At 50.0% G+C, this 140,567-nt stretch overlaps 3 protein-coding genes across 10 annotated transcripts; 2 read left to right on the top strand and 1 right to left on the bottom strand.

Moving 5' to 3' along the window:
• Positions 1 to 24,730: 24,730 nt before the first annotated feature.
• ADAMTS15 (ADAM metallopeptidase with thrombospondin type 1 motif 15) lies at positions 24,731 to 38,511 on the bottom strand. Its single transcript, XM_066203430.1, has 8 exons — positions 37,597 to 38,511; positions 33,346 to 33,478; positions 32,319 to 32,486; positions 31,630 to 31,913; positions 30,677 to 30,854; positions 29,917 to 30,098; positions 29,165 to 29,340; positions 24,731 to 27,775 (listed from the first exon to the last, which is right to left on the bottom strand). The coding sequence occupies exons 1-8, from the start codon at positions 38,509 to 38,511 to the stop codon at positions 26,995 to 26,997; spliced, it is 2,817 nt and encodes a 938-aa protein (XP_066059527.1). The 3' UTR covers positions 24,731 to 26,994.
• An 8,707-nt stretch (positions 38,512 to 47,218) lies between these two features.
• Positions 47,219 to 64,045, top strand: ADAMTS8 (ADAM metallopeptidase with thrombospondin type 1 motif 8). Its single transcript, XM_066203423.1, has 9 exons — positions 47,219 to 47,854; positions 54,944 to 55,183; positions 55,433 to 55,565; positions 56,388 to 56,555; positions 57,003 to 57,301; positions 58,864 to 59,047; positions 59,377 to 59,549; positions 59,718 to 59,893; positions 61,293 to 64,045. The coding sequence occupies exons 1-9, from the start codon at positions 47,252 to 47,254 to the stop codon at positions 62,023 to 62,025; spliced, it is 2,709 nt and encodes a 902-aa protein (XP_066059520.1). The 5' UTR covers positions 47,219 to 47,251; the 3' UTR covers positions 62,026 to 64,045.
• A 6,856-nt stretch (positions 64,046 to 70,901) lies between these two features.
• ZBTB44 (zinc finger and BTB domain containing 44) lies at positions 70,902 to 140,281 on the top strand. 8 transcript variants are annotated; one of them, XR_010723729.1, is made up of 8 exons: positions 70,902 to 71,000; positions 88,399 to 89,468; positions 93,068 to 93,152; positions 97,589 to 97,752; positions 99,974 to 100,057; positions 110,282 to 110,360; positions 111,719 to 111,935; positions 113,560 to 113,635. XR_010723729.1 is itself a non-coding variant. In XM_066203325.1 (6 exons), exons 2-6 carry the CDS (start codon positions 88,451 to 88,453, stop codon positions 140,237 to 140,239), a joined length of 1,593 nt encoding a protein of 530 aa, XP_066059422.1. In that variant the 5' UTR covers positions 70,902 to 71,000; positions 88,399 to 88,450; the 3' UTR covers positions 140,240 to 140,281. The 8 variants fall into 8 exon arrangements, 6 of the variants coding, with proteins under 6 accessions (XP_066059422.1, XP_066059421.1, XP_066059423.1 ...); XR_010723728.1 differs by lacking the exon at positions 111,719 to 111,935 and having other exon boundaries at positions 99,974 to 100,274; positions 113,560 to 113,648; XM_066203325.1 differs by lacking the exons at positions 110,282 to 110,360; positions 111,719 to 111,935; positions 113,560 to 113,635 and adding an exon at positions 140,215 to 140,281 and having other exon boundaries at positions 99,974 to 100,274.
• Positions 140,282 to 140,567: the final 286 nt, after the last annotated feature.

The following is a 140,567-nucleotide window of genomic DNA, read 5'->3' as shown; positions in this document are numbered from 1 at the left end:
CACCCAGCCCCCTGCCATGGGCTGGGACATCTTCCACTATCCCAGGCGGCTCCAAGCCCTGTCCAACCTGGCCTTGGACACTTCCAGGGATCCAGGGGCAGCCACAGCTTCTCTGGACACCTTGTGCCAGGGCCTCACCACCCTCACAGCCAAAAATTCCTTCCCAAAATCCCATCTAACCCTGTCCTCTGGCACAACCCATTCCCCATCCCTCCGTGCTGACACTTTGGCAGTGCCCCTGGCTAATGGAGAGGTGTTGGTGCCCAAGCTGGGCAGAGCAGCCTCCTCCTCCTCCCTCCCCTGCCCTGTGCCCCGTCAGCATCAGGGCCTGGTGCTCTCCAGTGTGTTCAGCTCCACTCTGTGTTCTGCCAGAGATTGTTATTAAGAAATAATGCTCTGCCTTTTCATCATTCCTCGGAGCGTCTGTCTGATGTCATTCTGTCTGGCAACCGAGCCATCAAAAAAAGGCTCTCCTGGGAGAAATTTCTCAAACAAACAGCCAGCAAGAAAAAAAGAAAAAAAAAGAAAAATAATAACCCATTAAACATAACAGAATGCAAAACCCCACAGCATCTCCCTGATAGACGAGAAGGCAGAGTAGCCCTGACTCCAAGCACAGAGAGTGCCTCCTACCCTAGGCCAGGGCAGGGGTGTGCTCTGTGCTTACCTGGGTGATTATCCTTAACTGAAGCTGTTGCTGAGGCTGAGATCATGAGGTTCAAGTCCAGGAACAAATGTGGGCCAGCAACACCTGCTGTCATCACTCCCACCTGCAGAGCCTTCCTGTGTTCCACCAGCACAGGGGGACCTGCGGATCAAGCAGGTTTAGCTCTTCATGGTTTTTAGCAGTTGGATTTTTTTTTTCCATTGTATGAGGCACTTGTATGCCTGCAAAGCAAATCTTGGCTGTGCTCCTCCATATCCATTAGTTCCTGCAGGTTGCAGGGTGACAAACACCCCGTTGCCAGCTGTGAGCCCCTGGGATATGGGTAGGCTTCTAGTTTTGGCAGCTCTGATTCTGATCCAGAGACCTGCTCGCTGGGACAGGTAAGACCGAAGGAAATTCATGCAAAACTTCAGCCCCCAAACCGGGGAAAGCGTCCCCTCAGTGCCTTATTTTCAAAATAAAACCAACCAAGCAGTGACTTGACTCTGGATTTGGATAAAAGAGTTAGGAAGAATGGGGTTTAATCATAGAATCATGGAAAAACAGAAGGGTGTGGGTTGGAAGGGACATTAAAGACCATCTAGTGCAGCCCTCTGGCATGGGCAGAGACACCTTAATCTCTGGGAGCAGTGCTGGATGAGGGGCTGCCATGGAAGGGAGTGTATTGCACTGATGAAAAGCCGCCCATTTGAGCTGGATCCCAGCTGGATAATCTTGGATCCACCCCTCGCACATCTGTAGCTGTGATCCTCCTTTCCAAGCTGCTTCTCCTCAGAGCACTGCACAGAGGTCATTCCTCTCCACAAGCCTCGCTCCCCCCTGCCTTGCAAACATCTCTGCCCTTTCCTTCCCTCCTGCTGGGAGGTTTCAGGGCCTTCGGCAGAGCCCCTTTTCATTTTCCTGGTGAAACCACCTGCTCTTCACTCAGCTTTCCTGGGAAACTTCCCACCAGCAGCTCCACTGTGTAAAACAGGTCCATTTTCATCACCAGGACCCAGAGCTGAGAGCGGAATTTGCTCCTGCTGACAGCCCGAGGCTGGGAGAGCAACCCACAGCCCCAGAATGAGGTGTTGGTGGTTTCTCTGTGGTTTCACAGGGTCAGTGCTGCAAGGCTGAAATGAAATCCAGGATCTTCCCGAGGAGCAGCTCCAACAAATCTGGGAGAGGGTGTTGAGAAGTGCATCCACCTTAATGAAATGCAGCAGGGTTGTGCCCTGCTCCCTGCAGGATCTCAGCCCTGGGCTGGGGCTGTCGCGGTGGGGTCTCATGGGTCTGGGTAGTGCAGCAATCTCAGGGCTCACATGCACTGTTCCCATTTTTTCCCAGGGTGGGAAAACTTTTGGAAATTCCTAGGAAACGTCTGTCTTCTCCTGCTGCTTGAGGCCGGTTTCCTTCCTTGCAGATTGCAATAAAAACAGCAATGTGTCAGTCAGAACTCAACAGCCTCTGCAGCTCTCACAGCTATTTCTGGGAGGTCACCGCTCCCCTCCTTCCCTGGGCAGTACCCTGTGTTCCCTGACACCATCTCTTCCCTTTGCAGCAAGAGGGGAAACTGAGGCACAAATCTGACCTTTTTATGAGGAGACCTTCCCCAGACCTCAGCACGATGTGGAGAGATGGGGCAAACAGCCCTGTTTGCCAGACAGGGATTTGACTGTACTTCCAGGCTTCAGCTTCCCCGTGAATTGACATTTTCTCTGCTCTGGGATCCTACACTAATCTCCCTTTCCCTCTTAGGTACAATCCTCACTCCCAAAACCCAAAAAACCCCTCCTTTTTGGGTCTCAGAGGGGCTGGTATCCCTCCCACTGAGCTCAGGGGAGCTGTAAGGTTTTCCAATCATCTCTTAACGATGGGAAAGCAGCTTTTGTTCCGTCTCTTCTCCAGTCTTGGCAGGGAAGGTGGAATGTGGTTCATGGAGAGGTGCAGCCACCTTTCAGGTCAGCAGCTGCTTTTGGGGATGGCTTTGATAAACGTGCAGGATTTCCAGTCAGCCCCACCCATCCCAGCCAGGGGATTCACTGGAGGGAATGGCCCACCTGGATAAGGCCACGTTCATCCTGGGCAATCCTGAGCCACAGCAAGGGCTCTGCTTGGCAGCTCAGGAGGCTGCAGAGATCAAACCCAGCTTGCTTTGGGAAGAGCTGAAGCACAGAGGGATGCTCAGGCTGTCCCAGCAGGAGGAAGGAGGAACCAGCCCTGCTTTGAAGACCGAAGTGTTTTTCCCTGTGCAGGGGGAGCAGGGATAAGGCAGGGCTGTTGCCCCAGCACACGTTGGGAGGACACACCAGGCCCAGGGGTGAAACTTCCCAGGTGTTTTTCCATCAGCTTGTTACCCCCTTGGCCGGTCCCCCACTGTCCATGGTGGTGATGGGACACCTGGGCAGCAGAGGGACAACTCCAACACCTCAATGGGCAGGAGATGGCAGAAAGGGAAGGAGGAGTCACAGACACAGGCAGGATGGGGAAGATCCACATCTCTGGACAAAGGGGTAGACAATGGATGGATGGATGGATGGATGAAGGGATGGATAGATGGATGGATGGAGAGAGGGATTGGATGTGGGATGAATTGGAGGATGAATGGATGGAGGGATGGATGGATGGATGGGTGGATGGATGGGTGGATGGATAATGGATGGATGGATGGATGGATGGATAATGGATGGATGGATAATGGATGGATGGATGGATGGATGGATGGATGGATGGATGGATGGATGGGTGGATGGATGGAGGGATGGACTCTGCTTTCTCTCAGGACCTCTTCCAAGTGACTCTCCAGCCATAAGTCATGTCACTGGAGCACCTTTGCCACCATCAAGGTCTTCCTGCTTAGTGGGGAGACAACAACACACATTGAGAGAACTTGTGGGAACTTTGGATTTCTTCTTCCTCTCCCACTCTCCTCCCTCCAGCCACTCCTTTCCTGCTTCTCTACCCAGTGCAGTGGGAAAGGAAACAGCCCCAGGAAAGCATGCTCTGAATTTCCATCTGAGCACAGCAGAAGGCAGCCCCAGGAGTGGCCCAGCACTCTCTGATCTCTCACTCTCCAAAATCAAAGCAAGACAAAAGCTCTGTCTCCTTTTTCCCTCTTGCCAAAGGCTAGAAATCCCATCAAGATCCAAAGCATATCGTTCCAGTGGGAGATTTATACTGGGGGAAGGGGCAGAAGTGGTTATTTGATGATTGCGTTGGGGTTGTTTTTAAAGTCCATAATATCTCCCTTCCTTCTTTCACTGCACAGCACAAATCCCCTTTCCAACACATGCACAAGAGCAGAGCTGAGCCGTTCACACAGAAAACAGGTGATAAATCACAGGGCCATTGATTCAAACCAGTCCAGGGAATGGGAAACACATGGACGGCCTCTCTAATTAACTGTTTGATATGGCTGTGGTGAGTTTGGGTGTAGTTTCCAGTGTTTTGCATTTGGCTTGCCTCAGCCCTCTCCATGGTAACTGCAGTTTACCGAAAAGTGAGAAAATCCTGTGTTTGAGGGGGCTGAAGTGACTTGGTACAGCTCAGCTCACTCACATGAAAAAAGCAACAACAACAAAAAAATTAAATACGGTGTTTGGTCCATGGGAATGTTCCCTTCTCTTTCTCTTTCCAGATGGAAAACAAACTGAAAGGTTTCTTCTAGCTTCTTTCTTCTTGATCTGTAAATCTGCACTTTCTGGTGGGCTGTGGAGTGCTCAGCCTGTCCCCTCTCACACAGGGTGAGGAGCCTGATCCACCCTCCACCTCCCTCCGCCAGCTCTCCCACCATCGCAGGCACCCAAAGAATCCCTTTGTCACTCCTTCCCACTCAAACCACTCACCAAAACCCCCAAAAGGATTGGGCTGTGGATGTGTTGAGACCCCTTTCCACCCACAGAGCTCAGCAGATCTGTCTGTCTGCCTCGGGCAGGACACATTCATGCGTTTCTTTTTACCCCCAGGGTGGCACCAGGCTCTGGGTGCTGCCCCAGCAGGGTGGAAGGGCTGTCCTAAGAGGGGAGAAACCTGGAATGCCAGCATCTAACCCTGATTTATGCTGCCAAACTAACCAAATCTCTTAATAATGGATAATTAACAGCGAGGAACTCTGCTGAGGACTCCAAATGCTCCAAGAGGTGATTTGGAAGGGGAGCAAGGCAGGCCTTCCAAGATGTGCTTCCCCAACAAGAAGAGGAGCATGGGACAAAGCTGGGAGCTGCTCCTGTGAGCCCTCAGCACTGAAATTGGGGCGGAGCTGACCCAGAGCAGTTGGAGGGGATGCAGACCACGAGGATGGGTTTGGAAATAACAGTGGGATGGGGAAGGCTGGGCTGGGGGGAACAGAAATCAACCCAGGTCACTAAGGATTGGGTTCAGCAGGTTCCCTGGGGACACTCACCCCAAACCTGCTCAGGCCCAGCCAGTCCCACCAACACCTCCAGAGTAGCCAGTGCATTAAAACGTAATTTAAAAGGGAATTAAGATTTCGTCCATCTGCGTTTAAAAGCAGTCTTTTCCCATATCCTGTTTTTGGCATGTCCTCCCAGCTGGGCCATTGCAGCTCGCTCTGTGACACGGGCACAGCTGCTGGAGGCACCGAGCAGCAAACGAGCTGGGGATGTTAATATTTTACTTTTTATTAGCTTTTTTTTTTTTTTCTTTTCCCCCCATTTTCCCCTTTCTTCACCACAGCTCCCTTGGGGCCCCAGTGGAACACCTGGCCAAGCCACTTCTGGTTCCATTTATTGGCAGGTAATTTATTTGTGGATCAGCAGGGAAAAGTGACCCAACAACTTACTGGATGTCTATCAGCTGACCCTTTGGCGATGTTTGTACGTGGGTTCATTTGGTGTTTGAGGCCTGATCCACACTTCCAAGGAAGTCAAATCTCCCCTTTAAGGACCAGAGCTGTTAGATCTCAGTTCAAAAACATTGGGGGAAATTAGTCAAATAAATACTCCGGGAATATTATTACATATTATTCACTCTCTGGGAATATTTGAAAGCATTATTCACTCCTTGTGCATATTATTAAAGCAGCTCCCACTCAAAGAAGGATATTAAATTGTAAGAATCAGTGGGTTTCTTGATCCTTTTATCTTTTAGGCTTTCTTTTCCTGCCATTGCTTTCTTCCAGCCTTTATTTTTTGATAAGGATAAAGGAGAAGCACCCCAGATCCCAGAAAAGACTTGCCTGCCATCCTCCCCAGTGTGTTTTGGTGTTGCAGCAGGAAGCTCAGCTCATTGCATCTGAAAGGTGTCAACAGGCTAATGCTCCCTTGTCAGCAGACTCTTCCAAGCCCTCTAAAGCCCTTCCAATGGTCGTGGATCCTGTTCAAATTCTGTTCCCCGTGTTTGGCTAAAATTATCCAGCTTTCAAAGATATAAATGAAATTTTTTTTTAATTTCTTTTTAAACTCGCACGATCAAAAGCATGAGCTTATTTTCCTTTAGAATAAAAATGCAGAGGTGTTTTCCAAGGAGATATTTTGGAGGGGAAAAAAAAAAAAAAAAAAAAAAAGAAGAGAGGGAGAATGAAAATTTTGCAAATTTTGCAGCCAAAAGCAATCGACCCTTCTCCCCAGGGAAGGGTTTCGTTTACTTCTGGCATTGCCACACATACCAGCGGTCAACTCCATCGTGCACAGGGCTGATCACAGCAGGTGAATTGAAACAGGATTTTGTGCGTGGGCTTCTGGGAACATCCAGAGCCTGGGCTGAGCAGGGAACATGTCAGGGAACCCCACTGGGCACAGCAGTGCAGAAACCTCTTTTTAGGGGCTTCAGCAGCAAATCCTGCTAATTTCCTCCTGCCGCTTGACCAGCAAGACCCAGGAGCTGGCAGATGATTCCATCTTGTTGGCTGAGAAATTTCCAAAACATTTTTAAAAAGCAGTTTTCCCTGTTTCTGGGTAGCACCTGGGGACTGATCTGTGTTTTTACAGACTCAGCCTGTGTGCCAACCCCCCCTGCACACATTTAACAGCTTTGTTGAACTGTTAACACCCTTCTCTGCCCTCAGGAATGGGTCACCTGCAAGAGCCAGAGCAGCATCCTTTGCTGAATCCAATGGAAATGCTTTTTCCAAACAGACCTGTCTTGGTTTGTAAGACAAAGCGTAACCAGCAGTTTGCGTTCTATCAGCAGCTGTTAAACCAGCTGGGGCAGTGTTCTCTATCCCTTCCAGGACTCATCCTCCCTCCAGGGGATATCTGCTGTCCATGGGCCATCCAGGCTCACTGCAGGGCTGATACAATCCCATCATCCCATGGGGAGAGGCTCCACCCAGGGGGAGGAGCCCAGCATTCCCACCTGGATCAAACCTGGCATTCAGAACACCAGCACAGCCCGTGTGCGCTGGATTCCCAGAGGGAGACCGGACCCATCTCAGCACCACTGGACCTTCAGAGGAAAACTCCGCCCTCCTACAGGATCATTGCTCCACCAGAACCACATCTGTCACTGCAGGAGGACTGGACTGGGCTGACACCAACACCCTGACCAACAGGGGGTCGGGTAGTGTTCGGACTCTGTCAGGGTTTTTATTTTGTACTACTGCATTTTAATTTTAATTTTCCTAGTAAAGAATTGTTATTCCTATTCCCATATCTTTTCCGGAGAGCCCCTTAATTTCAAAATATAATGATTCAGAGGGAGGGGGTTTCCTTTCTCCATTCCGGGGAAGGCTCCTGCCTCCCTTAGCAGACACCTGTCTTTTCAAACCAGGACAAGACCCCATGCAGGTGGGGAGACACCTCTGCTCTCAGGGGGTGGCTGGGGAGACAAATCTCCTCCCAGGAGCAGGTTCATGGCCAAGAGAAACACACAGATGGATTTTAATGCACCTGGCATAGGTGGGAAGGACTTTGGCTTGTGCCAGGAGATGCTGGAGGTCAGCAGGGACTGCCCAGCATCCGGGGCTCCTGCAGGAGATTCCCTTTCCACCTGCCTGACATCAGATCTCACAGTAGGTTTTCAGCTGTAATAGGAGCAACTTTTCCTGCCCATGACCAAAAAAAAAAAAAAAAAGAGTGGAAAAAATGAAATCCAAGCCAGGGATGAAATCACCACGTGTTCTCCTATCTTGGTAGGGCTGCGGGATGGGTTTCAACCCTGCTGTCCTTTGCCTTTTATTTCCAACTGGGGAGGATCCAGTGGGACTGTGGGATGAAGAGACTGTTTACAGAAACAAACTCACCCGTCAGACATCTCCTCCTCCTGATGGATCTTTGTTTGGAAAGAGAGCGAGCTCTCAATGGTGGTGGACGTTCACTTCTGCAATTCCTTCAAACTTCCTGGCTTACTGACCCCCTTAAGGGCTTATCCATGGATGGTGAAATAGTTGGGAACTGCAAAAGGAGAATCTCCTCTAATCCCAAGGGATGAGTGGCTGCTGCTTTCCTCTCCAGCATGGACCTTCTGTGTGACCCTGGTCACGTCACCTCTGCAGGAGATCCCTGTGGTGCTCATGGATGTGCTGCCATTCCCAGCCTGTTAAAAGCCAAGGATTGATATTTTAGAGACAGTAGCTGCAGGGATGTTTTTGTCACAGGCTCTCTCTGCGTTCCTGCGTTTCTAAATCCTGAGCCCTTTCAATTTCTTGGGAAAGCATCTGGTTTCCAGCACTGGGTCTCTCCAATCTGTCATTTTACATAAATATACAAACATCCCTTTTTTGGATGATGGATTAGGGCTGCACTCTGGCTCGGATCACACAGCCCAGACTGGAAGAGGGGCTTTGAAGCAGGAAAATTTCACATTCCCATACTGCCAGCAGAACAGTGCACAGGAGAGACATCCCTGCTGGGAATCACAAACCCTGGCTCATTTACACGGCTCCAGCATCACCCCCTACAACATCACACTGTTCATTCACCTCAGGGGCATCACTGCCCTCTGTTTCCTCTGCAATAAGAGGGAGCAGGTTGGGTCTCACATGGGTTTATGCAGGAGAAGGAGCTGCTGGCTGCGATGGAGCCACTGAGCCCACCACTACCACAGATCCTCTGCTTAAATCCCCCCAGCAGAGTGGTGCAGTGCCAGCTTAATGCAGGCACAGACTGCCTTCACAGCAGCTCTATCCCTTTTCCCAGTATTTCCATCCCTTTCCCAGTATCTCCATCCCTTTCCCAGTATCTCCATCCCTTTCCCAGTATCTCCATCCCTCTCCCAGTATCTCCATCCCTTTCCCAGTATCTCCATCTCTCCACACCACAGGGATTTGGGCTGGCTGTTCCTTTGCACTGAGAGCAGGGCCTGCAGGACTCTGGTGAGAAAAGCCTGTAGTTTGTCTCCCAAAACAAGCACGAGGGATTTTGTGCTGGGTCCCAGGACCTTTCACCTTCCCTGTGAGAAGGAAAACTATCAGCCCCAACTGTGAGGACTCTTCTGCTGATTCCTCACTGAAGCCATGAATCAGCACTTGCCAGAGGCTGGAGCTACCTGCCTGTTCCAGGGACTGATGGAGCCAGCTGCCAGCAGGAATTACCAAGAAGCAAACCTGAGTCTGAAATCATTGGTTTAGGCCTCAGAGCAAGCTCAAATATTCAGGTGATTCATACAGGAGGAAGAACTTTATGTCCTTTGCACTGGAGTCCTGAACACTGCCAAACCTCCTGCTTCCGGTGCTCACTAAGGGCAGCACCACTGTAATGAATTTAAGTTCTGAATTCACCTTTTTGGAGTTTATGGATGAACTCCTGCCCTCAGTGGCAGACTTTGCCTTGGTCTTCTGCAGAGCAGCTCTTTACCTCCCGTATGCCGCCCGTCCTCTTTCGATCCCAATCTGAACATTTATTTTAGATATTGTCCTTGTGTAACACCCACAGAAATCCTCCTCAGAGCACGGATGAGGAGCAAGACCAGATGGAGAGGGGTTTGGCTGTCCAGCAAAGCAGAACTGGCTGCATTAGGAAAAGGACATTGCGTGTCACACACAAATAAACAGAGTTAATAAATCAGGTGCCAGCAGATGGTGCTCAATAAATTGCAGGATCCTGGCTGGGATGAGCTGGTCCATTCCCAGCAAAAGCAGGATTTAAAAGCATTTGTTGCACCAAGAGAACCACGGCAAGCTGAGGCACAGTTTATTGCTTCGGGCTGACTTTATTTCAAACACATTGTGGTATTAACCAGAAAAGCACCTTTTTATTGAACCCGCTTCTTGTTTGCACCCCCTCAGGTTTTGTTTGGTCAGAAAACATTTGGAGGAGGAAAAATAACATGACAAAAAGGACATTGCAGTTCAGTTGCAAAAGAACCTCTCAGTGGTTGGGAAAGATAAAACTCCCAATTGTGCCATTGGCTTTATGTCCCCTGGATGTTCCACTCCCAGCTGCTGCACGGGGAGCTTTGGTTTTTCTCACGTGCAAATGGAAAAGGATGAAGCACAATGCCTCAGATGAGCAAGTGGCCTTGGAGGCAGCAGCTGAAGGTTTTCTTTTCTTCTCTTTCCATGGTTTACAAGCTGGTGCTTTCCTTTTCAAGGCCAGCTTGGATGTGCTTGGAGCAACCTGGCCTAGTGGAAGGTGCGGGGGGTTGGAGTGAGATGAGTTATAAGATCCCTTCAAACCCAAACCATCCTGGGATTCTGGGATTCCTGGATACCCCCTTGCCTGGGACACCTGCATGCCTGTCCCTGTCCCTGCTCCCCTAACCTCCCGTTGGAATGCCCAAGGTCACACAGGAGGTGCCTGTTTTGTTCTTCTCCATTCCAGCCCCAAGTGAGCATTTTACAACCCTCAGATATTGCAGGAAGAGAAAGTCACTAACAAATCCTCCTCCTGAATACCCCAAACTTCCCCTGGGTTCTGGACACAGGGATCAGGTGGCAGCTGGGTGGGCACCCATCCCTCCAAAGGATGCTCCAGCCTGCAGAGCACCACAGGATGAAAAAGCTGCAAACAGCTTTGAGCAGAAATGCACTTTTTGGACACGGCTGGTGCCCGACCTGCCAGGAAAAACAGTGTTATCCCAGGGGAACGGTGCCGTTAGCTCATTTCCCACCAGCACAAGGAACAGCCAGGCTCAGTGCAAGTGAGATCAGGCAGCTTGGGGCACCCTGTGGGCATCCCAGCCCCTGGATGGCCCGGCATCCTGGCTGGAGGCACAGCACGGGCAGCAGGTGCAGGGATGGAGGCAGGAAATGTTTATAAGGCTTAGGAAAAGCTGAGGTTTCTGGCAGGTTCCCGAGACAGTCAGTTTGGCCCAGAGCTCTCTGCTGTATAAATTGTGGAATTAGAGTCAAATATGAAACTGGAGCAAGAGGCCAGAGGCAGAGCTGGCAATGGGAGGTCGGGTTTAACTTCATGTGAGCGTGTTCCAGCCGGGCTTTCCAAGGAGAGAAAGGTGGGGAAGGGGCAAACAGATCAGGGGGAAGTGCAGGGAACTGGGGATGGAAATAACCCCCGAAGGAAGAGGGATGGGGCAGCAAGGGAACAGAGAATTTGGTTCACAGACTGTGAAGTGGGAAGCATCTGCAAAACAAAGCAGGGAGATGGGGAAGCCAACACCTTCCAGGGAACTGTGTCCCAGGTAGGTGCCACCAGAAGCAGCACTGCTCCTTGGTGACACTGGGTGACACCGGGCTCTGCTGCCCTGCCAGGGGGTGGGTGTTTCTCCATCCCTGTGTTATTCTTGGTCTTGCTCAAGATGCAGTTCTGCTTTTCAGGATCGGGACCGTGCACTGGGTTGACCTCCAGCGCTTTCCTGCCGTGTGGTTTGGATTAGCTGACTCATTGTTTGTGGCCAGGCTTCAGGGCCACTTGGTGGGGCCAAGAAGTACAAAAAAAAAAAAATCATCTGTGTTGGGCACAGAGAGTGATTTTGTCTGCAGAGCATGGATGCAGTGTGAGATAGGCAGGAAAGCAAGCTTCTCCTGGGAGTCTTGGAGAAATTTGTGATTTTTCATAGAAAATTTCTTTACATGCTGCAGGTAAGCCCTGGGAACTGGGAGATAAACAGATTTCCAGCATCAGAAACCTTATCTCCATCCTCCCAGCTCCTGTTTTCTCTTTCCAGCCATCCAGACGTGCTGGGGATAGAAGTCAGATGTGGTCTGAGTAGACACGAGGAATTCACGTGGGGAAAATTGTGCCACGTGGACGAAGTAGGGATTTGGGAACAGAGACACGGATGGTGTCCTCTCCTTCTCAGGATTAACTACTGAGGAGTCCCTTAATCAAACACCACCTGAGCTCAGCTGGGAGGGACCTGGGGGGTCTCATCAACCTCAGCAAGGCAGGATTTCTCCTTTGGGGGCCCACACAGAGCACCAAGCCATTCCTCCTCTTGGTGCCACTGTCCCTGCGGGTGGGACGTGCCAGCAGCTGTGCCCCAGCAGCAGAGGCTCTCCTGGGGCTCCTGGAGGCCGGCTGGGATCCCAGGCAGCGGTTTGCTGAACAAACTCACTCCTGTCCGCAACATCCAGGGGTGTCTGGGGCTTGTTCCTCACGGAATGTGTGATCTCAGGGGTGCCTCAGGACCGTGGAAGGACTCAGGTCCATGTCCAGATGTCCACGGGGTCTGTGGGCGTTGAGATTTCAGGTTCCTTCCGGCCCCAGCCCCGCTCCCATCGGAACTCACAGGAGGTTTCTGTTGATTTCACCATGCTCCAAACACCAAAAATTCAACAAATGCAGCTGCTGTCACTGATTATCCCAAATCCTGCTGGCACAAGGCCCCTAAACAAGCAGGGAGGCTGTCATCCCTAAAACTGCCCTACCCCGTGCAGGGACCCTGCCCTCACTCCTCTCCTTGGTGTGCAAACATGCACCACCATGGGGTACGCATGCATAGAGCCATGCATCACCCAGGCATGGCTGTGAGCAAATACTGACGGCCTCGGGCCTAATTTGGGTTCAGCTCATGACTGAGCAAAGTCACAAAATTTGGATCAGACCGTATTTGGGCTCCAATGCAGTTATTCCCAGTAATTTGCCTTCCTGCAGACCATCCATGAGCCCCGGTGCAGAGCAAAGGGCTTGGCAGTGCTCCCAGAGCGCCGTGCTGTGTGTCTCATCGTGCTTTTCCTTCCCTGGCGGAGCAGCAGTGGGAGCTCCCTGTGGCCCTGCTGCCATTTGCCACCCCAGAGAGATCCATCCCTGTTCTGGGAGACTCCTCCTGTACCCTGAGCTCCTCATTTGGTCTTGTCAGGCTTTAACATTGAATATTGGTGCTTGAACATTGAATGTTGGTGCTTGAACATTGAATGTTGGCGCTTGAACATTGAATATTGGTGCTTGAACATTGAATATTGGTGCTTGAACATTGAATGTTGGCACTTGAACATTGAATATTGGTGCTTTAACGTTGCATGTTGGTGCTTTAATATTGAATGTTGGTGTTTTAACATTGAATATTGGTGCTTTAACATTGAATATTCATGTTTTAACATTGAATGTCGGTGTTTTAACATTGAATATTGGTGCTTTGACATTGAACGTTGGTGCTTTGATATTGAATATTGGTGCTTTAACATTGAATGGTGGTGCTTGAACATTGAATGTTGGTGCTTTACATTGAATACTGGTGTTTCAACATTTAATGTTGGCGCTTTAACATTGAATATCCATGTTTTAACTTTGAATGTCGGTGTTTTAACATTGAATGTTGATGCTTGGTGCTCAAACCTACAAGGTGTGCTGGAACGGGAGCAAGACTGTGAGCATTAAAAAGCACAAGTGAAAGATTTGGTGTCAACTTCATGTCCTTGACCCCCGTGCCACCACTCCGTGCTGCTCCATGCCACCCTGAGCTCTTGGAGACAATATCCCATTGACTGAAGGCAGCGGCGAGGGCCGTGCTGACATTCCGCAGTGTCACCAGGCCCTGACCCACCCTTGGAAACGCCTCACACAAAGCACGGACTGTGCCCATCGCAGCACCGACGCGACATGGGGCCACCAGCAGCACAAAAAGGGGTTTATGGTGGTGGGGGACAGGCCTTCCTTTCTCGGGGTGATGGACGTCATCAGCTTCTCGCTGGAAACAAAATGCCCTTTAAAAATAAAGCAAAAGAGCTGAACTGGCCGTGCCTTGGGCCTGGATCCTGCCCGTCCCCCCCTGCCCATGCTGATAACCCCGGCTCACGCTGGCCCAGCCCCCGGGGAGAAGGGAATTAGCACTTCATATTTCTGACATGCAAGGCGGGAGCAGACAGCAGCCAGGCTGCCAAAATTCCTCCTGCTCCTCACCAGCAGCCCCAGTTGGGTTTTGTCCGAGCGCTTTCTCGGCGTCACCCCCAAATCTCCCTCCTCGTGGGATTGCTGGTGGCGGAATGTGAGAGTACTGGGGACAGGTAAAGTGCTGAGGAAAGCTCAGGTCACAGCATGAACCCTCCTGGCCATGAAATTTGGGCAAAGCTTCCAGAGGACTGGGCTCCTGCTGGGGTCTCCATCCTCCAGCATCATCCCTGGGGTCATGCAGGGGCCTTGTTCTGGGTTGTTGTTTGGTTGTGCTTGTTTTTTTTGTTCTTTAATACCACATTATTTTTATAGAAGCCTCTTTCCCAAACATGCCCTGTAAAATCTTCAAGCGATGTCCCCCCTCCCTGCCCCTTCTTCCCCAAGTAAATATTTTTAGCTCTCATAAACACAAGCCATTAAGCACTCAAGAGAGAAAAGCAGAGTTCTGGGGAGGCACCACTGTAGGGGCAACCCACGGCCCTCAACCCAAAATTACCCCCTCGTGGGGGGGTCCCTGCACTTCCAGAGGTTCCACACCTCCAGAGCTTCAGCACTTCTGGCTGGATCCCCTGGGATGTGTTAAGGACCCACCAAATGCTCGACCCAAGTCCTGCTCCTCTTTTTGGGGAAGATGGGAAGAGGGAAAACTCTGCAAAGCAGGTGCTAAACTGGGACTTTTTCGAAGGAAAACCCAAAGGATGAGGCAGCCAGAGCTCAGGGGGTTGCAGAGACCCCCGAAATGTCAGAGAGCTCAGAAATTTCTCATCTCTAGCCTTAATTCCCCCAGGCTTTGCTGGACACCGTGCAAGGATGCTTTGCTGTCTCTTGATCCTGGATCGTGTGATTTGATCACAGAATACCTGTGAAATAAATTCCAATAAAATCCATAAATTTAATGGAAAATTCACCCTTCTCTTCCACCCCCTAAAGCCAAAATGTTGAAATTTGGGGAAAGCTGAGCAGCCTCGTAATTTCTGTGTGTTCTGCTGGAGGCCAGCACCCTGACTTTATACAAATTGCACAAGGGACCACAAAGGAGATAAATAAATTCCCTGCAAGGATCACTCAGAGCAATGCAGGCAGGAATTCTGTCCAGGTCCTGGCATGCAACCCGGGTTGTGCAATGAGCAGGAGGGCTGGGATTGCACTGATGAGTGCAAGATGTCCCCAGGAAAGGCTGGAGCAAGCCAACAGTGCCAGGAAAGGACAGTGGGAAAGCTCTTGATGACAGCAGAGATGACCCTGCCTGGGTGCAAGAGTCCTTAGAAGGAGGAGAGGGGTGAGGATGTGGGTTTGGGAACAAAAGCAGTTTTCACTGGATGTTTAGGATCTGGAGTGTGGGGCTCAGGGGGGTCTTGCAGAGCTGGACCCACCCAGGCAAGGTTTAGGGACAAGGGCTGGGAAGGGGCTTAGTGGCACGGCTTAAATGGAGCAGGATCAGAGCTGGGCTCCCGTCCAAGGTCCAGGGCAAGGCAGAACTCTGAAGTTTCCCAAGCTGCCCAAGCCTCCTGGGTCTGCAGCTTTGCAGCCTCCCAGATCAGATTCCCATGATGGATTCTCAGTGGCGGGAGCACAAAGCTCTGCCAAAAGGCCCAAATCCCATCTGTGCGCAGCCTCCTCAGGCTGTTGGTGATATTCGGATTTCTGAAGAAATCAGCGAACGAGGAGGAATTTCTCCCTGCTTTGATGCTGCTGTTTCCCTCCTCCCTGGGGAACGTCCCTTTCCCCTGCTCCCATCTAAGGTCAGCCCCTGTAAGTTCCCACAACCCACTGCCCAAAAAAAGCCTCCTGCTGGGAAACCATCCTGCTGCCATCAGGTGCAGCCAGACCTGCTTTCCTTCTGCATCAGGCATTTATAGGATTTGTTAAGATGGGATTTGCACAATTTAGGAAAATAGGGGTTTTTGAGCTCTCCTAATATCTGAGCAGGAGCATCCCGAATTTTGCAAGTCTAGAGGGTTTTCATAATTGTTCCTTTCCCTTCTGCTTCTTTCTCACACCTTCACTTCCAGCATTATAGGGGAATAGTGTCATCGCTGGGGTTTTGAAGGGAAAGGGGCACCTTATCCAACCCAATACCCAAGCCCCCAAGCATCACTTTCCATCTCATGCAGCCCTGAAATGGGAGAGGTCCCATCACCAACTGGTGTAAACGGGGGTGACATCGACTGCGAATGATATTCCTTTCCTTTCCTCACAATGAAATCCATCCATCCTGCTGCTCTGCTCGTTTTCCTCTCACCTCGCCCCGTTTTCTGATGGATTCAACCCCCTGCACTGTGCATTGGGTTTGCCGTGCCTGCACCAAGGCGGTGTCGGGAGAGGGAGAATGTCAGCTTGTCCTCAGTCACAAAGAAAACCACACACATCCATTTTCCTGTCAAGTGGGCTTTAAACAAGCCCAATGTGAGTAAACATGGGAGCACAGACTGCTGAGCCTGTACAAACACTGCTGCACACCGGGTTATCCTCTGCAGATGTGAGTGGTCAGCAGGCAGGGATGGGCCAAGAGGTGCTGTGGCCTCTGGAGCTGAGCCTTTCCTTGGGTGGGGTGCAGGATGCAGCAGCTCAGAGTGATGCCTCCTTGGGCTACCCAAAAACAGAGCCCAGAAAAAATTAAGGGAATAAAAAGCAGTTCTGTTTATTGAAGGGCCTTCAGGTACATTCAGGGCAGACAAAGCCCCCCAGGGGCTGCACCCAAAAAACTGGATGATGGGTTACAGGTTTTCACACTTTGATCAGTTTGGTCCATTTGCACATTGGGGGTTCATCTTCCAATTCCAGCTCCAGCTAATGAAGTCATTGACCCCAAGTTTGCTGCCCCCAACTGACTTTTGTTTCCATCTCTGGGGCCTGAGGCAGTGGGGTGTCCTTGACTGCCAGGCCTGGAGAGGAATTGTTGTGTCTGCCCAAACTGGGGAAGCAGCAGCTCACACTGTGTGTGGGGTTTGGAGTTCTGCACTGAAGAACTGCAGGATTACAGAGAGATGAAAAATAGAAAAGCTCAAATCCTAAGGCATCAAGAGCATCCCCAAACACACTCCCACGTGCCTTGTTTGGCTCTGGCTCAGCCCCAAACAGCTCCAATCCCCCACGGGGTGTGCTGAGGTGGGGATCCCCTTGGCAGGGCACGCTCCGGGCAGGTTCTGTTGGTGGTGGACGTTTATTACTCACAGGGGCTGAGCTGAGGCACGTGTAGGAAAGCAGCCCCGCTCCTGGAATAATGTTATCTTAGCAAATGGGTTTGTTATGGTTGTCGGCTTCCTCGAGGAGCCTTTCTTAATCTGGAAAAGCAGCGGGCCCAACGCGGAGGGAAGTTTTTCATTATCGGCTCCGAGGAGTTCGGAGATGAGAGATTAGGGGGAAAGGCACAAATCCGCTGTTCCAGGAAAGAAAAATACAGGGCTGCTCCCTGGCAAGATGTGAAAATGCCTTGGAAACGCTGGCTGCATCCAGAGCAAGATACTGGCTCCGTTTGTATCGTATTGTTATAAATTATTACATACTGTATATGCTATGCACTGTATATTGCTTACATTATGTATTGTATAATATTATTTATTATTATTATAATAATAGCAAACAGGAGTTGAACTCGATGATCCTTGTGGGTCATGGTTTCCAACTCAGAAAATTCTTCACTTCTATGATCATTGTGTTGCATTATTAGAGATGATGATGATGATGATGATGATGATGATGATGATGATGATGATGATGATTTATCTCTAATGTGGTATTTCCAACCTGCACACCACAGGCACAACAAAGACCCTGCACACTGGCTAGGAATCAGGAATTTCTCAACATCACAGGGTTGCACCCACAAACTTGATATTTTTTTCCCATTTGGGAAAAATGACAGTGGAGTTGTTGGTTTTTGGGGAATTTTTTTGTGCTGCGAGATCTCTTTTTTAGGAGACACCTGCAGAAATTGAAGGTGAAGGGTCAAGAGAGGAGTTTTGTTCATCCCCTGCAGCTGGATGGTCTCTGATCCAGCAAAGCAATGTGATTTCTTGTAAATACAAATTTTTCTAGTGGAAATACTCCTTCCACGTCTTTTGCTTGTTATCCAAACTTGAGCCCTAACACGACTCCAGTGGGTTTGGAATGTGTCCAGCAGGAGCAGCCTGGGCAGGGCAGGGATTGAGCCTCTACAGCCTCAGTTTGAGCCAGAGCTCGGGTTTAAATGTGGCTTCAGAGGCTGTTTGGCACAACAGCCTACAGTCAGGGGAGAAGAGGTATAAATCTATATATACAGATAGATATAGATAAATATATATATATATACACACATATAGGGATAGAGATAGAGATAGAGACATGTAGATAGACATAGGTAAAGATAAAAATATAGATATAGAGATATAGATCATATAGATATAGATAAAGATAAATATAGGTATAGATATAGGGATATAGATAGATATAGACATAGATATAAACATAGATAGAGATGATATAGATAATAAAGATAAAAATATAGATATAGGAATAGAGATAGAGATGATAGAGATAGATTAGATATAGATAGATATAGATATAGGTGTAGATTAGATATAGATGTGAACCAATCTGGGGGACAAAAAATGCCATGAGGAACACTAAAAGGAGAGTGAAAGGGATGGAGACAGCAGCACAGTGGATGCAAAACCAGAAGGTCCCATCCCCAGTGAGTTTCACCTCAATACAAGCCCATGTAGGCACCGAAACATCTCACTGCTGCTCCTTGAAGGATTTATCCCCAAACATTTGGCCTCAGTACCCGGAATGAGGAGGATTTGAGGCCTTTTCCCAGACATCTGTGCTCCTATCTCTCCCAGTGCACTGCTGGCATCCATCAGGGGAGCTCCACGTCCCCAATCCGTCTGTCCCACATTTTCAGCCTCTCCACTCCACAAGGCAAATGTTGTCGGGTTGTTGTTGGGGGTTTTTGTTGTTGTTGTTGCTGTTGTTGTTGTTTTTAAATCTCCTTCCCGCTGCAGTTTTATCAGCCGGTTATTTATTTGGGTTTATTGCCTCCCTTGTTCATTTTGTCGTTTCGTTTACTCAGTCCCCCAGGCTGCTGAAATGAGGCACCGAGAAAGAAAATATAGGACAAATAATTATTATTTGCATGTTCTCTGGAACAAGCCAAGAAAGAGTCTCTGGGGAGAGGGTGGGATTCGCCTCTGTTTGTTTCCTCAGAGGCAATATTAACTGGAAAAACGTGGAAAGGCGGCTGGAAGAGTTAACCCTTCCCAGAGCCACGTTTCTGCACCATGGAGAGGGCTGAGATCCTCCAGCCGCAGGACGGAGACAGAGGATGAATCAGAAACAGGTTCCCTGGTGCTTCTGGCTCCCCACCAAGCAGAAACAAAGGAAAAAAACAAAAGGCAAGAGGAATCCTTGGAAGAAAGCAGAACAAAGCCCTGCAGTCTGGGCAAAGCCAAGGGCAGGGTTATTTTTTTCCCCATATAAACACACCCTTCAAAAAAAAAAAAAAAAAAAATATATATATATATATATGGATCAACTGCGCCTTCCCCGGGGGCAGCTCCAAAGGAAATGTTTGGATGTCCCTCACTTTGTACCAATTGCGGGGCTTTGATTGTTCTTTACGGGGAGGAAACAAACCATTGACGCCTCCACCACACACCTATTGCGGGAAACTTGGCTGTTTCAGGCCCAAAGAGGAGCTGAAACAACAGCCAGGATTTTTAGAGACTTGTTTATGCTGGAGACAGAATTTCTCTAATAAAGAGCAGTTTAATTGCTTTCAAATTCTGTGCTTCCCATTTTCTTCAAGATGCCAGGCCCTTGCTCTTGAGGACAGTCTAAGGACTGAAGGGAGATGTGCCATCAGACGTGTCATCACTCTTCACTTTTCTTCCTCAAAAGCAGGAAAAAATTTTAAACGGGACTGAGCCACAGGCTTCCTTTTAAAGAAACTGCACACTTCAAGCAGCTTGACACACCCCAAAAAAGCACACTGTGAACGGCGGAAAAGGGATTTTCCTTCCCTCTCCCAAGTCCTTCTGCCAGCCCCTCCAGGGCTGGAGTAGCACCAGCTCACCGAGGGGCTCCTGCGGTGCTCCAGGGATGTGCAGCACCAAAACCCCCAGGATTCAGGTGGGATAACATCTGCTTTACATTAGCACCTCCCTCTTGAGGTTTCTCGTGTTTTTATTCTTTCTCCTCACTTCCTTTTCTCTCTGCTCGCTCTTTTTCTCTTTCCTTTGGGAGAAAACAGCTCAGCCCAGGTTCTCCCTGTCTGTCAGTGCCCATTTTCCCCTGTGTTTATTTTCCACCTAATATATCCTCACCTCCAAAGTGAGTGCTGAGGCCAGGGGTTAATGGGCAACTAGGGAAAACTGTAATCAAGGCCGTTCCTTGCCACGGTGATCCTGCATGACCCCAGGCAAGACCCCAAACCCCAGATCTCACCTCCTGAAGCCTCAGGGTATCTGAAGATGGATGAAGACGTGGTCTTTAGTATCCCTAACTTCACATAACATCTACCATTGGGATATTGGGTTTTTAATCCCCAAATTCCCTGAGATCTCTCTAAGATGCCCACACAGGCCAAGCTTTGATAGACTCAGTCTATTCCCCATCATCCTGCGGCTTCTTCCCCTCCATCCCTAGTCCAGGTGTCCTTCCCTACCTCTCCTGCCTGGCTTTCCACAGCTGGGGCTGCTCCTGGACAGAGCAAGAGAACCTCAATTAGCTCTGTCCTGGTGATTGTCTGCAGTGAGCAGCATTTGGAGACGTGTTTATCCTCCCCAGAGCCTGGATGCTGCCCTTAGAAAACATCCTCAGTGACAGTCGCTGAGAAAAGGCAGAAAAGGCAGAAAAGGCCCCCAGGGTATAATAGCAAAGAACCCCTCCCTGTCCTGTGAGGTGGGGAGGGATATATTCAGGATATTTTTCTCCTCTCTGAACACCCCAAAGGCTTTGATTCAGCCTCAGTGGAAGCTTCCAGCTTTGCTTACAGGCTGTGCTGAGCAGGGAGGTGCTGGGATCCCCGCTCGACATTAAGACCGTGCTTGAGGGCTGAAAAAAACGTGCCGTTTTTAAAGTGAAAATAGTAATTAAATACTGAAACGTGGCCCTGAGTGCCTCAGCAGCCAGGGGACACTGTGTTTAGCCAGTTCTGATCGTGCCCAATGCTTCAGCCACCTGAAAATGTCTCAGATGCTCTGATGAATCCCTGTGGTCTCTAATTTTTAATTTAGAGCAAAAAGCAGCTGTTACTGTGAATAATTACCCTTTAAGTCTGGATTACACACAGTGTTGTTCCCTTCACAACTCCAAAACATTGTTCCTTGAGGACTTATATTTCCAGGGCTGTCAATCCAACACCTTTCACCGGCGCTAAATTCATTTACAAGTGGGGGGAAAATAAAAAACACCCTTAAAAAATAATCAAGGCACATTAAAAAACCATTTGGGAGCCCATCCGCCTCCCAGGCTTTCTTGGCTGAACTTGATATTAATTAGGCTAAATCCAAAGGCAGCACCTTCCCCAGGAGTTGGCTGGAAAGCTCTCAGCACTCACCCCATGGCTGCAGTTTCCAAGGGTTTTTTACCTAGTTAAGGATTATAATCTTTAACAGCTGCCTGATTTACTCAGCTCATTCCCTCGGAGATGCTGACGCCGTCTCGCTCCTCCTGCCGTGGCTTCTCCCAGGATCCTGCATTTATAGGACTGAAAGTATGTGATGGAGACCTCCAAAAAGATAAAACCCTCCTCCTGCCGCTGGTCAATAAGAGGTGGGGGTTTGCTGGCCATAAATCCATGAGCTCTGTCTGCCAGGTCAGTGTCAGCCAGACGAATTTGGCACTGACCGTGTTGTATAATTAGGAAAAAAAAAATTAAAAAATTTTTTTAAAAAATAAATAAACCCAAAGCAGCAGAAATGCTTGTGGGAACGTGTCAGTTTGCTGGCTGGGAGAACAACAGGGGAAGTTTAGTCTGCTGCAAGGGCTGGCATGGCCGGGGGTCGGCATCCCCTCCCCGCTGGTCCCACGGCCGTGCTGGAGCTCCATCCCAACCAGAAAGTCTGTCCAGGCTTTCTCTGACTGCCTGACCTGGGATTCAGATCATTCTCAGAGGTGCCGGAGTGGGGAAAAGGCCTTTTCTGCTTGAAGAGCAGGGATTTTTCACCAGATTCAGGAAGAACCAGCCGTAGCTGCGCTATCGAGGTGTGGAGAGCTGATGAAGGAAAGGGGAAGAGGGGCTGGGGTCTCACATCCTGCCTCCACGTCAGCATTTTCTTTTACATCCCCGAGCTCAAGTGAGCATTCCTGTTTTCCCAGGCACAGCAGAGCCCTTCCCAGTTTCTTTCTTCTCCCAGGAGAGGTTTTCTGCAGGACATGTGTTATCAATTAGGTCCATTAGTTCAATGTACGTCTGGTTTTGCTTTTGTCTCCTGGCAAAGCCCAGTAATTTTAATCATTATTAATAGTAATGGCAGTAATATATATTTATATGTGTGTGTGTGTGTATGTAGAGATATAAAAATAGCAAGGCAGCATCCCAGCCCCAGGGAGCTGATCCATGGCACCAGAACACCAGATGAGGCAGGAGAATTTCCCTCGCCCTCCATAGTTTCTCTCCTTTACACTCCAGGTAATCCCTTTAAATATATATATTTTTTTAAAAAAATGGTTCTTGGGTTTCAGCATAGGACAAATGTAAACAAGCAGATTTGCAGGCGGTCCCAGAGGCCAGATTGAGTTTTAGCTTCCTAAAGACATTTGGTGTGCTCTGCCCAAGCCATCCCCAGCTCTCCTGCTCAGCCGGGGATGGATTTGGACCAGAATGAGGATTCCTGGACACCATTCCTTGGCCAGAGGGGATGAGTCTCATACCTATTTCTCCATCAGATCATCCTGACCTTCACTCCCCTGCAGGTGAAGGCACATCAGTGTCCCCTGAAGGGAAAAGCAGTTCAGTCTTTTATCGGGTACTGGAAAATCCAAACACGACAAATTCACGGCGAAAGGAAGAAACAATAAAACCTTTTAGTGCTGGAAAATCAAGGATTCGGAGAAGCATCGAGGGCAGCACCCCACGGCACTGGGAGAAGCCTCCCCTTCTTCTCAGACAGACAATCTGATGCTCCACATCATTCCTCCTGCACTAGGAGCCTGCTCCTGTGGCTGGAGGCTTGATACAGATGCAGGGCATCACCTGTGTCACCCACCTGTTTACCCCCTAAGCCATCACCAGCCTTCCTTGCCTGAACATCCCCCTTCCCTTCCACAGGGTGTTTCTGGCCTTGATGCCGGGTTTATTCCTTCCTCACCAGGCAAATACTTGGGGATTGTGTGGGGGTTTTGTCTCTCTTTAAGGGCATCTGGTTAAAAGTGGGGGGCTGTCACCTGGAGGAGCAAGGTGATAGTTTGAACTTAAATTTTCTGCTCCTGAACAGATGCTTGAGGCAAAAGTTACGGCTGTAAGGGGTGGAGATCTCCCTCCCTGTTCCCATTAAAGTCATTTGCAGCTGGTGCCTTTGCAGTGTGGGATATATTTGGGGTGAAAGTGAAGTTCGTTGTGAGGGGGGGCTCCCTATGGGAGCTGCTGAGGGGGAAGGTTCTCAGCTGTGTCTGTTCCTTTATGATTAAACATTAGGGAGAAATTGTTCCCTGTGAGGGTGGTGAGGCCCTGGCACAGAGAAGCTGTGGCTGCCCCATCCCTGGAGTGTCCAAGGCCAGGTTGGATGGGGCTTGGAGCACCCTGGGATACTGGAAGGTGTCCCTGTTTGTGGCAGAAGGGGATGGAATGAGATGATCTTCACGGTCCCTTCCAACACAAACCATTCTGGGATTCTGTGATGATGAAAAACAAACTGAGCTTTCCCCCTCCAGTAAAACGCGTGAAATTTGCCAAACCATTACAACATAATGGGGAAATAAAATGCATTTGCGGGGGAAAATAAAATCCCAGGCAACCTGCTGAGAGCTGGAGGGGGTGACATCAGGCATCCCTGAGCTGACACATCCTAGGAAAAGGAAGGGCTTTACCTCACCGTTGGCCCTGGTGCAACAGGGAAGAGAGAGGGCTCTGACTCAGGGAGGGTGTGCTGCGAATTTTGGGAGGAGCACACAGACAGAGTTGTTCCAGGATGTGAGAGCGCTGTTCCAGTTTACATCAATCCTTTTAACTCCATATTCCTGTCACCCTGACGAAAGAACATCCTGATTCAAGCCTAAGGCAAACCAGCTTCCTTCACTGAACGTCCCCAGTTCCCTTGGGGCTCACAGGGACTGAGTCACCACTGGGCTCCTTCAGGCTGGGTTTCTTTTTTACCAATAATCAGTCCTGTAGCAGAACCAAATCAGAATAGACCTGTTGGGCTTTTAAAGGTGATGGTTTTGATGCCTTAGAATTCAAGTTTTTATGTTTTTCATCTCTCTGTAATCCTGCAGCTCTTTAGTGCAGAACTCCAAACCCCACACACAGTGGGAGCTGCTGCTGCTTCCCCAGTTTGGGCAGACACAACAATTCCTCTCCAGGCCTGGCAGTCAAGGACACCTCACTGCCTCAGGCCCCAGAAATGGAAACAAAAGTCAGTTGGGGGCAGCAAACTTGGGGTCAATGACTTCATTAGCTGGAGCTGGGATTGGAAGATGAACCCCCAATGTGCAAATGGACCAAACTGACCAAAGTGTGCAAAGCCGTGCCCATTGTCCATTTTGGGTGCAGCCCCTGGGGGGCTTTGTCTGCCCTGAATGTACCTGGAGACCCTTCAGTAAATAGAACTGCTTTTTAGTCCCTTAATTCTGTCTGGCCTCTGTTTTTAGGTAGCCCAAAAAGGCATCAATTTTGTTCTTTAGTTAATGAGCTGATACTCTAAAGGATCACAGTAAGACAAGGAATGCCCTGCAGCCACCAACAAAACAACCCTTGCAGGGCAGTGTCCCGCCAGGAATCAGGTGTAACTTTAAATACAGATTTATTTCAGGTTTGCTACTGACGCACAAACAGCAGAGATCGATGTTCAGTATACATGGTATACACAAAGCAGCCAGTACCATCGGCAGCTCCGTCCTTCTGCTGCACCCTCAGCAAAAGAACCACACACGAGGAACCCCTCCCCTCCTCAGGAATGAGGCTGACAATTTCTCGGTGGCTTAGGAACCAGCTGTGGGATGGCAAGACACGAAAGGGCAGCTCGTCAGAGCTCTGTCCCCAGAGGAAAGCACAGCGGGCTCAGATACGCAGGAAAACCCTCGGAAAATGGGGGGTACGTTCATGGGAATGGAGACCTGGAAGGGATTTCCTAAGAACATTAACTCCCGTTCCCTGCTGTGCAGAGCAACCACAACATCTGCTCCTGGCTCTGTGGAGACCTAAAACATGGTTGTGTTGAAAGAGGCATTAGATCGATTATCTAAGGAGGATCCCTGGGGAGGATGAGCCCACAGACGTTGTCACAAGGAGTTTGAGAGCTGCTGGAAAGACCTAAGGAGGGAACTCTCGTGCCACCTGTCCCGTTTCTTGTCATTCTCCCCTTGCCCACAGCTGGAGACCTTCTGGAGCCACCCAAGGGGCAACGGAGTTTATGTTGAACCTCCAAGGGACTGAACAAGCATGGCAGGCTCCAAGCCTCTACTTGCTGAGATGGCACCTTCTGCCTACCCAAAATCTGTGTCTCATCCCTAAAACACCTTCCTGCTGATCCCGGTAACTGCACAGCTTGACCCAGAAGCTTTGGCTTGCTCACAGTCACAGCTCGTTGATTGAGGGGCACCTTCATCAGTGACACAGCAAGAAATTCAGTGGTGCCTGATGATTTGATCTAAGCAAGAGACCGAAATGGTAAATGGGGTTTGAGGGAGGTAAACCAGCCTCTGACCACAACAGGCACGATGCTACAAAACCATCAGAGGTGTAGAATAACCCCAGAGGTACAGAACAACCCCAGAATAACTGGAGGGGAAAATGGCTGTCGATGCTTTGCAGCAGCGAGAGGTTTGACAGTCCCTCTTTCCCTGCATGCCTGAACCCCGCTGAGCCCCTTTTTCCTCAGGAAAGCCGAAGACCCAAATTAATCTCCCTCAGCTCAAAAGGGACGCCAGGGAAGTGACCCCCAGCTCTGACAGAGCTCAGGATATCTCAGGGAGGCTTTACACAGGGGAAAAATGCCCCAACCTGGTTAAAGGCTGGAGGCTCTGGGATGTCTGGGCCTGACATACTGGTCCCATTGAGCACTAAGCACCATTTCCAGAGCGAAGCGAAGTCTCAGTTACTGGGGGGGCTGCGTCTGACCCTGTGGAACTACAGCACAGCTGCTTGTTGCTTTTTTTGGAATGACAGCTCAAACCTCAGGTCCATTGTGATCCCTTTTAGCCCTGAAAAGCTTCAGGTGGACCAGGGTGTAAAGGAGCATCCAGATGTTCACACAGCCCCATCCCAAAGCACCATAGGAAACCTCAGGCCAGTGAGAACCCCTGGGAATAACACCAGCCCTGCTATGCAAGGTTTGCATCCACCAGGAGGGGAGGAAGGAGGTTAAAAAAATACAGAGTTAAGCACCATAAAATTTACACTGGTCAGGTCATTAACACGAGGAGAGAATGAAAATAAAGCCACCACCTTCCAGCCTGGCCCGGGGACGCTGCAGGGACAACAAAGGCCCCAGCAGCAAGCCCTGGAGGCATCAGTCCCAGCGCTTCATCGCACCGGTGGTCGTTGCATTGGTAAATCCTTTTGGTCCCGTTTAGCACGAGTGTTGGGGGAGTCCAGGGAGAAGGGAGGTAGGGTTAGTCCCGGGAAGGTGGGGGGAGGCTTCATCTGTGCAATTTAGGGGCATCTCCCTGCCTGTACCACAGATCCATCACGGGCAGGGATGATCCTCCTCGTTTCCATCTGTCCCCCCAGCTCCCAGCCCCCACCGGTGGTTTCCGTGTCGTTCAGTGGCTTCGAGGTAGATGTTCATTCCCGCTCTGTCTCCAAGCGACCTGGTTGGTAAAAACCCTCTCTCCCAGGTGCACGGGGTTGTCCCCACACCCAGGTCCCTTTTTTTTTTTTTTTTTCCAATTTTTTGCTTATTTCTCCCCCTTTTGCTATGTGCTATGGACATCTCCCCCACTCCCAACCTCCGGCCGCTGCTGGGCTGCACTCAGCCACAGGAACACCATGCCCTTCCTCGCAGGCCCCCCTCGACCCGCTCAGCACGGCCTCAAGGTGCAGAAATCCAGCTCCTGCGGCTTCCTCCGAAAATTGCAACTCTCCCGGGGCAGCAGGCGCCCGGTGGGCACCAAGCACTTCAACGCCCGTCTCTTGAAACCCCGGCCGCAGCTTTTGGAGCAGGGGGACCAGGGTCCAGCCTCCCAGGCCGGGCAGGGCTCCCCGCACAGCCGGACGTCGGCGGGGCGCTGCGCCGCGTCGCACTCGGCGGCCGGCTGGCCGTAGGAGTCGCGGCACGCCACCGAGCGTTTCTGCAAGCCGTCCCCGCAGGTGACAGAGCACTCCTCCCAGCCGCCCACCGCCCACTTGTACGAGGGGCGTTTGTAGCTCGGCCTCCCGCCGTCCAGGCGGTTGGACACGCTGAGGACGCTGTTGTTGAGGTCCGGCGGGGTCTTGCCCTCCTTCTTGTAGGAGGACTTGTCCTCCTTGCTCTCCTTGGGGAGGTAGAAGGAGTAGCGCACCCGGGGAGGGGTCATCTTCCCCACGGAGAGCACCTCCAGAGTCAGGGGCTCCTGGATGGGCTTGAAGGCCTGCAGGCTCTCGACGGCGGTGCCGGTGCCGCTGTAGCGCAGGACACTGCCCTTCACCATCAGGTCCCTCTCGACGGCCGAGACGATGAAGTGGCCGTTCAGCAGGTACCTGCCCTGCGCGTTCTTCAGCGCCAGGTAGTTGTCGTCGCTGACGAGCCCCTTGTAGCCGCGCTGACGGATGTCGATGTTGGAGGCGCCCGCAGGGATGACCACCACGAAGTTGTAGCCGTGCCTGGAAGAGAAGAGCGGGCAGGGCAGGACATCAGGCACAGGGACATGGTGCATTACTTCAGCCCTCTGCTTGTAGCAATGTGTAGACGCGGTATTTTCTGAGCCTGAACATTGCTAGCTCCTCCCAAGGGAAACTTTTCATCAGTTTTCTTTTTCCCAAAACAGCCTTGTGTAAACAATATTCCTTTCCCATAACAACAGGTGTTGTTGGCTATTTCTGTTACTGAGCCAATGGGAGAGGTGTCAGTCCTATGGACCAATAACGTGACTTTCAGCACAGCATGTTATAAAAGGGCTGACTGAATTGTTAACAAAGCCTTCTGCTTTCTACTGCCTCCTGACTGGAGTCAAGCATCTTTATTTCATGTCCAATTGCGACAGCAATGTATCTGAATAATCTGGAATACAAAGTGCTCCAGCCACACTACCACCTGTAGGTATTGGTTATTATCATCATCAGCTCTTTTGGAATGTATCAAGGTTACGGAGACACAAACTATTCTAAAAGTAAGAAGAAGACCCTGAGAAACTGACTTCCCAGGATGCAAAACCTAGATAAAGGAGGCACAAAATGATGATGGACTTTGACCAATTAGGTGTCCTGAAGGGTGCATGCTGGATGCGTGGACAAGATGCAGGAACCAATCAAATAATGAGTGAACAAGCAGCTTAGAATCTATAAATGTAGCTTAATGTAAACAATAAAAGGCTTCTGCTCAATCATATTGGTGGTAGCACCGAGGCCCCGATCTCCTGCACTCTACAGCTGCAGCCCTGAGATCCTCCCGCCCCCACGTTTGTCTTCCTCCCGTGAAGAGCATTTTGAATCTCCTCCCTGCGCCGAGTTTTGTCGAGCCTGATGTCACCCAGTTACAGAAAGATGCTTCAGCCCCTTTAGCTCAAGGAAGAAATGGAAGAGGTTCAGGGTGGGAAAGCACCCTAAGGAGCCAGCTCTGCCTTTGCTCAGGTATCCCCCCTGCTGGCACAGGTACAGGGAGGTGCTTGGTCCCCCAAGGGGCTGCAGGCAACCTGCTCAGTGCATCAGCACTCTCCTGCCAGCCTGATCTTCCTGCATGAGACCTTCCAAGGCTTTTCCTCATCCCGTTGTGAACTTCTCAAGATGTTCCACAGGTCGGTTAGGGGGATCCTTGTGACCCATGCATTAATTCACCTGTAAGCACTCCACCAACAGAAGTCAACAGAACATTAAGCGTGTCCTGCTTCTCCTTCAGAGTCAGCCCAGGTGTCTGTGCACTGATGTACACAAGCACCAGCAGATTTTGCTCAGGATTGATCTATCCCGTCACCATCTCCACAACCTTGCCACGTCCCCCACACCAACACGCAGAGCTGGGAGTAGGGGAAGCATTGGTGGTCACCAAACACTCACATGGGTTTGGTGAACAAGCCTGAGACCTTCTTGCAGCTCTTGTTGTCTCCTCCGCAGACGCTGCATTTGTCAAACTTCTTCTTGGAGCCCAGCTTCCCATCACAGCCCGCCTTGATGCATTTGCCCTGGACACAGACCGAAGTGGAGTCCGGCGAGCAAGGGGTGCCATCCACAACCTAAACCAGGTGAGCAAAACAAGCTGCTGCATTTCCCCCTCACACCTCCCGAGCCCTCCCAGCCGTGCCCATCCCACCCCAATCCATTCCACAGGTGCTGAGGAGATGCCAGCAGGCACCATGTCGCCCTTTGCTCATGTTCAGCTTTGCAGGCAGGATTTGGGGGTCTCTGAGAAGAGATGGGTGGGACTACATCCCTTTTCTGCTCCCATCTATAGCATTTCCTGCCCTTTCCATTGCAGGGAACAAGCTGCACAGGAGACGCTGCTAACACCATCCCACTCAGTTCCACATCTGGATGTCCACCCTGTTGCCTCCCCTGTTCCCAAACCATCCTCCTCTATCCCAGGACCACAGGAATGTGCCAGAGGCACCTTTACAAGAGGTAAAAATGACGTCTTCCAGAGGAAAACCCTGCATGGACCAACTCCAGCCCCAAGCTGATTCACACCAGACTGGTGGACTCCCCTCCTCATCTAACACCATCCACCCACCAGACAAGGAAAATCCGTTCATTCCCAGGAGCACTGGAGCCATCCCACATCCAGGCACTGACCCTGGGGTTCTCTCACCAACCTTGGGTGCCAGCACGTAGAAGTAGCCAGTGCCGTTAGCCCGGCAGATGAGCTTGCACTTGTCCCGGGGTGAGACACCGGAGTATTTGGGAACCCAGGAGACGGAGGCAGTGAGGCGGTTCGTGCTGTGACTGTAGCCATTGAAAGCCTCACACTGCTCCTCACGGAAGCTCTTCCCCGGCACTGAAAACAACAGGGATGTGGTGTTAACAGGGTGAAAATAACAGGGACAGGACCTCCAGCTTTAGTTTCCTGGGGGTTTGTAGTAATGCACCCCACACCCCCAGCAGGTGCTTCCAAATAGGGAAAGAGGTTCCGTTTACATTTAGACATGTTAGGAAGTTTAGCTAGAAGATTCCGTGGGTTTCTCATTGTAATTGGCTCGGAGCCAGCCCAGAATTGTGGATTGGGCTCCGGGAATGTAACTCAAAGACTTGTTACTCTCATTGGGCCAAGGGCCAAAAAGCCCACCTAGGCTATTAAGTACTAAAGAGAGAGAACAAAGAACCTCCAGGCTTTTCGAGATGTTGTAGCAGGGTGTCTGAGGTTTCTCAGGCTCCCGAGGGCGGCTTATTATTTGTTTTCTGTAACATTTGTTATTTTGTTATCTTTTTCTTTATTAAACCTTTTGATTTACAAAACACCTTCGAGGTGCAGTCTCGTTCAAATTAATTATAGCCACGTCTCTGCCAGGCTGGCCCTCAGAGTGTGGGTCAAACCCATAGGGGTTGCCGCAGCCCGAGCCGAGGTGCAGCCCTTACCTGCAGCAGCACAGGGCTCCAGGTTGCAGGAGCGGTACTTGACGCGGACGCCCTCGCAGTAGGAGCCGCCGTTGGCGGGTGTGGGGTCGGTGCACTCCCGCCGGGCCAGCTGCACCCCGCCACCACACGTCCGTGAGCACGGCCCGTACGGCGCCCACCGGGCCCAGCCGCCGTCCACCTGCAGGGAGGGATGGCATCAGGGGCTGCAAACCCACCATCTCCACACCTGCAGCCACCCCTTCATCCCCTCCAACCGCCCACAAACCTTCCCTGTGAGGAGAATCCGAGGAGTAGGTGCTGATCTCATCTCTGTGGTGACCCAAGGGGAGGGTTAGGTTGGGTGTCAGGAAAAGGTTCTTCCCCCAGAGGGGGAAGGCTCCCAGGGAAGTGCTCACAGCCCCAAGGCTGGCAGAGCTCAAGAAGCCTTTGGACAATACTCTCAGGCATGTGGTGTGACTCTCGGGAATGGTCCTGAGCAGGGCCAGGAGGTGGGCTCAGTGATCCTTGCGGGTCCCTTCCAACACAGCAAATTCTGTGAAACCTGCCCAGGGCTGGCTGGAGCAGAGCAGCAGCCTCACTCCTTGAGAAACACAGGATACCCAAGGGACCTCCTGCTCCTCCCACATCACTGTCCCCATGCTGGGCCCTACACCATCAGGAGACTGGGGATATCTCGGCCAGCACCTGCTCAGAGTGACCCTGCGGGGTGTTTTTGGGGCTCCCAGCACAGGTACTCACCATGTACTCAGTGACCCTGCAGGGTGTTTTTAGGGCTGCCAACAGAGGTACTCACCCTGTACTCACCGAGTGACCCTGTGGGGTATTTTTGGGGGCTCCCAGCACAGGTACTCACTGAGTGACCCTGTGGGGTGATTTTGGGGCACAGGTACTCACCCTGTACTCACTGAGTGACCCTACAAGGTATTTTTGGGGGCTCCCAGCACAGCACTCACCCTGTACTTGCTGACGTTGTGCCTCTCCACGCAGGCACCCTTGAGGCAGAAGCGCCCGTCGCCGCAGGCGGTGCCGTCGGCCCAGGGGAAGTGCCGTGTCTGGCAGACGATCTGCCCGCGCGCCTTCCCCGTGCACCACAGCTTGGCGCAGTACTGCATGTAGGGGCACGGCTTGGAGCCCACCCCGAAGGCCAGCTCGCACTGCTGGTTCAGGCTGTAGCTCGTCCCCGGCAGGTCTTCGGGCAGAGGGATGGGTTTGGCGGGCTGGTCCAGCAGACAGTCCCCTGCAGGAGTGGGGAGAGGGGTCTGCCAGCTGCTGGGGGTTTTATGGACCACAGCGGGGAGGCAAAGCACTGCCGGAGGGAGGTGAAGGAGAGGTTGGGCCAAAACTCCCCCAGGGATGCCCTGGATCTTGGCTGTGTTCCAGACACAGATGATTCCATCTCCTGGGGATGCCTTGGGGCTGTGTCAGCAGCCTGAGTGCAGATGACACTGCTGGAGACACCCAGGAGGTCTGGACACTACAGAAATGCTGCCAACCACCTATTTCCTTCTAAATCTGTTTCCAGAGCCAGGAGAGGAACAGCTCTACAGCCAAGCATCTTTTCCCAGGAAACACCTGCAGGGACAGACCCTGTTCCTAGGGGACAAGGACACAGGTGGGGGCTGAGGGGCACAGGGGGGCTCACCATGGCCACTGTCCAGGAAGTCGGTGATGATGGCAGCGCTGCAGGCTGACCAGGGGTTGGCACGGTCGATCTGGATGAGGGTGGGGGACATCATGTGGTTGGTCTTCAGCCGGCCAAAGACCTCCTCACAGGCCTTCACGTTGTCGTGGGGCATGTTGAACACGTGGCCTGCGGGTGGGATAAGGCAGGCAGCATGAATAACCCAGCAGAGAATGATGAGCATGAAACTCCCCAGGCTTCTTTCAGGGGAGACTGAGACGTGGAGTGGGGTTTTGGGCTTCCTGTGCTGACAGCACTGACCCCCAAGAAAACACTGCATTTGGCCTGAGGCCGTGGAACAGGATTCCAAAATTGAGTGACAGCACTGGGATTGTGGGTGTGGAGTTTGAATAGAAGGGTGTGATATCACAGGGTGCAAAACTTCGAATTTCAGGGTTTAGTATATAATTATATATGTAAAGCAAGAAGGAGGTTTTAGGACATAGGCTATTCCTTCTTTCACCTTCTTCTTCATGGGTTTGGGTGATGTTTTGTTATTGGGTGAAGGAGTCTGCATGGCGTCTGCAGAGTATTAATCCCAGCTCTAACAGAAGAAAAGAAGATAAGAAACCCACAGCAGACCTTTGCAAGGATGACAGGTGTGGACAGCCCAGAAGAGTCAGCAAACACTCCAGCTCTCTCCCAGTGCCTCATGCACATGGAAAGCACACAGAAAAGGAAGGGCAAGGGAAATTGTGAAGAGAAGGTGACAGGCGACTTCAGCACTTGCCCCGCTGTCTCCTCCCTCCCAGAGGTAAGTGTGCCTGTTATTTCAGGACTCCTGGATCCTGGAAACCCAGAGCAAAGCCTTTTGCCTCCTCAGCGGCCCCTTCCCTCCAGGCTCAGGGGGAGCCTTGTACCCAGGGCAGAGTTTATCACCGGACACCGCCGCTTGTCTCATCTCCCAGAGGCTGGAACCAGGGCTGCTCTGAGCCTTGCCAGCTCCTGCAACTCCCCCAGAGAGGAAGAGGAGAGCTGGGAGCCTTACCCAGCTCGTGGGCGGTGGTGAAGGCCGAGGGCAGCCCGTCGTCCTCGATGACGGAGCAGCTGCGCTTGGGGTCACACATGGTGCCCACGTCTGCCATCCCCAGCGTGTCACAGGTGGTGGCACCACACAGGTCCTGCCAGTCACAGAGGGAAGGGGTTAGTCCTGGGGACAGCACAGGGGCCACGGTTCCCCTTTCCCACCTCATCCCTGGCCCCCCCACGGGGAGCTCCCGATGGGAAGGAAGCCCAAAGGGGTGGGAACCACACCAGGATACAGAGGCAGGAAATCTCAATCCTGACTCAGCCAGGCTACAACGGTGTGTTTGCACTAATCCCTGGCACCAGGGATGTGTGCAGCATCCTGCCCTGCCTTCAGCAACAGCTTTTCCTACCCAAACAGCTCCTCTGGCCAGGGTTGAGCTGGTTTTGTCACGGGGGAGCCAGCCTGGTTCCCTTTGTGTTAAGTGTGAGCTCAAGGACCAGACCCAGGTGGGTGGATGGGAGGGAACACATCTGGCCTTGGTCTCAGGTCTCTTGGTCTCAGCCACCTCAGCCCCATTGCTCAGCTCCTTCCAAGGAACAAGAACACCCTGGACCAGCTCCAAGGGTTTCCAAGGCTAAAGAAAGTGCTCCTGCCTCTCTAAGACACTGCAGCTATCCTTCAACGAGCAACCAAGCCCAGCTGATGAAAGCAGGAACCAGCCCAGGCTTCACCCCCAAACTGAGGACAGCCAGATCCCACATAGATGTTGCCAGGAGGGAGGCTGGGAAGGGTCTCATCGTAGGCAGATCTGCCTTTCCTAAGATTTTGCTAAAAAAAAGTCCATTTAAAACACACGGATGCTGCAGCCTGGCAGTAACCTTGTCCCAGGTGCTCCCTTCCCCTGCTGGGGTGTAGTTTTGCTTTGGGAGGGCTGGAGCATCCTCCCCTCCCCTGGTGCTGCCCCAGGGAGGCCATGCAGTGGGCACGGAGCTGTTTTCCACATGAAAAGAAAAGTGAGGGACTCACTGGGCGCTCCCATGCTATAAATAAGTGTGATTCATGCTCAGCACTCGCCCAGCCAAAGCGCCTGGGTTGCTGAAAATCCTGCAGGAGCTGCTCTGCCAATATTTCCAGCAAGGTTTCCAAGCTGAAGGCATTCCCGCGCAGGCAGGTTCAGCCGTGGGTAAATAACAGTCCTGATGACTTCAGAGAGCCCCAGCCAGGGCTGAGATGGCTTTAACAGGAGACCTGGGGCTGCGGAGTGCGGAGGCAAGGCCAGGATCTCCAGAGAGGTGACGTGAAGAAACGTCTGGGTCTGCACCGGTGGTGGAAAACCCCATCGTACAACTGGGTTCAGCACTTTGCTCTGCGGTTTTCCTGAGCAGCCGGGACCCTGCTGCATCCCGGATCCCATCGCACACCAGGGTCAGCAGGGAGAAGAGGTGGCATTGGCAGTGCCACCACTGATGGGCACAGGCTGATTAACGGTGCTGGCAAGCCCAGGTGCAGAGCGCCAGCCCCAAAACACCACCAAGACCCAGTGCCATCGCCACGCTGCGCCAACCCAGGGGTGCAGCTTGCCCAGGAGCCCCTGCCCGTGCTCTGATCAGCACTGGGCGTGAGCATGGGGCACGGGGAGGAATGTCACAGCCTCACACTCACAGCTCCCTCACTGCTCTTTGAAGAGCTCTTTCCTCGCCAGCACAGCGAGCTTTGGCTCCCGGCCCAACACCTGCACTGACACACTGACCCACTTCTCGTCTGAACCTCGCTGGGACACACAGCCAGCGCCTCTGCAGGGGGATTTCCCTCACTCCTCACTGCACCTCCTCAGGACAGCCTGGCAGCATCTCCAGGCTTTACTGAGAGGTCCTGATCCCCCACCTGAACACCTCCTGCAGCCGTGCCAGGTGTTGAGGCTGCTCAGGAGGGAAGTAGAGAGAAAAGGAAGAGGTTCAGGGTGGGAAAGCACCCTAAGGACCCGGCTCTGCCTTCGCTCAGGTATCCCCCCGTGCTGGCACAGACACAGGGAGGTGCTTGGTCCCCCAAGGGGCTGCAGGCAACCTGCTCAGTGCATCAGCACTCTCCTGCCAGCCTGACCATCCTACATAGGACCTTCCAAGGCTCTTCCTCATCCCTTGTGATTTTCTCAAGATGTTCCACAGGTCAGTCAAGGGGGATCCTTGTGGCTCGTGCATTAATTCACCTGCTCAGAGTCATAAGCACTGTCCCTGCCACAGAGGCTTCCTGTGGGCATCCAAAGGACTCCAAAAAGCTGAGGCTTGAGTTGCAGTTTCCAAATCCCCCCACAGCATCAGCCATGTGCTAGGCTGCAGCCAGATGTTCCTTCATCAACATCCCTTTGGTTTTTCAGCAAAGCAAACGTCTGCCGGTGTGACACCAAGGTCCAGGAGGGGTGGGAAGAATGGACGAGTCCTTTGCTGTGGTGTGCAGGGATATTTCCAGGAGGCAGGAGGGCAGCTGGAGGCTGGATGCTCTGCAGGAACACTCTGCTGGAGGCTCCTTCAGGTGGGAAGGGAAAGGGAATCTGCACCCACCAGCTGATCACGACTGAGCTTCCCAAAGGCAAATCCATCACTCAGCATCGCCGATGTTGCAAGGGAGCAAATCCAAGCAGTAAAAAAAGAGAGCCCCATTCGTCAGCAACTCATCAGCACAACTGAAAACTGCCTATCAACCAGCCTGGAGGTGAAATTTAAGTTGGGGGCTTATGTAACAGCTTTTTGGCAGGAAGATAAGCTTTGGGATGTCAGGGGACCACAGATGGATGCGCTCAAGGAAGGCAGATGTCTCCCTGACCGTGTGCCTTTGCATGGAGCTTGCTTTGGGATTTCAGGAATGGATGGTTTAGCAATGTGTAAAAAATGCAGCCCAGACGTGATCCACATCTTCTGAATGGCTGGGACCGACTCTGTCCCACGTGCAGCTCCAGTGACCTCACTGGGTTTCCACCAGAGGTGGAGCTGGCTCGTCCCTGCAGAGGTGTCAGCAGTGTCCTCCTCTTTCAGCCGCTCCAGCAGCCTGAACTTCCATCCTGTCTGTGCTCCCATAGGATTTGCAGCTGGCCCGAGGTGGGGGGGACAAGAAGACACACAGGACAAGATCTCACACGTCCTGCACAGCACCATTCCTGCTCCAGGCCATTGTCGGCCCTTTCTCAGCCCAGGCTGGGGACAGCTGAACGGAGCTGGATGCTACATCCTTCCCACCCACATGAGCTTGACCTGGGAAAATAGTTTGGGAATGGTCTCCCTGCCGCTGAGGGGAGTTCCTCACCTGTCCCTAATCCAAAAACATCTGGGCAGGGATAGTGGAAGGAGAAAATGCAAGGAGCCTTTTCTGCCAAAGGCAGCTGCAGCCAGGAAAAGACGTGACTGTCCCCTCCAAGCTGGGCTCATCCTCCTCCCATCCCATCAGTGATTTTCGGATGCAGGCACTGGACTGACATCCACACTGAGACAGGACTACAGGGAAGGAGGAACACCGGGGAGAAACTGTGGGAGCTTCAGTGTCACCCAGTTTGTGGGGGTGGGAGGATGCAGAGCTCACCCCACACCCCACATCACCACGGAGCCACGCCAAAGGCAGCTCCAAGCCTCTCCCCCCACAGGGATGTGGCCAGCCCGCGGCAGGGGTGGCAGTGGCTCTCCCCTCTCCCCCACCCGAGGGCTGCAGCGCTGGCTGAACCTCTGGTGCTTCACTTCCAGCCCTGAACCGGGTCCATGCGGCGCAGCCAGTGCTGAGGAGAGGTCCAGGTTCTCAGGGGGACCTCACGCATGAGTCAGAGCGAGCAGGGAGAGGTTTTTTCTTGGCAGGTGGCACTGCGAGCTCTTCCCAGCTGGGGAGGGGGAAGCGGGACCATGCTCCTCCTCTTCTGGGCTCAGACCTCTCATTTCAGAGCCGCAGGGCACTCGCTGCCAAGCTCCGGCACGGAGGCAGGACACAGAGCAGCAGGTTCCTGCCCGCGGGGCAAACCTGCCTTTGGACACCTCTTTCACCCCACGGCAGGGATTTTTCCAGGCTGCTAGCCAAAACCTGCCCAGGGGACAGCGAGGGCCGACCCGAGTCGGCTTGCTCCATGCCTTGCACCCCCCACCCCAGCATCTGAGAGTGGAGATTCTCCGGGAAAGAGGGATCGGCCACAGGCACGACCTCCCCCGTCACGCACACAGGTGGCAGAACGCCTTAGCCCGGCGCAGGGCTGTGACAGGCGGGGACAGCTCCTCCGGGTCACCCCCCTGCACCCACCTGCTTGGTGAAGAGGATGGCGGTGTCCCAGTACTCGGGGTGCTTGTCGCTGACCTTGTTCCACTTCTTCTGCCAGGCGCAGAAGTTGCGGAGGGTGAGGGCGGCGTTGCTGGTGACTTTGGGCCCCTTGTCATCCTGCCCGATGAGGAGGAACTTGACCACGGAGATCTGGATGGGGTTACGGATGCTGGGGTGCTTGTAGAGGCGGGCGGCCGTGGCCATCAGGGTGAGCAGGTAGTGCTGGAGGTCATCCCCGTGGAACTTCACCATCGACTCGTCGGCCACCACCAAGGTCTCCACGTAACGCGGGACCGAGGCGAAGCGCTTGGCCCGGCCGCCTTTGCCCCCCGCACGCCCCCGGTACTTGTCGAGCGCCTGCAGCACGCCGGGGGTGAGCCCGGAGCCCACGGCGCAGCGCGATGCTCCGGCCCCGACGGGGCGGCCGGGGCTGCGGCGCTGCAGGCGGTGGAGTCCCCCGGCCGCCCCGCCGGCCAGCGGGCTGATCAGGTACTCGGCTCCCCGGTAGCCGAAAGCCCCGCGGAGCCCCCCGCAAAGGCTGAGGGCGGCGAAGGACTCGCGGTCGGCGTTGACATCCCCCGAGTAGAAGCAGTGGCGGAGAGCGGGGAGCGGCCGGGCGGCCGCCCCCAGGTACTGGGCGGCGAAGGCGGGCGCGATGAAGCGGGCGTCGGGGGAGAGGTGGAGGTAGAAATCCTCCCCGAAAGCCGAGAGCTGGATCACCACCGCCTGCCCGCCCCGGGGGGGCTCGGCAGGGCCCCTCCTGAAATAAGCCGGCCCGTTGATGTCGGGGTCCAGGCGCAGGGGAGTGACCAGCGCGGAGTCGGGGTCCGGGGGTCCCCCCGAGGTCAGCCTCAGCCCCGGGGCGCCCAGCAGCAGCAGCGGCAGCAGCGGCAGCATCGTCTCGGCGGCCTCAGGCCGGCGGCATCGGGGTTCGGGGGAGGCGCGGGGGGGAGAAAGCAGGACCCGGCCCCCCCCTTCCTCCCTCCTCCTCCTCCTCCTCCTGGACCCGCCGAGGCTGGAGGAGCGGAGCGGCCCCGCCGGTACCTGCTTTGCGGGGCGCACCGCGCTTTTATAGTGCGGGAGCGGGGCGCGGCTTGGCCCCGCCGCAGCCACTCCGGGGCGGGGGCCGGAGCCGAGCGGGGCCGAGCGGGGCCGGCGGAGGAGCCGAGCGGAGCCGGGAGAGAACCGCGCTCCGCCCGGGGCTGCCGCCGCCTCCCCGGGGCGGAGCGGGGTGGGGGCGGCACCGCCGGGAGCACGGGAGGGGATGGAGGGATGGGGTGGGATGTGGGTTTGAGACGGGGTGGTGCAGAGGGTGGGATGAGATGGATGGGATTGAGGAGTGGGATAGGATGGTGCGGGATGGAATGGGATGCTGGGCTTGCAACAAGATGGAATAAGGGTTGGGGTGGGATGGGATGGGGTGGGATAAGGGGTGCGATGGGTGCTGGGATGGGATGGGATGGAATGAGGTGGGATGTGGGGGTGGGACAGGATAGGATTGGGGTGTTGAGTGGGATGGAGTGGGAGGAGACCCTCTTCACTCTTATTCCTGCGGCCCCCCAGGGATGCTCCCACCTGCCAGGCTTCCTCCTGCCACTCTCCAGTTTTTCTGAATCCTGCTCTAAGCAAAGACTCTGTGACCCCGAGGGGAAGGGGCCTCTGGTTATAACAGAGGTGTGCAGGGAAGATAAAAGGTCACAGAATCATTGAGTCATGGAATAGCTTGGGTTGGAAGGGAACTTTAAAGGTCAGCTATTCCAGCCCTCCATCCTCTGCTCCCTGCTGGCATTTGGGACAGTTCAGTGGAGTGGGGAACCCGCTGTTTGGCAGCTCAGGGCTTAGTTCCCAGCTTTATTCGGGAAGATCAATGTTTTCCCCAGCCCAGGGGTGTCTAGCACTGAGATCTGGGCTGTGCCCCTCCATGCACCTCCATTGTTGCCCCAACAGTCCCTGCATTCACTCTGGGGAGATCCCTGTTCTGGAAGCAAAGCAGCTCCCAGGGCACCACTCTCCACCCCACCCTCATTCAGGGGCTCTGGGGGGGCAAAGATGATTTCCGCTTCTGAGCTCAGCCTCCCTTCACCCCTGACCACCAAAGTGCACTCCATGAGTGTTAACATCTGCAATACCCTCTCCTCTGAGACCACAGGGCGACCTGTATGGAGCATATGGAAATTCCCTCCACCCACCAAATCCAGGGATCACCAGCACAGTGTGTGGTGGACGCTGGGGCAGTTAATGCTCTTGGGAATTGGAGGGATCTCGCTGTGGATGGGATCTTTGGAGAGCAGTGAAGAGTCCTCGGCAGCAACCTGTAGCTGAGGAACAGATTTATCAGCACCAGTGAGCACCATGGTTTGGTTTAGTGATAAAATTAAGGCCTCTCATGGACGAGCTGGCTTTGATGTGATTTCAGCAAGGCTGAAATCCTTTGAAATCCAAGCACAGCTGAAGAAAGTGTGCATGCATGAGACAGAATCCAAGGCACAGAGCCCACAGCCCACAGCCCACAGCTCAGCTCCTTTTGCTGTCAGTGCATCCCCGTGCTGTGGTTTGCTCAGTCGTGTGCCTTGCAGCTGAACTTGTGACCCAAAAAACCCATCTGACTGCTCTGGGCTGAGGGAATCAGAGATTTTGTGTACTGGCCAAAGTGCAACGTGCCCAGGGATGTTGGTAATGGGCAGCCCAGGGAGTGGAGGAGCAAGGGAGGAGGGACACAGTCTTGAGCATCTTGAGGTGCCAGGAGGGAATTTCTCCTTCCCACAGCCTTGCTCTGCTCAGCAGGATGAGTTTCTCCAAAGACCACGGCAGCACCCAGAATGCCAGAGGCTCCCAGAGCTGCCACCAGCTGCCTCAGCCTAGAGGTCATCGGGCCAGAGTTAGTCACCGCTGCCCCTGAGCTCCATCTGGGAACTCTCATCAAGAGGATGAGTCAAAGCAAGCTGGCAGGAACTTTATCTCCAGCCTGGAGAACACTTGATTGCCTCCTGATGGGGAAAGGCAGGCAGGGAATGTGGTTTGGCTGTGCCTGGGCTGAGACCCGCCGGCTGCACCAGGCACGGCATTTGCTGTGTCCCGTGGTGCTCAGGCTGTGCTAGCAGCCAGGGGAGCACGGGGATGGATCAGCTGGATGCTCCATCCCAGCCTCCCCGAGCGTCACCCTGAGCAGCTGGGAATCACCCACCCCAAGGCGGGCTGCTTTGTTTGCAAACCAAACCTGCTGCACTTCCCTGCCCAGGGTGGGTGCAAAGCTGTGGAGTACAAGGAGCTCATCCTGCTCACCCTTTCCAGGCAGCTCCAAGCGGGTGCAGGAACATTTCAGAGCCCTCCATGAAAGGAGGAGGCACATTTTTATTTTAGTTTTCCTCTTGCTCGAGGACGTGATGTGATTTTTCTCTCTGGGGACAAACCAGCAGCTGCTTGCACCCCACACCTGAAGAAGGAAGGGGCTGGCCCAGGTGACACCTTGGTCGTTGGTGACACCTTGGTGTCCCTCCACGTCGTTCCAGGTGCCTGGGGCTGAGCCTGGCTGCTCCTCACCTCCTGCTGCTCCTCATCCATCCTGGGTTGGATGGAAAGGGGATGAATACATGTGGCTTGAAGGAGAGCACACAGAAAGCAGGGAATGGAGATGGAAGACGCCTTTGAAACATTCTGAGCAGCCACAGATAATGAAATATATCAAGGTATATAAGGTGGATTCTGCTTCTGCTTTGATTTTTGTCTGGAAACCACTTTAAGGTAAAGCCTATCTCGCTCAGGCTTCATCCATTGCTCACTCTGATGCTGAAATATCAGTGTGAGCTGGTCTGCAGTGTGCATTCTCCTTCTCCCACCTTCCTCTTGCTTCATGCCAAGCATCTCCAGGAAGCACCAAGTTAATTTCTTTCTTTTATTCATCGCTGTGATGCAAATGTGTTCATTTTAAAAGACAAAAAGCAAAAAATAACCACCTCGAACCTCACATATCTCTCGGATGTTCCAATTCACCAATGAAATTGTTTTTAACAGACTATCTGAGAATTTTAGGCCAGAGACAGAGCAGAAAGGTGCTTAAGGCTGGGAAAACTGCCACTCAAGAACTGGATTTTGGCTAAAAGATTGGCATGTCAGAGGCTTGGGCTCCCACCCAAAAGTTCAGGCTGTGCTCTCCCAGCTCCCCATCACCCAGGCAGGAAGGAAGATCATCTCCGGGCGATGAGGATGAGTCAAAGTGCATTGTTAGTCAGCTTTCCAGGAAATAAAGGCTTGCAGAAAAAAAAAATAATAAAAATCTAGCTGTGTCTAGGTAGGGTCATTGAGGGTGAGAAACACAAGGAACCTGAGCCTGTGGAGGACTCAGTAACCTAAAACCTGCCCCATCCTTGGGCCAGGAAGATGCTGAATTTAATTAGCTTTATTCTGACTGGATGACAGGACAGGAGGTGGGCAGGGTGCTCCTCCTGGGGCTCCCCACACTGTCCTACACAACAGGGCTGGTGGGAGAAGAGGATCTGTGCTGAGAGCTCTTCAAGCACGCATCTCCGTGTCCCACAGCAAAAATCAAAGCAGCCTGTTCCCCCTGTGCACAGGAGACACAGGAGAACGGCCCCTGTGCCTTCTTCATCCCTCTCACAATGTCCTGACACACAGTGGCACCTCTGGGATCTGGGAGGGTTCTGAGTGGGAATATCATGGTACATCATTGGAAAAAAAGCGATGTAACTCCTGGTTTTGCACGATTTCCAGCTGGTATTGCAGGTCCTGGGAGTGCTGATTGCTCAACCCCTCTGAAAGCATCCAAAATCCCCCCCTCTCCTCACTCCCCTCGGTATTTAGGGTTTTCTCCTGTTGGACGAAGAGAGACACGGGTTTTTTCCATGGTGTTTTCAAACCGTAAGTGGAAATTTGGAAGAGCCACACACCCCAAACCCCAGTATCACGTGTTTCTTTTCACCTTCAGCCTGGACACTGACCCAGGACTCACGGCACTGTGTTGGTCCCTCCTGGGGCAGGAGGAACAATTAATCCATCCTCGATGAATTGCCTTTTTGGGATGCTGGTGTCAGAAACACGAGACACCAAAGGTGCACAAAGCCACTGAGCATTCCAAGGGGAAGGCTGCAGGTCTGGATGAGCCTGAGGGGTCATTGAAGCCACGCACATCTGGAATAAACCCAGGCTGATGGGGGATCCCACAAGCCAGCTGTGCAGGGTGCTCATCACTCAGGAAAACCATCACAAAGTTCATTCATTTTCATCAACCCATAAACCATGTGAGAGTGGAGAGAAGAGGGGAAACTTTATAATTACTATTATTATTTGTAGAAAAGAATATTCTCATTTTAATGTGCTGCATTTATTTAGAGAATGTATGGGAAATGCAGTCCTACAGCAGGCTTGGAGGGTTTCAGGGGGTTTTAATCCCAGACACAGCTTTGGAGCCTCAGGAAGGACCAGACAATCCTTGGAGGATCTTCTCACTGATGTGCTGGTCTCAGGACACCTCAGAAGCCCCAAGGCCCGGACAGGAAGCAGAGAAGCAGCTCCCCAGGGAGGAGACTGCAGTGCTGGAAATGGGATTTAGCCCTTGGTTTTGGAAAGCCGCGAACCTGCCTCCCTTCCACCTGGACAAACTGGGGCTCCAAACCCAGCCTGAGGCAAGGCTGACCTCTGCTGCCACATCCTTGCTCTGGAAATCCAGGTATGAAATGGAACGAAGGCAATGGACGAGGGGGTTACAAACCAAAATGTAAATAAAAATACAGAATAAATACGGGAAAACAATATGAAAAAAAATAATTCTAAAGATGGCTTAGAAATTAGAAATTGAGTTCTTACAAATCGTATCAAATCAAATTAAACCATCAAATCACAGCCAGGGCTCTTGATGTGCCCAGCATCAAGGGCACCAAATCTCAGAGGCAGCAGCATCAGCTGATGAACCAAGACCCATCCTGGGTGTCCCTGCCCTTCCCTGACTCCAAAAAAATCTTCTTTTCCCATGTTTAGGGGATCCAGGAGAACTAGCATTTGCTCAGCATCACTCTCACAGCAGCCAACCCTCAGGTGCTGCTGATAAATCATCCCCAGGGATGAGCTGTGCCCCGCGGGGGCGTTCAAATACCGCACTAAGGGGAAGGAAAACCCTTTTTTTTTTTTTTTTTTTTTTTTAAATGGGGTATTCAGGGTTTTGAGGCACCAGACCCTAAATCACCACCACTTCTAAGGCAGGAGGGCCCTCTCGTGGCTGTGGCCATGGGGAAGGGGAGGGCAAGGCAGCGATTACAGATCCACACTGGCACATTTCGCTGCTTAATTCACTCGCTGGCTCCAAACCAAGCCCAAATTTCCCCTTTCCTCACAGGAGCAACCATTCCCCTGCCTCCCCCTTACCAACCTTCACAGCCAGGATGGTTTCACTCACGGTGACTTGGCAGGACACGGGCCAGGACTCTGATTTAAAGCCCAGACTCTGTTTTTCTGGGAGACATTTCCGCCCACCTGATGACTTTAAATGACAAGGAGCTGGAAATGTTCCTTTTGCTGTGGGGTGGGGTTTGGGCTGGCTGCGGGACCCCTTCGCTCCCGCTTTCCCAGCGGATTCCCAGGGATGGGTTGCTGGTTTCCCACCGCAGCGCGGGGCAGCACTGACATCTAGCGGTCTCAGTTTTGAGCACTGGAGCCGCTTCATTAATAGCTCGAATAATTGTCCCAAGCGCTTTCTCTGCGCCGAGGGCAAAAAAAAAAGGAATAACTAAAACTCAGCAAACTGGAGCTGCAAATTTGGACGTGAACCCGTAGGCAAAGCAAGGAAGGGACAGCAGAACACCCCAGACTGCCCCGAAACGGGGCGACCTCGCTGCTGCAGAGCAGGAACCTGGGTCTGTCCTATCCTGGGAGCCAAAAATCCCTTGGGAGCCGGGTGCCGGGCAGGAGCATCCCCTGGGGAAGGGGGCAGGAGGGACCTGCAGAGCCGGGGACGTGCGGAGGGGAGCGGCGCAGACGTTCCCAAGCTGTTTGATCAAAAGGGTCTTTAAATCACAGTGACTGGGGAGTTAATGGCTTTCACATGCTCGGGCAGCCCCTGCAAAGGCGAGCGGAGGGCGAGGTTTGGTGACGGCGCGTCCTGCGAGGGGTTAAGAAGCAGGAACCCCCCAAAAAAGCCTTGAGGCTCTTCACCCTTTGCCGGGAGGAGCTGCAGAGGGACAGCCAGGTGAGGTTTTGCTCTTTCCCAGCGCGTCTTTGGGCTGGTTTGTAACGAGCCCGGCGAGGCTACAAGGAATTCCAGCTACTGTTTGCAGAGCGAGCCGCTAATGAGAACCAGCGGTGCCTCCAAGCTAAGATGCAAGCGCGTCCTCCCAGATCAAAGATGCAGCTCCGGGAGCGGAAAGCCGGGAATAAATGACATCCTGTTGCCTGCAGCCTTACCTGTCCTAGTTCGGAGCAGGGGCACCGCCCCCCTGTCTCCCCTCCTGCGGGAAGGCAAAGCCCGGGGACGTGTTGGCACCTTCCGTGGGCTTTGGGGTTGGAGGAGGCAGAGTCAGGGCTCGCTTTTGGCTTCTGGTCCTGGCTCTGCGCTTCCCTGCTGGTGTTAAAATACAAATTGTCCCCAGCCCGAGGAAGCTGGAGAAGGAGGAAAACCCACCCGAGTCAGTGGAAAGGAGCAGCTGCAGCCTGAGCTCCCTGCCAGGAGAGGAGGGGGCTGCCGAGGAGACCAGCCAAGGCTCTGGGTTTGGGAGGACCCCATTAGATTAGGAGACATGTCCCAGACCAAACCCCACCGCACCTGGGCTTGCTTTCCTCCCTTCCTGCGCTTTTCTGGCCACCCAACATCTGCATTGGGAGTGTTCCCTTCCACACCTGGGTCACTGTCCACCACAAGCATCCAGAATTCTTTTTAATTACTATTTCCCCCTCTGCTACAGTCGCAACCCCCACACTTTAAAAAGGAGTAACCAGAGCTGTGGCCCCAGGGAAGCTGCTTTTTGGAGCCAGGGCTCTGTGTTTACTATATAGGTAGGGATGTGGCTTTTAAGTGGAGATAATAATAGTGAGGGAGATGTAAATACATCCCGGAGTAAAGGGAGAGCAGCCTTTAACCCCACTCCTCATTACTCAGCACTGGCCAGACTCTGGTTTCCCAGGAATCCTGAGGTGACAAATGCCGCTTTGCTCTTTCAGTTCTTTTCAAGCTTAGGCTGAGGGGAACAAACCCAAGTGTGGAGGAGCTGGTCCTTGGGCTGGCACTCCCGGCAAGGTTAAAGGAGCACAGCCCAAGCCCCGAGCATGAGCTACTCCCTGTAGAAGGTTTAGAAAATCAGGGCACGGAGCAGGATAGGATCCACCACCCCCAAACTGCAGCAAGGACGTCCCAGGATGTTCCAGTGCCGCACAAAGGGCGCTCCAGAGGCCAGGAATTTCATGAACTAATGGAGAAGGAGGGCTCAAGAGGAAAGAAGGAGTAATATACACGTAGTGATTTCCCTTTCTCCGTGACAGCCGGTTGTTCCCTGTTTCTGAGTGGGTTCCCAGCCAGGGACAGAATGTTTCTGCCCATCTCCCGGTGTTTGCCACGCCGAGCGCACAGCAGCTACCTGGATTTACAGCCTGAGGCTTTTCTGTGGCTGCAGGGCTTTTCCTCACTGCAAGGGAGTTCAGCTGGGAATTCAAACTCAGTCTGAAACGGGGTGAATGAAGGGTTTGTAAATGATGTCACACAACACGCACAGAGAAACAAACAAAAGAAGAGCAACAGGAGGAGCTGACTGCACTGTAATATTCCCATAGGTATTTTCCACAAGTCTGATTTAGCCCGTTGTCTTATTCCAGCTGGAGGAAACCCCATGTGGATCCAGCTGTTGGTTCAGAGCATGGAAACTCCTTGTACGTGTGTCCTGTTGGAGTTTTCCCTGGGGCCCAAAGCCCTCTCTGTCCCTGGCTAAGGGAAGGACATGGGAACCTCCCGAGGCACCTTCTGAAACGAGATGCTCTCCAGCTGGCACGGGCCGGCTGCTTTCCAGCTGGGAAGGGATGCCGAGAATCAGCCCTCTGGAGTGAATCCTCCCGTGGTGGTGGAGGGGGAACTCTGCCAGCCCCTCTCCCGGGGCAGGACCCCCAGAGCCTGGGAAGGATCAGACCCGCCAGGGCAGCGCTGGGGCTGAAGAAGGGGTTAATAGTGGGAGAGCAACAGGCTGGAGTTGACACTTGGAGGCAGGCGGGGCTGCCGGCGCCTGATTGGCCTCAAATCGTATCCAAAAGTGGGTTGGGGTTTCTTTTTTTTTAGGTTTTTTTCCCTCTTTTTTTTTTTTTTTTTCCCTTCTCTGCTTCTTCGTCCCTTTTTATTTTTTTTTTTCCCTGGATTTAGGGGGGATATTTTTTAAATTTTTTGTAGGTTTTTTCCCTTCTTTTTTTTTTTTTTTTTTTTTTTCCTCTTTTCCCTCCTCTCTCTCTCTCTCTCTCTCTCTCTCTCTTTCACTTCTCCTCCTCCCCCAGGCTCCGGCTGGCAGGGGAGGGGAGTGGGGAGAACAGCGAGAGATCAAAAATAAACCTCTTATGTCAAAGCCGGGGGGAGAAAGTATAAATACAGCGGGCTCGGCGGCCGGCGCGGAGGCTGCGGGGGAAGAGCCCGGGGGGTGCGGGGCCGTGCCGTGCCGGGATGGGGCGGCGGGCGCTGCTGGCCGGCCGGGCCCCCCTCCACCTGCTGCTGCTGTGCCACGCCTGGGCGCTGCCGCCGCCGCGGGACGCGCAGCCCGTGCTGCCCGCCCGCCTGCCCGCGCCGTCGGGGCAGCTGGCCCTGCGCCTGGCCGCCTTCGGCCGCGCCGTGGTCCTCCGCCTCCGCCCCGACAACGCGTTCCTGGCCCCCCGCCTCCGCCTCCAGCGCCTGGGCAGCCGCCGCCCGCCCCCGCCGTCCCCGCCGCCGCGCCGGGGCTGCTTCTACTCGGGCGCCGTCGAGGGGAGCCCCGATGCCCCCGCCGTGCTCAGCAGCTGCGGCGGCCGCGGCCTCAGAGCCGCTTTCCTCCTGGACGGGGCGGCCTACGAGCTGCAGCCGCTGGGGCCGGCGGCGCCCGGGCCGCCCTGGAGGCGGCTGCACCGGCTGCGGCGCCGCTCGGCCCCGCCGGGAGCCGCGGGCAGCGCCGCGGGCAGCGCCGGCCCCGGGCGGCCGCGCAGGGCCCCGCGCTTCGTGTCGCAGGCGCGCTACGTGGAGACGCTGCTGGTGGCTGACGCGTCCATGGTGCGGTTCTACGGGGAGGACGTGGAGGTAAAGACTGGCGTCCCCCCTGCCCGCATCCCTCTGTCCCCGCCTGTGCCCGTCCTGTCTCACCGCTCTCCTCCTCGCAGCCTCTCCATCCTTCCGCCCCTGGCTGTCCCCGTCCCGGCCGCCTCTCCGCCTCCTCCCATCTCCACTCCCGCGCTCCCAGTTCCTCTCTATCGCCTTCATCCCTCCGTCCTCCCTTCATCCTGCTCCGTCCTGTCCCCGTCCCCGCTGCCTCTCCTCCTCCCAAATGCTCTCCTCCAGCCTCTCCGTCCCCTCCCGTCCTGCCCTCTGCGGGTCCCCCCGAGCCCTCCCGAGCCCCGGGACAGCGGGGACAACTTAGAGTGAGCGAGGGGCGTGGCGGGGGGACATTGGTCCCCACCTTCCCTTGCTGCAGAACCCCGGGGCAGAGCTGCGGCGTTGATCTGCGGGGTTCACTCAGTGTTTGGGGACCCTCTCGCAGACCCAGCGAGGTGTCTCTGCTCACACCGGGCACTGTGATGTCCCATCAGCGCCGTGTCCCCAAGGATGGGGGACAGGGCGGGTCAATGCCCCTCCTGCGACAAGGACAGAGCCGCGCTGCGCGGCAGTGGGCTGAGCTCCCTTCCGGGTGACGGTAAATAGAGCCGGGGCTGAGTAATGCGCAGTCCCGCTCCTGAGCCACCTGTTAGCGGCTGAGCAGATGGATGAACAGCCCTTTCCCTGAGCCACCAGCGCCAGGAATTCGCACCTCCTTAAACGCTCTCGGAGACCCTGCCCCGAGCAGGCTTTCGGGGAGACCCCCGGAGCAGAGACCGAGGTGCCCCAGCCCCGCACACCCATCTCCAGGGCTGTCCGTGTGCCTCATTCATCAGCACCAGGTCGGTTCTCATGCCTCTGGCAAAGCCAGCTCCCCACCCCGAGCCTGCAGGGATGGGCGGTTCAGCTCCAAATTCAGGTTTGCACCGTCAGAAATGCTCCGAGGTCCTTGCAAGGGATAATTAATTGTGCATTGAAGTTGCTCATTCTCGGGTTGGGAGAAGAGCCCTCGAAGCTGGAGCTCAGCAGGGAGCAGCTGGGAAGCTGAAACCAGGGGCTGCAGCCTGGCTTTGCCACTTCTGCCGACTTTATCCTTCCCCTAGGGGCTTCTCTGCTCCTAACAAAGCAGTGTTTTAATTGCAGCCCTGCTCAGGCCAGGCTGGACCTTGGGAAATGCTAAACCTTGGGGCTCCAGCTGATTTCAGCTGCTCAGCTTCACTCTGGTTTTGCCACCCAGCCAGGCTGGCAGGAGCAGGTGGCAGAGGGTCAGTGAGCGAGGGGTGATGCTCCTGGAGGCACCTCGAGTGCTCACAGTGCACAGAAAAGAGTCTGAAGTGGAGTAAGCTGAATTTTTATGCATCAGACCTATAAATGGTGGTGGGAATTGCTCTCCCCATAGTGTGAAGTTGGTCTCTGATTCCCCAAGAGGGCAGAAAAAAATAACTCAGTGAACCTTCTGCACACAGCTGGGCACCTGATGGCTTTAAACCAACACCCAAGGGTGTCTAAATTGTTAGAAATAAGGTGATACATTTGGGTTGAGGGAAATCCTGATAATGCCCAGCTTGAGCTGGGGAAAAGGCAACAGCCCTCTGGGTAAATCTGGGAATTTTAGCAGCAGGAGAGGAAATTGCACCTACACACAACCAAGGGGTGGAGCACGGGCACCCTGCCCTGGCTTGGCTGCTCCATCGCTGGGCTGGGTGATGCTGCCTGGTTGGCTCCCATTTTACCATCATTTCATCGCCCCTAGAGCAAAATCTTTGCACCAGCTCTCAGGGATGGGAAGGAAACCTTCAAAGATCTTGTTTTGGATGATTAGAGTAACAGCATACTAAAATATTTGGGAGAAAACTTCCACCAGCTCTGGTGCAGCAGCTAAAAAAACAACCACCAGAAACCCACCTGCTGTGTTCCTGTGTCTTTTGTTCTCTGGAACAAGAATGCAGGGAGCAGCACAGCAATCTTGCTTCTCCCTAAATACCTTTCTTGTGGGGTGAAAAGAGCAGGGGCAAGTGCTGGTGGGATCTTAGAGAGCTGACTAGCAGAGATGCCCAGGGAGGAGAAATGTTGAGTCAGAACAAACCATATTTATATAATGACTTTTCTTCCCGTAACCACACTTTAATTACCAAATATTTATTAAAGGTCACCAGCATTGTTTGTATTCCCAGTTATTTTCTTGCATAAGTTGTAACAGCTCGAGCAGAAGAGTCACCCTAAGATGCACTCAAGCGTTGAGAGTTATAATCAATGCCATGCTTGTGGTGGGAAAATGCTGTTAATGATTTATTTCCAATCAATTTGAGCCTCACAGCTCGGCTGTTAACCTAATTTAGACAATAAGAGCTCATTCAACCTTCATCAATACTTTTCTGTAAACCAGGAGGGAGTGGTGAAGTGAGAGCAGAACTAGACCTGAAATTTGGGGGTTTAGTCACTGTTTGGGCTCGATGATTGCAGGGGATGGGATATTTTGGGGGCCACCAGCAGCAGAACAGTGCTGGGCAATAAATCCTGGGGGCTGTGGCAGGATTGAACCTGCAGGGACTGGGAAGAGCCCTCTGATGTAGGGAAGAGAATGAGGCTCCAAGCTGGACGGGGGAGTTCTTGCGTTTTTCTTGCAGAGGATCCCAAGTGCTTGAAAACAAAGGGACTGTGAGCATCCCTCAGAGAGTGCAGCGGGGTTTTGAGCAGGGGGAACTGAGGCAGGACAGGGGCTAATCCTGCCCGTGTGCAGGAGGGCTGAGCACCTGCAGCTGGGCTGCACTTGTGAGGATGCTCTGCATGGCTCGGGAACGTCTGCCAAGACACCCAAAGCACCAGGCAGCTCCAAAGCCCAGCTGCAGCATCCCCAGCCAGTTGGCAGCCAAATGGGATTCCTGTGGTGGGATTTCTCCAGTCTCTTGGGCGCAGATGAGACGCGTTTCCAAGCTTTCCTCCGCAAGCACCATGGCTGTGATCCCCTTTCCCTCCTCCTCTTGCAAGTGAGGGATCTGCCGTTCCTGACTCCCTGTAATGACTGAGGACCACAGCAGAATCAGATCAGTCTGGGAAAGCTGGGAGTCCTTGCTGACTCCTGTGGTTTTTTCCAGGCAGATTGATGAGGTTTTAGGAGTGCTGTTGCAAACGCTTCCCTTTCAGACCCGGCAGGAGTGCAGGGCACGGGGCATTGCCAGAGTCCTGCTGCCAGCTCTCCCACACCCAGATGGACTGGAGGTAATTCCAAAGCCCCGGTTCTCCCACACCCCCATGGACTGGAGACAAACCCAAAGCCACCCTGGAGCCCCAGGTCCCCTGTGTCCGGCTCTTAGGATTGCTTTAGGGTATTTTTCAGTGTGAGTGGGTAAATTTGCTTAATCCCTTGACAAAAGAAGCCAGCCCCTCCTAAACCCATCCCAAAGGAGTGGGATTAAAGGGGATCTTTGCAAAGGAGGACCTGCATGATGCTGCCATCCACCAGCTTTTCTTCTGGGATTTGTCCTCTGAGCATGACCCTGAGCCTGCATCCGCCTTGGGGCAGGGGCTGGAGGACCAGGCAGCCTCCCTGGATATTCCTCTGGCTGGTGCACTGTCCTCACACCGGGATATTCAACAGCCGCTGCAGTTCAGGGCTTTGGAATGAAATGTGCTGGCTCCCAAACTGGAGCATTCCTGCTCTGGGATGCTCTCAGGGTGGGGCTTTACTCCATCTCTGCCTCTGGGGACAGGGGGACAGTCTGGATGTGCCTCAGTTTCCCTTGCCTTGAACGGGGGTAATTGCTGCTTTTGTGGTTCAGCCTCAAACATCCAGCAAAGAGGGAAAGCGAAGGGGGAAGAATCCTGTGGCAAACAGAAGAGGTATGGGCAGAGAGCAGGGCAGGCAGGCACACCTCCAGGCTGGCGAGGTGTCCCCCTCTCCCCTGGCTTGCCCCCCATTTCCCTTGGCTGCCTCCCACATTTTTGCAAGGGGAGTTCATGTTGGAACCAGAGGAGGAGGCTGGCAGGGCAGCCAGCAGCCCCTGGGCACCCCGGCCAGGGCACAGCTCACAGCGGTGCCTTGGGGGAAAGGGACAACCCGAGTTTTCACCAGATGATTTTTAAAAGCTGGGCAGCCCTTACATCTGGCCCTGGCTTTGCTTCCTTCCATCCATCCACCTGCTCTCCAGAATCTCAGCATTTCTTTCTTCTTTTCCCCCTCTGCAGAAGTGCTGACTTCTAGGGAGAAAGCAGGAGGGGGAAAAAAAAAAAAAAAAAAACAACCAAATCCAACCAACAAGCAATCCTAGAGCCCCAGGCTGGGCTGAACATTGCTCCCCACACTTTGGGGAGCATGTTGGAGGGAGGCAGGTTGTGCTGGGGTGTTCTGTGGGTGCTCCCCGCTGTCCCTCTCTTCTGGGTGGGTCCAGCAAATCATTCTGTGCATGCCACAATAGCAGTGTCTGTGTAAGAGCAGTTTCACCCATGAGAATAATAATAATTAAAAATAAACGCCAGCATTTGGGGATCTTTGCAGGCTTCAGCTTCTGAGTGGTTCTCATGAAAGGGAAGAGTTTTCTGTATCAGAAAACTCCATCCCTCAATGAGGGTAAAGACAACCACCTCAGTTCCCCTTGCTCTGATTTGTGTTTCTTTTTCCTGTCCCTCTGCCTGTGCTGTTTTCTGCCGCAGGGCTCCCGTGCCTGGCTCAGGGCAGGGCTCTCCCAGACACAGAGCTGCTGTGGCAGGGGGGATCTCAGAGCTGCTGTAAGGCAGGCGTGGCAGACAAAAGTCGTCCCTCCTCATTTTTAGGGGGAAGTGGGTGGAATTTGAAATTGAGAGCAGAGGGAGCCCAGGATTGCAGCTGGGGGGAAGAGGGGTAGGAGGTTTGTGGGGCATCACCCTCCGCATTGCCTCGACATAAATGCAGTGCATGGGGCAGAGAAGGGAAACTCCACAGCCCTCCCTGGTTCACACCAGTGTCCTCTCCGCCCAGAGCAGGTAAGAGGCTGATTTTCCAGCTGTGTTTACCGGACATCCTGCCAGATCTCCCAGGATGCTGCTTGGACAAGGCAGGGAAGCTCCCCGTGCCTGCAGGGCTGCAGTGCCTGGCAAGAAGGCAGAAACCAGCGTGTTTGCAGCCCTGGGCTCCTCAAACCCAACCAAAGCACTGCCCTGCACCTGATCCCAATCCCCACATCTCAGCTGGGAAGGAAACCCTGGAGAAGGCAGCGTTCCCTCCTGGGTGGATGGTAAAGGCAGAGAGAGGATGGGACCAGCAGGGTTCAGCTCATCCCCAGCCAGCTGTTGGCCAAAAGAGCTCAGCTGGCCTCTCCTGAGCCCTGAGGATCCGTAATTTGCTTTTGGCCATGGCTTCAAGCCCTTGGCTAAGCCAAGGCAGTGCAGGTGGATTGCTGCTCTCCCCAGGGCAGCCAGGATCCATCCAAAACCCAACCCACTCCTGCATGGGCCAGGGATGGGTATAAATAGACACCAGATGGTGGAACAAGTGAATTTGACCTCCTGATCTTCACTAAATAGCTGTTTGTTCGGTTTGCTTTCCATCTTCCCTTTCCAGACGCAGGGAAGGTGGACAGATGTTTTCCAAGTCCCTCTGTTCCTACTGCTGATGGATGTTTTTGGCTGGATGCACCCCTAAGGATGTGAGGGTTGGTGTCCTGGGGGGTTTGTGGTACGAACTGAGATCTCCCAGGTCAAATCTACTGCTATGGGCAGAAAGCTCTAATGGGTTAGAAAAGGATGCAGATTTATTGCCTTGGAAATGAGGGATGATCCCATGATGAGCAGCTCCAGTGCAGAGCATCCTTCTAGATCTTCAGGGGCGTAATTTTGGGAAGGCTCCGTGATATTTTTAGCAAGCTTCCCAATGGACTTTCCCCACAGGGTGAACAATTCCCCCAAGTTCATGGAGCAACCACTTGTGGGGATCTCACCTCAATTTCTTGCCTGTGCAGTGACTCCTCCGTGACGTGAGTCGCATGCTCCGGGCTGGATGTGAGTCATGGCGTGGAGATCTGGCCAGTCTAAATAAACCAGTCTATTCCCTGCTCCCATCAGCCTTGCTGGGGCCTGCCCTTGGATAATGAGCCAGGGACGACTTGGGATATGTCTTGTTGAAACAAAACATCTGTTTACGTGGAGCTGCCAGTGACGGGATAAAATGTGGCAGAATAATTTAAAATAGCCACAAGTGCCCTGGGCAAGTGGCTCTTGGTGCAGCCAATATGCTGTATCTCACTCAACATCTCCCCCCTTTGCTAAGAAAGCAGCGTTTTGTGTCTCAGAAAATGGCATTGTCCATGATGGATGAGCACACAGAGTCAGCTTTGCTCAGGAAATGTATTTTGGGTGAAACTTGGCTGTTGGAGAGGGCTCCCATCGAGTCCTTCCAGTTTAATTAGGCTCTGAATTGAGACCGCAGGGTGTAATTTGTCTGGGGAGGAGAGAAGCCACTTTCTCTTTCCCAATACTGTATTGTGTAATAGCTGCATTTTTTTCTCCTGACTCCGGGCCGTGAGCGATGCCAAGCAGAGGAGGAATTTTGATGCTCTGATAAGATGTTTACATCAGCCTAAACATCGCTGGCGCTTTTGACATATTAAGTAATCCCTGGTCATCACCAGGCAGGGGATGCTGCTGGGCAAAGTCTTGCCTGTCAAAGTGTTTCAGTCCCAGTTTGTTGCCGAGGATGCTGGGTTCAAACCCTGTGCCCAGCGCAGGCAGAAGTTTTACTGGGTGGTTTTGCTCCAGCGAGATGTGTGTGAGTTGGTTCCTGTGCTGGGGCAGCGAGGGCAGGGTTAATGCTTTGGGAGTGTGCAGAGAACTGTCCAGAATGCTGAGGTTTTCCCCAAGGAATTTCTTCCAGAGGGTTTTCTAGGTGCGAAGGGTTCGTGGGAGAGGAGACACAGAGTTGGGAGCAGGGGATGCAGCAGCACAAGATGTAAAGCATCACACACAGGAAAGCACTGAGTCCATCAGCTCATGGTCTGGACATGATGGGCTTCATAAACGAGGCTGATTGTTTCTTTTCAAACAAAAACAACTGCCCCAGAGCGGAGGTTTTACCCAGGCTCTGCCTGCCCGTCTCTCCCCGCACAGAACCACGTCCTGACCCTGATGTCCATGGCAGCTCGCATCTACAAGCACCCCAGCCTGAGGAACTCCATCAGCCTGGTGGTGGTGAAGGTGCTGGTGCTGGAGGAGGCGGCAGCGGGGCCGGAGGTGTCCGACAACGGCGGGCTCACCCTGCGCAACTTCTGCAGCTGGCAGCAAAGGTTCAACCCCGCCAGCGACCGGCACCCGGAGCACTACGACACTGCCATCCTCCTCACCAGACAGGTCAGCAGCATCCCCTGGGAATGCCCTGCAGCGGAAAGGAAAGGGGTCAGGCATCCCTGGAGGGGGAGAAGGGGGTTGATGGTGGAGGTCGATGCCCCGCTGGGCAAAGAATGGAGCTTGCGGTGAAGCACTTGGGGGAGGTGGGTTCATTTGGGGTGCAGAGCAGCCGTGGGCGGCTCAGAGAGATATTGGGGCTGAACATGGGGCCCCGTTGCCCTGCTGACTGCTCCTCCTGCCCGGCACAAACAGGACTTCTGTGGACACCAAAGCTGTGACACGCTGGGAGTGGCAGATATCGGCACCATGTGCGACCGCAACAAGAGCTGCTCCGTGATCGAGGATGAGGGCCTGCAGGCAGCCTACACCCTGGCCCATGAACTGGGTAACGCGTCCCTTCCCAAGGGGAAGTCTGCTTCTTCCAGTGCTGCTGCTGGGAGGGGTTGTGGCACAGCCCAGCACCAGCATCTCCTGCCTGGGGGCCACCCAGCGAACCCTGGGGAGCTTCCGGCACTGACAGAAGCTGGTTTGCACCAGCAGAAACACTTGGAAGTACCCAAATTGGTGTGAAGGGAGCATTTCTTCACTAGAAGGGTTGTCGAGCATTGGAAGGGGCTGCCCAGGGAGGTGGTGGAGTCTCTGTCCCTGGAGTTGTCCAAAAAATGCCTGGACGTGGCACTCAGTGCTCTGGGCTGGGTGACAAGCTGGGGATCAGTCACAGGTTGGACCTGAGGATCTTGGAGATCTTTTCCAACCTCAGTGATTCTATGATTTACCTGTTGTGATGAGCTCAGGCATGGGATTGAGCACGTCTCTGCCTTGGTTTGCCATTCCTGCACTGACTCATTTTTGCCCACAGAAGCTGTGGCTGCCACAGCCCTGGGAGCATTCAAGGTCAGGTTGGAGCAACGTGGTCTATGGGAAGGTGTCCCTGTCCATGGCAGGGGATGGAACGAGATGAGCTTTAATTCCCTTCCATCCCAAACAAACTGGGTTTCTGCAAATTTGCACTGCTTTGCCCTGCACACAGCACCCTGTGCCACTGAGACAGAGCAAGCAGGGTTTTATTCCTTCTGATTTCTGGAAACAAATTGCTTTGGCAGAAACAGGAGCTGCTTGGCACCTTACAGATGGTCCCACACAGCATCTGCTGAGAGGCAGGAGCTGGGCTGGGGAGCTCAGCTGTGCCGTGCTCTCTGCTCCCCAGGCCACGTGCTCAGCATGCCCCACGACGACTCCAAGAACTGCGAGCGGCTCTTCGGGCCCCTTGGCGAGCACCACGTGATGGCTCCTCTCTTCATCCACCTGAACAAGAGCCAGCCCTGGTCCCCTTGCAGCGCCATGTACCTCACCGAGTTCCTGGACGGAGGCCATGGTAAGGCTGGAGTCAGCTGCATCGTGAATGGGAGGACACAGCCTCAAGCTGGGCCAAGGGGAGTAGAGGTCAGGTATCAGGAAAAGGTTTTTCACGGAAAGAATAATGAAATACTGGAATGATCTGCCTGGGGAGGTGGTGGAGTCACCATCCCTGGATGTGGTTAAGGAAAGACTGGATGTGGCACTCAGTGCCATAGTCTGGTTGAGGTGTCGGGGCTGGGTTGGACTCAATGATTTTGGAGGTCTCTTCCGACCTGGTGATTCTGTGATCACTCAAAACAGCCTTTTCCATAATTGCTCAGGCTCTTTGCCATGCCTGAAGGGGGGTGGGGGGGGAAGGGGGAGTCAAACCAGACCATGGACAGAGGTGTGGGGTGCCCTGCTTGGTGCAATCAGCGGCATCAAGCCCTGAAAGCTCCATCCCTAACTCCTGAACCTTGCCCAGGTGACTGCCTGCTGGATGCCCCGGCCGAGCCCGTGTCCCTGCCTGCCCAGCTGCCCGGCCAAAGAGCCCTGTACAGCCTGGACCAGCAATGCCAGCAGATCTTTGGCAAGGACTTCCAGCACTGCCCCAACACCACGGAGGAGGACGTTTGCTCGCAGCTGTGGTGCAGGACGGGCAGTGGGGAGCCCCTGTGCCACACCAAGAACGGCAGCTTGCCGTGGGCCGATGGAACCCCCTGCAAAGCCCAGGGGCTGTGCTGGGACGGGCACTGTGTGCAGCAGGATGCCCTGACACCCCAGGTAAGGGGACACCGGGCAGTGGCGGTGTGGTGGCTGCACTCCAGGTGCCCACCAAAGCCTCCCTCTCACTCCCCTCCACAGCTGGACAGGGAAGGGAAAAATAGAAGGTTCGTGAGTTGAGATAAAGACTCTGATCCAATCACCATCATGGGCAAAATAGGCTCAAGTTAGAGATGTTATTTGAATTTATTAGTAACAAAATCAGAATAATGAGAAGACCTTAAAAGCACTTTTCCCCCACACCTCCATCCTTCCCAGTTCTCCCTTCTCTCTGCAGCAGCACAGGGAGACAAGGAATGGGGGTTATGGTCAGTTCATCACAGGCTGCTCCTGCTGTTGCTCAGGGAGAGGAGTCAGAGTCCTTCCCCTGCTCCAGGATGGGTTCCCTCCCATGGGAGACAATTCTCCATGAATTTCTCCAACACGAGTCCTTCCCATGGACACGTTCTCCACAAACTGCTGCAACGTGGGTCACTCTTCCACAGGGTCAGTCCTCCAAGGACAGGCTGCTCCAGTGTGGGTCTTCCACAGGGTCCCAAGTCCTTCCAGCACATGCTCCAGCATGGGTTGCTCTCTCCACAGGTCCTGCCAGGATCCTGCAGCAGCTCAGGTTTCCCACAGGCTCACAGCCTCTTTCAGGCATCCCCCTGCTCTGGCCTGGGTTCCTCCAGGGGCTGCAGGTGGATCTCTGCACCCCCATGCCCTCCACGGGCATGAGGCAGAGGCAAAGCTGCCTCACCATGGTTTTCCCCACAGAATTTTGGGGGAATCCCAGCTCTGGTACCTGGAGGAATCCTTGCCTTTCCTCCTGCACTGCCCCGGGTGTCTGCAGAGCTGTTCCTCTTACATCCTCACTCCTCTCTTCTGTGCACCCAGTTACCTCTGCCTAATAACTTTTTTTTTTCTTCTTCTTAAATACATTATCCCCAAGGTCAACACCATCTCTGCTGGGCTCAGCCTTGGCCAGTGGTGGGTCCACCCTGGAGCTGGCGTTGGCTCTGCTGGACACGGGGGGAGCTTCTGGCAGCTGCTCACAGAAGCCCCCCTGTATCCCCCCAGCACAAACCCAATACAGCTGGGCTGGGGCTTGACCCTTGAGGATTCCCAAATCTCTGACTCCATCCCTGTTGTCTCCCTGACTGGCTTAGGGTTGGGCAGATTGGATTGAATTGGCTCTGGATGTCTCTCCTGCGTTAATATTTATTACTGGCAAGTCCAGCTCATAGACAGAAGTCTGCTACTGAGCTGTGGGCTGGTCTGAACCAAAACAAGCAGTGCCGATCTGCAATTAAATCATGACTTTTTGCCCTGCTGGGGAAATTAGCAGAGATTTCAGAGTCAGTCAGCAAAGTACTCCAAGCCCAGCTTAACTTTTAAGCACGGGAACAGACTGCTGGAAGTCAGAATTAACTCTGTGTGAAGTATGTGCCAAAGCGCTTTTCTGGATCAGGGCTGGGGACAGATTTTAGCCTTGCCCCAGCCCTTAGCTCGCCCTGGGAGGGAGCAGCTGGGGACGGGCAGGCTCAGAGATGGATCCAGCAGCTTCTCCTGGCCTCTTGCAGCCGGCGGTGGACGGCGGCTGGGGCCCCTGGAGCGCGTGGGGCTCCTGCTCGCGGAGCTGCGGGGGAGGCATCCAGTTCTCGCACCGCCACTGTGACAGCCCCCGGCCCCGGCACGGCGGCGCCTACTGCCAGGGCCAGAGGACCCAGTACCAGTCCTGCCACACCCAGGAGTGCCCGCCCGACGGTGAGGATGACACTTCCCAAATGCCCGCTCTGCTCCCGCTGCTGCTCCTCCAGAACGTTCCAGGGAAACATTGCGGAATGCATTGCTCTGCTCTCCCTTGGATATTCATACCTGGGGGGAGCAACAGCTTCCTGCTGGGGGCTGTGAGCTTGTGTGGCTGATGGAAGGAGTGTGGGGTCCATCCTTAGTGACATTCCTCCACTGCTTGCACGCTCACTAGTGCTCTCGCTATCCTTAGCTCACTCCCATCACATCTCTGTGGTGGCCAAGGACAGCAGCACCTGCCAGGTTCCCATGGATTTTGGGCCATGTTTCACCTTTCCTTTCAGGGAAAAGCTTCCGGGAGCAGCAGTGTGAGAAGTACAACAGCTACAACTTCACTGACCTGGAAGGGAATCGCTTGGAGTGGGTTCCTAAGTACGCGGGAGTGTCCCCCCGAGACAGATGCAAACTGTTCTGCCGAGCCCGAGGGAGGAGCGAATTCAAAGTCTTTGAGGCCAAAGTAAGATTCCTGGTGACGAAAATCACCAAAGTATGATTCCTGGTGATGGAAACCACCAAAGTAAAATTCCTGGTGATGAGAATCGCCAAATTCCCATCGTCCCTGGTGATGGGAATCACTCCTGTTTACCCCATGTCAGAACTCATCCCCCAGTTACTCCTCTCGCAGGTGATCGATGGCACGCTGTGTGGCCCAGAGACCCTCTCCATCTGTGTCCACGGGCAGTGCATCAAGGCCGGCTGTGATCACGTCATCGGCTCCTCCAAGAAGCTGGACAAGTGCGGGGTGTGCGGTGGCAATGGCTCCACTTGCAGGAAAATATCCGGCTCACTCAACAGATCCAAGTGAGGCGCCAGGGGGAAGGTTCTGCAGGGATGGGCTGTGGGAGAAACACCAGCATCCTCTCTCGTTCCCCTTTTTCTATCACTGAAGTTGTGGGCTAGGAATATATTAGGATCCAAGCCAGCATCCTCAGCTGGCTGGCATTGCAAGAGCCTGGGCTCCTCCCCAGACTCCGGGGCTTAGGTTCAGTTTATTTTGGGGCAAAACTAATCAAGCCAAGGAGAGTTTATTTCCTAAAATAATAACTGATGTGACGGGCTCAGTACACCACTGCAAATAAATCTGCTGCCCCAACGAGTTTACAAAACGCATTTCACGCCAGTGCAGTGAGTTGGACACATATCCAAGGGCTGACATGTGATATAAACGTTCAATAGCTTTTCACTGGGCTTGGGGGTGAATTTGAATCCTGGGACAAGGGCACTGAGGCAGCCACTTCCCTCACCCAACCTCCCCGTGGCTTTGCCAAAGAGCAGAATTTAAGGCTTTTATTGGAAATCCGTATCAAAAGCCCAACCATCCAGTTCCATGCAGTGAGGTGACTCACACAGTCAAATTATATTTCCTAAATGGTTTCCTTCCAGGGAACAGCTGAAACGGGGCTTCCACTCTCCTATGAGTTGTTTGTGGTTGACTAAAGGGAGATTAGCAGAGGAGCTACAGCCAAGAAGAGATCCCATTAAGATCAGGGTGAGGGAGGCCAGGGTGACGGAGAGCAGTTTGACTCAAAGGCTTTTTTCCAAAATACTCTGAACCTAATTACTGACCGCAGCATTCACCGTGGGGATCCATGGAAAATGATCCTGTGCTGGCTCCACAGTGTGAGTCACAGTGCTGAGGGCTCAAGGGAAAGCTTCAGCGTGCTGCCCCAGGAGCCGTGGTGCTCCAGGGATGGGCCTTGGCTGGCTCTGCAGGAAAATGCTTCTCTGGCATGGGAATGTCCTCTGTATCCTCCAGTGGGATTACTTCTGCATTGTAGTGGTGGCTGAAAAGCCCTTCAAAAAGTGAGTTGAGGGTGCAGAGACTCCCTCCTATTCTGTTGTTCTACATCTGTATCTGTATCTGTACCTACATCTATCTTATCTCTATATTATCTCTGTCAATAGGTGATATCACTCCAGGCTTTCAATCCCAAACACTTCACAGTTTCCAAACACAGGGGAATTTCCCACCTAGGCTGGTAATCACAGGGCTGTTCATTTGATTGCATTGCTCATTTTCATATGTAATTCAGAGAAATCTTCCAGCTGAGCTCACATCTAGAACATCTGCAATATTTCCAGCTCTCGAGCGCTCGGGGTTACAGAGGGGTGCCTTCAGAGCCAGGATTCACTCGTTCCTTCCATGTGCGTGCTCTTAGTAAGTCTTGAACAATAACCAACGTCCCTTTGCCCCGTGCAGATACGGCTACAATGACATCGTCACCATCCCCGCCGGAGCCACCAACATCGACATCAAGCAGCGCAGCCACCGAGGGGTCCGGCACGACGGGAACTACCTGGCCCTGAAGACCCTTGAGGGCAAGTACCTGCTGAACGGAGACTTTGCCATCTCAGCCATGGAGCAGGACATCCTCATTAAGGGCACCATCCTGAAATACAGCGGCTCCATGACGACTCTGGAGAGGCTGCAGAGCTTCCGACAGCTCCCAGAGCCCCTGACCGTCCAGCTGCTGACCATTGCCAGCGAGGTCTTCCCACCAAAAGTCAAGTACACCTTCTTCATCCCCAAGGACGTCCCTTTCAGCAAGCAGAAGGGCAAAGAGAAGAAATCGGTCAACGTCATCCGGCCGATGCTGACCTCCCAGTGGGTGCTGGGTGACTGGTCCGAGTGCTCCAAGACGTGTGGCTCCGGCTGGCAGCGGCGGACGGTGGACTGCCGGGATGTGGAGGGTCAAACCTCCTCTGCCTGCAACAGATCCCTCAAGCCCGAGGACATCAAGCCCTGTGGAGACGTGCCCTGCCCTCTGTGGCGCCTGGGCCCCTGGTCCCCCTGCTCCCAGACGTGCGGCGAGGGCGTGCGGACGCGCAACGCCTCCTGCATCGATTACACCGGTGAAGTCACCGCCCCGGAGAAGTGCAGCTCGCCAGGGCCACCACCAGCCACCACGGCCTGCGTGCTGCAGCAGTGCTGAGCCTCGCTGCACTGCTCAGAGTCAGGGCTGCCACCACCCTGGGGCAGGACAGCAAGGGTGCCGTGGGCTCGCTCGCCAGACAAATGACCACTCTCCTGTGGTTCGTCCCCACCGCATCGATTTCTACCTCAGAGGGGAGAATAACGGCGGCAAAACAGGGAGGAATCACTTCTTTTCCTTTCTTTCTTTTCTTTCTGGCTGGCTGCTCGCAGGAAAGTTGTAGCTTAAAGGGGAAAATAAGCATTTCTGTAGGGTGTTTCCGAAGAACTGTCGCTGAGCGTGGCTGCAGATTGCTTTGGTAAGGTGTGCTGGTGTTTGGCACTGGAGAAAATGTGAGCCTGGTTTTGCCATCGCCCCATCCCAGCTGCAGGTCAAGGAGGTCCAGGGTGGGTGTCTTTGCTGATGAAATTGGGATCTCTTCACAAAAAGCATGGGCTGGATTGCCATCCCCTCCCTGCAGCAGCGTGGGTGTCCTTGAGCATGAGGAGTGTTTTATCAGCTGTGGGTTTCACTTGGGAGATAAACTGCTTGTGTGAATGGGAGAAGGAATAAGCTGAGAGCCAGATCCTAGCATGAATCGGGCAGGAGGACAGGTGAGAGGTGGTTTCTGCCGGATTTATAATCTACAAGGTGACAATCCTCTGTGTCCACGCACCCCAGCATCTGCAGTTACTCCCAGAGCTGTTGCCCCACACCTCTGTTTCCCCAGCTATGAAACCAAGGCTTAATTACACCTGATCTGTCTTACAGGGCCACTGTGAGGATTAATTAATTCCTAATTCTGCAGTGCTCTGACTGTGAAATGCCTCTTGCGATGCCCTCTGGAGCGGGCGCTCCAGTGTGCCAGCGTTTCCTTTCCCATCCTTGGCTTTCAGTCCCCTGGGGGCTCATTTTTTCAGCTCTGCTGTAATTTTGGAGGTAATTCACTACCCTGGTTTGCAGCAGGGATGAGCCCAGGATCTGTAGATCACGCCAGAGGTGACCAGTGCTGCTCTTCACCCCTGCTTTCCTGGGATATGTAAAAATGCTCAGATCTGGTGCCAGCTCCAGCCTTGCTTGAGCAATGCTCAGTCCAAAACCAAGCCTGGCAAGGCTGGAGCTGCTCTTTCCCAGTGGGAAGCAGCCACAGCCCTCTCCCCAGCCCAGCTGCTGCCTGGCTCCAGCACAGATGGCTGTTCAGACCCTGAACTTTGCCCTCTCCGAAGCAATCGCTGGCCGTGTGCTAGCAGCAGCCAGTGCCTGGGGAGCAGGGATGGAATTTGGAAAGATTTTGCTGTTGCTGGATGAGCAATTCAGTATCTCCAGGCTCCTCTCATACCCTGCCTTGGCTTCCTTTTTGGCAGCAAAACGTTGAATTTCCAGTGGGATCTGCCTTTTTCCCATAGGAAGGGGAGGAGGGCTGGAATTTTTGATGTTTCAGATTCCCCATTCACATTTATGGAGCGAATCCCTTTCCTTGTTCCTTTTGCCCAAGTGAGCCAAGCTCGTGTGAGACCCTTTCCTGGCTGTCCGGCCAGGTTTGGAATGGGATGGTGGGATGAGCTGCTCTGCTGACGACAGAAACCTCACTATTTACCTGAAGACATGAAGCATTCCTGTTTTATCTCCCATACATGATTTCTTTCAAAACCACGGGAGCTACAGCCCAGGATTGAGGGTATTGAGGGCTTGGCTCCTTTATTTTTTTTCGGAAAGAAAAAACCTGAAGGCCAGCTGCAGAGTTTGGATGCAGAGCTGTTTGGGCTGTGGTACAGACCTACCTTTGGGCAATGTTCTACATCTGCTAATTAATCTCCAGGAATTTAAGTTCTAACAAATAGCTGGATGCTAAAGTCATGTAGCCTTGCAGGGTTATTTTCTTTTTCCCCCTCTGAGTCTGCAAGGGTTTTAACTCAAAGCCAGCATGTGTTTCCTCTCCAGTGTCACCACCAGCATTTAGGATGGGTCAGGAATATCAGGCTGAGGCAGTGCCAAGGAAAACGTCTGTATTTATCACACAGGAGCCGTGCACGCCAAGGGGCTGTTCCAGGTTTTTTTATAATCACTGTGCAGCTGCTTCGCTCGAGCTTCCTCGATGTAAAAACTCCTTGTTGAGGGCAAATCCTGCAGCTTTTCCAGCGAGGAAGAGGGTGGGGGTCCCCCTGGGAGAGGGGACCAGAGGCAGTGATGCTCATTTGAGGTGTGGGTGATGCTGAAGTGGAATTCCTGCCCCAGGCTTCTGTAAAAACAAGTAGCCTTTACGCTGATTTAAGTCAAAGAGGTTTTATATATTAGGCTATATATATATATATATGTATATATATATATGTTTCCCTTCAGTGAAGGATTGTAGCAATGTACTGAGCCTCTTGTGTTAGGTATTTATTATGAATTTCTGTTTGGTTTTGTACAGTAGCTGTCTGGAAAGGAGAAAAAAAAAAAAAAAAGAAGGAAAAAAGAGATTTAAAAAGACTGTGTTTTAAACATGCTGCTCCCACATCCCCTCTCTGAAAGCTGCAGGGAGCTCGGAGAAGGGTTGTCTTTGCTCATTGTTTATCCACTCTGGTATCTGACTGGTGTTTCCCTCCTCCCTGGTGTACCAACCAAGCTGTGTAAGTATAACAAACTCAACCAAAACCAAGCTTTGGAATTCATCTTAAGGAGAGGGGGGGAAATACAATTTTCTGATTTTTAGCCTCTTGTTTGTATTTGTTTTTAATTTTGAAAACAGTCTATTTGTGGTTCTGCCTTTACCCCTTCAATAAAGGACTTCCTGCCTTTTATCTCTTTGCATTTGTCTTTATTTGCACTTTTCTCAGCATTATTATTATCTCCACCCCTGAGAGATTTTTAAATCTCTCTTTTCCGTATCTTATTGATAATAAATGGTTCATTCAGCTTTTAAGATGCTGAACCAAAATATTACATGAGAGAGTAGACACAATCCATGGAGCCAGAATTTTTCTGCAGAAATGTTGAAGCAACTTTGTTTAGCAGATGCCTTATGAGCACCTACCTCTTTTCCATACATATACAGTATATCTGTCTTTATATATTATTTACCTATTTTATTATGGAATTATATGGTTCTATGATAGTATAGAACCATATCATATGAACCATATAGCATATATATAATATATATGTGAACCATTCCATATAATGTGTACATTATGCATATATGTGTGTATATATACATCATATGTATAATATATCCATAATATACGTATTCTACCCATAGTATCACAGAACTCTGTGTTATATATCTATATATACATCATCTATTAGATATGTACATGTTATTTTATCATTGAATCCTCTGACTCCATAATATATTTCTATACATTATATGTCATATGTATTATGTGTATTTAATACATACATATATAGTGTCACAGAATTTTATAACTATTACGATATGTAATAGATAATTGTCATCATTAATTATATTCTAGATAATGTATCTATATAAATAATGGGTATTATAAAATATATAATACCCATATATAAAACGGGTATTATATATATATATATAATATATTGAATACACACAATATAGACATTAATACAGACACAGTGTGCCTATACGTACAGAATATAAATCTGTCCATATAAATAGATAATTCTGCTCTTTACTAGGACAGACAGCCCAAACAGGGCTTAACCAGAGGGGGATTCTGACTCCTTCCCTTCACTGTGTGATAACCACAGGCAGTGGAATTTGGTGCTCTCTGAAACACTGGAGGGCTAAATTTGGTTTATGCCAATGGGAATTTTGGAGCCACCTCGTTGGAATAAGCCTGGGCTCATCACAGGGGAATCTGGAAACCTGCCAGCTGTCCTGGGTGAAAGGCCACCCTGACAACAAACAGCAGCTCTGGTTTATTTTCTATATATGAATAGAATAGAATAGAATAGAATAGAATAGAATAGAATAGAATAGAATAGAACAGAATAGAACAGAATATTCACTGTTACTATTATTTATATGATAACCATTATATTATACCACATTATTGTAATACATTATACATATACAAAATTTTATTTCTATAACATTGTACATGATATGATTATTGCCTATATTTGGGGGATTTCCATGCACTGATGCAGCCAGAAAATGATGCTGCAGAGCTGCCTGTGTTCACCCTGCCACGGGTTAAGCCACCATGTGCCGTGTCCCCACGTTAATGGGCACAGCCACTGCTGCCACCCTATTTATAACCAGGTGTGACATTCATTCCAGATGACTTCCCCTGGCACACAGACAGGCCCTGGCCTGCAGCTCATTAAGGTGACAGCCTGCCCTGGCTTTTCCCCTACATTTTTATTTCCTCGTTTTGTTGCCGTCGCTGGGTATGAGTTGAATAACTTCAAACAATGCCAAAGGCTTTGGGATATTACCAGGTAGGGGAGAAGTCCTTAATTAAGTGTAACCATCATAATTTAACTTTAAAAAAGAATAGTGGGATAAGGAAATAAACCGTGGGGTAAGAAACAAACCTTATGGGACCATTTCTTGCACTGTATCCACGATGGTTCCAGAGAGACAATGAAGACCAGCAGGCAGAGAGGGATCTCCGCAGTCCCTCCAGGGGAAATCACTGGGGTCAGCCCATGGCTGAACCCCCCCAGGCTGTGCTGCACATAATGCTGCTTCCCAGTCAGGGTAATTTTATTTTATGCGCATATTTCCTCTTGAAAGGCATGTCCAAAAGATGTAGGATGCCACAGGCTTCTCCCCCAGGCATGAACATTACCAGGCATGTGTTGAAATGATAGTTTGCTCCTTGATCCCAAGAGTTTTCCCTTCAAGGACTGGGCTCTCCTGATCTCCAACCCCAGCCATTGGTGGAGAGTTGCTCCCCCTAATCCTCGTGCTAAAACTGTTCTTTATTTCAATAGTTTTCCTCTCTCCTGGGTCCATCCCTCCCTCCCCATGTGTTTGTGGACAGGAGTCAGACCTCTTGCAGCCTTACTCTGCCGAACTTTGCAAGGCTCACCTCATAAAACACTCTGCCCAGCTCTGAATTTATTATCCCTGGACAGGAGGGACCACAGTGTCCCAGCAAGGTCACAGCAGCACCCGGTGCTCCAGCCACAAATCCATCCTCATTCCTGATGGAATCATCCTTCCTGCCGTGTCCTAGAACCATAACATCCCTTTTCTGCTGTTATCCTCTGCTCAGGATTTATCAGGTATCTGTTAGATCCCCCCTTTCTCCACACAGATACCTGATAAACCCATCCTCAGGTGCCCAAGCAACTCTCTGCTCCCTTGGCAATGGCATTTCCGAGGGGCTGTTGCAATTCAGAGCATTTTAGAAAGGTTTCTCTCCCAAATTCCTGCTTCAGCCTCCTCTCCTGCCAACTAGGATGCTTTAACCGTCAGCACTACACTCCCTGAGGAAAAGGAAAAGCACTTCCAGGTCTGGGGAGGACATAAACCCCAAATCCTCCCCATGTCAGGAGAAAATCAGGAAGTTTCCAAAGAGAGAAGTCATTAGGATTGAGCTAAAGCAGATGAACTGAGCCCTGGAGACCACAACAGGCAGGAGGATGGAGAGGGAACAGCTCCTGCACTCCAGTGGTGAATTCAGGAGCAGGCAACAAGTCCCTGAGTGTGGGAGCAAAGCCATTTCCCCCGAGGAGCTGCTGGGTCAGGGAGGTGAGAGCAAGGCTGTGCAGAGAAGGTGTCACTGGCTTTGGTTGTTAATGATGAATCCTGCCAGGAGCAGGCTCCTGGGAGTGCAGTGTCTGCTCCAGGAACTCCTGAAGCACAGGAAAACACATCCCACAGGCTGCAAAAAGAGGGTGGACCAGCTTCCAGCCAGAAACGGCACCTTCTGGGAGCCTGAATGGGGTAAGCAAGGGAGAGATTCAAGGGTTATAGAAAGGGGCAGATCCCAGGGATGGGTGGGAGATAGACCTGGGTGTTTTCTCAATGTATGGGAATACAGAATTTCTCCTTAGACAAAGAAGGCTTTAAGGGCATGGCACAACCTCCAGTCACTTCCCTCATGCTGCAGACAGGAATCCCATTGAAAGCTCTCTCCTGTTTTATACCATCAAATTCCAGGAGGTTGAGCCCAGGAACCCCTGAGATCCCTCCATGTCTCTATGAACAAGCAGTAGATGCACAGAGCAGTTTTATCACTGAATCACTCAGGGCTTATCTTGGTGTTGCTCCATCTGTGTCCACAAAACAATCCCAGAATATTGTAAAATGCATGTAAGAGCAAATCCCATCACTGGGCAAATACCAGGAATCAGGATTTGGCATTTCCCAGCCTCTCACTGGGAAACTGCAACTCCGTGGAAAAAGCAGAGTAATAAAAGGAACCTGAGCAGGTGTGAACCAACACAGATCCTCCTCTGGTTTTTCTTCTCCCTGGCTCTGACAATCACTGGAGAACCTCTCCAGGTATCCAGGGCTGATAAAATGTTGTGAATAAAACAGCCCTTTCTGATGCAGGGAGAAGAAGACGAGGTCTGAGGCAGGCTGGTGTGCCCCTGCCTGGTGATGATGTGTGGAGTGCTCTGCATCCCAAACCTGCCAGCTTCCTGCACACAGGAATGACTAACTACTGGATTCATTCTTTAAAAAGAAAGTCAAGGTAGTTTTTATTTGAGAGTTTTATGGTTTATTTCCAGGTGGCACGGAGCAGGTTTATTAAAGACTGTTGGTTTATTTCTGAAGCACAGTGAGGACACAGACCACACTTAATTTTCCTGCCACGAATTTGTGCAGTTTACACCCATTTTCCCTCCTGTGCAAAGCCCATGACGTGCTCAGAGCAAGCTTCAAGCCTGATAGGAGCATGTGTGACAACCCACAGCACAGAGTGTCTCTGCTGGGCTCACCTGACGCTTTATTCATGAAATTGTGACAAATCAGCATTTTGGAGCAATTTTAAACTTGCAACAACACATCTAGGAAGTCAGCAAGAAAAGGCACATCAGATTCGGCATCTGCAGGATACATCACTGGCTCTGGGTAGACTAAAATCACTCGCCCTACAATTTCACCATCAAACAGCCCAAACACCATCAAATCAAGAATTTTCAGAGGTTTTTGAAGGTAAGGGACGGCAGCCTGAGGTTTTTTCCGTAATCCTCTGTGATTCAGGAGTTACCCTGGGTAGCCAGGAGCAGATTTCCTTGAAAATTCTGTCTCATTACAGTGGAAACAACACCTGCAGACGTGTAATGTGCTGAAATCGGCGCTATTTTACTCCTGCTTTACACAGGAGTGGATTGCAATGGGAGGCTGCACGTGTCAGGATTGCAGGAGAGATCCCCGGGAATACAAAACCAGCCTAAGAGGAAGTGAAATGAGAAGATTTAAGCAGAGTCCAACTCTCTGCTCTGGTTCTTCCCCCAGTTTTTCAAGGAAGGATCCCTGAGTTTTCACAACAACACAAGGGGAGTTTGGCCCCTTTTCTTCTTGCTGATGGATCAGCGTGGCTTTTCCAGGGACGGGTTTTAAATTTTTTACTGCTGATTAACACTTTTGGACCGTGGCCCTTCAATCTGTTTCCTGCTTCAATTCACCGGGAACTCATCACCAAAGACAACAAACCCAAACCAACAAAAAAAAGCCACACCATAAAAAAACCCACGGAGGAAAGGGTTGCGTTAATCCTGTTGGATTAAAGCTGTGTTTAGCCGAATTAGTGCAGATTTGCACCAAATTATTGGGGTGGATTAATTAGAGACTCATTGGGGGGGTTGGTGAGGTTTTGGGAGCTGGTGCACGCACCGGGGTACCGCACGTCTGGGGAGGGCAGAATACCCCGCGGCTGGAGGATGCAGGAGCAGAGAGAGCATCCCGCTGCACCGGGACACCGCGGGCTGGGGATGCAGGAGAACGCGAGCACTGCAGCGTCTCAGTGCCCGGGGGATGCACGGCTGGAGCAGCCCGGATCCCGGGGGAGGCACGGCTGGAGCAGCCCGGTGCCCGGGGGAGGCACGGCTGGAGCAGCCCGGTGCCCGGGGGACGCACGGCTGGAGCAGCCCGGTGCCCGGGGGAGGCACGGCTGGAGCAGCCCGGTGCCCTGGGGGACGCACGGCTGGAGCAGCCCGGTGCCCGGGGGAGGCACGGCTGGAGCAGCCCGGTGCCCGGGGGATGCACGGCTGGAGCACTGCAGCATCTCAGTGCCCGGGGGATGCACGGCCATCCCGGCCCCCGGGGCAGCCCGTGCTCGGGGGGTGGGATGCGCAGCCCGGGGGGACACACTCGCCAGCCCCCGCTGGCTGCCAGTCCCGGTGCCCCTCGTTCCCCGGTGTCCCCCGTTCCCCGGTGCCCCGCTCCAGACGGGGGCAGGGGGGCACTGGGACCCTGTTCCCTGCCCGCGTCCTGGGACACCCGGCCTCCGTCTCCTCTCCGGTGGGGAGCACCAGGACGCCGCTCAGCCTCCGCCGGGCGGCACTCAGACCCCGTCACCCCTTTGGGGGGCACTAGAGGCGGGTTCCCCTCCGCCGGGGTGCAGCAGGACGCCGTTAGGAGCGGCAGGCCGGCGGGCGCTGCCCGGGGCCGGGCCCGCTCTCTCCGCGGGGCGCCGGGCTCGGCTCGGCGCCGCCGCCGGGCGCTCAGTGCGCAGGCGCGGGGCCCCGCCCCCGCCGCCGCTCGCGGTGCACTGTGGGACACAAACAAAGTGCCCGGGCGGCGCGCGCGGGAGCTCGGACGGAGGCGCGCGCGCTCCCCCCCGCCCCCCCCCGCGCGCCCCCCTTCCCCCGCGTGCACGCGCAGCGCGCGCGCCCCTCACGCCCCCTCGCGCGGGGGGGTCGCGCGCCCCCCGCTTGCCCCCCCCCCCGCCCCCCCCCTCCCCCGGGTTTCCCGCGCGCCGCCCGAGGGGGAGGCGGCGGCCTCCGCCCCCCCCCCAGCCCCCCCCGACAATATCCCGCTCATCCCGGTCATCCCGCTCGTCCCGCCGCCTCCCGGCCCCGCCGTCATGGCCCCCAGATAGCGGCCCGGCCTCAGCGACCGCCCGCAGGTAACCGGGGAGCGCGGCCGGGCCTGGCGCGGGAGGGGGCCGGTCGGTGGCGCGGCGGCCGCCGGTGTCCCTCAGGGGCGGGGGGCGGGAGGGATCAGGCTCCGTCCGTCCCCCGTCCCCCCCCCCCCCTTTCACACCCGTCCCGTCCCTTTCCCCGTGTTTCCCGTCCGTGCCCCGCGGCCCCGGGGCTGCGCTCACCCCCCGGGGGATCCCATTGCGCGGTGCACAGCCGGTGTGTCCCCCGCCCGCGGGGCCGTGTCAGCCCCGCGCCTCGCCGAGGGTTCCCGGGGCGGGGGGTGTCTCCTGCGCCGCTGTTTGGGGGTGTCACCTTTCTCCGGGGGTGTTCCCTGTCCCTTTTGCCGCTGTTTGGGGGTGTCACCTCCCTCTGGGATGTCCCCTGCCCCGCGTTCCGTTGTTTAGAGGTGTCCCCGTGTTTGGGGGTGTCCCTTGTGCCGGTGTTCCCCCTCCGGCGGTGTCCCCTGCCCCGCGGGAGCCGCGCTGGCAGCCGGAGCCTGTGGGTAGACACGCAAACCTGGAGTTCCAAGGGCTGGGGGGGGTGAAGTTGTGTTGTTTCCTGCATCCCAACGGGATACCTGCTGCCTCCAGTGCCTGCTTATGGGAGGAAATAGAGGGATTCCCACTAGCTGGGAGGCAGAGCTTGCTGTCCCTTTGTTGTTGTTTGTTTTCTTCCTACATCAGCCCCTTCTGCATATTCCTTAGTGCCCATCTGCCAGGGTCTGCTGTGCTGCCTCTGTGTCCACGCACCGTGAGGGTGTCACAGCGCTCGTCTGCCAGGAACTGCTTCGTGTTTTCCTGCTCTCCTTCCATCTCTCCAGAGTCGTTTTCCTCTATAAACACGATCAGCAGATTCTGGGAGGGTATAGTCTGTTTCTTGCTTGCCAAAAGCCTGTTGTCTCCTTTAACACACGCAGGGTACCCGTGCCTCCCAAAATCTGCTGTCCCTGTTTCCATGCACACGTGGAATGAGCTCCGTGCTTGGCCAGCACAGCCTGTTCAATCCCACCCCTCAGGGGGCTGCTGCAGAAAGCTGCTGAGGTTTTCCCCATGCACAAAGACACATCCTCCTCCAGAGCCTGAGGGATGACTCCTTCGGCCCATCTCCTGTGCTGTGGAGCCTGTTCTGCCCACTGATGAGGCATGTGTGTCTCCTCCTCCACACTGGCCAGGGTTATCCCACTGATTTCCTGCCAAAAGCCAGTGCATCCCACACTGTGTGTGTTTGCCCCCCTCAGGGAAGGAGAGGCCAGTGGCCTCGCTGCAGGCAGGCGTGTGGGGGCACTTCTCTTGCATGTGGAGGTTTCCCCCGTCGGTTGTTTCGTGTCTTGGATGTTCCCACAGAGTCCCAGTCCCAGCTGTTCCCGTGTTGCTCCCATCACCTCCTGCTGCAGGTGCCAGAGAGGTCCCCCCTGTGCCCACCTTCTTGCCTGCCTGTTACGTCTTCCATGGCTGAAACTTCCACCCTTTCCCTTCCTGGGCCCTGCTGATCCTGCACTGGGAGACTCTTGGATTGAGCCTGCCTTGGTTTGTGCCTTGGGGTTTCCTTTGCTGAGCAGTCCAGCAGAGTGAAATTAAAGAGTCTGTGCACTCCTAGGTATCAGCACGTCCCATGGGTCTAAAATACCATCACTTTCTCTTTTCCTGGTCATATACATAATTTGTCCACTCCAGGATTTTTTTCTGAGACCTTCGAGCTCCTTGCAGTGCCTGAAGAGTTTCCAGGAAAGCAGGAGAGACACTTTTGACAAGGCCATGGAGTGACAGGACAAGGGGGATGGCTTCAAATGACAGAAGGAAGGATTAGATGGGATATTGAGGAGAAATTCTTCCCTGTGAGGGTGGTGAGGCCCTGCACAGGGTGCCCAGAGAAGCTGTGGCTGCCCCTGGATCCCTGGGAACATTCCAGGCCAGGCTGGACAGGGCTTGGAGCAGCCTGGGATAGTGGAATGTGTCCTTGCCTGTGGCAGGGGAGTTGGACATGGTATTTAAGGTCCCTTCCAACCCAAACCATTCTGTGATGTTTCTAGAAGCCTCCTGCTTTCATAGTTGTCCTTATCTGATACTCTGGGGTTGCCATACCCCCATGGGGAGTTTCTTAGTTTTCACAGTTACACCTTTGCTCTTGCTTTCTTGCTGTGCTTCTGCCTGATATGAGGCTTTTCCTTTCCCTTTTAAAAGTTTTATTTATTCATGGGGTGTATCCACAGGTATCCACGTGGCAGCTCCTACTTAGGTAGAGGTCACTCAGTTCATCCTGAGCTGATCCCTGGGTCGGAGCTGGATGTTTCCATAGATGAGGTGATGGTTCTTTGTCACCTGCAGGACACCCCTGTGGCACTGCTGTGGACATCACTGCAGGGTGGTGCTGAGTGGGAGTGAGTCCTGTGCAGGCAGGTCCCAGACCAGCACCCAGGACTCTCAGGGAGCTGGGAGTGCAATGTGCTTTTTTCTGCCCTTGAGGTCTCCTACTGCAGCCTGATGTCCACATGTGATGCAGATCCACGGTGTGATGAGCCTGCAGACCTTGCCTGGGTTTAAGTGCAGCTGTTTAAGGAGCTGGAGCTGAACCTGGGAGCTCAGACACAGCTCTCCCGGTGTAAATGCCTCCATTGATGTCCAACTGTTTATTCCAGGAACCAGTTACAATGCTCTAAGTGCCTCTCCCTTGGGACTACTTCTATTTAAACAGCTGGTTTTAATCCAAAGCTGTAATTGGTGCTAACACTGCAAGCAGTCTCTTCCATGGGAAGGGAATTTCCAGCCCCCCTTCAGTCTCCCCAGGTGGATGGCGCAGGGATGCTGAGGGAGGAAAGCCTGGGAGCTTTTGCCCTGGTTTTGTTTACAGGGTGAGAGAATTCCTGCCTCTGTGACTGTGAGCTTTGGAGAGGAGACACTGTCCTTACGTATTCTTCCTGCAGTATGTAAGAGGAGCAGTCAGAGAGTGAAACTGAATCCTTGCCACGTTTGTTGCAACCGGAGGTTAATCATAAACTCTGGCACTTTCCAAAGGGGTGGGTTCATTCTGCGGTGTCGGTAGAGAATTGTGCTGCTCGGAGGGTCTGCTCAGCTCTTTGCCAAGAGAATGAACAGCAGAACAGCTTCCCCCTGTCTGAGGCTGAACAAGCACCCAGACATTGGTTTGGGTCGGATTTTATGGCTTTTCTGTGAATGGATGTGTGGTGTTTGTGTGACCAGCACCAAGCCTTGTGTCCTTCACACTTGTGTGGGGTATTTCGCATCACTGTTTCACTGGCCTCGTCCATTGTATCTGCTAAACTTGTTTTTCAGTGAGCTTTGAGAACATCTGAGTGTGTTCCTAGGAGAACATCTGGTGACAAATGCAGCTTCACTCCTTTTAGGAGTTGTAATCCCCTAGCTTAAAGAAAAAGAAAATCAACCTGTGACAAAGCAGTGGTGCTTGTTCTGGCACGTGATGAGGAGGGAGATGTCCCCTGACGTAGAAGGGATTGTCTGTTGACATTCTTCTCCCTCTCCCAGTTATAAGTAGGTTATCCCTGCTCAAATTATGCAACTGTGCAGACAGCCAGACTTCAGGAATTCCAAATACTTCAATGTGTCAAGTGCTGACTTCTAAATTAAATGCCATGGTTGCAGAGCGTGTTCACAGTCTGTCACTTGAAATACGACATCAATCTTGGAATGGCGTGTGGCTGAGAAGGGGCAGCAACTTAATTGCTTGTTTCTTTGAGGAAGTGTTATGTGAGGGTGCAGGAGCCAAACTGGGTGGGAGATGTGCCTCTACCTGCGACAGGATTTCCATATGGAAGTCAGCAGTCACAAGCAGGAAAAAAAAACCTACTGAAAACATTGATTTATGGAACAAACTGAAATGCTTCATTCTCTGTGGCCGTGGCTGTTGCCTCAAAGATGCAGTTCCCACCATCCAGGTCTAATTAAATAGTTGTGTGCTTATTGCTAAGTAAACCTAGGAGTCCATCACTCTCCTTGCCTTGGAGAGCAAATTGATTCTTCTAATGGTTTCACTGGATGAAAGCTGAGGTCTCGGACTGCTTTGTGCTGAAATGAAATGGTGGTGGTAGGAAACAAGCTGCAGACCTGATGAAATGGGATGGCAGGAAATGTAAATGCTCAGCATTTCATTCAGTTCTTACATTCCATTTAATCAAGTTAAGGGAGTGACTTAACCTGTGCATTATTTGTAAATAGCGTGTTCTTAATGTGTTCCACATCGGAGCTGGGGAAATAATTACTTCACGTGAGCAGATTGATCAGAGTACCTGAAGGATGGGATAATAAGGGCTGCAGAAAGGTGCTGGGCTCAACGTGTGGCCTGTGACAGTAGCCAGAAATGAATCATTAGGGGAGAGTGGAGCAGCCACCCCAGGCAGCTCAGTCGCCATCCCCAGCTCCTGGTGCTGAAGGGTTGGAGGTGGTCTGAGCTGGCAGTGCCTGTTGGACCTGTCCTTGAGGGAATTGCCTGAACATTTCAAAAAGTTTATACCTGGAGCTTCCACAGAATACCCTGTGGTGAATCCCTCAACTTGTACAAAAATAATCCCTGGCTTCTGGGGTTTTTTTCTTCTTTTTATACTGTAATCTCGTTGAGTCCCTCCTACTTTCTGTAGTATGAGAAAGAATAAAGAATCTTCTTTGCATCAGCACCTCATTTGTGATTTTATAGGTTTCCATGTTGTCAGTTTTCTCTCTTTGGGTTCTCCTTTTCCAGGCTGCATTGTCCCAATCTGTTCAGTACTTCTGCCTGTGGAGGCAGCTCTACATCACTCTGGTTTGGTTTTTTTTTTCCTTTGAGCTCTGCTACTGCTTTGAGGTGATTTGACCACAACATTTGTTTGCTTGCTTTCCCCAAGAAGACTGACTAAAGTAAAGGGGTGGCCTTGTTGCTCCTGTGTGATAACATTATAAACATTTACTCTGTGTAATGTTTTACATTCAACTGAACACAGCAATCGTAGTGAGAGATACTGTAGTGGAAATACGGATACTAAAGAAGATCTCAGTTTGTAAATACAGCTACAGATGGTCGTTGATAAAGCATTTTGTATTTGGATGTTACCAAGAGAGCATTATGGAAAAAACTACAGTTGTGGTGGATACTTGCCAGAGTTCAGTCTGTTGGAAGGCATGGGAAGCACGAGGGTGCCGTGTCCTACGGAGACCTGAGAGTCCCAGAAATTCCTGGGGGATTTGGGAATAGCTGCTGGGTTAAGGGCCACGTTGCTCCTGTGTTAGGGACAGATACTGACAGTGTTGAAGCTCTGACAGTTCCTGCAGTTTGCTTTCAACATCTTGTTTTGGTTTGGTTTTTAAGTGGATAAATACCCCTGTTTTGAAAGACCTACTGTGAGGAGTATCTGTTAAATGTTAGTCAGGATGCTGGAGGTTTAAATAAACCCCACAAAACTCCCTGTGCCCAGCACGAACCATGGATACGGCTCTGCCAGGCCAGCCTTGGCCATACAAGGGCAGACAGCTCCAGCCCGTGGAGTTCCTGCTCACCTGATAACGTGATTTGTGGATAAATACAAGGACTTTTCGCTTTTGGAGCCAAGAAGAACTCCTTTTAGGCATTTATCTGCATAAATGAGTCATTAGGAAAATAAAGGTACGAGCAGTGCTCAAAGGGTGATGACACAACCACATTCCTGCCTTGCTTGAACTTGTCGGGGATTCTTTGGAGCCGCTTCCGTCGGGAAGGTGCCTGTTGTTGGTGTGTCTGTGACACCTCGGCCGGCTGGCAGCAGTCCACGCTGTCTGGGTTAGCAATGCCTGCTCTCCTCCTCGCACCTCGGAGGCTTTGCCTTGATCTCTTCCCTTCTGCTCTTCAGCCGAGTTTTGCTTCAGCGTTGCTTCCAACACCGGGGGTGTTAATGGGGCTGCTGTGCTTCAGGGAGAGTTCAGATTCGCGTTGCCCTTCAGAAAAAAAAAAAAAAAAATCATTTATTATCGTTAATGTGGATTTCATTAGGGTGTAATGCTTCCTGGAATAAAAGTGAGAGAGGAAAGCTGGCATTTTGTGTAAAAAAACCTGAATATTTCAAGCAGCCAGTCAGCTGACAGGTAGGCTTTGTGCTGAACTAGTGAAAAGTGGCATTTAGCCAGATTTGCTTGTGACAAAGCTGCTGGTTGTGGTTTGCCTTGCAGTCACTTATTTCTGTCAAACGAGGAGACACAGGAATCGTTTCCAGGGCCAGGAGGGAACACTGTGAGGTGGAAGATGTGCTTTGGGGGATGGTGAACAGGAGGGACTCTGCACTTTGGTTGCTTTTGGTGTAATGCACCCCTGATTTTGCCTCGGAGGAAAGGAAAAATAATGTGTGGGGATCCACAGAGAGGGGAGTTTTGGGTTTTTTTTTTTTGTCTTTTTGACGTTTTCAGGGATCCAGAGGAGTAGTGCTACCAAGGAAATCTTGAGCCATACAGCTTTGCTGTGCCTTTTTTCCTGATATTTCCTCCACCAGAAGGGGCTTGGTGCTTCTTGCTTTTGTGACTCATTTGGGAGGCTGGCTTGAGTAGTCTTCTTCATGTATATTTTTCCCGACTTTGTGTTGATTTGCTTGCAGAGTTTCTGAAAGTGAAGGCTGAAATGCTGTGGGTAGCCATGGTAAAACAAGAAAAAATAGATTGCTGGAATTAGTTTAAATTAGCAGGTTGCTGCAATTGCTGCCACGTGCAAATGAAAGTAATATATGGACATTTTTTGGCGATTTGCAGTACTTAGAAGTATTTAATATTCAGTTGGGGGTTTTCGTAGTGTTGTCAAAGACCAAGGGGTATAAAACTGCAGCCTCGCTTTTTATTGCAGAGTGGGAAGTGGTCATCTAACAACTTTTCTACACTCAGAAATTTGGGAGAAAACTTTAACCCGAATTTGCATGGAGCAAAAGTATAAAAAAGTGACTGAGATCACATCAAAATTCTGCATGAACAGTGCCATGGAAAGCGTGGTTAGATGTGAATGTGTGCCTCAGGGCTGTAACACATCGGTTCCTTCACTGTAAGCTGATTACATTCTGAGGCACTTCCCTGCATAAGGATATGAGGAGGACTCAATTCACTTGTTGCTTTTATTCTACCAAAAAAAACCACCCCCAAAAAAAAAACAAAAATAGTGGAGATCTGTTTCTTATGTTGATGGCACAGTTCGTATTTTGATCGTGTGGGTTTTTTGGGAATTGGTGAAAACCAAAAGTACAGGGTGGTGAATCTGCTGTGAAATATCCCCAAACGCTCTGTCTGGTGAAGTTCACACATTAATTTTTATTGTGAGAATGAAGGTAATTCAGTGTGGAACAAGACCTTTTCACAGTTACTGCTCATATTGTTAAGCCAGCCTCGGTTGTAAGTGCTGTCAGAAAATTTGCTTTTCTGTGTTCTACGGAATGTTGTCGTGAGGTTCCTACAATGCAAAGCTTAAAGCACCACAGGCTGGGGAAGGTGGCATTTATCTGGTTTGCTTATTCAACCATGTGAAAGCTATATTAGGCACATAAACTTTCTGCACTACACTACTGCAGCTTCAGAAAAGCAACAAGTTAAATCTGGGTCCTTTGAAGTCGTGAATGGTAACATTCTGTTCTCCAGAAGCCATGACTTCAAATGATCACACCAAGACTCAAAAAAACTGTCGTGGCTGAGGAAAACAAGACAATTCTCCCCAGCGAAATCTTATTTCAGAGTATCCCTGTTGCACGAAACATGGGTTTCGTTGGAGCCAGCAGACTGCAGTTATGTACAAAGGTCTTAAAAAAAGGACATAGATCTTCTTTCTCTCTCTGTACATGATCTCAGGAAGCATCTTGGTGTTGCAGAAAAGCAGTCTGTGGCGTCAGCTCAGTTTGCATACAGCAGGCACTACTGTCCTGCCCTGATTATTGTAATCTCTACTTTTAATTAGATGCTGAGATTAAGAGCTGCTGTGCTGCTCAGTGCCCTCGATGTGCTGTTGTTGCTCCCTGTCAGTTCTCGTGCTCTGGTGTCCCTGCTGAATCTCTGAAAAGATCTAAGCACAGTTTACTTTACAGACACTTTAAGGGGTGGCTGCGCAGAGAATAAAAATACACCAAAACCCCCTTCTCCAGACTCTTTCAGGAGGGTAAAATAGATATTGACAAATACCTGGCAAGAAATTAGGCACTGCAGCAGGTTCTGTGTGCCTTTTACTTAACTGTTCATTGAATTTAACAGTATGGAGACCTTACTCCAAAGTCACTTTTAACTCATTAGCTTCCAGTTCACAGCTCAAGTCCTTTCTAGCTCCCTGACATATCGTGTCAAATGTTAAAGTGATGCTCTTGGATTTCCCAGGAATTCTGTTCCTGGGACTGCAGTTCTCAGTCACGTGGTTTTGTGTGTTGTGCTGATAATACCCCGTAACCTTCTGATCAGCATTTTCTGAGCCAGTGTCTTGGAGATCTTTGCTGGAATAAGTTCTTATGGCACTTCATAGGTGAATTCTTTAATCTGTTATGCGAGTACATGAATGGCTCTTTGCCTTCAGTTTGTCTGTTCTCCTTGTTTTCACTAACAGCTCTATTTGTCATGTTAGTCAAACATTTAATGAAGTTCTCATCGTAGCTGGCGTTTCCTCTTTATCTGAAAAATACATTATCAATTCAGTTTGAGGCACTTTGACTTCAGTAAACACAGGTGGTATCCCAATTTCTGTTTGTTTTCTTATTCTCCATTCTTTTTTCTTCAGTTTGTTTTCTTTTGGCTGCATTTCTGCACTTGCATACAAACACCTGCAATCGTGTATCTTTGAGAGATGAAAACATCTCTATATTTTTTTAATAATCAGACCTTGTACACTAAATATTCCAGAGACGAAATTATCACAGTGCTAATGTTGCCAAGCTTCTTTGCAAGTGTGCACCGTAAAACGAGACAGTCTTTGAGCAGTCCTGCCTCTCCTGGTGCACTGACACCTTCTCCCTGAGAATTAAAGTATCCCTGTGTAATCACAGCAGTGTCTGATGGAAACGCTTTTAGACTGGCTTCTAATGAAAGGAGTGGTGACATGTTCTACACACCTACAGCATGACATTTAATCTGCGAGTTTTATCTGGGCCAGGAGTTGGAGCTATGCTTTAATCTTGCTGCATGAATCCAGCACGCTCAGGGCCTGCGTTCAGAGCTCCAGGTCGGCTCCCAGTCGTTCCCAAGCCTTTGGGTCACAAGCTGTTGCCAGCTCGCAGCTTTTGCCATCAGTCAGGAGGGTCTGTGCCATTTTCAGAGCTGTGCTGGTGAATTTCCATTGCTCTGGAGCCAACGGGGGCATTTAGCAGTTGAAACTTCACTATGGACAACTTAAATTCCAGCCCTGTGACATTTCTGCAGTTAATAACGTCCCCATTTATCTGTGGGTTGGTTTTCCACTCTAGACCTGCTCCATGGCAGCTGTGAGTCCATCAGCTGCACAGACCACAACTCTCCTTTGCCTGAGACATAACTGATGTGCAAATCCTGCCGTAAAAATTAAAAAGAGAGGACTGAAGTGGAATTAAACTCTCGTGCCAGTCTGAGATCAGACAGGAGAGTCTTGCAGGCCCCTTCCTGTAGGCCATATATGATGGTTGATAAGGGACAAGAATGAATCTAGAAGTGTCACTTTCATGAGGAAATGACAAGCCAGAGCTGCAGGAGAGTCTGCTGCAAGCATGTGGCTGCTGGTGGAGTTAATGAATGTGGCCTTGGAATGTGTAATTGTTACAGTCAGGCAGACGAGTGCTTCCTTCTGCCAGATGGGAGAGCTCCACTCTGAGTTGCAGGACATGCCTGGGGCTTTCAAACAGACACACTCTGCAAAAACACTCTGGGAGATGCATCAGCCCACACAGGTAAATTCTGTGCCTTGTTCTGTTCTGTCCCTGGGAGGTTTCTGAAGGTTTGTGGAGTCCCTGTGGTGGACAGCTTTGGCTTGGTTTGGACATTTCCATCCTGTGCCGTGTGCTGGGCTCTCCTCTGCAGGCTGTTCTTGTCCTGTCAGCCCTCACAGGCTCCTTTAATATCTCCTTTTACTCTGCCAGAGCACAGCTGCCGAGTTTTCACATCCAGCTTCTTCATTCCCATGCAAATGACTGGTCAGGAAAACAAACAAAAATCCCTAAGACATATTGTGCTTCACCTTAAATGTAGAAACAGCAACTCCTGAAAAACAGTGATGGTTTAACTAATGGCTTTCAGCTTTTTCTTTGCTGTGACCTCACAGTACAGGAGCAACAGCTCTGATATGTTTTGTGTTGGTTTGAATATTCTAAAATAAAAGTAGAAGACACATATATACCTCTTCTTCATCACAGTGGATGTTTTGGGGGTTTTTTATTTATTTTTGTGTGCTCAGGCAGTCTTGTGACATGAGGAAGACTTTGATCATCTGAGTTTGGAAACTGTAAACCTTTTCTTGGAGTTCTATAGTTTTGAATGAAGACAACTGAGATATTTGGAATTAAGCAAATATTTCTGATTTGTTCTTGGTCCGTATTGCTTTAACAGCAGCTGTTGTGCTTAATATCTGTGGTGTAAAAATACTAAAATTCTGCAAAACCACAGAGGAACAGGAAGTACATGCTGAGGTGTTGCTTGTCCATCTTTTGGCAAGGGAAGTGAAATCAAGTACCGGGAAGGTGTAGAAGTGGATTGCAAGGATGCTGCAGTGTCTGACCATATCTCACACATTGCTGCTGGTAAGAATTAAAACAGAATGCCAAAACAGGACAATTTTTTTTACTATTTCTTGTATGGGAATATGCATTGAGAAGTTAATTAAACTTTTTTAAAAATGCTACCAGTGGTTAAGGCATTGCTGCCAAAAGCAGGGGCTGGTTTTGAGTGATAAATTGCAGGGGTGATAAGTGGCTGGGAGCCTTGGCACTCCAAGAGCAGGGGTGTCAGCTCTGGGTTCAACACTCAGCTGAAGTTCCCCTCATGCAAACCAGTCTGAGATAATCTCTGCTCTTCTGCTTGGGGAAAGTCTGTTGGTCCTGTTCCCTTAAAATGTGTATGTAAATGTTTTCTAATTTTATCCTTTCAGAAGTGTTCTGTTGCAGCTGACATCCCATCTCCACTTACAATAAAACCATTCTGTCGAGCAAATTGATGGCTTTGGCACCCCACTACTTGTCTCAATGCCTTCACCAGCCCTGAGAATTAAAATGCACCTCCTAGATTTGCATCATGCAAATGCATTTTCCCCTGATCTGTGTGAGTTGTTTCCCATCCCCGTGGAAGAGGAATGTTTTGGATGGCAGTGACAGTGTGAGTCACAGCTGGGACTGTGAGCTGGGGCTTTGCCATGGCCCCACACATCTGCTTTCTTCTGGTGGCATGCTGCACTCAAAGCTTTTGTTTTCTCTTATTACAGGGTTTAATTGGGGGGAAACTGAAGAGATCTAACGTGTATTTCATGGGCACTCTGGGCCTGCCTTTTTCCTCAGTAATTATTTTGGAAGAGGAGATGTTGGATGCTTCTCACCTTGTCCTTTGCAGATAAACACTGTTCCTGGTCTGTTGGAGGACTTACAGTAAAGAAATACTGGGTGCTTTTGCCCTTATCTCTTCCCTGCCCTGAAGCGGGAGGTTTTACTTTGGTTGCTACCAAAAATGGTGGTGGGCCTTGTCACAGCTCAGGATTTCCAGATATGCAAATCTTTTCAGCAATTTTTTTGCGAGGAGTTTTAGCCTTGGTGCCTTGACTTTGTAAACCTCAGCTCTTACAGCACTCAGGAGAAACTTATCTCAGTGTTCACAAATTCATTTAAAATTGGGGGATGAGAGTAGCTTATTGTCAGGATGCAGTTTCTGGGTGTGATAAACATTCAGAGCCTCTGATAATTATGTAGGTTATTGACATTGACCTGGATCAGCTTGAACCATGGCTGCTCCCTGGTAGTGTTTTAGTTCCATGGAGCTGAAGTCTGGTTCTGGAGCACTGCCTGCCACCCTTCAGCAGCAGCTTCTGGTGGGCTATACCTAAAATTTAAGATGTAAATTCTAGAATTTGGGATGTCTCTTTGCCGGGAGTTTTTTAGAGGAAGAGGTGGCTGCTTATGAAGCAATTTGCCACAGTAGAATCTTTGGAAAGTGCTTTTGTAAAAAAAAAAAAATAATTTAAAAACTAAGCGTGGAACAAAGGAACAGGCTGGGGGTGAGTACAGAGCACCCAACAAATGCTCGCTGTGAGTGACACTAATGGTCATGAAGTCAGTGGCCTCAAAAGCTCTGGCACATGAACTTGTCAGCAGTGGTGTGCCAAACCCCAATCTTTACACAATATATGGTCTTGTCAAGTGCAGTGTGTTTGGAGGACATTGGGAAAGCACAACACTCTTTATGTGCCTTCTGCTGTGAAGGGGACTATTAACTGCTAACAATAAAGAGGTGGGTTGTTGTATTTCAGCTTTCAGTTTGTTAGGTGAAATTGCTCTTCCATTGCAGCTCCCAAGTGGAGTTCTCTGGAATTACTTACCTGTCATCAGCCACTCTTGGCTGGGCAGACAGAGATCCTCCCAGGGGACTGCTCAGTGTGCAGCTGCAGCCCTGCCCGGGAACAAAACACCTCCAGACTCTTTAAAACAGAAAGTGCTTGAAAATTGTCCTCTTCTGGGACAATTGTCCTCTTCTGAGAAGCTGGGAGGGAAGGGACACAGGGCAGTATCAGTGTCCTGGGATATTTTGGTGAAATGGTTTGCAGAGTCCGTCTGGTTCGAAGGACTGAGCACTGAGCGCTCCCAGCTGTTTGCAGGCTGTGGCATCACCTCACTCCCAGTACAGGCTGGAGCCTGGCATCCCTTTCAGGTTTAACATAACTGTGTTTACACGGTAGCTCCTTAACACTGGCTGCTTTGTGCACTCAGGGTTTGGACTCTGCTGTCCTGGAGGAAATGGAAGTTCTCCTGCCTAGCTTCCCAGAATGGGTCAATCCCTGTTCCACTCACCCACTGCAGCCAAAGGTTCCAGGTTTGCATTCCAGGGATTCCAGAGCTCCAAAGTGACTGCTCCACATGATGTCACTTGGAGCACAGAAACTCCTGTTTGTCTCTTTGACATGAACACTGTCAGGCTTGGCAGCGCTGGGCTGAGGTCAAACCAGGTTTGCTAACCTGAGCTAAAACATGATTTTAAATAAAGTTTAGAAAGTGCTGTTGATTGGTGTGAAACTAGAATGGTGTGGTAGCTCTGGCCAGCAGCTTTGTGAAGGAAACCAAGATTCAGAGTGGAGATAGGACCTTTTATTAGTCCAGCTACTGTTTGGGAAACAGATGTTGTGTTTGGATAGAAATAGCAGACTTGAAGTTTGTTCTGATTGAAGCAGTTGTTGTGATTCAGTTATCAACTTAATTATACTTAATGATACTAACCAGTTAATTTGAGGGCGTTGGGGGTGCTGGTACCTGTGTACTGCAGCGAGATTGCAGAGATAAAATGCTCCGGGTCACATGTTTATCCCTGTGGAAGATTTGTCTGTGCCTTGATTGCTGCTCTTGATGGAATGCTGCTCTAACCAGTACCCAAGGAGGGATCCGCATTGAAAATAAATGATAATATGAAAAACAACCAATGATCTGATTTACGCAGTTGGATGGATGTGTCTGAGGGCTTGGGGAGCATCAGGTGGGAATTTCCTAATCGTTTTGAGGACTTACGTGGCTACAAAGTGGTATAAAGTCTGTTGGTTTCAGCATTCAGAAAAAGTTGTTTTCATGCTGTAAATTGCCACAGGTCAGGATACAGAGGTTAAAGGTAGGGTTGTGGTTCTGTGGTGCTAAAAATGACTTTGGTTTTGAAATGATGTGACTAAGTGAGAAACTGAATGCAAACAGCTCCCTGAGTTTGATCCACTGACTGTTCTAAAATATTATTATAGGTACCATGTCTCAAACCCAATGATTTGAGCCCTAACGTTAGGCAGCAGGTGAATAAGGAGCTAAATTTTGTGTACATGGAAGTAGATAGGTCACATAAACAATATTTTTCAATTCCAATATAGTTTCTTCTCCATTCACAGTTTCAGTACATTACAACATTGCACTTCGAGTGTTCAGTTTCACCTTTGCTTTTTCTAAACTCAGAAACTTGACACCTGCTTAATCCCAAAACAGTTCATGTGCCCTGGTTGCTAAAACTTGCATTTCGGTAGCCTTGAAATGGGAATGAGCTGAGTTACTCCAAACTACATAAAGCCTTCGTTTATGCTCCTAGGAGTAAAAAAAAAACCCAACTAATTTTCAAATTAATTGTACAAAGCCTTTGGTACAGTAGCACTTCCCTTCAGGCTGCTTTTGGCTAATCGTGGACAAAACTGTCCTTGCTGTGTAAGCCCTGAAGGGCTCACATTTGAATTCTCACCTTGTTCAGGGATGCATGCTGGAAAAACCATTCTCTCCAACTGTAAATGTCTGTGGCAAAGTTAAATACAGCCCATTAAATATGGACTGAAGTGTCTCGCCGTGATTATTTTTAAAACTTGTGAAAGCGTCTTTTGAATTTTGCTGCGTTTCTCTAGAGGTCTGAAATGTGTTGTGGGCCAGGGCGTGTGTGCCTGGGGAATGAGAGGAGGAGCCCCACTCTGCGATACCATCCCTGCTCCCTGCCTAGAGAATCCCCAATGGTTTGTGGCTCCAAAATTAACAACTTTCCCAGCTCTAGCCCACTTACCACTTAGTTTAGGTGTCCCCACCCCAGCATTCCCCAGGGCGTGGGTATATTTAGTTCTTGGATGTGGCATCCTGCACCTCCTGGTCCAGGAGCTGCTGTCAGAGGCTGCCTCAGCACGGGAAATAAGACCTGACAAAGTGTTCTTTTGAAATGGTGATAATACGGGGATGATGGACTTGGGCAGAAGCTGGAATGTTGCAGCCCTTCACCCTCTCAGGTCACTGAATTGAGTGCAGCTGTACAAGTGCCTTGTGCCACTGAAAGATTAGAAAGAGGGTTGGACCATTGTGTAACCCGGCTGCGCTTTAGCACACTCATCTTTTCATGTGGAAAATACTTCCATACTGTTTAAATTACCTTCTAAAAATATCTGATGTTTTTACTACGTTATTGACTGGAAGGAACTGATATTGTTCCCCCTCCTCAGCCTGACCCTTTGGGTTTTCCTGAAAATACCATGTGTGTGCACGCTCCTTGTTCACACTGAGGCCTGGGTGGGAGCCACTTGTTTGAATGGAGGTGTCAGTGCAATGAGGGGGAAAGTCATTTTCCAGAAGTGATTTAACGGAGCAATATCCCACAGTCGTGGCAGGAACACTGCTGCTGCAATAAATTTAAATCAATTTATTGCACATCGCTGACTTCCGCTATTTTATTTTAAATTCTGTAACCAGATCAAGGTCAAGGAAGCAAAAGATGAAAGGAGAAGGGGAAAGGAAGCCAGAAGAGGGGAGAGGTGGCGGGAAGGGGGGAGCAGGACAAGGAATGGTTTGGAACAGGGCAGCAGAATGGAGCTCTCACTTCGGGCCCGGAGGGCTGAGCATTCCTTGTTCAGAAGAACAGAGAGGAAAATGGGCTTGTCTTTTGGGCCTGTAGGAGCTGGGAGGATTGCTCTGAGATTTTTCTCCTTGTTTGTAACGATGGATTGGTGCTATTTCTAAATACCAAATTATTCCGTGGCTGGGGCTTGTGAATGCATTGTTCTTGTATGAGCTGCTGAACAGAAGTACTTGTGGACTTGTGATGTGCCAGGAACAGCTGCAGCCACCGGGATTTCAGAAGGAACGGGATCCAAAGGCCAGTTTTGAATGTGCTGTTACAAGATTTTGCTGTAGTGTGTTGGTCTGAGATCAATGAAATATGCTTTTCATTTGATTCATGCTGGAGAACAAACGGTCTGGATGTTCAGATGCCTCTTGAGGTCGATCCGTTTTCTTTCGGTGAAGGGAATGTTTTGCTTGTGCTTAACTTCTTCCTCTGCACCAGTGTGAAATTTCATTTTAAACCCAAACGGCCCTTACAGTTTCCACCAGACTTTATATATATTATCAGGTGTTGGTTAATCTGTTCTCCTGAACAGTTCGTGTTCCTCTGCCTGCAAGGGTTTGAGTATCAAAAGTGAAGACCCAGGAACAAGCAGCAGCCAAGTGTAAATGTCTGTAGAACCAGGTGGGCTGTGGCAGCTGCTGTTTCAATGTGGCACATTTGGGGGAAGTTGTTCCACACTTGCCCTTGCTCTGTGAAGCTCCACGTGAGCCGTTTGCAAGCAGGGGATGTGGTTTTTTTTATGTGGAAGGGAAAGAAGGATGATGTGCAGAAGCCGGCTGACTCCAGGAATGAATCAGACACAATGATGTCGTTGATGTTTAAGCGGTGAGATAATTGTATTTCGTGTTAATTGTATGAGGCATGTACAACGCGAAAAACTTCCTTGAAGGCTTGGAAGGGGCTTAAGCAGGTGAAACACCGTGGTTTATGTTCCCTTTGCAGTAAAACGCTTCTGAAATTTTGGGAGAAATCCAGGGGTCAAACACCCCATTCTCACCAGGACCTTGCACAGAACACATGCACTTGTTCCCACATGGAGAGAAGTGGTCCCCAAGAAGGCAGGATTGTGTTTTTCAGAAGAAAGAAGTTGCCCTCCTTGTTTTATTTATCACATACATAAAATCAGTTTATGTGTATTTGATTTAAACATAAACTTTCCTTTGAGGTTTGTATTGCATTGTGTTTGTGAAGGAATTTTCAATAACTTCTCACCCTAGTTTAATGCTATTAAAAGCAGCTTTAGGTAATCAATACCTGCACTACAGCAGGAAATCAGACCTATTGGCAACTGTTGTTTTATGTTTACTAGATTGAACTCTAGCCTCTAAAAATTCATGCTGTAGTTTCTCTACAGCTTTTTTGGTATTAAATACCTTCCCTGGAAGATTTGCTTACTCCTGCGCCTTTGTTATTGACTCAACCCGACTTTTCTGTTTAAAAGAAACTTTCAATAATCTGTCAGGTTCAAGAACTGTGAACAATGGTTTTCTGGGCCTAGAAAATAAAAATACAGGTTTCTACACAGATAGCAGTTTTTAAAATGCTTTACTTTTAGTATTACAAACTTTTTTTTGAACTCTGTTGGGAATTTGGTTTTGAGTGGGCATAGCAGGAATGTGGAGAGAGAGAGGGAGAGAAACCCCTGTAGGTATAGGGAGATACAGATACATAGATGTATGGAAGATGGTAGGGATAGATTGCAAATAATTTAATCTGTGATTATGAAAATTAGAAATCATTGTGTTTGTGTAGAGTTAGTCCCTCGCACAGTCTGGATCTTAGAGGAACCTGGCCTCAGAGGATTCAGATGGATTTCTTCATACAGAATCTTACAATCACGAATCCACTTGACTTTTGCTTTCAGAGCTGAAAATGACAGTTTTCCTCTTTATTTCAGGATACCTTTGCTCTGTCATATGTGGGAAGAACGCTAAGAGAACCGTCTAAAAATGGGTGTTAAAACATTCACTCATAACTCCCCTGCTCACAGTCAGGAGATGCTGGGGAAGCTGAACATGCTCCGCAACGACGGCCACTTCTGCGACATCACCATCCGCGTCCAGGACAAGATCTTCAGGGCACACAAGGTGGTTCTGGCTGCCTGCAGCGACTTCTTCCGCTCCAAACTCGTTGGGCAAGCCGAGGACGAGAGCAAGAGCGTGTTAGACCTGCACCACGTGACGGTGACGGGCTTCATCCCCCTGCTGGAGTACGCCTACACGGCCACGCTGTCCATCAACACCGAGAACATCATCGACGTCCTGGCCGCCGCCAGCTACATGCAGATGTTCAGCGTGGCCAGCACCTGCTCGGAGTTCATGAAGTCCAGCATCCTGTGGAATACACCCAACAGCCAGCAGGAGAAGGTGCTGGATGCAGGGCAGGAGAACAGTGCAAACTGCAATTTCACCTCCCGGGACGGCAGCCTGTCCCCCGTCTCGTCCGAGTGCAGCGTGGTGGAAAGAACCATTCCCGTGTGCCGGGAGTCTCGCAGGAAGCGCAAAAGCTACATCGTCATGTCTCCTGAGAGCCCCCTCAAGTGTAACACACAAACCAGCTCCCCCCAAGTGCTCAACCCTTCAACCTCCTACCCAGAGTCCAGAAATCAGCCCGTGGACTCATCCTTAGCTTTTCCCTGGACTTTTCCTTTTGGAATTGATCGAAGACTTCAGTCAGACAAGGTGAAGCAGGCGGAGAACTCCAGGACTTTGGAAATGCCTGGGCCCTCCGAGTCCGGCAGGAGGATGGGGGATTATGTGACTTGTGAGAGCACCAAAGGCAGTTCTCCCCTGGTGATCGAGGAGGACGTGCGTGTCAAGGTGGAGAGGCTCAGTGACGAGGAGGTTCACGAGGAGGTGTCGCAGCCTGTGAGCGCGTCCCAGAGCTCCCTGAGCGACCAGCAGACGGTCCCAGGGAGCGAGCAAGTGCAGGAGGATCTCCTCATCAGCCCTCAGTCTTCATCTATAGGTATGGCCATTTCTGCAGTGACACATCCCAGCTGCAGCGGGAGCACTGGGGATTCTGTTGGAGGAAATCTGCCCCGTGGGTTTTCTTGCTTTACTTTTGTGAAACTCCCTCTCCCCCCCCCCCCCCCGCCCGATTTTTGAAATGTCACACATAAACTTGGAGTTCTTTAAAAAACTTTGCAGAAGGCAGCTGGGAACGGTGAGCCTGTGGTAGCCCTCTTTATTCAGCAAAGGTTGATAACTACTTTTTTACCTCTAGTTGCCTGACGGGGGAAACTTAATTCTGCTTTCATTAGTGCCAAAAGGCATGAGCTCAGCTGAGCTGCAGCATCGGATTTGAAAAGCTTGTGCCTGTAGCCACAAAGGGTTAGAATAGTACTTTGCATCAGACATCAAATCTCGTATAATCATGACAGAGAGCCTTTGTAAGAGGATTTGCAAAATAAGTGGTGAAACGCTGTCATCTTAATGCCCCAGACAAAAATAAAACCACACAGTCAAAATATTGAGAATCTTGCCATTTCTGTGGGATTTGATTCTCAAGTTGCTTCTTCAAATGCTGCTGGTTGCTGAGAGAAATCTTTTTTCCATGAAAGACAATTTGAAACCAGTTTTGGGTTCTTATAGCAGGCTGTTCTTTATTAAGAGCTAATACTTAAAGGTTACTGGAACAATCCCTTTTTTCCTCTGTGCAGAACGCATTGAATGGCTTTTAGTAAATCAGAAGATAGAGCTTTTGCAAGATTTCCAGTTTAATTATCAAGAATTTGCCCAAGTCAGCTATTTTACTCTCAAGTGGCTTGACCTGTGCTCAGAGTTTGTTCACTGAAAGATTTTTAATATCACCTGTTTCGTTTGAAGACTGTAAGAGTGGCAAATGGACTGCTCTGCTTCATTCAGATAATGTGAGTGTGAAAGGCTGCCCCAGTAAGGAAATGAACTCCAGCAAAGTAAAAAGTTGGAGCCTTGTGGTCTGCATTATTTGTTTGATTTGGTCAGGGCAACACTGTGACTTCTCTGGAGAAGGTGAGATCAGGCTGACCCTCCAGAACAGCAATACACATTCAATACCAAACTGTTCAGGTAATACTCACTAAAAAGAAATGAAAATATTTCCCAGTTATGCCATCCTTTACTGTAGGATTGTTCTCCAGTTTGTCTAGCTCACGTGTTGGTATTTTAGATTGTAATGCTTTTTCCAAAGGAAAATGTTTTCTTTCTTGGAAACAAGGATGTTTACCTTTGCTGAGGAACAGACTTGATGTCTTACAGTTTAACTCCAAATCTTTAAATGCAGTTTGCCAAAATAGTGCAGAAATTAAAAACTAAAAGAAAGTATTTGTTTGCTGGGGAGCCAGGAGGAAAAGTGGTCCTTGTTCAAAAACAGGGTTTGTTTGGTTCAGTTTTTAACTCATTGCAGTCCGAACTGAAAGACTTTGCCAGGGCCATGTGATGCAAATTATTTCATCAAAGTAAGTATATCATCACAGACAAAACAGAACAAGGAGCAATAATGATTAGGGAAAGTTAAAAATAGCATATCAAGTGATAGGTATCATAAATATATAAATAAATATCACACCAAGGCAGCTTAAAGAACAAACTGGGTGTAAACTCTTGGTCACAGATGAGTAGTTTTGTGTGCATGGGGCAGAGAATCTCAGGCTTTAGTGATGATAATTTTTAAACTTAAATATCTGTCATTGCTGTTAGTACAGCATGTTCTGCCTTAAAACAGCTGCAGAGAGAAGAGAAACGTGCCAGGGCAAAATCTTTAAAGTACAAATCTGCTCTTTGTCTTTGAATATGTTTGAATTAATATTGAGTGGTCTTGGCATAATAACCATCCTCAGAATGGTTTTTATTCATGTTTTGCTATAAAGGGAAACAGTGTTCTTGCTTTTTAGCACAGTTATGATACAGCACACTTTGTAGCTAGAAAGCACTTTTTACCTCCCAAAAACGCATTACTTTATGCAGTAATGTAAGAATAGTAAATGGAGGCAGCAAGATATGTTCAAGTACAGCTTTTTTCTTCCCTGAACATATTTTCCTCACATAATTGCATATATTTATCTTTTATAGTGCATTTACAAAAGCATTCTTGCCTCTCTCCCTGATACTGCAAAAAGCTCTTATTCACTCTTTGGGAAATTGAAGAATTGTTCATTTGCAATTTATTATATTTGGAAACACTTTATAATAGGGAAGGAGATGTGGAGCAGGAACCTGATAAATCAGTCATTATGGTTACAAACCCACTGTGTCTGAGAAGATACTCTCATAACTCCTTGGCACTTTTGGCAGTTGAGAGGTGAAGGCCTGAAATTAAACCTAAGAGCAGTTGGGCTTATTTTTCAGTAGACTGTCATTTAAGTATTTCAGGAGAAAGAAGGATAAATCAAAATGGGATCAACTTCTGTAACACTGTAGATTCCCTAGTTGATAAATTTCCAAAGTATAGTTTGTCACTACTTAACAAAATCAAAAATTTTGATTTTACTAATTTGGAAGCTGCCAGAGATTCAGTTTTCCTCTTCCCGCTGGCCCCACAACATGGCATGAAATTAAGACAAGAATGCCTCACTTCAGGAAAGATCTCACATTCTTTTTGACAGAATATGCACTTTTTCTGCCTCACCTTTCACATCTCTTTGGTTTTCCATTTTCTCTGACACTCGCCAGTGTACACCTAATTCTGCTTGATATTCCTGGTGAGCTTTAGGGTCCCCAAATTCAGACTGCTCATGTCCCCCTCTGTTATTAAGCAGAATTATTTTAGCCCAGCAGCAAGAGCAGCTCTTAGCACTGTCCTGCACTTTGCTTGTCCTCGAGGTAGAGGTGCAGGGAGAGAAATCTCCTCCCCATCTGTGCGCATGGATTCAGTGGGGAGATCCAGAGATCCAGTGTTGATGAGAGAGGCCCAGATGAGCAACAGCCCCATCAGGGCTTTGTTTTAGTGCTGCATTTCCATTGGATTCTGTTCCCCAAGCCCCTTGAGCTGCATTTGCCCCAGGGTTGGTGAACTGAGCAGAGCTCTGGAGTGGTTTTGTTTGTACATTTCTCTAACAAACAGGTGCTTGGTCTCTTTTGTGTTGCATTTCTGATTTCCCACAGGGTTCTTCTGTCTCAGCTGCTTATCAATAAATGAAGACATTATCAATTAATGTATTAATGGAAGATTTGGAACACAAAAGCCTTTTTAGTGTACAGGTTTGAGCTCCTTGTTGCTCAGGAAGTCTTGAAAAATTGTCAAAATAGTCCCTTCAGGTGAATGTAACATTTCTGCTTTACAGTGCTAGTCCTGGATGTGTTTTGAAAACTGGCTGCATTTAACATTTCCATTTTCTAGGTGTACCAAATATGTGCCCTTTATTGAGTTGTCAATTTACTGGGTAATCTGTGCAGAGAGAAGCTGATTTGGAGCAAGTTGCTTCTGGGTGTTCTAAATTATTTTCCCAAGGCACTTCTATTACCTTATCACCCAGGAAGCAGCGTCTATCAGAGATTTGGAAAAGCAAGCTTGATGTGTATTTACCTGCCCTCCAACCCTTTTTGAACAGTTATTTGCATTAAATTGCCCTTTTTTTCTTTGCCTAGGCTCAATAGATGAGGGGGTTACAGAGGGATTGCCCACACTCCAAAGCACCTCTGGCACTAACGCTCATGCAGACGATGACGATCGGTATGTACCAACCTGGTGTGCAAAGTGTTCTGCACCAAGTGCTGTGCTGTAATTAACCTCCCCAGCCTTAATCCCACAGTGTTTAGTTGTTCCTACATCGGGTTCCCTGCGTTGATCAAAGTACAATCAGTGCCTGGAGGGACAGATGCTTTAGAAGAATGTAGGTGATGAAAGTCAGAATCTGCTTACTCGTTGCTTTTTGTTTCCTATCTATTTCCAGGCAGCACTGGTGAAGAAAGATAGTCTTGTTCTTGTTGTTTCTTCATCATTGCTCTTTATTAATAAATTTTAATTAAACCTCTGTGTGAAACATGCATGCTAAAGCAACAGACTGAAAACAAGGACCTAGCCCTGATTTCACCAGACCTTACTACTGCAAGCCACAGGAGAGGCAGAGCAGCCTTAAATCTCTTCTCCCAAACTTTCTGCCTGTAGCTTCTTACCAAGATGCTCTGTGGCACTTGCTGTAAATATTTAGCAGGCTTTTGCTGTGCTGAGCTGAGTGATTTATTAAAAGGAATTCCCTTATAAGGAAAGGCTGGCAGAGAAAACCAAACTGAACTGAGTCTGTTTGGTCAAAGAGAATTTGAAGTTGTGTTAGTGAGGTACCCACACATGGCACACAGGCTGCACGCAACTGCTCTGGCTTCCAGTTCTCAGCTATTCCCTCTCTAAGCACATCTTTCCAAACTGGTTTTTGCAGGGGTTTGTGAGACAAGTGGGTCTGAGGAAGAAGTGTGAACCTTTGGAAGTTGTTCCAGAAACTGTGTCAAGAGAAGCTCCCCATAGAGATAATAACCAAGAGCTGAATTTTCATAGCTCATAAAATCTTTCCTGTCATTTCCATCTAAATTCTGTCCCACTTCCCTTAAAAAGAGAAAATAAGTGCTTAGATAAGACTTTTTGGATGACATGGAAGATTTTATCTGCTAACAAACCTGAGTATAAAAATAACACCCAGCACTTAAGGGTTGAATTAATAGTAAGAGCACATGTTGCACTTGAACTAATCCAGGCTTTTAAACCTGTAATTCTAAAGTCAAGTGGCACACACATTTTCTGCAGTGGATTATTTCAGAAATTTCCTACTAAACTGCAGAGCTTCAGCACAAACTGCATAGAAAATTCAAAAGATAAAAAATTCTTTAAATGCACTGAAAAGTCCCACTAAAAGATCTCTTCCATGCAGAGAAGAATATTTACCACACAATTTGGGGGGCCATAAGAATTCTGAATAAAATAATACATGTTTCTCTAGCTGAATCAGAAAAAAACAATCAATACATTGTACAGATGGAGAAGATTTCCCTCCCAAACTGTCTGAATGTTTCATGCACCTTTTACTCCATGTTGTACATTTCTTTATTGCTAGAAATTCTCAAAATGTCAAAATCAGTTGTGTGTGCCCAATGCAAATTAACATTGAAAAATGTATGTTGTAATAAGTGTATATTACATTTCTATTTCGAAAGCTAAGCAAAAGACTAGTCCCTCTAAAGGTCTGTCACTATTACGTCCATGTCACTGTGGAAAGAACCATAAAATTTCCAAAATCTAAGATATCTTATCTCTTTAGTTTCTGTCTTAAATAATTAACATCATTAATTTGGCCTCCTGCATAATCAGTGTTTCATAAACAGTAGGTCACATGTAATTGTTGTCAGCCTAATAGGCCCACAGGAATCTGTTAAGTATTAAAATTACTGTTCCACAGTAAAGTCTGATTATTCTTTCTCTGATATTTCATATTTGGATTGTTATAAACTCTTCTAATCTTGCCTGCTTTAACAGTTGGTCTCTGTATCAGTTTGTGGCTGCACTTAAAAATGAGTTATTTAATCATAAAAGTTGTAAAAGGTCTCTCTGATCCAATAGAATGAGAACCTCCATTTCTCCAAAATAATTGTTACTTGCAAATAACAAACATTTCTAGGTTCACTGGCGTTTTGGCATTCATGTTTGTCAGAGTTTAGTTCTACATAGTTAAATATGTAAATAATCTCAGGGTGAAAAGAAGGAAAAGTGCAAGTAGAATATTTCAGTGAAAACATTTGAAACCTCTCCCTCTGTGTAGCTGGTGCAGAAGTTCTTGGAGATGTCAAACAAATCTCAACTGTTAAATGCCATATTGATCACAAATTGCAAGTCGTGAAAAATGAAGTAGATGTGGGGGGGAAAGAAGCAGGGGAGTGAAAATCTAGTAGTGTTTCAAATATAATCTCTCCATGGTGCTAAATTATGTCACCAAATAGGTATTTCACCCTGCCGGCAGTGTGAGCATGGGAAAAGCCAGGCACTGATAGCAGCAGAGCCTCATGATTCCCTCTGGATCTGCTTTAATCAGCCCTCCTCATCAGACAAGATGTATGAATTAAAAACCCAAACTTTATTTTCAGTTTCTTCTGTGGAGTTGTGCCCACAGCACTTCTCCTTCAGTGGAGGAGGTGGCATCAGCACAGGGGTGGAGGGTGAGTGAGCCTGAGAGAGCTGGAAACAAAGACAGAGCTCAGGCTCCTGATGGCTGCCCTGCTTTGAGTGTCTCCTGAGAAAGCTCCAGGAGCACAACGTGCCTGTGCCTCCTCACAGTCCCCCAGTGCAGGAATGAGGGAGACAGGACCTGAGGAACACGTCAGTAGATGAAATTCTTTGTTGTCACAAAACCCAAATGTTATTCTTATTCGAGCACGCTGCATGTATAAAAAAGGAAGCGGAGTGCCTGAGTTGGTCAGGAATTTGGTTAGAAAAATCAGAACCTGTGTTTAAAATACCCTCACTTGGCCAGTTGGCTTTTTTTAGACCCCCAAATGGCATAAGAGCTCCATTCCGCCAGGCCCAGGACAGGAGCTAGTGACTTTGCTCTTGCAAATATTCCCTTTATCACAGATCTCTGTTTTCCACAGCTCTGGGACCCTACTGTGTATAAAAAGTCAAGGACAACAAAATTTCTCCTTTAGTGCAAATCTCCCTCCAGTGCCATGTGAGATCAAAACTCCTTATGGCTTTTACAGACTGAATGATACTGAACTCCTAGAGGAAACTCTTTAATCGTGTGTGTATCAAGAGGCACCTGGTGCTCCATCTCCAGATAAATTTTACAATTGGAACTCTTGCTGCTGAGAATTCTGCACTCAGAATTCGGATACCTCCTGTCCTCACAGTTGTAGCGACATGCTTTTCCAGGGTAAAGACGATTTAAGTGTTGATTTTAAAGAGATGGTCCTAGTTCCTGCCCTCCTGTGCTGAACTGCTCTGTGGATTTTTGTATGATGTCTAGGAAACTGCATTGGTGCAAAGTGCATGTTTCATTTGTTTGAGGGTTAGAAATCCCCAAATCCAGCATAACCCTGAAGCCAGCCCTCTGGCTGGCTTTTCTTGAGGGAAAAGCAGAGCAGCAGCAGGATTTCCTCAGTTAGGAAAACTCTCTGACTGTGAGGAGACATCACTGCATCTTCTCTCAGGACATTTCAGCCATTACAGTTCAGTAAAGCTGAAGCTGCAATGTGCTGCCATGGAATGAGCAGTCAGGGTCAGAGCAGTTCCCTGCTGCCAGTGGTGGCTGATCTTTCAGCAGGCTGGGAGCAGCTGAAATGGCTGTTTCACCAAAATACAGACCTGAGTGCTCAGGGAAGGGAGACCTCTGGTAAGTACAAACCCTGTTGTTCCCATGTTTGTACCAGCAGATTTGTTCTTATTTCACTGTGCCCTTTAGCAAGTTCCTTGCCAGAGGACTTGGATTAGAGCACGATAGTTCCCTTAAAACAGTTTGCAGCTGGAGGCTATGGAGGAGCAATTAGTCAGTTTTAAATAAATTACTTTGAAAGTTAAATTGTTCCTTATTGCAGTCTGTGTGCTGTTTTTTAAACACAGCACTGGAGCTCTGCTCATGGAGCTCTCAGACAAGGAGCAAGTATTGCTTCATTAGATTAATATTTTAAACTTAGAAATATGCAATTGTAGATATTAGTATTTGTTGATGGAATTTGGATTGAGATGAAAAATTAATTTGCTTTAATTTCATTTGTAAATATCACTGAAGCTGCAAAATACTCCTTTGCTTTTCATTTGCTCAGCTCTATAAACTCTTCCTTAGGGACTGTTTAGTGATTGCAAGTCATTGATGTGCTGGAGAAAATGCCCACGCCTGGAAAATAACGTTCAGTTTGCAGTTGTGCTCAAGCCTGTTGCCCAAAGAAACAGAATTCTGAGCTTATTCCCTGGGTGTGTTCAGATGTGCAGAGTCAGTGACTGTAAGGCTTCAGGTGCAGATCAGACACATTGCTACAGACCCAGAGATTTCCAAAACAAATAAAGATTTCAGCAGAAATGTGACGTGCCAGTCTCTTCCTTCTCGCACAAAAGGTTCAGATTTTCCCAGGTGAGGCTGCTTGGATCATTTCTCTGGCTTGTTTGTAAATCAGTGCCTTTTTTCTTTGTAGTCTGGAGAATGTTCAGTATCCCTACCAACTCTACATTGCTCCTTCCACCAGCAGCACAGAGAGGCCCAGCCCAAACGGTCCCGACAGACCCTTTCAGTGTCCCACGTGCGGGGTGCGCTTCACTCGCATTCAGAACCTAAAACAACACATGCTTATCCACTCAGGTAAGAACCCCCCGTGTTCCCCAGAATCCCTGACTCACAGCTCACTCTGCAGCAATTGTAATAACGCAGCTTCGTCACTCACCTGCCAAGTGCTTGAGAGTTGATTTTAGATAGGCTGGGTAGAGGTTTGTCTCGTTGAACGCTTGTTTTGATCGCTGGAGTCTGACTGATAGTTGTGCTCGTGGGTGATTAGCATTTGTGTGGACTGAAAAAAAATCCTGATTGCCTGGAACTCATCAGGATAAGTCATTTTCCTGAAAAAGATCTGAGATGAAGTAGAGTATACTTGGCCCTTTTATTGAAGTAGGTTGAAATTCTTCCTCTGCCATGTTGTAATTCTCTGCTGTGTTTTGGAGAAGACTTGCAGCCGTAAGCAAGTATCTGTCTGTGTCCTTGCACTGAAGAAGGTTGTATGCCTTTGGATCTCAGACTTTTTGAAGGGATTGCAGGACAACTGAATTGGTCTGATAATCAGTTTAGCTCCTGCAGGTAGCACGAGCAGCCAAAGGTTTATGTGAATGCCTCCTCTGGGCCTTGGTCCCCAAATTCATTTTGATTTCTAACCAAGCATGAACTCCCCAATGTCTTTGCTATTTGTGTTTTCAAGACTTGCCAGCGTTATGTGGTGATAACATTGACGTTTGAGGGAATAAAGGGAACACTGAAGGGGTATTGCACTTGGGCACTAAGGCTCATGGTGTAGCATCTCCTGGTGTGAGTCTGACTCTTCCCTGCACACAGAGGCTGAAGCATTCTAGGCCAGAGCAGCCACAACTGACGAGGTCTAATTTTTTTCCCTGTCAACAATTCGTTGAATCCTTTCAAGTAAAATAACCCGATATGTGTTTAATACTTGAAAAAGCAAATTCTGTGGGCATATCTGGTGCAAAATGATCCCAGGCCTGTTGTTAAAATCTGACAGCAAAGCGTCTCTGGCCAACCTGTCAACTGACAACCCCTGGGTAAAGTTGGGAGAGATTTGAATAGCTGGTTTGGAATAATTAACATGCAAAAGAACTCTCAAAGCTTGTAAATGTTGAAAGTGTTTTCACATGAGCAAAATGGCTAAAGAGGTTTCCCTCAAACTACCCCAGGAAATAGGTGCCCTTGGACAGTAGGAAAGCGTGAAAAGTCTGAGCTCCACCAGACCATATTGCAGTTTATTAACTTGTTTTCACATGCTTAACAGGGCGTTTCAGTGTAACCTTAACTACAGCTTTCTCTGTCTAAAAGCCCTCAATTAAAAGTTCACCTCCTGCTTTGAAAGTAAGGAAAGCAGAGTGAAAGACTGAGGGAATTAACAGCCAGGGCTGATGCACATTCAACCTTCTGAAAAAATCTTTTTTATTCCTTGACAGCCCTATTATGAATGGAGCTCCATATTCCAGATTCTTAGCCTCATGTTTTGATTTTCCCATTTTCTTGAGTTCAGACTTCTATTAAATTCCAAGGTTTTGGTGACTCAGACTTCTATGTTATAATAGTTCTGTTTGTGTGATTACACACTCAGCCGCTGCAACATGTTGCAGAGCTCGCATGTTTTAGGGTTAGAAATGAAAAACGAGCTAGGAACTGAATTTCTAAATTAATACAAGAAAAAAAATGGGAGGCATGAAGCTCAACTGTCTTGGAGAGCTGTCTGTCATGCGAAGTTGCAGAAAATCCTTGCACAGCAAGGTTCCCACGCACTATAAAGGCTCCTAGTGCCCCTTTTATCACCATTCCTGCTGCATTACAGGGGCGTCCGTGTGCACAGTCCCCTTGCCAGAACACTTCTCCGAGGCCAAAGGCAGCCAGAAAAAAAACATTGCAATTAAGGGTAGGCTGATAATTGCATTGTTGGGAACCAGTCTGGCACAAGAATCTGCCGAGATCAAAGGAGTTCAAAGGCTCTGGAGACGAGTGCAGCATCAGGTCCTTGTTGGCTGTGCCTGGGGACCTTTAATCCACGGGGGCTTGTGTTCCCTTCAAACCGTGGGGAAGGAGCCTCGGGACAGGTCACAGCACTGAGATTTCCCGGAGCTTGTTACTGAGGGAGTGCAGCTCTGCTCTAATTGTGTTTCTGCCTTTTTAAAGTTAACGGAGACTCTCTTCCTCAAACAGGGCTTTGCTGTGAGTGCCTCCAGCTGCCGTCCCTGCGCTGTAGCACCCGGGGAGGGTTTTGCCCCTGGCCCGTGGTCGCACAGGGTGAATGAAGGTGTTTGCGCTCTCTCTTCCGCAGGCATTAAACCCTTTCAGTGTGACCGCTGTGGGAAAAAGTTCACCCGAGCTTACTCGCTCAAGATGCATCGCCTGAAGCACGAAGGTAAACGCTGTTTCCGGTGCCAGATATGTAGTGCCACTTTCACTTCCTTCGGGGAATATAAACACCACATGCGGGTTTCCCGGCACATTATCCGCAAGCCTCGGATTTACGAGTGCAAAACATGCGGCGCCATGTTCACCAACTCTGGAAATTTAATCGTTCACCTGAGGAGCTTGAACCATGAAGCGTCAGAGCTAGCAAACTACTTCCAGAGCAGGTGAGGTGCACAGCAAAAACCTAACAGGGAAACTTGCTTTTTTTTCTTTTTTTGCCTTTTTTTTTTTTCTCCTTTTTTTCTTCTTTTTTTTTTTTTTTCCTTGGATCATCATTTCCTGCTTTCAGGGCAGCCTGCTGTGCCTCTCATCAGGTTGCCAGCTAATTTCAGTCAGATTGATTCCTGCTCCACTCTCTATTGTATCTGATCTGTCTTACAGCATGGGAGCTATGTAGGAGGCTACTGAAGAATCCAGTGATATGCAGGGGCTGGTTCTGGGTTACTTAATTTCTCTTTTCAGTAGTATCTATGGCCAGGCCAATGGTGTGAAGCCATAGTGTTCTGTCCTACAGTATCTGTGATTTGACATTGCTTTGCTTTTCAAAATCTTGTGCGTAGCCTGTTCCCTTTCATAGGGCACAGACTTCCTACTTTATTTTAAGTGCTTGCTTTACACTGTGGAAAGACTGCATGACTCCAGACCTTCTCCTTTCTCATTTTCTAGATAACATTACTAAATGATTAGGCTAATAGGTTTGGAAATAGTAAGGGCCACTTGGACATTTTTTATCAGGGCACAAAAGACTTGGCATATCTCACAGATGCACTGCTAAAGACTATTAAAAGAGTTCTGAGGTATCAGATGAGCACTGTATTCTCTCATTGATATAAATGTAATTGTTGGAATTTGAGATAGAAAATACAAAAGTTGGATGAGAGAAACTGAAGACAGGAAGGTCTTCCAGGTCTTAAATCTACAGAGAGAGTGCAGCTTGGTGTGTGTCAGTCATCTGCCTTCAGCAATGCAAGACGTGTTGTGAATGTTACAGGATCACAATCCCACCCCTCCTGATTTCCAGGCATTATTTCTTTCCCATAAAAAACACTGGAGTATTTTGTTCTATTTGATTAACTCAGAAGTGACGTAGGACAAAAAAAAAAAAATGCAAAACAAAGCAGGAAAGCCAGTCGCTGTTCTTTCAGCAGAATATTGTTTAAAAGTACAAGTGCTTCATATCTGTGGGCTTACGCCTTTCTTGTTCTTGGCTCTTGTGCCAAAACCAGAGTGAAAACTCTGCAGGGTGATGCCCTGGCTGTGGTAAGCACTGCATTGTTGTCAGCAAATTAAAGTCATGTTAAAGGGTGTGATTTCGTTGCCTATAGCCCTTCCTTCAGTCTGATTTGACAAACATGAGGTTTAGCAGAGCTGGCTGTGAGTTTGGGTTGGAGCAGTGAGTGCTGCTGTCATTTAAGGATTTCTTTTAACTGAGGTATTGCCAGGTGAACCAAAGCATACAAGTGTGCTTATATGTGATACATGTATATACTTGTCTCAAATACAAACTTCATGTCTGGTGCTGAAAACTTGCAAAGAAACTTATTTTTCATTATGTCCTTATGCACTGAAAATACAACTGGAGTGTTTGATAGGTTTTCTTTGGATCCACTCAGCCCTCAGTCGTTAAGAGTGCATAGCAGAAGCAGAAGGGATTAAAAGGGGAAGGAAATGCAATTCCATTCTTTTCTCAGGAGTGTGATAAGTGTCAGGATCACAATCCCTGCTGCAGCTGGCAGCTTCCTCTGCCTTCAGCTGCCTCACCTTGTGCCTCTGGTTCAGCCTGCCCACTCCGAGGGAAGTCGTGCTGCTGCTCTGGGGGATGTTGTACCTCAGACATGGAAAGGGCCGCATTTTGCCAGGGCTGAACTCATTTTTGTTTCTATTTTTACAGCCTGAGTGCTCCCTTTTTTTCAATGAGGTTTTCAGTGCCAAATGTGTTCCAGACATTAACTTGCCTTCTCATCAAGGTGATACTATCTAATAATAAGAAGTTGCTGTGTAGGAAACAGGGATGTGAAATAGATGCCGTTGAATAAATTCTGTGTGTGTGGAAATGAGAACCAGGTTATGGTGCTTAGTGGAGTATGTCAGTGCCATGATCTTGGCCAATGTGAAATGAGTACCTTTGTTCTCTGTCGATGCAGTGTGTAGCTTGTGTGATGGAGCTGATACCACGGTGTGAGAAATGACATTTCTCTTCTGTCCTTTACCCCTCTTCCAGTGACTTCCTAGTACCGGACTACTTAAACCAGGAACAAGAGGAGACCCTCGGGCAGTATGAGCTAGGGGAGCATGGCTTTGAAAGCAACTCTTCTGTCCAAATGCCTGTCATTTCACAGGTGTCGTCAACTCAGAATTGTGAAAGCACTTTCCCCTTGGGGTCTCTGGGTGGGTTGGCAGAGAAGGAAGAAGATGTGCCAGAGCAGCCAAAGACTAACGCCACTGCTGAGGCAGCCGCGGGTGACCCTCCCAAACCGGAGCTGTCATCCATTACTATCGAATAATTCATGGTTTGGTTTCATTTTTGTTCTTTGGAAAGTGCCTGTGTTTGGTCCTGTACATTTTAATTTAATTTTTTTAAACGAAAAGTGGGGAGATTTTCCCCTTTTTACTTTGTAAGCTTCGCTTTAAACTGAAAACTGCGACAGATGTTACATTATTTTTCATGACTGAATGATCACTTCTGTGAAAATATTTAAGACTGATTGCACAAAAAAAAGATCTTGTCAGAACATCATGGAAGCTGTGATACACTTCTAAAGAAGAACAACTGATTCAGATCACTTTAACTATTCCTTCTTCCACAGTTAGAGCAGCTCATTAAGTTTCTCTTGCTTCTGCAGGCCCTCTGGTTAAGGGAAAGAAATCAGAGGAAACCTTTTTCAAATGATAAACAAAAGGATGCATTGGAAACCATGATTGAACAGTTTTGACTAGTTTTGAGTGGATGCTTTAATCTTCTGCATAAAGAAGTGACACTTCCTATATGTGCCTGCTGCTTTTCAAAGCCCTCACTGTGCCCTGTGCTTGGAAATGGTGAGTGGTTTTGAAAGGAACAGTCACACACTTCTTCAAAACACACACGATCCCTTGCCCAGCCCAGATGAATGCCAGGTATTCCTACTTCTTCTATTCCAGTCCTTTTAGAAACTGCTTGATCAAATAGCCTAAACACATCTGCCCAGCTGAGGCTAGGCGTGGAAAGTCCAAAGGTGCACCAGGAATTGGGAATGATGGAAAAGTGTTTAGCCATGCAAGCCTGACAAATATCTCCTGACTGTGTGTGTCTGTACATGGGGAACCACAGGAAAATGAAGGCTTTCCCAAACTGAAATTCTTAAACCGCAGCCAGATTATTTGCAGTTCTGATCGTTGCCCCCTCGCATACACACTGTATTTTTACTAATCTGAGAGCTAGCTAGAGGTAGTTTACAGACCAGAAAAAATAAGCTCTTTTGTGCATTATTGCACTTTTTTTTTGTTTATACATATGTATGTATAGTTTCAGAGATTTTTATTAGCCTGTTTTGGACAAAACAAGCAATTTATTCTCTCTAAGGACAACTTTCTAACCAACAGGGGGTTGTTTACAAAAAGCCTATAGAGCAATGATGAATTGTTCCTGTTTCAAAACACTTTCAGTCCTTGCCAGCTTGGTTTATTAAAGGCCATTACTCCAGCTACACACACAGCTCAAGCAAGCAATAAACCGAAAATATTTGCAGTTTCATTTTTCCATTTTTAGAAAAGGCTACAAGTGGAGGGTGTGGGATTTTCAGAGCAGCGAGTCTTGTTTGGTCGAGGCTGTTTGGGCTCAAGTACTGCTTTGAAACCTAAATTAGGAAGTACATTAGGAGATTTGTGATTTTCCTTACAGCTTCTGAAGTTAACTCAGTGTTTGATGCCAAATGCCCACGGCCTACAGATGATGTGCTGAGTGAGTAGGTATTGCTTGATGTCAGTATTCCAAAGGCATGATACACTCCCTTAGTTCTGAGTCTTGTTTTTTGTAACTTGTTGTTTTCTGGCCGGATTTGTTTTATGCAAACATGAGGAGGAAATGAAACCAATAGAGAAGGGTTGCTCCTGAAGAAACAGAAGACACAAAAGTCGTATTATATTGCACATCAATTTGTATTCAGTCAGCCTAGGCAGCTCTGATACTCTCTGGGTCTGAGTTCTTTATACTAATAGCCAGCTTTTGTAAGGAAAAAAGTTTATTGACCTTTGGAAAGAGTTTAAAGGGTTTCAGTGACTTAAGCAATTTTTCTCTTTTTATGTAAAACCCACATATTTTAGTTAAATAGAGTGAAAACAGTTGGGATTTAAGCACTTCCCAGGTTGCTGCAATGAGGTTTCTCCACCAGATCCAAAGGGTGTTTTAGAAACGTGCTGCAAAGAAGTTCTGTGCTGCAATTCAGTCTTGATTATATCCACCTTTGTGAGGCTTCTTAAAAGGGCTTGAGGGAGAAATGCTTTTTCTGGGCTGCTGTACTGTGGAATAGCCCAGTGCCTGTTGATGAGCTGAATTTAGAGACCATTTCTCCTGCACTTCTGATTTCTCAGAGAAGCCAGTAAGACAAGACAATGCCTTTTGCTGAGCTTTCTTCTGAACTAGAGAGCTACAACACTGAACTCAAATACAGCATTTTCTCTTTTTTCCTGACGTGTTATGCAGGTAAATGAGAGTCCTTTGTGATTCATGTTCTGAAAAGTGCTTCGCCCAAACCACATTTCCTGACTGCAGAGATGTAATAATCAAAGGTGGTCAGGTATGAGCTGGAGGACGTAATCTGATCATTAGAATCTGATCATTTTCATCCCTGAAGTATTTTGCTAAAGAGTTCATTGGTGAGAAGGTACAAATACACCACAGACATATCTGGATATTGGATTTTTAAGACTTAAAATTTTGAGTCAGAAGGCAAATTGCTTTCAGAATACCAAAGAGAAAGGGGGAAAGTTACAAAGACTTCGCAGCTCTGATCTGTTCTCCCTTGAAAAGAAATAAGGATCATTAACACCGAGGTACAAGGCAAGGCCTGGGGTTCATTGTTCATTGCACTGTGTGTTACACATTATCTTTTCAACCTCCTTATCTCTGGGTAACATCTTAATTTAGTTCTCACTTTTCAGTCCGGTTCAGCTGGAGGAACAATAGAGTTCTTGGAGGATTTTGGTTGGTTGGTTTAGGGTTGAGTTTCCTTGTTAAATTTTCCTGTCTGTAATTGTTTCTTGTTAATATCTCTTTTCTCCATAGAAATGAATACAGTTGAAATGCAAACACCATGAGGTGTTAGGGCTGGGTTGGATTCAGTGATCTTGAAGGTCTAGTCCAACCTACACATTCTGTGATTCTGTGATTTTATTTCTGCTCTTTAACTTGTTGGAAGTGTTCAGTTCTTTGAAATGCTCGTGTTCTTCACAAGAGAGATGTAAAAGCACAGGACATCTTAAAACAATTTATGTTGCTAATGTACTTGGATTCCAAACAGAGCAAGAGAGATAAGTAAAATAGAAAAAACTTGCCTTAAACTACCCTTGGGATTAAACCTAAAACATAAATTTTTTCAGCACATTATGAGAGGGTTCTGAATTCTGGGATGCATTTTCTTTTTTTTTTTCTCTGTGGTTTTTTTTTTTTTTGTTTGTTTTCTTCCCCTCCAAAAAATCCATTATTTAGTATGCATTTCTATGTCTGCTTGACAAGGATCAGGGTTGAGGTGGTTCAACCCTCGTGCTCCGAGCAGAGTCAGCCACAAGTGGTGTTTCCCACAGCTGGAGTTCAGTTGTCAGGCTCACAGAGACCACGGTCAAGTCTCTCATACTGAGAGATCAGTAGACTCGCTTCTTGAAAATGGTTCTGGGTTCACATGGATTCTGAGTCTAAACGGTGTGAATTTAAACTTTTTAAAAAAGTAATAGCTGCCAATGCAGTCAGATATATTTTGTAAGACTATGATCCCTATATGTCCCCTGCGGGATGAAATTTTCTTGTTTTTATGGTTTAAGGTTTTTTATATGAGGGCTTCAGGCGCTTCTTGGTCGCTGGTTCCACCCTGCAGCCCGGGCTGTGGGAGCACTGAGATGAGTGCTGGTCTCTCCCAGAGACACACCAGGAAGCATTTTATATGCAAATCCAGCGGGAGCTTTGTGCACCCTGCAGGGATGAGAGAATTCAGATGGAGGAGCACCTGCTGCTCCTCCATCCATTGCAACTTCCACACCATCAGGATATGGAAAACAGCTGATTTTCATTCCGGCCGGTTACGTTCGAGTTTTGCTCACAAGGTGAAATCCTGTTTTGGAGGGTTCTCATCTCCAACTGTAGACATAATAAATCCCATAGCATCGTGATGGCAGGTAAGAGGGTTCAAGGCCAGACAGTGCCTCAGCCACATCAGAGGTGCCTGGTAATTAGAGTGGGTTCCGAGTCTTGGAGGAAATGTACCATAAAAGAAACAAATGTGAATTTTTTTAGTGCAACAGTACTTACTGCTCTGGGTTTTCGTTCACTCCGTGTGTGCTAGCGCAGTAACTCCGTGTCCCACAGGTCTCAGCTACAAATCTGGTTGCACTAAAAAAAAAAACAAAAAAAGTGGAATCTGGTGCTGCCAGCCTGTGTGGCAACTGTACCTACAGTCTTCCTGAGGGTTGCAGACGTCCCCAGAAGAGTGATTTTGTTTCACCATTCATTTAGCTGATGCATGCTTTTGATATTCTGACCTGTAACCCTGGCTACACCGAGTCCTTGGACAGCTTCCTTGCTCTGTTCCTGCAGTGCCTTCACTCGAGGTGCTGCCCCATGGTGAAACCCTGAAGAGGGAAAAGGGGAAGCTGGAGGGGGAAAAAAAAATGTGAATTAAATTATTGTTGGGCTTCTTTGTGCATTTTAGTAACAGTGAAACCCCCTTAACTGTGCCAGTCTCCAGTCACCAGCCGTATATCCAGTCATCATCTCATCCACAGTACAGCTTCTCTTGTTGATGCTGGCCACAGCTAGATTACTTGGCATGTTTATTGACCTAACAGAATTGGTTTTGGGTTTTGGTTTTGTTTTTTAATGTATACGATGTTTAAATACACTTCACATTTTATATAATACTATCTGGCTATTAGTATTTTTCAGGAACCATAGTTCTTGGTGGCTATATATATTTTTGTGACTTTTTTTGTAAACTAAGTGCCGTTTCAACGTTACAATCATTTTTAGAGTTATTGTAATCAATGTGAATATCATGTTTTTTCAAATCTGTTCTGAGCCTGTAGTGTTTGCTTTGTGATCATACGTGTAATGTATATATTCTGTATAGTTACATTGTATTGAAATACTAGCTTGTTTGATATAAGAAAAGTATGTATTGGGTACCTTTTTGCTAGCCTGGTTGTTTAATCTTTAAAAAAAAAAGTTCCAAAATACAAAAAAAAATTCCAAACTGGTCCCATTATAGGTCAAAATTAAGGGGGGAGAAAAACTAGTTTTGAGTGTCTTTGGATAGAAACATGAAGCTAAGATTTTTCATTAAAATATTAATGTTTTATGGAGTATATCTTTGCTTTGTGTCGTTATTTAACTCTGCCAGAGTTTGCCTTGCAGTACAACAGAGTCACTTGGACCTTCAGTGAGAAGGTGCAGCTCTGTCCCTTGAGCTACCTTCTCTCACAGCTTTGCTCATAACGAGGCCCAAGATAGGTGATATGAGGAGAAATCACTGGTGCTGAAGCTGTCACTGGAAGAAAGGTAGTTTGAAACAAAATTAACATTAATAAATGGTTGGAGAAGTTACATGAGTAAAGAGTATTAGGAATAAAGTACACATTTCTGTTTCATCTTCCGTTGTATATTAGATTGCCTTCTCTTCCTGTTCTCTAGACCTCGTTCTGCAGAAGTGGTGGGGCCAGCTTTCCATGGGGTGATGCTGATGGAAAGCCAAGGGAGGCCTAATCGAATTAGCCAAAGCAGAAGGTGTTTAAAAAGGACAGTAAGCAGTCACTGTAGTGGCAGCTGTGAGCTTCAAAGTAGTCGTGAAACAGCCCAGAGTGATGGGACTTAAAATCCATCTCTGCTGTTTCTACAGCCCTTGCAGTTAAAATCACTTTCCTCCTACAGACCCACCTGTCTGAGTGAGCTGGAATCCCAGCTGGATCAACACATAACCTGGGAAAATGGGAGCTTGGGAAGTGCTTGGCTGAAGAGGAAACTGCCCTACACCAGCTCAGTAACAAGCAGGCTGGAGTGATTTATACACCAGCTGCCAAACTGTTCAGAGTCTGACACAGGAGTGAGACACAGAATGGAAAAGCACTCCCTGGCGCAGAGGAGTTGGAGCCACCATGAACCTTGGGCAGGGATTGAGAGTTTCTAAATCCTGAGTTCTGCTGAGGACCATGGGTAGGGACAGTGTCTGAACCAAGAGCAGAACTGGAGGAGGGAGTTCATCTGGTTAGGGCCCTGGAGAGCTTCCAGTGGGAGAGGCAGAGGCTTGGGCCTCCCATGAACGCAAAAATTTTGGTCGGTTGAAGCCAGGCCCCATTTGGAGTCTGCAGTGATGCTTCGCTGAGTGTCGCCAGTTAAATTCTGGCTGAGTGTAAAGGCACACACAGCACCCCAGGGCTGGGCAGGGCACACCTGGGTGGATGGATGGGGAAGGTGTGAATGCACACACAGCACCCTAGAGCTGGGCAGGGCACACCTGGGGGGATGGCAAGGCCTGGGCTGGTGACTGGAGCAGGTTTTTCCAAAGCAAGACCAAATGTTTTGTGTGAAACATCTTTTAGCCACCCTTAACAAAGCAAGTGCACACTATTGAGGCTTTTTGTGTGGCTTCCTTAGAGCATCAAGCATGTCATTCCTGACAGTAATGAAGGATTATTTCTTTTGCTTAGAGGAGAGCATCTGAGCTAAGAGCAAACTCAGCTACCGAGAATGTGGCAGAGCAGGGACGAGAGTTCTCCCAGGGCTGATTGCACCATTCCAGGTGATATCCCCAGGAAAATGAAGCTGCTGAGAGAAACCTGGCTTAGGTTATGCATAAAGCTGCATCTCCAGAGTAGTAAGATAACATCACCACTGTGAGAGCTGAGGTTGCTGTGAGACCCTGAACATGCAGAGCAGGGCAGGTGTGTCCATGGCAGAGCCCTTCTTACAGCCCAGAGATTGGGGTGCAGTCCTTGTGGAGTTGGGGCTCTGTTAACAGTTTTTCAGAGCACTCAAGCATGCTTGAATAGCAGATTTACTGATAGCAGCTCTGATTTCCTTAGCTGCCTTTCACAAATCCTTGAGAAATAGGCCACAAACACCCAGGGTGAGATCTGTGTGTTTGCAAACCACTCTAAGGGCTTGAGTTAATTGCCTTTGAGCATGGGTTGCCTTCATCTCAGTCACAAGGTCTCTGGTGAAGATAAGAGAGCAGCTCACAGGGCATCTATTTATGTATCTCTCTTGAACCTTCACCTCGCTGTTGAAGCTTGAACTCTTCTATCCAAATTATAAAGTTAATAAATTCAACGCACCTCTGTGTTAATTTGAGTGGCTGTGCCCTGACTCTTAGACACATCCCTCTCACTCCAAACACTACAGAATTCCTGTGGGAGTGTCTTCAGGAATCCAAGCGCTGTATCTGGGTAAACTGCATTCCCAGTCTCCCCTATGCCTCCCTAGGTGCTTGAAATCTGTGTTTTGGGAAGCTCCCATCACTCGGAAGGGAACAGCTTTTTCTCACAGAGCACTGCCTGTTCCCCTGAACGCGCACACACAACCCATGTGTGCTCCTTCAGAAGGAATTCTGAACAATGACCATGTGAAAACATCAGTGGACCAAGTCTCTCCTTGCTGCTCCCCCACAGGAAGGGCTGGTACTGCTGTCTCTTGGTTGATGCTCAGATGAAACGTGTCACGAGCTTAGACCTCCAGCAAGAACCTTGCTTTGCTCTGTTTTAGCCCTGACAGGCTTCTCTTGATTTTGGAGTGGAAATGAGAGCTGTGGTTTCCTGCCAACCCATGCCCATCTCTAAACAAGCTTCTCCTCCCCAGGGAGGCAGGACTTAGAGACAAGATCCTGTAAGAAGCAGATATCTTTTCTGGTCTTGAAGGGTTTTCTTTTTTTTAAGGAGGGAGTGACCATTGATGGTACTTCAGTATATTTTTCTCTTTTGTTTTTTCTCTTTGTAGAGTCTGACATTGTCTAGACTTCTTTAAAGAAAAAGGAATGTCAGCTACAAACAGATTGCTCTTAAGTAGGAAGGAATGAGTAAGTATTGGGTACAATTCACTTATGTCAAAATAAAGTCCTTAATTATTTGTTGGCTTGGAGCATTTCTGTCTGCAGTGCAGAATGGCTTTCAGACTACCTCGGGCCCAAGAGATCTGTGAGCATGGCCCTGGCGTTTGTGCCTCTAGAAAGACAGAAACCAAATGGTAAAATGGATCATTTAAACTCTCAGGGGGCAGGGAAAAGCCTCTCTCCCAGGTGAGCACACCCTGGTCAAAGGGGATGGTCAGGAGTGCTCAAGAGGAGCAAGGACACCCGGAGGAGTTTGCAGGAGCTGACTCCCAACTCCAGGAGCGTTTCTGTGTGTTTGGGTGAAGAGACACACACACAAGGAGAAACGATCCCACAGGGTTTGATACTCCATCATTGCAGGGAAACAGTCCACTGCTTTTGGAGGAACAAGGTAAATTACAATCCCAGCCACTGAAGCATTTAAATAGTCTGCCTTGCCAGAAATTGAAATTGCTCCTTAAGAGCTTACCCATTTTGTGAACTTTACTTTTGCCAGTAGCTCCTCTGACTCAGCAGAGTTTATTTTATAGCCTGTGTATTAATGGGGTGCACAGAACTGTTTCTGGAGAGTTTCTGTGCATAAACAGACCCTTGCACTGTGTAAAACAAAACTGGAGAGAAAAGACACCAAAGCACAAGACTAATAGACAACAGAGCTCAGAAAACCAAAACATCTCTCCAGGGTAAGACTTCATCTTCCCACAATTTAAACGAGCAAAATAACAAAAATCCTAACAAAACCTTTTATATAACTTCAATGTTGCAGTGATCAGTTTCAGGGTTGACGTGACAGCAATTACAAACAACAGTTATGCAACTGCCTCGTTGATTGAATTGAAATTAATACCGAGAAAGGAAGGAGCCAGACAAAAAGAAATGGCTTTGGGTTGGATTGTTATGCTTGAAAGAAATAAAAAAATGCTCAGGTCAGCCTCTTTTGAAAAAGTGAGCATAAGCCCAGGCTGAAATATCTCCTTGAAGAACAGACAGAGTGAATTGCTCTTAAAAATTCTCTTTGTGTTAGGGGCAAAATTGTGCTTCTCTTCTGAGGCTTACAGCTCATTTTTTTTTTTAACCTGACTAGCTAGTTCAATATTTTAATTTTGCTCAAGTTCCTTTAAGTCTCCTTTTTAAAAGCCACTTGACAGAGTATCACTGGGTGTTGTGATTGCAGCGGGGCTGATTCACACCACTGCAGGAGCAGCTCACGTGTGCACCCACATCATCCCCTCCACTCTCCCATCTGGATGTTTGTGAGTGGAGCTGAAGGCAGCATCTGGCATCCAGGGCAGGAATATCTCCTTAGGGTGAATCCTGTTTGATAGGGCTTGGATTCATGGAAAGAAAACCTGGGAAAATCCTGAGTCCAACTTGAAAATCCTGAGTCTGATCCTGAGTCAGAGCCCTGCCTGCATCGACAGGAGCTGTTCCTGGCTCATTCCCTGAGATGTCTCTGATGAGGCAGGATGCAATTGCTGTTCATCCAGCAGTGGGGTTGTGCAGACATGAGCCAAACTCCTGGAATTCATTTGCCATGCAGAGGTAGGTGTATCAAACCATGCGGATTTTCTGTTTCTCCTGAACTGGTCCAGTGCAAGGTTCCCCACCCAGGGCAGGGGGTTGGAACCAGATATCTCAGAGGTCTCTTCCAACCCAAACCACTCTGTGATTCAAGGAATTTCTCGTGTTGATTCAGGGAATAAAACACCAAGGGAGAGACGGGGGATAGGAATTAAACTTGTTGTTTCTTTGCTCCTCATCGCTTTTTCACCCTGAGGAGCAGGAAGCAGAAGAGCCCTGAGCTTTTTTCTTCCAGAGGGAGAGGAGGAGCAGATTTTGGAGGACCCTACACAAGATGAGTTTGCAGCACATCCCACTGCCACGTGCTGGTTACTGTGAGTCACCCTGGGTATTCACTGCCCTGCACAGAACAGGTTCAGTCAGAACAGTGCTGAAGGAAACCCGCGGGATGGAAAACACTGTCTATCCATACATGCCATGAGCTTCTGTGCTGGATTCCCTTCCAGCTTTGGACATGTGGCTTCATCCCCAGCAGCCTCGTTGCCCAGGAGAAAAGCTGATCTCCACGACAGCCTTGGCTGTTGAGTTCCCAAAGGCCGCTTGTTCACACCTGTGTTTCTTGGGCCAGGAACTGAGCACTGCATGTGGCCCTTGGCTGTCCAGTGGCTTGAAAAGTCCAGTTTCTGATCTCCCTTGCCTTTCCTGCTTTGGGTTCTAAGGGAGCAAGGAAAAAGTGAAAGCTTGTGGCCTCTGACATCCTCCAGGGCAGAAATAAAGCCCTGGGAGGTTAAATCTGATGATTTGCCCAGCCACCCCCTCTGGAGACATGGACAGATTAGAGGAGCTTGATCTATAGTGTGGCTGGGCAGCTGTGATGGGTGCTTTGTTACAGTCCACAGCAATCAAGCTAACACAAACCAGAGCCTTCCCTGTGGCTTTGTGGAACCCTTTAAAAAGTGATGGATGTTCTGCAGCAGGAGAGGAAGGGGAATCACTAGGTTAGGTCGAACTGCAGAACACGATAACCAGGGCAATTAATACCACTTAATGGGGAACTGCAAGCTCCTGGCTCCTCAGATATTACAGAGTTTATAAGGCAGGCCAGATTGCCTTTGAAGTACGGCTCTCATCAAGGGAGGCTGGAGAGCCTCGCTGCAATAAAACCATTCCATGGAGATGATCCTTGTCGCTGACTGCCATGTCTTAAGTAGTTTTTGGCTACTGGCTTTGGCCCTCTTTGTCTGAGCGCTGTAGGAGCCGAGCAGCTTTGGGGGAGGGAATGAGATCCTTTTCTCTGGAGAGCTGGGGGCTGAGCTCGGGTGGCACTGGGGCCTTTTCCCCATCAGTTGCCGTTTATGCGAATTCCCTGAAGCAGCTGCAGAGCTGTAGCTGGGCACGAAGTGGTTTTGTCTTTGTTGCTGGTGATGGTGCCAGAGCCTGCAGCCTGAATTCCCACCTCAGAGTGGATCTGCCGGACCTGTGTTCTGAGAAATCCTCTCTTTTGGGTGCTGGCCAGCCCAGAGCTCTGAGATGGATGTTGGGAGGGACAAAGGCTGTGACAGCACCGACCAGGGCACATTTTCCTCTCCTGCAGCACCTTGGATGTTTCAATCCCTTAATTAACCTGAGACATTCCCTTTTCCAGGTACCTGCTGGTAGCTCAGGCAGCTGCTTTCCTGTCTTCTTGTCTAAAGCCAGAGGGGGAGGACTCAAACCCCTGCAGGAAGAGGGAAGAACCAAACCACAGGAGGAGAAACCAAAGAGGAAGAGGCGATTCCTGCTGAACAAGTGTCACCAGGATATAAAACCCAGCCTTCCCCTGTCCTTGCCCTCTAGATCTGTGCAGGGCCATGGGTGCAAGTCTGCACTTCCTCTTCTTACTGCTTTGTGCTGTTCTGGTTTCCTCTGATGGAGTGCAGCCACATCATTCCAGGGTTTCCTGTGTTCTGAAATTGGCACAGAGGTGGAGGAACTGAGGTCCTCGTGCCCGTGATATTTTTTATGCAACTGCATAAAATTCATTTACTGTGTTGGTTGTCGTTTCTTTCATCAGGGGTGTCAAGCACAACCACTTTGCTCATTAAAACTAACTTTATTTTTAAATTCCTGAAGGGAGACACAGGCAATGAAGAAGTGGAGTTTTAGTTTTCTGAAAGTGTCTTGGAAAGGAAATTACTGGATTATTGTAATTATCCCCAAAGCAAGAATATAAAACCTGCAAAATTGGAAACTAATTTTCACTGCAACTTTTTAATTTACAAAGTGACCTTCATTCAGAGTTGGTTCATTCTGAAAAGGTGGAGGTGGTGGTTTTGTACAAAATACCTCTATGATTTTGAAACAGCCTCCAGAAAATGCTTCCCTTTTATTTTTTAACATGATAAACTTTGCTCTGAAAGGTTTTCTTCTTGACTTGGAAGACAATGTAATTTCAGATCATTAAAATCTCTCGCAGAGAGGACTCTGGCTTGGCCTTTGGGCAGGCTCAGGAAGGCAACACTCCCCTGCTTGCATTCAAGTCATTTTTGGTAGTTTGGCTTTGGGACAGAGGTGCTTTTGTCACGGTTTTGAGGACTGAAAAACAAACCCTTAATTACCCTTGAGAAAACCAAAAGGACTGTCCTGAGAGTCACCAAAATGTGCGTGGAAAAGGGCAGGTATTGGCAGCCCTCTTTCAGCTCAGCCATGTGTAATTCCCCAGCAATAACCATGGAGCAAAATGCCTATTTATAGAAAACAAATATAATGGCATTAGAGCAGGGGAGAGGCTGGACTCAGCAAATTGCATTAGCATATTGGCAGAGGGTGGGTTCCTGGCCTGGAAGAGTGTCCGTAACACACCAGTCTGCTTAATTACCCCGAGGTCCAGCAGCCCTGAGTGACAAAAAGCAGATTTTGCAAAGTAAACCCAGTCCTGCTCTTACCTCTCCAGCCCCTTGTGCTCAAACAAAGCAGTTCCCTCTCTGCATAACCTTGTGGTGAATGAACGTCAAGTCTCTAAAGCCAAGTCTGAATTTAGCTTGTGGGTTTTTATCTGCAGAGGTGTTTCATTAGCTCAATTACAAGTGACATGTTCCACTACGCGCTGCTGACTGAAAAAACTCAGGCAACCTAAATCCCTCTCCAAATAGAATCCAATTAACCTCTTACTCCCCCTGCTTTAATCCCCTGTGCCTCATGACTCAATCGCGGCCACACCTTTTAAAGAAGACCAAAGTGAACTCCCTGAGATAACTACGGACGGAAGAGCTGAGGTGTTTGTCTTGGGGTTGTTGGGCTGGGCTGAGCAGTGGCTGTCCCAAAAGTCAGAGCTGTGTGTTTTGTGATGGTGCCCAGTGACAGTTCTCTGCTGCATAAACCACCACGGGCAGGTGACCCCGTGTGACACAGAGAGAGTCCCGGAATAGATTGGGTGAAAGGGACCTTAAAGCTCACCCAGTTCCACCCCACTGCCATGGGCAGGGACACCTTCCACTGTCCCAGGGTGCTTCAAGCCCTGTCCAACCTGGCCTTGGACACTCCCAGGGATCCAGGAGCAGCCACAGCTTCTCTGGGCACCCTGTGTCAGGGCCTCACCACCCTCACAGGGAAGAATTTCTTCCATATTGCTAACCTAAATCTACTCTCTGTCAGTTTGAAGACATTCTTCCTTGTCCTGTCGCCCCAGGTGCTTGTGAAAAGTCTCTCCCCATCTTTCTGGTCAGCACCATTAGCTACTGAAAGGCCTCAGGCAGGTCAAGCTGGAGCTTCTCTTCTCTGGGCTCAGTTTTCTCAGCCATTCCTCACACTGGAGCTGCTCCATCCCTCTGATCACTTTGCTGCCTCCTCTGACCGCTCCAGCAGCTCCAGGTCCTTCCTGTGCCGTGACCCCCGCGCTGTTGGCAGCTCTGCAGGTGTGGTGTCACCTGAGCAGGGCAAAGGGGCAGGATCCCCCCTCAGCTGGGTGCTGACCTCTGTGCACCTGCAGAGCCCACTCTGGGCTGGGCTGTGCCCTCCAGCTCCTGGCTGGGGGTTGTTGTGAGCACCTCAAGGCTCTGGGTGTTGCTCCAGCTCCCAGCTCAGGGCTGGGTGCTGCCCCAGATCCATGAATGTCCTGGCAGCTGAGCTGCCCCGCCACTGCTGTCAGGACAGTTGGATGCTGAAGTCATCAGTGAGGCTCTTAACCTGGAATGGAGGGCTTGGATCGGTGCCCTGCCTCACCACACGAGCCTTGCACAAGCCTGACCTTCTCCAGAGAGCCCTCAGCAGCTCAGGCCGTGGCAGAGCATCCCAAGCCCTGGATCTGTGCGGAAATCCTGAGGCAGCAAGCCTGTCAGCTGGGGCCAGGAGCTGGGATTTGGAAACCCTGAGTGCTCGATTTGGCCACAGCGTCGCTTTGCAAATACACACAAACATCTCATTTTCTCCATTTTTTTTTGCCATCATATCCGTGGTCTGTGTCCTGATGAGCTTGTACTCCCTGTGAATTAGTGGTGGGATTATTACTGGGATTTCGTCTGCTTGCAGGCTCAGAGAAGCTCTTGATTTGAGATTTAGGCTCTTGCAGTTGTTGTGTTTGGTTTGGTTAGCAGACCGTGATTTTTTTAAAACAGTTTTTGTCTTACAAACATTTTCCTCCAAATATAACTACAACAAACAAGCAGTAAAACTCAGAGTGGCAAAAATGTGCTGTTGAGGAGGAACCAGCCCTTGGGACTGCTCAGAACACGTTACAGCAGAGCTGTGGGGTTACAAACAGAGGAATACAGTAGAAGACACAGCAAAACTCCATCTCTTCCAATACCAATGTTTTGTGTGTCTTGTGGGTCCTGGATCAGCACAGTCCAACTCTCTGTGCTCCAGCCAAAGCTACTTTTGGAAGTATTGCTACAAACGGCACCATAAAATTTCATATCTGTGTTGGGTTTCGCTTTTAATTCTTACAGGTCTGAATGTCCTGACAAGGATGTTTCAAATAAAATAATAATTATAATAATTATAATAATAATAAATCTGGTGCGTGGACTGAGCCCAGGAATGCTGCAGTGCCGTCCAAGATGAGTCAGTGTGTTCTGGGGGATAGCAGAGCCTGTCTGGGGAAGGCTGATGGGATCTGGATGGGTCAGGATGGGTCAGGATGGGTTGGGATGGGTGTTTGGTGGGCACACGGGCACAGTGTCCCACTGATGTGTGCAGGGTCCTGCGGCAGCCCCCGGGACAGGGACAGGGACAGGGACAGGGACAGGGCGGGGGCCGGTTCCGTGGGGCTGTCCTGAGCTGCAGAGCACAGAGAGAACCAGTCTGGTCAGGTTTTCCTCAGACAATTATCTATTTATTCTCTTCGGATGACATCCCTCTAAATCCTTTGCTGGATTCTCTGCTTTTAATTCTCCTTTCCTCCCTGAAGCAGAACATCCATCCTTCCTGTCTTCTGCTGGCTGCAGCCCATCCTTGCCAGCGCTCCCAGCGGCTCAGACAAAGCTCCTGTCTCCCGTCATCAGCACAAACTCCAGCCTCCTCCTCCTCCTCCTCCTCGTGGCCTGGCCCCGGGCAGCTCAGGACTCTCGGCTGCCACAATTTCGGGCAGTTTCTCTTCTCTGAGCCCAGCGAACCCATCTGGGTTTGCCACAGCGACAGCCCCGCTCCCAAGGCTGAGCTCAGCCTGCCCGGAGGTGCTCTCCCCATTTCCCCAGGCAGGCTGGGATGTTCGCAGGTGTCACATCCCCAGGAGCTCTGGGCTGTCTGAAATCCACCCAGCATTGCTGTGGCTTTGGCCTCTTTCTTCGTCTCTTGCTCTCCGTTCTTGGAGACGTTTTGTTTGTGCCCTTCCCCTTAAGGGGTCAAGTGCTTCCACGGGGAGGTGAGCCTGTAGTTTTCCATGGATCCAGACTGCTCCATGCATGAGTGGATTTGTTCTGTGATAATACAGCTGAGCAGGCAAAACCACAAGTAAATCAGCCCGGGGTTTTTTCCCATTTTTTAATAACAGTTTACTATTCTGTAAGTGCATGTAAAGCACATGCCCTGTTCTCCCAGCCAAGGAGCTTGACAGCTTGTCAGCAGGAACTACCATAGGTCTAGAGTGACTGATTTATACAAGTAAAAGCACACGTGCCAAGACCTGGCAGCAGCCTCCTCCATTTTTTTTTTTTTTTATTGCAATGACTTGGCAACCCTCTGTCTTCTCCTTCATCCAAACTTTTGCCTTTTATAGTCTTTGAATAACACCTTTTTTTAAAATATGTGTAGCAGCTTCCCTCCCTTCCCTTTCAGCCATTTGCTCTCCTTATCTGCGTTGGCCACGGGACAGGAGATCTTGGCTTCACAACAAGCAGTCCCTGGCGGAGTACGCACAATCACAAAGCAGATTGCACATGGACCTGTGTTTTTGTGTGACTGGGATGGGCGTGGCAGGGATTTATTACCCTTTTTTACCTGTGTTCTGACACCTCCAGGATCATGTGTTGTACCTGTTTGTGCTCAAACTCCCTTCGTAGAAAGGTGCACGTAGCTGAGCTCACGCTGGTGCGATCAAGGGTTTATTGGCATTTTTCTCGTGCCTTCAGTGTGGAACGCTGGAACACTCATTTGAGGAACCACACAATTTCCTTTGTGTCCATGCAGGAATTCTTGCACCTTGTGTAATCAGCCAGCCTCTGACAGAGATCCAGAGGGGCTGATGCCAGGGTTTCTGCCTGTCTCTCCCCAGCCTGTTCAGGTGCAGGCTCACACACAGCTGTGCAGCCACGCGCTCCCTCAGACACCAGCGTTCCCAGGCACAGACAGTCTCTCACACATAAGCTTATAGATTTATGATTTGTTGTGAGAGTGGAAAACAGCTGCTGCAGGCTAATCAAATACAGCAGAAGATTTAATGCAAAATATTGAAAAACACTGTCTGGTAGGAGGGTGAAGCTCTGAAAAACATGCTGGTCTCGTGGCGCTGGGCCAGTGCAAGAAGATTTGCACCTGGCCGTGATAAACGTCAGCAGCGGGGCTGGAGGAGGCGGCTTCACCCTCCCAGGCTGCCAGACACACAGGCTAAAAGTCATGTTGGGTTTGGCCCTGGGAAGAAGCTCCATCAGTCTGGGGCTGTGGTTTTCCAGGGCCATGCAAGCAGAGCTGCTCAGCCTGGAGCAGGAGGAAGGAGGAGCAGTCCAAGCCTCGCAGGTTTTTGGCAGAGCAGGCTGAAGCTCTTGCTGCTGGCTCCCTTCTGCCCAACCCTGCGGACACATGGAAAGCCTGTTTCTTCAGGGCTGTCAGTTCAGCACCTTTCACCAGCTCTGCTAAGGCTGCAAAGGCTTGGAAATAATTAACTGCAAATGAAAGAATTTCATCTCAGGTTTCTGCTGACTGACGATACGGGCAATTTATGATGCCACGAGAAGCTCAGGCTGGGATTGTTTCTGTGTAACACCCAATGCTGCTGCTTGGCAGCTCAGTGACGGGGTTGGAAGGGACAGAACCAGATTAATACCTCGTGGATTTCAACTATAAACTTTCATGGGTCTGGATTTGGAGGGCTCAGCTTAGCCGAGTACAGACTAAAGCTGCGGCAACATCCTCATCTCCCTTTCCGAGTGCTGTAGGTGGGACTTGTCAGCACAGCTCTTCCCTTTCTCACCTGGCAGGTATGATCTCACTCATCCATCTCCAAGAGTCAGACCATGAAAGGCTGGGCTGTGAAAATAGCGCAGGATCTGCCTTCAAAGTGTCCTTCCTACAGAGCCTCGGCTTGGCAGCGTCAGACTGCCCAAACAAAGCCACCTGCTCCTGCTTCCTGGGGTGCTGAGCAGAGAATCAGGATCCCTGATCAAGGCACGCCCAGGCCGTGGCTGAAGGACAGGTGTATTCTGGTCCTGGCCAGGACACAAGAGGCATCTGCTTCAGTAGTGGCTGCAAAAAGAGCTCGCTCTTGTCAGCTGATGGTTGTGGGGTGAAGCCCTTTATTAACCTGCAAAAGGGGTCAGTTTTTCTGGTTGGAGACTCTGGCAGGTCAGTTCTGCTGCACACCCTGCTGTGAGCTGCGATGAGGTTTTCTGAGAAGAGCCGTGGGGCAGCTGGGCTCAGCTCACTGCGTGCGCAATCCTCACCCGTGCCTCTCTTCCAGTTATTCCCGGTCTTTCCTACCCACACGTGCCATGAACTGTATCCCTGTCTGGCTGAGTGCTTTGAGACCGTCAGGTGTTTGGGGCTGCCCACTGTTCTGTGCAGCGAGGCACCAGCTGCACACCAGCAGCTCTCTGCCTCACAGCTCTACCTGCCAAGGAGCCCAGATCCCCCTTCTCCAGGGGGAGACAGCCCTGGGGGGCATCAAGGACACCCTGAATTGCGCCATCCAGGGATATGAGAAGCATCTGTTCCTTGCAGATGTTCAGTCATCTCATTGTTTGTTAGATTTCAGGAACCCTCCTCAGTTATGTGAGACACTCGCTGTTCTCAGATGTCTGGGAGAGTGTGTGGGGTGGGGGAGAAATGTCTTTGTGTGACGCCAGCAAGGAGCAGAGACAGAGGTTTCGTGCTCTGTGGAAAATGCTTGAAAGGCCTTTGAGCTCTGGCTAATCTCCATTATTCGTGTGTTCTCGGCAGCAGAAGGAGGGAGGAGGAGAGCAGAGGCAGGAGAGCAGGGCTGAGAAGTAGAACTGGACGTCATCCCCGTGCTCAGGAGAGCTTGGCAGAATCCATGGTGGCAAATGGAGCTGGATGCAACAGAATCCAGGCTTAAGCTTGGCTCAGATCTTAGGCCCAGCAGAGCCTCCTCAGATCTGCAGGAGCTTTGTCAGGAGCTGAAGGCATTTCAGCCTCACTGAGCCAGACACAAGTGCAGCTGTGGAATTGGCTGTGGCACAGGGCACAGGGGAGGCTGCCCGCATTTGAGGCCCTTTTGCCCACGGGCATTTTATGTCTTTGGTTTTTCTACGGATTTATTTTCTTCTTTCTCTGGAGATCAGCTTTTAGAATGGCTGATGCGCTGCAGGCTTTGACCCGTTACTGCAGGAAACCTGAGGCACAAAGCTGCACAACAGCAAAGATGCCAGGGGGTGTGTTAGCAGAGCTGTGTTGTTCCTGAATTCCAGGTGAAACCTTCGATCCCCTCCTCTCCCAGCTCACTGCATTTTGGCCGTTTGCAGAGTTCCTTTTGGTCCGAGTGACCGTGCCCAAGCTGACAGGTGGGTTTGAGCTACAGGGTCCCCGCCTGGGCTCCATTTCTGATGGAGACAGGATTTGAGGAGCAGAGGCAGTGCGGCTCTCCATTTTTCTGTGTGGCTTCAACCAGGTACGGACTAGAGCAAGGCCAGAGCAGAAATCTGACACTGATTAAAGCAGTGCCAGAAAGAACTGTCCCTTCGGTGTATCCCTCCCACCTCTCATGGAAGGAAAACTCCGTGCAGCCCCCAAACTTTCCTAGTCAACACTTGTTCCCTTTCCTCTGCACCAGCAGAAAAGCTTTGTTAAAAAGAATCATTTTCAGGATTTTGAGTGTTTTGTTCCTGCCAGTGAGTCAATGGTTTTTCCAGTCCCTCCCCCACAATAAGTGAGTGCAGGCTGAGTGTGGTCCAGAGGAAAATGTGAGTTTCACGTGTCCTGGCCACATGCTGCTCCGGTACCAATGATAACCAGATGGTGCCTTTCAGATCCCAGCTCTCCAGCAGGGAGAAGGGTCAGCAGGAGCCAGGGCAGAGTAGATACAAAACCCAGCCCAGCCTGTGCCCAGCAAACACCTTCCCACAGGCAGGGCAGGGCTGTAGGAGCTGTCTGTGGCTCAGCATGGCCTGAGCTGAGGAGGACTGGGCTGGAGTACAGGAACCCCCTGTAACAAACTCATCACTGAGCCCCAACTCCCACTGCATCTCTCCAGCACTTTGCTGTGCTGCTCATCTCCACTCCTCTTCATCTGAGCACATTCTCTGCTCTGGAAGAGGAAATTAGAGGGGCTGGACAATGGCAGAGACAGGCCTTGGGGTGGTTTCAAGGTTTGGGGGCAAACCATCCTCAACTGGTGCCTTATCATTTTGGCCTCTTACTCATTTAGGATGCGAATAGTGCCAGCCATCTGTAGCTGGGACAGCCCGTCAATTGCTTGGCAGATTGGAGCAGTGTCACGGAAGCAACTCTGTCCCAAAAGCAGTGCAGGAGCCGCAGTGTGCAGCAGGCCCCTGGTGCAGGTCAGACCCCTTTGCCCTTGCATGGTGCTGCTCGCACACAAAAAAATGTCTGCAGAGCTCTCAGTTCCCCCAAAGTTATCATCATCACCATCACCGTCACCGTCATCATCATCATTTTCTGCGCAGTGAGAGCAAAGGCAAAGCCCAGGCATCCAGAAGATGATAATCCTATAACAATCTAAATTCCTGGGGAGATTGGGACGTGGCAGAAGGTCCTCTCAGTCTGAATTTGGTGTCTTTGTTTCCCTCTCTCTGCTTGCCCTGGTCTCTGCTCCCACGGGGGGTGAGGTTTCCCATTCCTCTGTGGAAACAGCGAGTTCCTGCAAGCACCCATGCCTCACTTCCCTCTGTTCCTACTTCCTTATTTTGAGCCAAGAGAAGGGAGGGAACAGGAAGAGTTCCATTGATGATTTTTAGGGTAAAACCTCAGGTAGGTCACCTTTATTAAAGAGAAGCTAAGTACACAGAAAACATGAGCTTCACTCCGGCAGCAGTTCACAGGAACTTGGCAGAGGCCTGCCTGCATTTCAGAATCCTTCTCCTTTTCTCTAGATGAAAGCCCTGCAGAAGGATTTGTTTTTCAGACAGAAGGCAAGCCAAGTTGGTGATTTCATCCTAAGGCAGGCTGTGTCAAGCTGGTCCTATTCAAACATGCAGGAAATCAAGCCTGGAGCTCGTTCAGAAATGAGGATCGAGAGTGGGGGTAGAGAGAGGGGCCCTGAGGAGGACAAGACCCAGATTCTGAAACCAAGCTCAGAGAAGGTGCCTGCTGTCAGGAGCCCACCCCTCACCCTTGGGAGGATCAACTGGCACAATTTCAAGTAACATCTCTTAATTTCCAGCTCTTCCAAGCAGCTCTCCCATCTCTGTCCTCACAGATTGCTGTGAGAGACACACAGGGCTCTGATCAGGGCTCAGGTGGCCACCACAGCCCAGAGCTCCCTCATTCCAGTCTGCTTTTTTCTGTTCTGAGCAAGCTTTGCTTTTAAATTAAATTAATTTTAAATTGAAGCAGCTGCTTTCTGGGGGAGAGGAGAGGAGAGGAGAGGAGAGGAGAGGAGAGGAGAGGAGAGGAGAGGAGAGGAGAGGAGAGGAGAGGAGAGGAGAGGAGAGGAGAGGAGAGGAGAGGAGAGGAGAGGAGAGGAGAGGAGAGGAGAGGAGAGGAGAGGAGAGGAGAGGAGAGGAGAGGAGAGGAGAGGAGAGGAGAGGAGAGGAGAGGAGAGGAGAGGCTCTGAACATGGGAACAGGGAAAAGGGAGAGGGAAATGGAAATGGAAATGGGGAAGAAACTCTGTGAAGATGTTCTTTACAACTGTCACAATGCTCTCCACTTAAATATTTGTAGAGCAGCTCTGGAACACCAGTGATAGAGGGGAGGCAACAGATGGCAGAATTCAGAACATTTGTTCTTGGGTCTGCTTCAAAATCTCTGAGCTCTTTGGACAGTCCATTCCCAAGCAGCAAGGGAAGGACCGTGGAGAAAAAAAATTGGCATAATTTTATCTCCTGCATTTCTGCAGCTGCCAGCTTGCCTGTTGTTTAGTGAAGACATCACTCCAAGAACCTCCAGGCTGAGACCAGCACATCACAAAGAGAAACCCATGAGAAAAACCTGCTTGGGATCTGCGTGTGAGTGTGTATAATCCTTCATCCCTAAATAACATCTGCGGGGGCTTCTGAGCAAGGGAGGCAGCGTTTGCTGTCACTGCTGGAAAAAGCTCAGACCTGCCCCTTTGCACTCACACTGTCTGCAGAGAAACTTCAAGGGCTCCAGCCCTTCCTTTCTAGCAACTGCCTTCCTGAATCCAGATTTTAGTGGTTTGGGGTTTATTTAAATCAAGCGCTTTCTGATGTGAGTGATACCAGCAAAACTTTTGTAACTTGGCCTGGAAGATGGGAAAAATGCAGACACCAAAAGCCAAGGCAGGCTCTTAAATGTCGATGCTCATCAGGCACTTTTTAACTTCAGTGCCTGGCGCTGGAATCTGCCCATGCAGGCTGGAGGATGAGGAAACACTGTTTGAACACATTTGCTCCAAGAGATACTGTCAGACTTGGGGAGCATCTTGTGGTAATTAGGGGAATTTATTTCACTATTTGGTCCAGCAGCGGGGGTTTTTCCTGACTTTTTTCCCCCTTTGGTTTTTTGTTCTTTTGTTTGTCGTTTTGGTTTTCTTCTCTCTCTTTTTTTTTTTTTTTTTTTGTGGAGAGGATCCATTAAAATTTTATTTTCTGCATTTTTTTAACAACTGACAAGCTCTCTGGCAATATTGAGACCCCGGGTTCTCTTGGCACCTCCCTCCCTGCTGCAGAGCACCTGGGTAAGAAGCATTTTGGAAGTCAAGGAGGAGAACCTTGCGACCAAGCATTGTACTGGATTTTGAATTTTTGGCTCAAAATACAATACAGCTGTAGACCAAATTTGCCTTTCCCCTTTCCTGTCTCTGCCATGTCTTATCCCTCTTCATTTCCCAACCCACACATGTGCATCCCTCTCCAGACAGAGCCCCCCATGAGACCCCTGTCCTGTGGTTAAAGCAAACCTTTGACACTCCTGTCCAAAATACTGCCCTGAGCCCTCCCCCGTCACTGGTTTTGAGTGTTCCATGCTGAGTGTGAAAGGAAGGGGTTGAACTGGATCATCCAGATTATGTCCCAGGCCTGAAGCATCTTTTCCCTCTCTTTCTAGCTGCTCTTGCCAAAGGCAGGGTGGTACCTGTGTCCCCCAAATCGGAACTCCTCCCTCAGCAACTTCCATCTCCTGAGAAGAACCACTTCATAAAATCTGTTAAAGAAAACAGCAGCTTTAAGCCCTTCTCTTTATTTCTTTTTTTCCTGGAAAAGGGGCCTGAAAAAAGGGCCTAATATTGTTTGATTAAAAGCTCATTCTGCAAGGCTCACTCGATGTCAGCTTTGAAATTCTGTGCGTTTTGTTTCCATTCTCCCTCTTTTGTGTGTTTAATTCAGTACAATTTTCAGACAGGGTTTCTGTGTGCTCGCTCCTTGAACCTCAACGCTTCGTGTGGCGCTGAGCAGTGACAGAGTTATGTCAACCTCTCTGCTTCACTGGGCACATTGCTTCTCTCAGAATCGACACAGCAGCTGGAGACGCTGACATCCCAAACACTCCTGGCTCCCTTTGCAGCACACAGCTCCTCTCTGGGCTGGGTGGAGTGCACAGAGTGCCTTGCACTGAGCTCAAGCCAGAAGAGCAGGTGCTCAAGGATAATGAAGCCTTAGCCAAAAAAAACCAAAACAAAAAAAATAATAATAATAATATATATATATATATATATAAAAAATCCTTAGCTAGGAAAATACAGGTTCTGGGCTGGCTTTGTGACTCCCAGTGTGGCTACCTGATTGGGAGCAGCTCCATGGGGTGGTTTTATTGGCATGGAGCAGCTCTGTTGGGTGGATGTTGATTGGGGTGGGTTTGCTTAAGGTCAGGCTTGGGTCAGGTTTAGGCCCAGCTCGACCCAAATCTCCCAGTTAAGCCAAACACGAGTCTGAGCTTTAATCCTGCTCCTGGGGGAGGAGAGCTGGCTAACCCTGCCTTCTGCTCCAGGAGCTTCTCCAGCCCTCCCTGGGAAGGCAGGAGGTTGAAGGAAAAGGCAAGGATCTCACACTGGGGAATGTGAAGGAAAAGGCAAAGGTCTTGTACTGGAAAACGTGGTTTTGCAAGAGATGGATGTTGGAGAGGCTGACTGAAAACCCTCCTTCTCAGATTCAGGAGCCTAAACTGGGCAGCTGTGAGGATCCAGCACGCTGGAAGGGCAAGGTGGGATGTTAGAGGTACAGCAATGCCTGAGCACAAATGCTGTGGGAATTGGTGTGGGGGGTAAAACCGTGCAGTGGTTGTATTTCTGTCTGATCACTCTCTGGGGAGTGGAGGGATTGGGAATGCTGCTGGAGAGCAGGCAAGGTGTTTTAGCTTCTTTAAAAAAACCTCATGGAGACAGCAAAGGTCATCCAGAAAGAAAAAAAGGTTGATATCAAGCTCTAAGAAACTTGCAAAAGTAATGCAGGGTCTCACCCTACTCCTCAGTTTCAGCGTACCTGGCTGCCAGATCCTGTCCTTGGATGGCCAGGGGTCTGGAAGCCTTTTTCTCACCTATAGCAGGGGCAGAAAACAACCACAAATGTTTGCCTTGGGGAAGCGAAGCTTTTATGGGACCAGCTCTGCTTTGTGTCTGGATGAGCACCACCAGAAGGTGCTCAAAGTTCTGGGAAGATGCAGCACGAAGGCAGTGAAAGGTGGGAGTGAGAACTCGTGTGTGACTCCCTTCCAACCCAGAATATTCTGTGATTCTGTTTCAGGTGCTGGGAGGGTGAGGGGGCTGCTCAGTTCAGTGCCTTTTGCCTGCAGCAGCAACGTGTTAATGCCGAGGTCTGAACCACTCAAATTTTATTCCTAACTTGATGTGTGTGCACAGCTCGTAAAATCAGTGATGTGGGTGCCCAGTGGAGATGAAAGCTTCCCACCTGATGTGTACAGTGAATAACAATGATAGCTCAGTTGCACATTTTAGAATTGCTCCTGCTATTCTGGAAAGATGAAGCTCTGCCGTGAAATGGTGGATTTCCCTCCGCTTTGGCTGTTTCTTAGCACCCATGGTAATTTTCATACGGCTTTTCCATTTGTTTCTCTCAGGTTTTTGGAAACCAAGTGCTTGGAGGTGCCTGCCTGGCCTGTGTGTCAGTGGTGAAACAGGGAAGATTGGACCTAGGAGTGTGGAATTGGGCAGGTTTCCCCTGCCTGTGCTGAGCAGAGGAGTGATATTGGGGGTCTCTGAATTAGGGGGGAGCCTGTGGGACATCGCCAGGGTCGTTCTGTCCCCCGCAGCCAGGTGGAAACAGAGGTGGTGGTCATGGGGCCTGCGGCTTCAGGAGTCATTTTTGTTGTCTGATCCTGAGAAATGAGGGTTGTCATGGTTACCTGCCTCCCTTTCCTGGTCTTGCCAGATGTCTTCTCTGGAGCCTTGGGCTTGGAGCAGGATTCTGCATTTCCCTCCAGTTGAGATCACACTCTGATCCAAGCACCTTGAATTTCAAATGTGCTGCTCTGTCACGCTGGGGTGACATTTGTGTGCTGGGGTGTCTTGGGAGCCTTTGGTGCTCCTGTCTCCTTTCTGATCCTTCAGAACAGGAAAGAAGTGATTGAGATGAAGGCATCTGTGGGTTTATTTAGGGGTGCAGCCCTGAGTTCGCAGTGCTGTGGGGGTCTGGGTGGGTTCTCTCTTCACCAGCCCAGGCTCAGAACAGGCAGTGCCTCCCACAGAAATTCTCCCAGGGGTCAGCCCAGCTCTGTCTTTTCTCTCAGTCTTGTTTTTTAATATCAAACTAATGTGGCAAGTTCTAAAGTGACCTGAACCACAGAGATCAGCCTCCACAAACCTTTTGGATTGAATCCTTTTCCCACTTTTTTGTGCCTTTTCTCCTTCTTTGCCAGAAGAGGAAGCTTGAGTGAGAGGGGAGCAGGTTAACAAAGAGTCTCCTTAAGGGGTTTCTGTGCTGCCTTTGGTTGGCATTGCTTTGGAGAGGGAACTGAGCTCTGGAAAAGGGCTCGTGCAAGCCATGCAAGAGTCCCATGCAGCAGAGGGATGGCAGGGAATGCAGCAAGTCATGCTGTAGGAATTCTTGGAGGAGGAAGGTGACGAGTCTCAAAGGAAACATAAGGTCATTTCCCTTTTAACAGAGAACATTTCAGAGATGCTTTAACAATTGATCAATATCTAAATGTGCAGCCTGTTGTTGGCCTTGGTGATGGGTGATTTTATAGACTAACAACCGGGAGCCATGTTAACAGGCTGAACTCCTGAGCTGCAGGGAAGGTGACCATCCCATGGGGAAGGATAATTTGCTCCTCCGGGCCTCTTTTGAAATGAGGCCAATTATATTTACCATTTAAGGAAGATAAATCCAATTAAAATTATGAGGGTGCAAAGAATCCACTGCTGCTTTCTTTCTGTTCAACTTTTATAGTAATAATCATTAGCAAAACCCCAGGAATGAGGGGCAGGGGAATCTCTGTGCACAGACTGCCAAGTGTTACAACACAACTCTGGCTCGGGCTGCTGAGCCCCCTTGGAGCCTGGGCTGGAACATCTGGTCCATCTCCTGCTGGAAGGTCAGCCTGAACAGCCAGGCGGAGGAATCTGGTCCTGACTGCTGCACCAGGGGCTGGACAGCTGCCTCTGGAGCTGGGAGTCTGCGTGCCTGGGGTGCTCCTGGGGAAACAGATCGGCTTGTGAGGTCGTGTAGGCAGTGATCCAGGCTCCTCCATTCCCTTCTGGCTCCTGGATGGCTGGAATGCATCCCAGCAGAGTCCTGGGCTTCCCCAGCCCTCCCAGCAGGGTCCTGGTGAGGTGTTCTTGGCATGAGGCGTGAGTGGAAGGAGGTGTTGTGGTTAGGGCAGCAATCCCTTCCTACTTGGTTGGCTCTGGAGCTGCTGCTCTCCCCTGCTTACCTGGGAAAACCTTTGGATGAACTAACCTGCCCAGCATTCTCCAGGAGCACACCAGGTTTTTTGCACACCCCACCTTCAATCTGAAATCCACATCAGACTTGTCTAACACCTGTCTGGGAGCTTATCTGGAGAGTGGAGAGTGAGCAGCTCTGACTGTCCTGTGAACTGACCTGGAGATGGGCAGGGAACTGGGGCTCTGTGCCTTAGGGTGACCAGTGCCACAGGAGTGGGAAGGCATTCGTCTTTTAATTAGCATTAACAGGGCAACTGGTATCTTAATTAAAAGACTGATAGTGACACTGAAGTTGTGTTTGAGGTTTAAGTGCTGAAGGACCCTGACTGAACCGTGTGTTTGTTAATCCTCAGTGAGGGAGCTCTATTTCACTGAGTGATGTTTATTTAACATACAGTAAGTGTCTTAATGAATCTCTATTAAATGCATATGTGGAAACCTTCATTTGAAGCATTACAGAAGAGAGTGAGATCTTCAATTCATAAAATCCTTTTTAAACACCGTGTGCTCCAAAATCTGGCCAGTGCCAAAGCAAACCGTATCCTGTAAACTCTGTGCCAGATGTCTCATGTGGGGTGTGCTTAAGGTCCAAAGAAAATACGGTCTGAAGGGAACAGTTTGGCCACTGACTCCCTAATCCAGCCTATATAAAGGAGTTTCATTTCCATTCAGGAAATAACCTCTCCTGGATGGATCCTGTTCAAACTGTGTCTGCTGAACAATTCTTCTCAGCAACACCTACGGCTTGGAGCAGAAAGAGGATCTCGTGGGCAGCTTTGGGAAGAATCTGGAACCACTTGGAGTTTGAGAAAGAAGAAACAGTAAACAGGTTGGAGGCATTTCTGGGTATTTGGTGTTGCAGTGACCACTGCCTGGCCTGATCTTGAACACAGAGAATATTCTGAAATGTTCTGGGTGTGATGTGAGACGAAAATTCAGCCAAGCTGAGTCTCTTGTGTGAAACTTGTTACTGTGCCTTGTTCTGCTCCGGGCAGGGCACTCCAGGACACTGGGGTTAAAACAAAATCTAAACCTAATGTTTAATCCTAATCATAACCATAACCCTATGCCTAACATTAGTCCTAACACGAAACATTAGGTTAACCCGAGCACGAGCACTAACCCCAACTCCAACCAACCTCTAGCCCTGAATGTAACCTAAGCATAAACACTAAGTTTAACCACTAAACCAAAATGCTAACACTAACACAGGGAAGGGAAGGGAAGGGAAGGGAAGGGAAGGGAAGGGAAGGGAAGGGAAGGGAAGGGAAGGGAAGGGAAGGGAAGGGAAGGGAAGGGAAGGGAAGGGAAAGGGAAAGGGAAAGGGAAAGGGAAAGGGAAAGGGAAAGGGAAAGGGAAAGGGAAAGGGAAAGGGAAAGGGAAAGGGAAAGGGAAAGGGAAAGGGAAAGGGAAAGGGAAAGGGAAAGGGAAAGGGAAAGGGAAAGGGAAAGGGAAAGGGAAAGGGAAAGGGAAAGGGAAAGGGAAAGGGAAAGGGAAAGGGAAAGGGAAAGGGAAAGGGAGATGTGGGCAAGGAAAGACAAAGCCATGGAAGCCTGGGCAGAGCTGGGCAATGGGACTGAGGGCAAGGCAAGCCCACATGACTCAGAGTGCCTCTGCCTGGGAAGCAAAGGATGCAGCCCCAGTGTTGGTGGATCACACTGTAAAGCACCACAAGGAATTAAACTCCAGGGGGACGTTTTTACTCCGACACCTCTTGTGTAGGAGCAATTCTTGGATGTATTCAGTGCTGGAGGTGGCATCCAACCTGCAGCTGGCAAGTTCCTGAGCGAGGGTGGCAATGCTTTTCCATGGGAAGGAAAACACTTAGCCCCAGTGTCTGAGGTGCAGATAAGAAGCTGCCTAGTGGAGGTCGAGGGCAGCAGCAACTTTCTGTCCTGGCGTATTTGGTGTGGGAACATTCCCCCAACTTGTACAATTACGGGGTCGGTATCCACATCTTGAAGGCAGTGTCTTGAAAGGTTCAGTTTGGCAAATCATTTCCACCTTTCAGAGGTGGTGACCTGAAATTCCTGCCAGTCGCTTTATCTTCAGCAAGGTGAGCAGCTCAGTCTTGGTGCGCAGCTGGTCCAGTGCCCCGGGCAGGTAACACCCAGTAACAGTGCTCTGGCACCTTCATATGGGACCAATCCCCAGACTGCTGCTTTGGAGGAGGGGATCCCACTTCTTTTGAGATGGGGGTCATAGTTCCTCTCTTTGGCAAAAAAAAAGAGTCTTGGGTCCACACATTGGGCGGTCTTGGTGAATTTAATCGCTTTTTCTAGCAAACAGTTCTGTCTGGTAGAGCTGTTACAGGGGGGATTCTGGTGAGTGTTGTGTCCCGGTGCCTTTAGCATGTGAGCAGTCCCTGGAGCTGATCAGTTTGGCTCCTGACTCTGTGAGCAGAAGGATTATGATGGTGCCTAGAGCTGAGAGGGAGAGTGCAGATACCGGGGGGGGTGGTGCAATTCAGGCCATAATTATTGGCAGCAAGGATTTCGTGTTGCCGTTTGAGTGTGGTGCATATACGCTTTTGTCCTTGGAAGGGGAAGGTCCGTGAAATCTTTTTGTCCTGACAGAGTTTGTCTGAGAGCAGTGACGTTCTCAACCCCTTTTCACCTGCCCGTCGGTGGTTCGGAGACGGGCAAGGACCATTGGCTTCTTTCGCAAGTCCACAGCGCCGTTGCGTGGCGGTTTCATGAGCGCTGGCCTCTGTCAGGTGAAAGCCAAGAGCTTTTGTGTCCTGGGAACACTGTGTAATGCCGGGGTTCCAGACTGACAGAAAGTCATCGTGCGTACTCCTGGGAAGGAGGACCAATCGTCTCATCACTGACCGCGCAGTTTATAGGCTGCAAAAGAAAAGTGAATTCCAGCGCTGTCTCTTTCTTCCAGAACCTTTTCTGTGCTGAAGGTTTTCAGCTGCTGAATGTTCTCAGTTTTGGAACTGGACTCTGTGAAAGGGTGTGAGGGTCCGTTGAGCCGAGCACACAGAGCTGTGTGTGCTGCACTTTGGAAGGTGCAAGGGGAAAGTGAAGGCCAGCACTTGCTTTTTGTTCTAGGATCTCTGGTGTGGCAGCAGTTGCTGGACATACTCAGTTTTGAAGCTGGGCTCTGCAAGGGTGGAAGAATGTGATGGGACCTGCAGCTGGGCAGGAAAGTGCCAAACTCCAGAAGGTGTGTTGCTTTTCCCAAATTAAATGTGGAGACGGCAGCAGCTTGCTGAGCTGGAACCTTTTGTGACCAACGTTTACATTTGATACAGTTACTTCGGTTTCAGCAGCTCTGCAAGACTGAAAGACTGTGACTGAGTTTGAAAGGGAAGCTCATAGCCTTGGTTTGCATGATGTTGCCACTATCCTTCAAGGTCAATGTGAAACACAGCAACTTTTTTCTCTTCTTTTGTTTTCAGATTAAAATTATGGAGCTGGGTTCAGTGAGAGCACAAATGTAAAGGTGCACGCAGCACCTGGCCTGAGCACCACCATTTTGGTGTTATCTGCCAATTTGCTTCTGCCCCATCTTGCAGAAGGAAAATATTAACCAGGATAGGTCCCAGTGCTGATTCCTGGGAGACACTTGTGCTTGTTCCTGGCTCCACACTAGAATTGGTGCTGCTGAGCAGCAACCCTGGGGCCCAGCTGTCCAGCCCTTTTCAGTCCTGGTCATTGTTGGCTCATGCAGCCCACGTTCCTTTGAGTTTAAATAGGAAATGAACTTCATATTTTAAAAAAATGAAATTGCCAGGTGGGCACATGCAAGCCCACAGCTTTCAAAATCCCATCACTCCAACATCCCTCCCTGTACGTTTCCACCAACTGCCCCCAAGTGAAAGAAACACCCTAAAAAATATTCACAAAAGGCCAATAATGAATTTTAATTATGGTTTTCGCTTGTCGGTTCCAAATGAACATTTCCTCTATTTCCTTTCTGACTTGTGGCAGTCCCTGAGCTTCATAAACTGCCTGCAGAGATTGTAGCCGGGCCGTGAGGTTCTGCCCTGCTGCTGGGGTTGCTCCGAAGCAGTCCTGTGTGCTGGAGCAGGCTGGAAGCCCCTGTTGGAGGGCCCTGGAGCTGTGGCATCCCTGTGGGTGTTGTCATGACCTGGAGGACTCGTCCTCATCCTCCTCCTCTCTGCTGAGTTGTTGCGGGCGGTGGTGTTGGTGAACCAGCTGCGGCGTTCATTGCCCCACAGCAGGGACCTGCTCCTCTCCCTGTCCCTGGCACTGTTCCTCTGGCTCTTTGGCACCCTAATCCTACCAGGCAGAGCCTGTGGTCCTGCAGGACCTGCCTGGCCGCTGGCCTCCCCCTGTCTGAGGAAGGAAAGGGATGATGTAGAAGCTGACATTTCTTCCATTTGTGGATCAAAGCACCTGAAGGAAAAAAGAGGGATCTCTGTTTAGGGCATTTCTCGCAGACTTATCTGGGATTCAGTCATTTTTTTAGAGTCATTTCTATGACAGAGAACCAAAGTCAGCAATGGGAAATTCAGACACACCTGTCCCTGTCACAGGAAGACCTTGTCTTTATAGCCCCGACAGCTTCCATCTCACAGAATCACAGAATGGGTTGGGTTGGAAGGGACCATGAAGATCAGCTCATTCCAACCCCCCTGCCATGCGCAGGGACTCCTTCCACTCTCTCAGGTTGCTCCAAACCCTGTCCAACCTGGCCTTGGACACTTCAGGAACGTGGCAGGAACAGCTGCTCTGGGCACCCTGAGCCAGGGCCTCCCCACCCTCACAGGGAACAATTCCTTCCTTGCATCTAATCTGAATCTTCCCTCTTTCATTTAAAATTGTTACCCCTTGTCCTGTCACTCCCTGAAAAGAGCCCCTCCCCATCTTTCCTGGAGGCCCCTTTACCTCCCCTTCTCTGCATTAAGCAGCTGCAAAGAGCAGACAAGGAGCAGTTCCACAGGACAGCAGCCTAAAGCCCGGCAAGGGAAGAGAAGAACTGGTGTGGGATAGCTCAGAGCTGACAGCACTAAAGGATGCAGGGAGGAATTGTCTCCTATGGCAGAAACACTCAGGAGGATGAGAAGGCGAACAGCAAAGCCGGGAAAAGGAAACAAGTTCTGAACACGTCACCCCGGTATTACCTGGCGTAGAACAGCAAATAGGCTTGCTGCTCCAGAACTGTGCGGGTGTCACAGCTCTCCACAGACTCATCATTCATCTTGTACCACTGCTCATTGCTGGCCTGCAAAGGAAGGCGTCCGTCTCTGAGGAGAGGGGCAGTGTTTCTGCACAGAAAACTGCCAAACCAGGAGCACACCAAAACGAGTCCCATCCAGCCCCAAAGCAGGAACTCCCCCAAAGCCCTGGCTGCCACTAACGCTGCCAGGAGAGTTTGACTTCCCAGCACACATTTTTCCCTGTCAGGAGGGAAGCTGCTCTTCACCTTTGTGTAGCAGAAGAAGTGTCCACCAAGACAGCTGTGACCAGTGTGCACCACAACAGCATACAAGGAGTAGAAGAGGGGCTCTCCAGCTGGGTCAGACATATATGGACGAAGATTCAAGAATTCGGGATACGCCACAACCTGTGGAGAAACCAAGATGACACAGAAATGTTCCTGAGCCACCACTTGAACCAGCCTTCGGCATGTCATGGTTTGGGTGGGAGGAAACCGGTCCCTGCCAAAGCAGCTCTGCCAGAGCTGCTCTTCCCATGGGAAGTCTCCTCTCCCTGGGAGGGAACACAAGAAGCCCAACACGAGCAGCTTGTGACAGAGCCTTGGGAAAATCTTGTGCTCCAAAGAGGAAGCTGCACTCTGGCTGCATACACACCTGGCTGAGCTTCCTGCTGGTCTCCTCATCAGCCCTTCCCAGACACATCGTGAGGACCCTGGGTGCGTGATGGATTGTGACCGTCTTGGAGGCTGCAGCCTTCTTCTTACACCTTGAACCCAAGCACAGAGCTGAGTGCTGAAATGACGCCGACCTTACCTCAAGAGCGCCGGACAACCTTTCCTTTCTCACACCATGGCACTGACTAAGGCTGTTCCAGGCTGTGAGGCCACAATAAAAAAAGCTGCATCCCATTATTGTGCATTAAACCTGATTCTGCTTGATTTCCCACAGCCCCTCATGCAGAATCCGGTGTTAACACATCGTAAGAAATCATCTTACTTGCTACACATGAAGTCCTTGCTCCCATCCAACTGTTTGGATGTCACAAACTCCTCCAGAGCTGTGGCGAGGGATGAAGCTCCCTGGAGGAGTGAGAAAGGAGCTGCTGAGATGTGGGAAATGCCCTCACACAAACATTTCCCAGGAGCCGACAGGAAGACCCAGGCAGCTGATGCTCAGGAGACCCACCACGACCCTGCAGGCAGTGCTTGTAAGGAGACAGAAAGAAGGTGTGATCATGAACATTTCCCTGTGTCCCAGAGGTTCCTGGGGCCATCCAGGGCTCCCTCTCAGCGCCACTGCTCAGTTCAGCTGCTGATGGCGTGCAGGGGCATCAGGAGTAAAAACGGATCCAACCCATCAGCCTGGGGCCAGACGGGTGTTGAGGGAGCGCAAAGGGAACAGAGAGGAGAGTACATCAAGGGCGCAGAGGAGATAATGCCATTTAAACCCAGCACCATGGAGAGACCAGTGCCATGGCCTTTGCAGAAGGCCACTGTCCATTCCCCTTCCCACTCACCACCTAGATCCCTTGTGCTCGCAAAAGAGGTTTTTAAAGATAAATACTTTGGTTCTGAAAAGCTACAGGGGCCTTTGGACCCCTTGAAGCACAACTGCAAACCTCTTACCTTGATTTTCAGGAGGACATCCATGAAGACCTTGTAGAAATCAGAAACTGCTTTGCAGTTCAGGCACGTGACTGGAAGGAAAATCAAAATGCTGAGGGAAGCTAATTGATGGTGGCAGTTTATGCTCGTGGGTCCTCCTAGGCCAGTCATCACAGGACCAGCTGCATGTCACAGGCACATAAGGGCACAGAAAATGCCAAGAAGAGCAGTAGCTGCGGAGGCATACCTCTGGATCTCAGAAAGCCCCCAAATATTTGATGAATGATGGTGGTTTCTTCAGAAAAGAAGTCCAAGCTGGAAATAAACGGCAAGGCACAGAGTTACCTCCTCCAAGAGTCTAGCATTGAAAGCCCTGGGTGTAGGTTTTCCTTGATGGGAGAACTTCAAGGAGTCCAACAGGTTCAGGAGCATTGAAAAGGGAATTTTCTTGTGCTTACTGGCTGCTTCCACTGAGACAAGCTGTCTGCATGGCACTGAGGGTACAGCGTAAGAACTCGTGGGCATCTCCCGGGATGTCAGGCTTAAATTCTCCTATGACTAAGAAAGAAGTTAGTAGTTCTCCCCTCAAAGAAGGAAAGAAAACCTGTCAAAGCACCTGAAATTGCTTACATTTGAGGTCCCTGATGACAGCCCTAGGCCGGACGGCACTGGCTGAGGAGTACAGGACCTTCCGAACATGATCTTCCATGATGCAGATCATGCAGAAACCTTGCTGACAACCTGAGGAAAGAGGGAAGCTTCTCAGGTTAGCAAAACAATCCCCAGGTGGAAAACCTAGTGGAGGTCTTGAAGTTGTAAAGACTCTCTACTCCTCTTCTCCCGAGGTGCCAGTGTCCTGACAAACCAGGGACATTTTAGTGCACAGAAAATCTTCTTCATTGGGAGGCTAAACTGGCACAAGTTTTCTGTGCAATAAACCAAGAAGGTTCAGCTCAAAGGGACAGAGAAGAGGTGCCTTTCTGAAGATGAATGCAATGTCCTTGATAGGACAAATGGCTTTTAGTTTGAGTGCTTGAGGAACACAAGTTCCTGGGGCTAACAAAGAAGGGCTGCTGTTCTCCTAAATCCAACTGCAGCTTCTGGGAATCCTTGGGACGTGCCCAAGAGATTTAAAAGGAGATATTTCTAAAAGTACTCACAGAACCGGCTGTGCTGACGAGAAAGCAGGTAATTAGTCAGAGGAGGGGTGTATGTCAGGCATTGCAGGATGACGTTGAGGTAGCAAGTACTGCCAAGGTTGTACAGTCCCGCTCCGGGTCCCCAGTTTTGCCGCCAGTCCACGCAAATCCTCTCCGGGGGAAAATGGGTCTCTTGTGGTGGAGTCATCCCCTTGCCAGTGACTGCAGGCAAACAACAGTTGAAAAGAGATGAGACAATAGGTGGGGGAGACAGTGACCTGGGGTCAGGGGCAGCAGGGGAAAATGAGGGACAGTGGGGAACAATGGGGGACAATAGGGAATAGGTGCACGTTTCCCTGGGTAATGGCCAGGCAGGGCCCAGAGAGTGGAGGTGAATGGTGCTGCTTCCAGTTGGCATCTGGTCACTAGGAGTGTCCCCCAGGGATTAGTGTTGGGCCCAGGTCCTGTTTAATATCCTTACTGATGATTTGGATGAGTTGATCAAGTGTACCCCCAGTAAATTCACAGCCCACACCAAATCTGGTGTGTGGATCTGCTGGACGGTAGGAAGGCTCTGCAGGGGGCTCTGGGCAGGCTGCATCAAAGGAACAAGGCCAACAGTACCAGGTTCAACGAGACCAAGTGCCAGGTCCTACACTTCAGTCACAACAACCCCCACACAGCGCTCCAGGCTGGGGCAGAGTGGTTGGAAAGGGGCCCAGGTGGGAAAGCCCTGGGGGTGCTGGTCAGCAGTGGCTGAACATGGGCCAGCTGTGCGCCCAGGTGGCCAAGAGGGCCAAAGGCACCCTGGCTTGTATCAGGAATGGTGTGGCCAGCAGGACTGAGGAAGTGACTGTCCCTCTGTACGTGGCACCTCGAGTGCTGTGTCCTGTTCAGGGCTCCTCAGTCCAGGAACGACACTGATGTGCTGGAGCGTGTCCAGAGCAGGGCAGTGAAGCTGGGGACAGGTCTAGAGGGTAAATCCTATGAGGAGCAGCTAAGGGAACTGGGATATTTTATTCTGAAGAAAAGGAGGCTCGGGGGTGACTTTATCACTCTCTAAACCACCTGAAAGGAGGTTGTAGCCAGGTGGGAGTTGGCCTATATTGGAAGGGGCTGCCCAGGGAGGTGATGGAGTCACCATCCCTGAGGTGTTTAGGAAAAAGCTGGACGTGGTGCTTCATCTGGTTGACATGGTGGTGTTTGGTCAAAGGTTGGACTCGATGACCTTAAAGGTCTTTTTCACTGTAATTGACTCAGTGATTCTGTGTGGGAATATTTAAATGCTGAGTTCATTATGTGACACCGAGGATGACAGCTCTAACCCCCAACCAAGAAACATCAGGGGAAGCCTAACACCCTGCTGACATCTACTGATAGGGAAACACTTCTGGAAAACCATTTGCTCCCCTGCTTAATCTGCCAAAAGTCCAACAAATCCAAATGATTTCTGGGCCTCAGGCTGCCTTCCTTTCCCTCTAGAGCCTCGGATTATCAGATCTCCACTTTTCCTGATTGCAATTCCATGAAAACAAGCAATAGCTGGGTCTGTTCTCAGAGAATGCCCCAGAATTCACCCCAGGCTGTCAGCACCTTCACATTTAGGGATGCAGCAGTGGCCATGTCCAAGGTCCATGGGCATTCACAAAGTCCAAGCCAGCTGGTGAAAATGTTACTCAGATAAGCCATTCCTTGTCGTAGCCATTGTTCCTCTCAGGTACAGAGTGAAAAGCTTCGGATGACAAAGGGTATCAGGACCTCCTCCAGAAAGATCACCTGTTGGGAAAGGAAGTATTAGTAGCTCAATAAAATGATTTTTTAACACCCCAAATGTTACCCAAAAAGTACCTTCAACTGTCAGAAGCAGTTTTTTGGTGCTTTTGGCTGCTGCCAAAGGCAAAGAACACTTGGGAAAAGGCAGGTATGCAAGGAGCAGAGGAAAGAGCCAAGTTATCCCAACGGCCAGCTCAGTCCAAAGGAGCTTCTGCTGCCCCACTCCTCAGGGCAGTACCAAACGTTGGACAGGTGAGCTCACAATCACCGGTCACAGGTTCCACGCCTCTGCCACTTCTGTGACACAGGGCAGCACACATTGTCTTGTTCCGTTGATCCTGGCGCCTCTCACAGCTGGAACCACCCAGCTGCTGATGCTGAAGGGCTGCTCGTGGGCCAGCAGAGCTCCTGCTGCTTCCAGGACCTGCAGCAGCCAGAGCAGCCCAAGCCTGCCCAGGGCTGTGGTTGAGCCTGGGCACAGCTCTGGCTGGCACACTTGGGGTGCTGGAGGTTTCTGTCCCATCCTTTCCAGGTACTGGACTGTGCCCATTGGGTTTTCTGGTTCATTTTCAAGGAATTTTCTCTGGCCTCAGTGTAAGCCTTGGGCTGACCCTGAACTGGCACCATCATACCTTCAGTGATGGCACAGGGCAGACTTTAGCTGCCTGCCAGGCTCCCACCCAGGTGCTCTTTCACCCCAGAGCTCCCAAAAGTGATTGTGGATGGTTTTTTAGCACTTGGAGGCTTTGGGATCCACCTGTCAGGAGAACATATCAGGCTCCAAACCTTCCTGTTAGGGTGCAAGCTCCTCACTGAGAGCTCAAACCCTTGTGTTCTTCATGTCTGAAGCCTCCTTTTGAAGGTGTAAAAACTGGTTTCTAGGGTATAAACTCCCATTTTGAAGGCCAAAAGACTCATTTGTAGGGTCCAAGCCTGTCTTTTAGTGCCCACAGCCTTTTTTTTTAGGACCAACAGTTCCATTTTTAGGATGCAGAGCCTCCTTGTTTGAATCCAAACCATCCATGTTTGTGCACACTCGTTTTTTACAAGCAATGTTGTTTTTCAAAGTCTTGTGCATAGAGGCAGAGAAGAACCAAAAGGCATTTTTCTGTGTCCAACCAAAACCATCTGGGTCAGTGTGGCTGCTCTCAGGAGATGCCTGCTACCCCCTGTGCTCAGTTCTGACCCAAGAAATGAATCTTTGGTCCTGACTAAGAGGGCTTTGGGCACTGCAATGGAAGCTTCAAGCAGTAAAAGATGGCTTTGGGCCATCTTTTCTTTTCTCAAGCCATGATCTTTGCCTTTTGTGCCTCCAGCTGGAGGTGGAGGAGGAGGGGAAGCAGCATGTGGTTTTAGCAGAAACACTAAATTGGAGAATACCAAACCATGACACAGCTGTGCTGCAAAACATAAAAACCTGCAGCTCTGTGTCTCAAGGGTCCCAGCTGGGAGGCAGAAATATCTCAGCTTGCCCAAAAATCTGCTGAAGTGGAGCCACAGAGCTGGACTGATAGGGTTGCCACAGTTCCCAATTTAGGTATTGCCTTTTTTTCTTTTCCATGTTCTCTGTATTCTTCACACACATATTTGGAGCTCTGTAACCTATTGTGTATTAGTGACCAGTTTCCCCAGTAATTTTCCAGGGCCTTTCCCCAGGCAGAAAGACAAAACGAGTTCCAGAGCTCCGAGCCCCGGGGGTACAAGGCCCCTGTGCCATCCTGGTTCCTCCAGGCTGCCGAGGCTGAGAACAACTCTTGGAGATACATTTGATGGACAAAGCGCAGCCCGTGCCCAGGGGGAGACTTCAAAGAAAGAACTTGACCTGGGGGGGAATTGATCACCCCTTGTCCTCCTAATTGGTGCTTTTTATCAATAATGCTAATTTCCTAAAACCTTTAAAAATGTCCTCACCCCTGTCAGGGTGGGCTTTTGGGGGCATCTTTCCACACCTGCCCCTGAAGGCCTTCAAATAAAGATCCCCTTCTATATTACCTCCTTATTGAAATTATCTTGACTTTCATTTCCAGCTTAAAAAAGGCGACACCCACATGATCTCAGAGGAGGAAGGATGAGCACTCTCACCCTCACCACAGCACACTGGGAGCTGCTCATGATGAAATAATGGTGAATGGAGAGATTTTGGTTCTCTAGAAGCCATTTGCTCCGGCTGCTGCTGAAAAGGCAAGAGCCATCCACGTGCCATGGATCAGGGACAGGCCATGCTTGATCTCCGGTGTTTGCACAGAGCAGAGCCCTCTGTTTGTGAGCTCAGCCTCTGATCCCAAGCCAGGCCATGCTCCTCTGTCCCTCTCAGTGCCAGTGGCTGCTCTTCCATGTCCATTTCTGTGACAACACCATCAATAACTCCTGTGGAGCAGAG

The sequence above is a fragment of the Chamaea fasciata genome, unplaced genomic scaffold (genome assembly GCF_029207755.1).
Source record: "Chamaea fasciata isolate MVZ Bird 193981 ecotype frontalis unplaced genomic scaffold, bChaFas1.0.hap1 SCAF_24, whole genome shotgun sequence".
In the NCBI taxonomy this organism is placed as follows: domain Eukaryota; kingdom Metazoa; phylum Chordata; class Aves; order Passeriformes; family Sylviidae; genus Chamaea; species Chamaea fasciata.
Note: the sequence above shows the minus strand (reverse complement) of the source record. Positions and strands in the feature narration are given on the sequence as shown.

Bases quoted from the DNA above. Each gene is read 5' to 3' on its own strand.
- ADAMTS8 (XM_066203423.1), top strand. From the start codon at position 47,252: ATGGGGCGGCGGGCGCTGCTGGCCGGCCGGGCCCCCCTCCACCTGCTG. The intron at 55,184-55,432 runs GTCAGCAGCATC...CGGCACAAACAG, and splicing joins CCATCCTCCTCACCAGACAG to GACTTCTGTGGACACCAAAG. The intron at 59,894-61,292 runs GTGAGGCGCCAG...TGCCCCGTGCAG, and splicing joins GGCTCACTCAACAGATCCAA to ATACGGCTACAATGACATCG.
- ZBTB44 (XM_066203322.1), top strand. From the start codon at position 88,451: ATGGGTGTTAAAACATTCACTCATAACTCCCCTGCTCACAGTCAGGAG. The intron at 93,153-97,588 runs GTATGTACCAAC...TTTTCTTTGTAG, and splicing joins CATGCAGACGATGACGATCG to TCTGGAGAATGTTCAGTATC. The intron at 100,275-102,331 runs GTGAGGTGCACA...CCCCTCTTCCAG, and splicing joins GCAAACTACTTCCAGAGCAG to TGACTTCCTAGTACCGGACT.
- ADAMTS15 (XM_066203430.1), bottom strand. From the start codon at position 38,511: ATGCTGCCGCTGCTGCCGCTGCTGCTGCTGGGCGCCCCGGGGCTGAGG. The intron at 33,479-37,596 runs GTGGGTGCAGGG...TGTGACTGGCAG, and splicing joins CCATCCTCTTCACCAAGCAG to GACCTGTGTGGTGCCACCAC. The intron at 29,341-29,916 runs GTTGGTGAGAGA...CACCTGGTTTAG, and splicing joins TCTACGTGCTGGCACCCAAG to GTTGTGGATGGCACCCCTTG.